The 144,179-nt window shown below is 42.1% G+C and overlaps 3 protein-coding genes and 1 long non-coding RNA gene across 4 annotated transcripts in view; 2 read left to right on the top strand and 2 right to left on the bottom strand.

The window, feature by feature from the left end:
- Gjc3 (gap junction protein gamma 3) overlaps window positions 1–1,624 on the bottom strand; it is a 7,098-nt gene extending 5,474 nt beyond the window's left edge. The window contains exon 1 of the mRNA XM_076840065.1: window positions 1,608–1,624. The gene's annotated coding sequence lies outside the window, so the exon portion shown is untranslated. The remainder of the gene's footprint in view (window positions 1–1,607) is intronic.
- Window positions 1,625–26,404: 24,780 nt separating this feature from the next.
- On the bottom strand, window positions 26,405–45,526 carry LOC143385221 (uncharacterized). Its single transcript, XR_013089447.1, has 5 exons — window positions 45,283–45,526; window positions 36,224–36,427; window positions 35,258–35,369; window positions 27,674–27,760; window positions 26,405–26,682 (listed from the first exon to the last, which is right to left on the bottom strand). It is a non-coding gene; the product is annotated as an uncharacterized LOC143385221 (long non-coding RNA).
- On the top strand, window positions 27,927–31,955 carry Azgp1 (alpha-2-glycoprotein 1, zinc-binding). Its single transcript, XM_076840847.1, has 4 exons — window positions 27,927–27,981; window positions 28,125–28,385; window positions 29,854–30,129; window positions 31,007–31,955. Exons 1-4 carry the CDS (start codon window positions 27,927–27,929, stop codon window positions 31,327–31,329), a joined length of 915 nt encoding a protein of 304 aa, XP_076696962.1. The 3' UTR covers window positions 31,330–31,955.
- A 23,996-nt stretch (window positions 45,527–69,522) lies between the features above and the next one.
- LOC143384884 (uncharacterized) lies at window positions 69,523–110,312 on the top strand. Its single transcript, XM_077105998.1, has 12 exons — window positions 69,523–69,630; window positions 77,071–77,586; window positions 77,903–78,056; window positions 80,060–80,151; window positions 80,452–80,578; window positions 82,816–83,704; window positions 99,041–99,129; window positions 99,301–99,436; window positions 99,804–99,958; window positions 104,614–105,086; window positions 105,358–105,547; window positions 109,120–110,312. Exons 2-12 carry the CDS (start codon window positions 77,161–77,163, stop codon window positions 109,959–109,961), a joined length of 3,573 nt encoding a protein of 1,190 aa, XP_076962113.1. The 5' UTR covers window positions 69,523–69,630; window positions 77,071–77,160; the 3' UTR covers window positions 109,962–110,312.
- Window positions 110,313–144,179: the final 33,867 nt, after the last annotated feature.

Below are 144,179 nucleotides of genomic sequence, written 5' to 3'. Positions count from 1 at the left end.
TAATAATGAGTGTAATGCATTCCACTATTGTCATGTATGTAAAAAATAATGTTTAAAAGAAAGATGAATATTATGATGAAGAAACAATGCTTGGGTAAAAAGTTAATTTTCCCCCCTCCCCTCTGTCAACCTGTCTTTAGGGAACCTAGTCAACCCTGGGTCCCTCTCTATTGGATTGTAAATAACTGTCTCCAGGAGTCTGAGGATTCCCTCTTGAAATATAAACACTCCTGCTTTCCACAGGCCAGAAATTCAACAGGTGCCTGTGAAAAGAGTCCTCTCTTCTTATATTTTGTAACTTTCTGAATTCTGTAGGAATGTAGCTACGTTACTTAATTGCTAGTATAAAGTGTAGGTTTCTATGCCAATTAACTGCTGTTTAAACTAGAACCTCCAGAGGCTTAGTTCTTGGAAATATAGCTCTTGGGGAGATGAAGTCAAGTCATCTTGAGTTACTGCTGCCCATGGTAAAGGCCACTTGGTGATAACACAGGCATGTGTTTTACTGTCTTTCTTCTACACCTTTGAACTACTTATTATAAATTCCCTGTGCCTGGTCTTCTTCGGTCACACAGACCAAGAATTCAAACCCACTAAGTTGTAATGGTTAAGAAATGATGTCAAATTTCCTATAAAAGCTCCATGTAACTGCAGCTCAGGGCCCAGAACTTTGAAAGCACTCATCTAGATCCTCTGCATAAATAAACCCAAGTTCTGCAGCCCTCCCGTGTTTGCTTGGTCTCTTGCTGAGCATGATTTCCAAAACACCAGCACCCATTTAATTGCACTCCCAGCAGACCTGAAATGTAATAAGGGGAAGGACTAACAGGGTCCAAGGTCAGGAATTCAAGCACTTCCCACAGTCTGTATCTCTGATTTCCTTCCCCATGACCTCTCTCTTTCTTGTACCCACCCTAGGACCATGCGAGACAACCAAATATAGAGGAATCGTTTGCAAATAAGTTTGGGAATTGGCAGAATCTGAGCCCTGTCCAGATTTTAGTGAAGCATCACCTGTGAGTTCAAGAGTTGGGAAAGAAAAGAAAGCCCAGACTTTGAGCAGATTTTCAAATAGCTAAAACAAATTCTTCAAATTCCATCATGATTTTGGAAATAATTTTTCTAAGCATCTTGTGTCCTTCCTTCCTTCCTTCCTTCCTTTCTTCCTTCCTTCCTTCCTTTCTTTCTTTCTTTCTTTTTTCTTTTGGTTGGGGGGGGATTCCACTGGTGGCAGAACCATCCCAGGGAGTTTAGGAGTAAGGGAGGGAATGTCCACCAACAAGGGAAGAACCTGTCAATGCTCACCCAGGCTCATTGCTCCCATCTCACAGCTTTCCTGAAAAACACACCAGATGCCTCGAGTCATCTATTCTATTCATATTCTAGTATGGCCATGAAGCATCAACACCAGCATCAGCAAGAATGCATCATTTCCTGGCACATATCCAACTTCTAGATCATATCTGGATCAATAATATCCCCGGGTGATTTGTGTGGTCAGAGCTGGAGAAACGTGTCTAGAGACCAGCAGCCTCCTGCCACCACTACTACCAGCAGGCCCTGTGCCAGCCTGGCAGCTCTTCACCCATGCACTCACCTGCACTCACCTGGCAGCTCTGAGCAGAAGCACCAATCTTTGGGGAAAGAAGCAGAGAGAAGAATCCTCAGGCTGAAACCCTGCAGGGTCCCGGCTCTTCCCTTGGCCCTGCCTCCTGGCACCACCCACTTCTCCCCCCTCCCCTTGTCATTCCTGGCATCTTCAATGCAAAGTGAAAGAATTGCAGCTGGAGGAGCAGGCACAGCCCAGCTGTTAAGGCATGAGCTCCCGAGAATGACTGAGAATGACTGTCTGTTGTTGAAGGCGAGGGGTGTGCTCTCTAAGAGAACAGAGACAGGGATTCTCAGACTCTGAAAGGGAAGCCTCCGGCATATTTCTGTGGTGGGGCTTGCAGACAGCAACAGAGATCATTTCCAAGGGTTTGAATATCTACTAAACCCTTGCTCTCCTGCCCCAAGTATTGAAGCACAAGTTCACCCACAGAAGAGTATGTGTGAGTGCATGTGTGTGTGTGTTTGTGTGTGTGGGGGCGGGGGGGGGGGTGCTGCATTTCTTCCTCCTAGAATTTATGGTGACTTCCAGATGTCCTCTCCTCTTGAGAGAAATAACACAGACTCCCTTCTCAGTATGATAGGCATCTGTTCCATGTTCCCTCCAGCAACCTAGAAAACCCAGCCCTTCTTCACCATGTCCAAGGAGAATTGTGACATGGCCATTCCTGCCTCCATTGCTAGCCAGAATTCCCTCCATGGGAAGGGGCAAAGCTGGGCAAGCGGATGGCCAGTTAGGAAAGTAACTCTGGAGGCTGCAGAACGGGGAGTGAGGGACTGGTTCTAGGCTGCTTCTTTGTTGCTGGAAACAGACCTATCACAAGGAACAGGCAGCACTCAGAGAGAAGAAGAACTCCAAACTTTATTTTATGTCAGCAGGCCCAGAGGAAAACAAATTCCAAATTCCGGACTATGATCCAGTTTCTCACAACATTTATAGGTTATTTGGCCTCATCTTGGACCCATCCTATCATTGAGAGTGGATTTTTCTTTTTAAAAAAATCCTAATCTACATGACTGAAGGCCTTGGTGGAGGGGAGGGAGTCTCTAAAATAAAGTATTTTTATAGAAACAAATAGGCGCCTGTTCAATCTCTAGCCTTGAAAGCCTCACACAGGGGTGTTTACATTTCAAAAGGTTGAAGTCAGAGACAGTTGCTTACAGCCCAAAAGGTAGGGACCCATGGTTAATTAGGTTTCCTGAAGAAAGCCTCTCAGAAGGAAAGGAGAACTGAGTTTAAAATTTGATTTTACAACCAGGTCTGGTTTTGCCATCTCATTCCTCAATTTGATGGCCTCTTAACCTTTTTAAGGGACATCACCTTTGTGCATATCCTCTAGGCTAAGCTGCTGGTAACTCTGGAGGACCGTTTGGAAGTTCGTGGCCTACAGGTGGGGGGAGACAAGTTGAGTCAGTATGTTAAGGATGCAGAGACAGAATGGAAGTGCCATAAGGAGCATCACACTAAATAGACCAATACAGAAAATAAGAGAAGTCCGCTTATCCCAGTTAGTAGTTGGTTCCTCAAGCTTCTGCCATGCATAGTCGACTCCCAGAGTGACCAAAGTAGGGCTGTTGTCCTCGGGGGCCTCTGGGCTGCCCTTGTTTATTTTGGATGTTCAACTTTCATGGTGCAGCTGAATCAGGAATGTACTCCCAATCATATGAGGCTGGTTTTACCCTGCTGTGATAAATCTAAGAGGCCACTTGGCCATGTTCACTGGAGTAGGGATAGATAAAATGACAGTGAATTGACCCCTCCAAAGAGGCTTTAGGGGTTGGACATTTCATTCTTTTACCTAAATAGCATCTCCTAGTTTAAAGGGGTAGGCATAACATTGTTTAATTTTTAGGGCTCATATACCTCTTATAATGGGACGAGGACACCCATGAAGAATCTCATAATAGGAGAATTCTGTCTGTCTAATAGGGCTAGACCTAGTAATTAACAAAGCATTTGGCAATATTTGATCCAGTGTAGGTGGGTTTCCAGATATGCTTTGCTTAGTTGTAGCTTCCAGATGATCTTTAACCCCTTTGCCACAAGTTGTACCACCTTAGCCACGAACACTGGCCCATGCCCAGCTGGGCTTTGGTTATAACTCTCCTGACAGATGTTCAAAACAAAGGTTGGTCAATATTGGCCTTGTCCCTTTCTACTGTTAAGAATAAGCTGAGAATCCTCAGGGGATCACTTTGGGGAACTTGTGAGAAGCCTCTTAGCTTGTCTAGTGCCATCTTCTAGAATATGGTCTTGCTGACCCTATGTGGCTTCCCTCAGAAGCATCAGGGATATTCCCTTCTCAAATGGCCCTCCTCTGTGAAGAATGTGCACTGATTGACTTCCTGTCCTCTAGGATCCTGTTGATCCCCTTGATTTGGAGGTCATGTGGCCCAGAGTTATAAAGCTCTTAGGGAAGTCCCTGTCATTCCCTGGGCCCAAGTTGATCTCAGAGGGAAGGAGCCAAATATTGGTTATTTTCCTTGGCTCTTTCATTTTCTTAATGTTAGTCTCCAAATTTTGGTTTTAATCATCTAGCAGGCCAGTTGCACCAGTCTTAAAGTAGGAGTACTGTGTTCTAAATGTAATGTCTATAATTTTTTTAAATATTTATTTTTTAGTTATAGGTTGACACAATATCTTTATTTTATATTTATGTGGTGCTGAGGATTGAACCCAGTGCCCCACGCATGCTAGGCAAGCACTCTACCTCTGAGCCACAACCCCGGCCCCTATTGTCTATAATTTTACAATTGTTTACCCCTTCCATTTAATTGGGATCCGTATTATGCTGGAAGTCAGCCTTATATTTTGTCTAGCCTATAGGTGATGGCTCATTATTTCAAACTAATTCAGGTTATTGTATTAGAAGTTGTACTTCCATAAAGCCCTGACAGACAAGAGTCATAAAGTTTACATGAAAAATACAAAATGAAATTAACAAGAGTTAAAAACATTTTTAGGGACTCAGCTCATCCAAGTCCCACCACAACCACCATGCCACGCGGGAGCCAAAGTGCAGCCGCCCGGCCAGCCAGTCGCCCAGCAGCACCTTCTGCCCATCCACCTGCACACCCACCACCCTCAGCAGCTGCCCCATTCCTGCCCCCTCGGGCCAGCCGGGTCTCATGGCACAAATGGCATCCACGGCCACTGGGGTAGCCATGGGCTCAGCCGTGGGACATGTCATGGGCAGTGCCCTGACTGGAGCCTTCAGTGGAGGAAGCTCAGAGCCTGCCCAGCCTGCTGCCCACCAGGCCCCTACTTGTGCTGCCCCACTACAGATGGGGCCCTGGTCCTATGAGATCAAGCAATTTCTGGACTGCTTAACCACTCAGAGCGACTTGTCCCTGTGTGAGGGCTTCATTGAGGCTCTGAAGCAGTGCAAATACAACCATGGCCTGAGCTCTCTCCCCTGAACATGTTGGTACTGACTCATTGGCCAGCTCTGAAATAGCTCCTGAGTTCTAACCTGCACCCACCCCATCCCCTTACAGACAGCTGGACCATGATGACAGATTGTGACTGGGTTTGGGAGTAAGAAGGAGGTTTCCTACCCCATAGATAACTCAAGACACAAATGTGCAATTAAAGAGTTTATTTTAAATCACAAAAAAATATTTAGTTTTTATAATAGCTATGAATCAAGAAACATATTTTTGTAATCCCCAACATTTACTTAAATATTATATTCCTTGTTTATTTTAAGATCACATTAATCCTTATATCAAAAATAAAATCTGTCTTTTGAACATAACTTCAAATGAACTTGAGTGGTTATCCTAACATGGAATAGGGTGAGAGGCAGTCTTAACTCAAATGAGGTGGCCTCTTGACAAATCTTAGGTAAGATGTTCTATTTCTGAAACTGACCATTGCCTCTTTCTCAAATATTATTTTTATAAAGTTTTCATATACCATTTCCTGAGTCTATATAAATATCAGTTAACATAATTCAAAATTACATCTGAAAATGAATTAAACAAGCTAAGACAGCTTGTTAAGAAAGTTGGGGCCTAATCCAAAATGATGGAGATTTGGGCCTACTTTTTCTTTCATTAGGCACAAAGTCTCTGGTTTAATTCCTAAGTCCTTGATCCACATTGAGTTGAGTTTTGTGCATGGTGGGAGATAGAGGTTTAATTTCATTTTGTTACATGTAGATTTCCAGTTTTCCCAGCACCATTTGTTGAAGAGACAATCTTTTCTCCTATATACGTTTTTGGTGCCTTTGTCTAATATGAGATAACTGTGATTATGTGGGTTTGTCTCTGTGTCCTCTATTCTGTACCATTGGTCTATTGGTCTATTTTGGTGCCAATCCCATGCTGGTTTTGTTACTATTGCTCTGTAGTATAGTTTAAGGTCTGGTATAGTGATGCCTCCTGCTTCATTCTTCTTGATAAGGATTGTTTTAGCTATTCTGGGTCTCTTATTTTTCCAGATGAATTTCATGATTGCTTTTTCTATTTTTATGAGGAATGTCATTGAGATTTTTATTGGGATTGCATTGAATCTGTAAAATGCTTTTGGTAGTATGGTCATTTTGACAACATTAATTCTGCCTATTCAATAACAAAGTAGATCTTTCCATCTTCCAAGATCTTCTTTAATTTCTTTCTTTAGCATTCTGTTCTTTTCATTGTAGAGGTCTTTCACCTCTTTCATTAAGTTTATTCCCAAGTATTTTTTAGGCTATTGTAAATGGGGTGATTTTCCTTGTTTCTCTTTCTGAGGATTTGTCACTGATGTACAGAAATACCTTTGATTTGTGGGTATTGATTTTATATCCTACTAATTTGCTGAATTCATTTATTAGTTCTAGAAGATTTCTGGTGGAATTTTGGGGGGTTTTCTACGTATAGAATCATATCATCAGCAAATAGTGATAATTTGAGGTTTTTCTTTTCCTATCTGTATTCCTTTAATTCTTTCATCTGTCTAATTGCTTTGGCCAGTGTTTCAAGAATTAGGTTAAATAGAAGTGGTGAAAAAGGGCATCCCTGTTTTGTTCCAGTTTTTAGAGGGAATACTTTCAATTTTTCTTCATTTAGAATGATGTTGGTCTAATTTTTCCATCTTACTAAGATGAAATACTTTATGTTATTTACACAACTGGAACTTTTTTGCACTTTTTGCACATAGAATTATATGTTAGAATTTTAACTTTTAGTAACTTTGTTTTTAGTGAAGACACAGAAACAAAGCAATCTCAAACTCTTATCAGTTTAACTTTTTTTAAGTTTTGTAATTGTAGATGGACAGAATACCTTTATTTGTTTATTTTTGTGTGGTGCTAAGGATCAAACTCAGTGCCTCACAAATGCTAGGCAAGTGCTCTGCCACTGAGCTACAGCCTCAGCCCCCATGTTTAACCAATTTAAATTGAACCTTTTTTAAAACGTTTAAGTCATGTAAACTAAAAATTATTTGATATTTTTATTAAATTTATGAGTACTCATTTATCTATAAACAGATTTTGATACCATGTACCTAATATATGTAGATACAACATATAATACACAGATGTACACAAGTATACATAAAATCAACAGGAAATACATAAAACCAACAGGAAACAAATATTTTATAGCTTTTCCTTCAATAATTGACCTCTGAACAAAGATAGTAGGAAAAACAGAAGATTGGACAAAACAATTCCAGTTGGACAAAAAATTGGACAAAAAATTCCAGTTGGACAAAACAAGACTAAATTACCAGTCTTCTTTTATTAATATACTCCTATCTCTCTATCTCCTGCATATATATTATATACATATAATATATGTTGTTACTTTTTTGCATCATTACAATAAATCTATTCATTGTAAGTTGCATACTTTATAAAGTGTTCTTGTTGTAAAAAAAATAATAATATGAGACAGAGACAAGGTGCAAAGGCAGGGAAGGTGGCAGATTGGCTCCTTGTCCTAACAGTCATGTTTACATTAGGTCATTAGTACCATAACCACATTATTGTCTAGAGTATCAGTAAGGTTGCTTATTTTGCAGTTACATCTCAGAGTTACAAAATATGCAATGTTAGGAGCTTTCTGCAGTTCTCAAGAAAGTCCATGGTCTGAAGTTACTGTTAAGTGGGCAGCTCCAGGAGCACTGGAGCTTGGTGAAACATTGTAGTTATCAAGCAAGCAAGTCCCTTTATTCCCAGGAGCCATATGCCAGCAATCAAGGTCGAGGCTTGATGAGGCTCTTACATAGAGGCTTCTCAGGGCATTGCTATACCAGCTAGACATTGTTCTTATATTACCTATATTACTATATCCTAAGAGAGATTGCAGAGAATTCTAAGGGTAGGAAACAGGGTGCCTGTTACCCCCACCTCTGCGGAGTTTGCTCATCAGGGGAACGCTTCCCTATACATTTCTACTGTCAGAATCCCTATAGTTACAATAAATCTATTCATTATAAATTGCACCTTTATAAAGTACTCTTCTTTACCTTATTTAGTACAATTTAGTTTGATATTATGAGCCTAACACCCACTTAATTGTGATTTTTCTTCTGCTTGGTAAAACTTTTGTGTATCGAGTGAGCGTGTGCACATGCACGTGCTTCCAGTGCTGGGAATTAAACCTAGGGTCTCATACCAGCCAGGCAAGTGCTCTAATGCTGAGCTACATCCCTGGTCCTAATTTTCTACCTTTTTGAGACACTTTTTATGTTGAACCCAAGGCTGCTGAGTTTTGCTTTGGGTATCCAATATGAATACATTTTCCTTTTATTTGACAAGGCTTTTCATTATTTTATTGTATTTGTCCCATTTTTATAGTTTTTGAAACTCCTTTACCATGTGGTCTATGTGTTCATTGTTTCGAGTATGTCTTTTCTGAAAATTTTAAAGGTCTGTATTTTTTCTTGCTTTTTTTTTCTTACAGAAAATTAAACCCAGAGGCATTTAACCACTGAGCCACATCCCCAGCCCTTTTTAATTATTATTATTTTGAAACAGGGTTCCCTAAGTTGCTTAAGGCCTCACTAAATTGCTGAGGCTGTCCTTGAACTTGCGATCCTAAGTCACTGCAATTACAGGCATGCAGCACCATGCCAGGCATTTTTAGGAGATCTGTATTTCATCCACTAGGTATCTTCTAACCTGAACTTCACAGAATACCTTCTCTTTCTGTAAACAGTCTCTCTAAGTAATGATCTCATCTTCTTTACTCCCGATTCAACTGTAGTGTTTGCTTACATTTCACTCCTTGATTTACAAGCGTTACCTCACCCATCATCTCCCCTCTCCTTCTCCCATGCAGTTGTTATAGTTATAACAAATTTTTGACAAAATGTATACTATATTCTCTACTGCAACCATTATCTTCCCATTTTCTCTGATTTCTACTATATTATTTGACAACCAGTCCCTTATGTTATGATTAGCTGAAGTTTATGCTCTAACTTTTTTTTTAAGAAGGGCCATGGGAATAAAATTTTCTGAGTTCACATATTCAAATTATTTTTCTATTAATTTTATGCCTGACTTTCAGTTTGTCTGGGATAAAATTATTAGCAAAATTACTGGTATCACACTCTTTTACCTGGGCAGAAGGCCAATTCCAATGGGGCCACATCACCTTCCATTCACCTGCTTGTTCTCCTATGTTTTAGTGTCTTAGTCAGCTTTTAGTCACTGTGACAAAAACACACCTGAAGAGAGCAACTTTGAGGAGGAAAAGTTTATTTTGGTTCATGGTTTCAGAGGTTCAGTCCATGGTCAGCTGACTCCATAGCTTTGGGTTGAAGGTGAAGCAGAACATCATAACACAAGAGCATGGCAGAGGAAAGCAGCTCAGGACAGGAAAACCAGGAAGCAGACAGAGCTCTACTCACCAGGGTCAAAATATAAACCCCAAAAGCATGCCCCTCGTGACCACTTCCTCTAGCTACAGCCTACCTGCCTGAAGTCACTGCTCAGTTAATCCATATCAGTGGATTAATCCACCAATTAGGTTACACCTCTTATAACCTAATCATTTCATCTCTGAAAATTCTTGCATTGTCTCACACATGAGCTTTCTTGGACATCCCGTATGTACACCATAACACTCACATTTTTTATTTATCTGGCAGGAATCAGTAGACAAATTAGACTTGAGATTTGAAGGATAGCATTTTCTCCCTTCATCTTTGGAAAACTCATAAAACACCTCTCCAAAGAATATCCACTCTCCAAAGCCAATTCCCTCTCCCGCTAATTTCAGACAATCACACCATTTCATGCAACTTAGACATGGGTGTAGGGCCTAAGAATGACATAACATTAATATTTGTTGTTGTCTTTTGCTCTTGTTTTCGAAACATTGCATCTCAGACCAGCAAGTCACTTTGCAATATATGATGTTGAACTTCCTAAGCATTGCATCTTGAAATCCCAAGTGTTTCTATGTAATACCCAGTTTCACTAATGTAATTTGGAGCTTTAAAATAATGGATATTCATCAAGCCACTTGGAAGGTGAAGGCAGGAGGTTAACAAGTTCAAGGGCAGCCTGGTCAACTGAGTGAGACTCTGTCTCAAATAAATAAAAAGGGCTGGAAGTGGAGCTCAGGAGTGGAATGTTTCTGAGTTATATCCCTAGTAATGCAAAATAAAATAATGGATATTCTAAGTGCTGTGTGGGTGTTCAATCACCCCTCATAGCACCCCTATGATGTAAGGTTATCTCCTTTTACAGAGAAGAGAAATGAAGAATATAGAGTGACTTATTCAAGAGTTGAAAAGTTGGGATTTGAGCAAGTAATCTGCACAGATGACAGATCTCCAAGGCCTTCAGCGAGACTCCTTTAGGTGGGTTTAGGAAATATTTGCTGTCTCCTCTTAGTCATTTTCCATCCATTCACCCCCACCTTGCCTCTTAGCTATGAATAATCATTGGCTTATACTGCATTTGAAGTTCTCAATTTCTCTTCCCCACAGCAAAATTTCTATCATATGGACCTATTGCAATAGTGCCCCATCTTGAATGAAATCTTCTTTACAGTGCTTTAACAAGTGTCATTGATTTTTTTTTCCTTTAACATGTTCTGTTCCTCAATCTGAGCCCTGTTTACACAAGTGTTTGCATTACACTTACTTGCTAAGTGATAGATTTAAATTTTATATAGCTTCCTCTATGTGTGTTCTTTTGCACTATAAAAGGCAAAGAAGGAAAGAGAGGGAGAGAGAAATATAAGACCCAGAGAAGTGAAGTGTCCTTCCCAAATTTGCACAGCAAATCTCCTGACTTAACCCTGGGGTCTTTCCTCCTCCCCTACAGCTGACTCAGGACTGAGCGTCTTCTGGACTCCTAGAGCACATATAGCACTAGATCATTGTCCTCATTCTTCTATAAAGTCATGCAAGGGCAAAGAGTGGGCACAGACTGGAGGAGGGCAGAGAGCATTTAAAACTCCTCTCTCTCATTAAAATCAGGGCATGAAGGCAAGCTCAACACACTATGAGTCTTCCCACATGGCTCAGCCACCAGCAGGTGACTGAATTCCTAGTCCCTGTTTCCAAATACCTCTCCAACGGTCTATCAGAGATCTGAATCCAAACATTTAGTCCCACTCAGAGAGTGAACACTGCCTACTGAAGCGGTCTATTATAACAAAACTCCTCCAGGAAAGAGCAAAAAAGAAGACTCGATAAAATGTGATACTTTTCTAAGCATTTGTCCAATTCTAACTCATTTTGTAACCAGAATCCTAGGCCAGAGGCATGAGGCCAGGTCCAGACACTCACTACAAAAAAAAAAAAAAAAAAAGTAGAAAAAATCATAGTGAAAAACAAGAAAGAAAACTTTAATCTATATGACCATATTGGGAAGACCAAGGGAGACCTAGCATCACAGCCCTGTCTTTGGGATGCCAACAGGAGCTTTAGGTTTAAATAGAGGAAGAATTAAGGCAAGGCGAGAGGTCTGCATAACTAGGTAGTCTTGGTCAAACTGTGGTCTGGCTGATCATTTCTCCAAGTTCTCTTTCTGTAAGGTGGCTTCAGAGAACTCCTTAACATCTGAGGGGGCAATTTCCACTTGTTACTCAGGATGTTTACCTATGATCCTGGAAGGGGCAATTCAGTTTCTGTGAGATGATTGCTCCTGGAGATGAAGGTCAAGGACCCAAGACTTCCAGGCACCACTCCAGGGACCTGAAACAGGATGCTACAAACTTCCCTGAAAATTTGAGCTCACACATCAAGAGACATGAGGTAGCATGGGTAAATCCAAGTCTAATAAACCTGTATTATAGCCAAGCATGGTGGCACATACCTGTGATCCCAGCAGCTGAGGAGGCTGAGACAGGAGGATCACAAGTTCAAAGACAGTCTCAGCAACTTAGTGAGGCCCTAAACAACTCAGTGAGACCCTGTCTCTAAATAAAATACAAAAACCGTTAGAGATGTAGCTCAATGGTTAAGTACCCCCTGAGTACAATCCCTGGTGCCAAAAGAATAAAAATAGAAATCTGTATTATTTGGGAATTTTGGGGGGAGGGGGTACTGAATATTGAATTCAGGGGCTCTCAACCACTGAGCCACATCCCCATCCTATTTTGTATTTTATTTAAAGACAGGATCTCACTGAGTTGCTTAGCACTTTGCTAAATTGCTGAGGCTGGCTTTGAACTCATAATCCTCCTGCCTCAACCTCCAAAGCCACTGGGATTACAGATGTGTGCCACCATGCCCAGCATTGTATTATTAATTTCTATATAAACACTCCTTAAATGATTAGCATACTTATGTGCAGAACTGAGTGGGAACCTGACCCAAAGTTTAAGGTGATCAAGGAGACAGATACAAAATGAAGTCAGAGATACCAAGCTTTATCCTGCACTTTTGCTACCCACAGGGTACCTTCAGGCCTAAGAGTCACTGCGTTGAGCAAAGCCATTCTAAGTTCCTGTTACAATTCGACCCTCATTATGATCCTAGAAAGCAGGTATTAATGGCATCATTATGTTATAGTTGAATGAGGAAACAAAGGTATGGAGAGGTGGAGCTCACCTGCAAAGGCCAGTAAGATGGTAAGTGGAAGAGGCAGGGTCAGAACCAACGATGGTTCTGGAGTCTGGAGCCGTATTCTCTCCCTCCGCTAAACAGCTTCTCAGGGAGGAGTCACTGAGTCAGGTGTGGTCAGCACATTTCTGCTCAAGGCTTGGAATCCTATTCTTGGAAACTGAGAGCTATGACCCCCACCATTCAGTGCTATACAGATGGTCCAGCCAGAGTGACCAAAGTCCTTATCTAAATGTCTACAATGGGGGCAGAAAGTGGGGAGATGGACAGGGCCCAGTGCACAGGGACATTTTTCAAAGTTGCATGAAATTCTCCTGATTCCTCAATGGCTCCATTTATAAATGTCCATAGTCTGGGTCAGTGTGGGTATCAGGGGAGGAGGCCAAGGTTGGTCCTGGGATTGGGGGCAGGAGGTTCTGCCTAATGATTTCTAAGCTGCTGTCAATACCCTAAAGCACCAAGACAAACTTCTCTTTCACAATAACTTTCTGAGAATTGGTGCCAAAAAAGAATCCCCCAGGGTTAGAAGGAGTTCTCATTCCACTTCTTTATTCTACCAACAATGCCCTCCTTGTCCCTTCTCTTCCCACCAGATGAGACCAGCCTCCTCCCACGGCCATATGTTGATGATGTGTGCCAGGATCTGGAGCCGCCGGGTACCCAGAGAGCAAGCACACCCAAAGGAAGGGAGTGGAAAGAAGGACAGCAGTTCAGTATCTCTGCACCCCCAAGAACAAAGGGAAGAGGGATCTTTCTTCTCTCCTTCCCTCCCCTCCCTCTTTCCCGTTGGAAGAAGGCTCTAGGAGGGGTCAGCAGAAGAAAATCATCAGAAACAGCAAGAAAACAGCTCCCCACAGAACTAAATACCTGGGACACGGCAGGACATAAAGAGAAGAGATCCAATCTAGTCCAGGGCCAACCATCACAAGGAAATCTGGAGGGAAATAAAACTATATTCAGATGATTGCTTAAGAATGTGCAGGTTTTAAATGTGCAATATTTACAAATAGTCAGCATTTGTCACCACCGTAGCAAAGATTCAATTTAACAACAAGTTCAACTCAAAGAACCAGGGTGCAGAGGAAGAATTTTGGTTTTATTCCATGCTGATCCCTTCTGGCTCATTACCCAAATTTTCTAGTAAGTTCACCTTCACACATTTTCTGGCCTAAAGGCAATCCTCTGTCTGCCTCCTTCAGTGCTGGGAGGTCAACAGGAGGAAAAAGCTGAATGCCGGAAAGGAATAGGCAGCTGTTGACCTCAATGACCAGACCGTTCCCTTCTGCCCAGTAGTGGGACTCCCCAGCTGACCCCACATCTCAAAGTTCTCTCCGCTTTCACAGGTCCTTAATCTGTGACAACACCAGACAGTCCTGGCTCTGTGAAAGCTTCCCTAAGTTTCAGACCACTGTCCACCCACAACAGCCAGGCCTTCTTTCTATATGGTAATAAAGGCAGAAGGCTGAGCCCCTGGGACCCCAAACCCAGCTGGTGAGAATGGGGGATAGGAAGATAACTAAGTCCAGAAAACCATGAAGGAATTTTTCACAGTGAATTTGAAAAATATTAAAAAAAAACTCTTCCAAAGACAGAGAAGGTCAGTGGATTGAGGTTTGTGGATTTTACAAGCTCATGGGGCAGCTCCCAAGTGGGGGTGAAAAAGAGTGTTGGCAGGAAGAAACTATCAGAGCCTCAAACAGATGTAGAGATCCCACTTGACATGACAATAGTTTTTTTTATTGTAACCACCATCTTGCCCACCAGGTGACCCTGGCACACACCCCAACCTTATAGAACAAACAAAGCTACTGAGATAGTCAGTCAAACATTGTGTTCTGGCCCCTTGTTCTGGCCTCTTGTTCTAAACTGACCTTGGACATGTTAATAACTTTTTTTAAAAAAATGTTTTTAGTTGTAGATGGACATGACAACGTTATTTTATTTATTTTTGTCTGTGGTGCTGAGGGTCAAACCCAGTGCCTCACATGTGCTAGGCAAGCGCTGTGCCACTGAGCCCCAACCCCAGCCCATGTTAAGAGCTTTTGAGAAAGGTCAGGTACATTCTGATTGCCCATCTTTGACTAGCTTAGCATATAAATCCCTTCTCCTGCCTTTGGGTACAGGGGTCTACCTGTCTCACACTGCCCAAAACAAGCTCTGCTCAGAAGTCCCCAATAAATTGCACTGTGTGCAATCCACTGTCTACCTCCTTCTTCAGTCTCACATCTTTTGTATTTGACAGCTGGTTCTTATACCCTGGGACTGGATTTTTTTCTGAAACAAAAAGAATCAAAGGTGCCAGGCGCCGTGGCCCATGCCTATAATCCCAGTGGCTTGGGAGGTTGAGACAGGAGAATCGCAAGTTCAAAGCCAGCCTCAGCAAATGCCAGGCGCTAAGCAACTCAGTGAGACTCTGTCTCTAAATAAAATACAAAATAGGGCTGGGGATGTGGCTCAGTGGTCGAGTGTCCCTGAGTTCAATCCCCAGTACAAGAAGGAGGAGGAGGAGGAGGAGGAGGAGGAGAAGCACCAAAGGCAACAGTAGATATGCACAGAATTTAGAGACTCTGACTTCAGAAAGAAAAATTAGGGGAAAAAAAGCCTGGACTATTTTCTAAATAGAGATGACTAAAACAGAGAGGATCCCAGGAGACATTGGAACAGAAAACTTGTGGGCAGAAGTCATGAGGAACAGAAGAGATGCACACTAGGTATTTCTAGTAGATGGCATTTATTGAGTAAGTATTATGGACCACTGAATTCTCATTCCCCTCCCCCCAAATAAAACCTCCAGGATAACACTATTATTATAATGTCCTTTTTTAGTGATGAGGAAATTGAAACAGAGAAATTAAGTCATTTTCTTAAGGTCACAAACTTAGCAGATAGTGGTAGAGGTGAGAGTCAAGGCCAAGCACTGCTTCTCTGTGAAATGTGAATTTGCTAATAATTCTCACTCTATCAGGTAAAATCCTAGTTAAGAGGATTTCAAATAACCAGAAGGAGATTGAAGTCCTAATAAGGGTTGCACTGATCCCAGAAAGTGGGAGTTCAGGAAGGGGAAAGGGATGATAAATTGTTGAAAATGGATGGAGGAGATAGACATCAATAATCAGGACACGGCTGGGCGAGGTGGTGCATGCCTGTAATCCCAGTGGCTCAGGAGGCTGAGGCAGGAGGATTTCAAGTTCAAAGCCAGCCTCAGCAAGGGCAAGGCGCTGAGCAACTCAGTGAAACTCTGTCTCTAAATAAAATACCAAAAAAAAAAAAAGGGGGGGGGGCTAGCTAGGGATGTGGCTCAGTGGTTGAGTGCCCCGAGTTCATTTCCCAGTACCAAAAGAAAAGAATCAGGACATGGATGATAAAAAAGCAGGATAGAGGAGAAGTCCTTTGCAATCATTAGGGAGAAAACCTTTGCAATCACTATACTAGCTGATGAACCCTTAGATGAAGCCCAGTTCCCTGGAAGTTAAACTGTAGGCTTGAAGATCAATCCCACAGAGATTCTGAAAGACCCATTTTCTAACAAGAGCCGCTTCAGGGACCCAAGGGGTAAGCGAGGTGCAGGATTAGGGAGCCGCTCCTTCTTCCTGTGGCTCAGAGCCCAGCTGCGCTCTCAGACTCTACGCACTGGGGACCCCGGACCTCTGAGACCCGGCTGGGGGAGCAGGGGACAGCGCGATGATGCTCTGTAGACACACAGGCTGTGAACAGGTATGATCCAGATCCGAAAGCAAAAACCGAGCTTGAGCACCGTTGGGCACAGCTGAAGATGCCGGGCTGGGAAAGGTTCTGCAACTTGCCCAAGGTTTATCTAAGGCAAGGCATGAAATCAGAATGTGTAAGTCCTGCACACCATCACCCCCGGAGGCTTCTGCGGTCACCCAGTGTTGATGCCACCAATCTCCCACCTCCAGGATCCAAAGGGCAAGAGTCGAGGCACCGCGTCGAGCGTCGAGCGTCAAGCGTCGAGCCGGACTGGAAATCCAAGACCCGAGCCACGGGAGACCCGTCCGTCCCGGTCCCGCGGTGATCGGCCGTCACCTAGCGACCACTTTTATATCGTTGCTCCTTGGCTCTGGCTCAATCATCAAGGGATTAAATTTGGCTCTGGAGTCCCCAGCAAAGTTTCAGGAGTCCCCAGCATAGTTTCAGGCCGGATCGTTCTGACTTTTAGCCCCGCCAAGTGGTGAACCGGATTTCTGGAAACAGTGCAAGCACGCTCAAGCTAGCGGCTGTTGTTGCTCCAACCCAATTCTAACCCTGGCTCCTAACCCCATCCCACATCTCCGGTGGGTTGGTTGAATCAGCATACAGAGCTGGAACCCCAATGCAGCCAGGAGAGGAGGTGAGATCCTCCCCTGGGACAGGTGCTTGCCCAGGTGTAGAATTTAACCCTATTTGCAAACCAATGGATTAGTCCGTTGCGGTTTTCTGGATGCTGGCGGAAGACGGGTAGAGCCTGCGTGGGAGACAGCAGATCAGGGAGCAGCCAGCAGCATAAGCATCTGCTGGTGAGAGTCCTCTGTGCCCGTAAGTAACAGATGGTGACTCTGAGCAGCCCAGGTGGACTTGGTTGTGGGCAAGGAACACCGACCCTGAGGAACGCATGCCATTGTAGTGAACTAAAAGCAAACCTGCTCTTTTTCCAAAGTGGGTCAGTACCTCACTGCAAACACACCCTGAGAAATGGCCTAGAGGAAGATTAGACAGGGCTTTGCATTCTTTTTTTAATTTGTTCTTATTCGTTATACAGGTCAGTAGAATGTATTTTGATATATTATACATATATGAACTGTAACTTCTCATTCTTCTGGTTGTACATGATGTAGAATTACATTGGTTGTATAATCGTATTTGCACATAGGAGAGGTATGTCTGATCCATTCTACTCTCTTTCTTATTCCCATTCCCCCTCCCTTACCTTCATTCCCCTTTGACTAATCCAAAATTCTCTATTTTTCCCTACCACCCCCTTATTGTGAGTTAGCATCCTGATATCAGAGAGAACACTCAGCCTTTGGTTTTGAGGGGTTGGCTTATTTTACCTAGCATGAAAGTTTTCAGTTCCATCCATTTGCCTGCAAATGCCATAATTTCATTTCTCTTTATTGGTGAATAGTATTCCATTGTGTATATATACCACATTTTCATTATCTGTTCATCTATTGAAGGGCATGTAGGCTGGTTCCATAGTTTAGCTATTGTAAATCAAGCTGCTATAAACATTAATGTGGCTGTGACACTGTAGTATGTTGATTTTAAGTCCTTTGAGTATAAACCGAGGAGTGAGATAACTGGGTCAAATGGTGGTTCCATTCCAAGTTTTCTAAAGAATATCCATACTGCTTTCCACAGTGGTTGCACCAATTCGCAGTTCCACCAGCAATGTATGAGTAGACCTTTTTCCCCACATCCTTGCCAACATTTATTGTTATTTGTATTCTTGATAATTGCCATTCAGATTGGAGTAAGATGAAATCTCAGTGTAGTTTTATTTTGCATTTCTCTAATTGTTAGAGATGTTGAACATGTTTTCATATATTTGTTGACCAATCATATTTCTTCTTCTGTGAAGTTCCTGTTTAGTTCCTTTGCCCAGTTAGTAACTGGGTTATTTGTTTTGTTGATTTTTAACTTTTTTAAGTTTTTTATATATCCTAGAGATTAATGCTCTGAGGTGCAGGTGGCAAAGATTCTCTCCCATTCTGTAGGCTCTCTCTTCACATTCTTGATTGTTTCCTTTACTGTGACGAAGCTTTTTAGTTTGATTCCATCCCATTTGTTGATTCTTGATTTTACTTCTTGTGCTTTAGGAGATTTGTTAAGAAAGTCAGGTCCTAAGCCGACATGATGTGGATTTGGGCCTATTTTTTCTTCTATTAGGTGCAGGGTCTCTGGTCTAATAGGGCCCTGCATTCTTGACAGGCCCAACAAGAATACAGACCCCAAGGTCCATGGCAGATGCCTCTCCCTGCCATCAGCATCCCCCTCCCCTGTCCCTCCCACATCTATTTGTGTACTGAGTGATCAGTTGTCCAGAGGGGTGAGGTGCAGTTTGTGAATTGACTGTTCTTGTTGATTGGAGCAGGATTGCATCCAAGTGGTCCACACTGATCTTTGATAACTCTGATAGACATGGAACACAGGACAAGTTCAGGGTTATAGGCTATTTTGTGTATTGGGGGCCCCTTCCTATTTTTTCCCCCTCCACTCTTAGGTTATTATCAGAATTATCAGAACTTCAAGTGCTGCTTTGGATCTAAAGCATGAGGGTGGGAGGGACAGTGGTAAAGACCACCATCCACACCAACCCCAGCTCTGTGACAGGAGAGAAAGAAGCACACCAAAGTCCCTAGCCAGGCTTTTGAGATGAATGAAGTCACAGACAATGGGAAGGTTAAGGAACAGGATGGTCTTCCCTCCTTGCTGGCCCTGGAAAACCCCAGGTGGTCCATCAGGCCCTGAAGCCAGGGCTGGGGGTGTAGCTCAGTTGCTAGAGTGCTTTCCTTGCATGCATAAGGCCCTGGGTTCAATTCCCAGCACCAAAAAAAAGAAAAAGAAAGAAACATGGGCTAGAGTCAGAATTAAGCCAGCAGTGGGTTATTCTGTGTCCTGATATGTCCTGTTTTTCTCTGGGGAATTTTATCAACCCCAATGGAGAAGACCTAAAGATAAAGACACTGAAGATCCCCTCCTAAATGAGCAAGCAGCTAAAATTGATTATTAAGTCAAGCTCCTGCATACACTTAAATCCCCAAAGCAGCTCTTTTCTGCTTCCCCTCCTCACTCTAAACATGAGCAGACACCTGAGGATTAACAGACATCAGAAATAGGCCTCGGACAAGAAAGTATAGACCTTACAGTGGAGGGAAAAAAAAATAGCTAAGTAGCCAGAAACAAAGCTCAGTCAGGGAGAACACAATTTTAAAAGACTAAGGGCTGGGGATGTGGCTCAGGGGTGGAGTTCTTGCCTAGCATGCATGAGGTCCTAGATTCAATCCTCAGTACTGCCAAAAGAGAAAGAAAAGAAAAAAAAAGACCAACTAAAATTTAGAGAATGCTCTTAGAAATTAAACATATGACAGCGGAGTTTTTAAAACTCTATAGTAAAAGGGTTAAAAATATATAGTTTAGGAAATGTAACAGAGACTACAATAAAAAAAAAAAAAGCAAGAGAAATAGAAAGTAGGAGAAAACAGAAAATTCAACAACAAAAAAAAATCCCAGCCTGAGTCCTCTTGGACCCAGAAGCCTTGGACCCCAAGCAGAAGCCGGAGGGAGAAATCATCTAAGGGAAGCAAGCTGAGGCCTGCCTAGAGCAGGAGCGTCCTGAGGAGCTGCTCAGAGATCTCCTGCCACTGGACTAAGGGTTCACTGTTTGTTTGTTTGTTTGTTCTTGATTTTTTTGTGTGTTCTACTCATCAGCATGGAGGAAGACACGGACCAAGGAACCTTGAAGGAGGGAACCTACAAGGGTAGATGACCCTGTGGAAAGAGGCAGGCTTAGAGGCTTAGAACGGTGTCTTTCAGAATCCTACTGAACCCACTGAGAGCATTCACAAAAGCTCCAATTTAAGCATAAGCCTGGGAATTGAGAAAGACATTGTCAGCTGACTCCTGAGACCAAGAGAATGGGCCTAGGTTCTGATTCTGTCCTTATTCCAAGTTGTTTCAGCGAGAAGTTGGCCCAGATAAGCCCCAGGATCTTTCTACTTCTTGTTCATATTAGTACTTTTTTCTTACACAGTTATCAGATGGGCAGTGTGTATAAATGCTGCCTTTGGCAGGGCTATTCAATTTACTTAGGAAAGAAAAACAAAGACCTCAGAAGGAAATAACCCAGCCAGTGATATTTCAAAGCAACTCCTGATACTTTGAACAAATAAAGGACAGCACATAACAGAATGAAAATTTCAGATCATTGAGGGAACCAAACAGGCCAGGGCTAAGGAGATGGGAATGTGAAATCCAGCCCCACTTATAACAGGAGAGAGGGACAAAGTGGCAAAGGAGGAGGAAACCTCAGAAGACCAAGTGTCTGGGAGGAGGGTGGGGGGGACACAGAACCATTCAGAAACCCAGAGAAAACTTCCTGGAGGGAATCGGATTACAAAGGAGGTGTGACAGTTTAGACAGCTTGCCAAGTCCTCAAGGACGCAAATAATAATAAATGCTAGAGAGGACAAGGAGAAGCAGCACTTTTACGCTGTGGTGGCATTGGGGTGGAAATTGGTGTGGAAGTTCCTTAAAAGACTAGGCATGGAAACACCATATGACCCAGCTATACCACTCCTTATGATACATGCACACCCATGTTTATAGTAACACAACTCACAATAGCCGAACTATGGAATCAGCCTAAATGTCCATCAATAGATGAATGGACAAAGAAAATGTGGCATATATACACAATGAAGTTTTTTTTATTAATTTATTTTTAGTTGTAGATGGGAGGAGGAGGGGGGACACTTTATTTTATTTTTATGTGGTGTATTTTATTTTTATGTGGTGCTAAGAATGGAACCCAGTGCCTCACACATGCTAGGCAAGCGCTTTACCTCTGAACCACAACCCCCAGCCACACAATGGAGTTTTATTCAGCCATAAAGAAAATAAAATTCTATCATTTGCAGGAAAATGGATGGAACTTGAGAACATTATGTTAAGTAAAATAAGCCAAACTAGGGAGGTCAAGGGTTGTATGTTTTCTCTCCTAGTGGAAGCTACAGAGGAGAAAGAAAAGAAAGGTGGTAGGAGTTGGGAGAGGGGTGAAGATCTCATGAAAATCAAAGGGAGATAAGTAAAGTAGAGGAAAGGAAAGGGACAGGGGAGGGAGGAGAAAGGTTGGGGAAATGCTGAGGAGTGATATTGGCCAAATTATGGTTTTGTATTGTGAACATACAAATAAGTAACAAATCCCACCATTATATACAACTATGATGTACCAATTAAAAAGGGACAAAATAATAATAAAATAAAATGGGGGTGGGACAGCTTTCCAAGAGGAGGTCAAAAGATTGCTCCTGCAGGCATAGTGCCGCACACCTGTAATCCCAGCGGCTCTGGAGGCTGATACAGGAGGATCGCGAGTTCAAAGCCAGTCTCAGCAATGGTGAGGTGCTAAGCAACTCACTGAGACCCTGTCTCTTACAAAATAGGAAATAGGGCTGGGACTGTGGCTCAGTGGTACTGCACTTGCCTAGCTTGCATGAGGCATGGGGTTTGATCCTCAGCACCTCATAAAAATAAACAAATAAAATAAAGGCATCCTGTCCATCTACAACTACAGAAAAACAAATTAAATACAAAATAGGGCTGGGGATGTGGCTCATGGCCCAGTGCCCTTGGGTTCAATCCCTGGTACGCCCCCCCCCCAAAAAAAAAAAAAAGAATGCTCCTAACCAGTTGGGTGTGAGATTGCTGACAGGGGAGGGTCACAAGGGTCTGACGAGGCAAGTAATATGAAAGTAGACCATGGGCTTGACTGGGCACACCAAGAGGATAGAGGGGTCCAGAAAACCAAATGTGGGTCACTCCCTACCCACCCAACAAAGTGCCACCAACAAAGATTCTCCTGCATGTGGAATCAACCTCAAGTGCAATCAGAGGATGCCCCATGCCAAGAGAGTTTCGTTGCCACAAATTATCTCCTTATTCAATAATTCCTTGGTCATTTTAGAATAGTATGTCATTTTGTAATTTGGGGACCCCTCTGCAAAGAGCCCATCAGTCCAGAGTTTCATGGAAAGACCTGGTTACCGTTTAATTGGCTTCCTCTGTATCGAGTATATTTTGTTTTATACATAAAAAATTATCTTGAGAACGACTGGCAAGGAGATTGAGAGCTACTGACCTATAGAAATGGGGCAGCCGGAGAACAAAGGCAGTGAGGGAAAAGACGTCATGGAATATTCCTCATTCACTGGGTGGTGGGGGACATTCACTGCACTGAGGAAATCTTAGGAATCTGATTGCAATTTACCCATCTACCCAACCCCTCAATCATCTTCATAAGCGTTTTTTTTTCCCACCAGCATGGTCTCAGTGACCCTCAAATATGTCGGCTGCCACTCTTTATGTCTTTGCCCATTTATCCATTGATCTATTGTATATTGATTACCTTCTTTCTACCAAGCATGAGGGACAGAGAAAAGAATTTGACACTGTCCCTGTCCTAATGATGTGTGCCCCCTCTCTGCCAACAGAAACTCTACCTCTGTCCAATGTCCTGTTCACCCAGGAGGTCTTTCTCAGAGCCACTCCAGATCACATGTCTAGTGCCACAGTCTGGGTGGGCACAAATCACGAGCCACTCAAGCAGGAACAAACTTTATTTCCAAACTCCACTAGCACACTCCCCAGGAACTCTCCCGAACGCCACCCACGCAGCTCCTCCAGGAACACACCACACACCAACTGGAACTCCCACCACCGGAGCTTCATCAACCAAGGCGAACTCTTCAGGAATCCCTGCGAGAGCTCAACCGGAACTCAACGGGAACTCCTCGAGAACTCAGAAGTCATCATCTTAATGGCTCGCTGGGGTCACCTCTCAACCACTACTTCTGGCAAAAATGCCATGCGTCATCCCAACTCAGCTGTGGCCTTCAAAAGTCTAGATCACATTTTGTTATTAGATTTATTAGATTTGGGTACTTAGATTACAAAACCTAATTTTTGTTATTATATTTTAATAAGTAGGAATTTGTAGAGTTTCTCATCTGTTTCATACTTGCAACTGCAAAAGACATATTATCTCTGCACTGTCATAGAAAAGGCCTGATTTTCAGATTGTAGTTTGAATAGATAATTTCATATATATTTTGAAGCTAGGGCAATCTACCACTAAGCCACAATCCCAGATCTTTTTAATTTTTATTTTGAAATAGGGTCTTGCTAAATTGCTTACAGTCTCGCTAAGTTACTGAGGCTGCCCTCAAACTTGTAATCCTCCTGCCTCAGCCTCCCAAGTTGCTGGATTAAAGGTGTGTGCTAACGCATGCGGCTAATAATTTCAGGTTTTGAGTTTATTCTTTTACTCTGTTTCCTGCCACTTTAGGGCTCAAACATCCCATCCTTCACTCCTTGGATTCCTCATGTCCTTCATACTGTCCTGTAGTATCACCCCCCCAGGGAGTTCAAATGTTGCCTTCAATGACCGTTGCTCCTGTCCACCACAAGAGAGAACTCAGTCCACAGTTTTAGCCACCACTTCACACTAGGCCAGCAAAACTTCCCCAAGTCTTTCGTGTTTTCACTTCCTTCAGCCCCAGTATGGCCCCTATAACCAATCTCAGATTCCCAGTCCTCCAGCTGCCTGAGAGACTGTGGCCTGAAAATAATCCTGGTACAAATTTCTGTATCTGTCAGGATCAACCGTTGCTAGAAACAGAACTGAGTTCTGACTTTAAGCAGAATATTTGTTGGTTGGTTAGCGCTCAGAGTCCACAGAAGGGCTGGAGAACCCAGGCTCAGAATTAAGCAAGAAACAACACAGACAAAATCACTTCACGAATGCACGGCAGCTGCCAGCAGGGGGCGCCAGATGCCACAGTTTTGACCGCCGGTACCGTCAAGCACTGGACGTTGGCTCCACCTCAGCCACCACTGCTGGGGAGCTCACAGGAGCTGGGTCACTGTCGAGACCCACTAGGAAGGGATGTCCACTGCGCCCGCTTCGGTTCCCTGACTCCTGACTCAACGGGCAGGACAGGAGCAAGTGCTTGCTGAGCCTAATCCGTGTGCACGCCTATTTCTGGCTGTTTCTGCTTCCATGATGGAGGGTCGGGATGTCCCAGGCATGGAAAGGGAAAGAGGTGGCTATGTCCTCCAGATGACGCTCTGGTTGGGAGCAGTGCGCGACAGAATAATGGTTGTCCCCTTGTGATGCCAAATCAGGCCAAGTTTGTTTGCATCACCCCCGCCACCACCCAGTCCCCACACAGCATGCCATCAATGCGTTTGCAACTCTGTTTTGCAAACAGAGTTTATTCACAAGCAACTGAATGCAGAGGGCGAACCCCACATATCAAACTGCCTCCTGACCGGTAGGATTTGGGGATATCCATGGAGTAAGGAAGGAGGATGTTTTAGGTGCAAAGAAAGGTTTTTGGAGGTGAAGCAATCAGGGTCTGCACAAGCGCAGTCAAATGTTTATCGCTCTTCACGGGACTAGTGTTACCAAAATGATGACACATGATTCCAAGGCGGAGTTTTCAGCCTTCTGCCATCAAAAGGTCACGCATCGAACACTTGTGCAAACCCAAGTGAAAAGTCAGTGGCTTTCAAGTCCCTGTAAAATAACCTAATCTATGTTACCTTCATGACCCACATGTCAGAGGTGTCAACTATAGCACTCCTGGTGAGAGATGAATAATATATTGCTCAGCTAGTGACTTCCAAAATTAGTGGTTTTTAAAGTCAACTAAAAGCAGGTGACACTAGAGGGTCAGTTTAGGTGTCCCCTTGGTTTCACTAGCTGGGGTTTACCCAGGCTCTGACATATAAAGAATTTTTCCAGAGGAGAGGGGTGAAGTATGGTCCCACAACACCCCAATCCCCCCAATGACCCCAGGGCAATTGTCTCACCATAGACACACATCCCAGATGTCTGCCACTCTTCACCCACACCTCTAGCCCACCCATTCTTTCACCCAAGGAATTCAGAGTCCTGAGATCAGCTCTCTCCACTCTGTTTGCAGAGCCTGTCTGTAGACCTCCTGACCACACTGCCACCAGGGTTCATGAACCCTTTTTTCACATTGTTTGGGGAGGAACCCATCCTGGCTCCCTCATTGGCCTGTGAATTCACCTCCCCTGGGCATGGTGCCAGGACCCAAGGAAAGAGCTGTTTCCTGTCCAGAACCTTCCAGCCAGACATGATGGTAACAATGGTACCAGTTCTGCTGTCTCTGCCGCTCCTTCTGGGTCATGCAGTCCCCCAGGAGACCCAAGCTGGTGAGTGAGAAAGCAAGGGATAGGTGAGGGAGAAGAATGGTGGGAAGGCAAAGAACAAGACAGAATGGCAGGGAGAAGAGCCCCCTGTGGCTGGGATTCCCAGGCACATCATAGTCATGGATGTGCAAGACCATCAACTAACTCAGCTCACACTTCTAGAAGCATTCAAGGGGCCTCTGGACTCCTGCTCATTAAGACTGTAAAGATTCTGAATCTAAAACCTAAGTGAAAAAAAAACTAAGACATAGAAAAGGCAAAGTGACTTTCCTGGGATTAAATGGCAGAATGAGGCAGAAACCCACACAGAGAGAGCTGCTTCTAATCTTGTTCCTTCCTTCCTTCCAGTGGATAGGCACACCTGCCTGACTCAAAGAGAGAGGAGAGAGAGAGAGAAAGAGAGAGAGAGAAGGGGGGGGGCTCCCCAGGGGCAAGCAAGAAGGCAGTTAGCTAAAGGAAACCCAGGTCCTCACCCAACCATGAGTCTAGAAGGCAAGGGGCTGGGACGGGAGAACAGGTGGGGACACTCAGGGAAATCCAGGGTCGATTCTACAACAGGGAATGAGGCTATTCATGGCATCAGGATGAAGAGAGATGAGCTATGGGCTTTTAACCTGTGCAAGTTTAAAAATCCTTGCAGTCACAAATTGTCAAATAGTTTTTTGTTTGTTTTATAACAATCATGTTTAGAATGTTAAGCACATTCTATACCAAAATCCAGGTTAGTCAGAGAGACACAATAGGATGGAGGGATGGATGGATAATAGATAAATGACAGATACATAGATAGATAGATAAACAGATTTTTTAATGGGGGGAAGAATTTTATTTTAAAGAATGGGGTACACAGTTGTAGGGTCTGGCTTATCCTAAAATCTGCAGAACAGGTAGCAGGTTGGAGACTCAGGAAAGAGTTAACATTGCAGTCTTGAATCCAAACATAGTCCAGAGACTAGATTCTTTCTTCTTTGGCGGGGAGGGAGGAGTCAGTCTTTTCTCTTGAGGCCTTCAACCAGTTGGATGAGACCTACCCACATTATGGAGAATAATCTGCTTTACTCAGGGTCTACTGATGTACTTAGTCATCTTTTTCATTACTGTAATGAAACAGTAGAGGTGGGTTAACTTTATAAAGAAAAAGGATTTATTTTGGCTCATGGTTCTGGAGGTAGATGGTTCTAAGGGGCCTAATCTGAGAGTGACCTTCTTGCTGGCAGGGTCTGAGGCAACACAAAGCATCACATAGCAAAAGAAAAGGGAATACAGATTATGTCTAGTTTTTCTCTCTCTTCTTAACTTTCCATCCCTAACTCCCAAGAGTTCATGTCCTTCTCATATTGTAAAATATGTAATCATTCATCCCTAGAAGTCCCAAAGTCTTAACTCATCCAGCATTAATTCAAAATCCAAAGTCTCAATGGAGACTCAAGGCAAACTCCTTGAAGCTTTGAATCCTTAAAATCAAAGCAAGTTACTATTTATGATATACAATTATGGGGAAGACAGGGTATATATTCCCACTCCAAATGGGAGGGATAGGAGAGTAGAAAGGAGCCATTGGCCTAAAAGAAGACCAAACCCAGAAGGGCAGACATTAAATCCCAAAGTTCCAACTCTAGCATCTTGTGCACACTGCTATGACAGGTGAGTTCCCAAATCCTAGACTGCCCTACCCCTCTGTGTTATATTCAACACCGTAGTGGTGCTTTCTACACCTGCAAGCTGATGTTGGTGGCTTTCTGGGTAGACATGGCAGTCACTCTACTTTTCTGGGGTCTCCACTGAGGTTTTACCACCACAACTTATTTAAATGTTAATCATGTTTATTATAAACTAATTAGGAATCTGCCATATGACCCCAACATTATTAAAATCCACGTGAACTATCTCATGAACCAATTATGGAATTCATTATGGAAATGTCCCCCTCTTCGAGTTGCTGCTTGGTATCAAAATGCAGGTATATCCCTCAGAATTCTGAGACTGATTGTAGTCTTGCCCTGTACTGACCCATCCTGGGTCATTTCTTGGATTTTCTAGTAAATTCTCCTTCCCATATTTTCTAACTATATGTATTTGTCAGGTTACCATCAAGTGCAGTGCATATCAGGCCACTTTCCTCTCCTCCATAAGGTGACGCAGGGATCCAGGCTGGTCGGTCTCCATAGTCATTGCCTAAAGGGAAGAGAGAAGGTGCAAGCCAGCTCATAGGACCAGAAGAATGAGGTCACCTCATTTTTCTCTTTTGCCAGAACTCAGCCACATGGTCCCAATATACCCACAAGAAGGTTGAGAAATATTATCTTACATGCCAAGCAGAGGAACAATGTAGCGAAGACACATGAAAAGTCAGTCCCAGAATGAGAGCCGAGTCCACTCGCTTGCTCAAACTTCCAGTAGTGTGAGACTGACAGCAGGACTGAGAGAGCTGGGACGAGACCTCAGGGACAGAGGCCTCAGGGACAGGTCTTCTTTCTGGTGCACAGTGGGTGTCCCCATGCATGGACCCCACCCCTCTGAGTCTTCTCATCTTTTTCAGGTCCTTATTCTCTGACCTTTCTCTACACTGGGGTGTCCAGGCCTCGTAAAGGCCTCCCCAGGTTTCAGGCCACTGCCTTCCTCAATGACCAGGCCTTCTTCCACTACGATAGTGAGGGCAGGAAAGCAGAGCCCCTGGGACCATGGAGCCAAGTAGAAGGAATGGAGGACTGGGAGAAGGAGAGCCAACTTCAGAAGGCCCGGGAGGAAATCTTCCTGGTGACCCTGAAAGACATCATGGACTACCACAAGGACAGCAGAGGTCAGTGAAATGCAGGCCACGGGGAGGGTCTTAGCTCAAGAGGCAGCCCTATAAGTGTGAGTGGAAAGGGGCCAACAGTTGAAGATAGTCCCTCCCCCAAAGGTGGAGCAAGAGGCACAAATAGAAATACACAGACACATCTGGACCTAATGCCCCCTCCCATAGTGTCCTCCTTCCATATGGCCTCCCATCCTTGCTCCAGGCCTCAGCTCACACAGGAAGTGAGGCTCACCCCTGTACAGGGATGTTGAGTGGACGGTGAGTAACCTTGGAGTCAGTCAGAGCTGAGTTCACGTGGTACATTCTTCCATCAGTTGCTGCTTGACAGTGAGCAAGTTTTTTAATTATCTGGAAGATTGAGACCTGCCTCCATGAGGTTCTGGAAAACTTACCTACATCAATTCCATGAAGGAGGCAGCATGTGTTTTGCTCTCCCCTGCAGCCCCAGGGCCTAGGACAAGGTGCAGCCAATACTATTTGCTCACCTGAAGTATGTTAAATGAAGAGAGAGAAAATACCAAACACAACAAACTCGTGGTCCATACTGACAGCTCAGAAAGTGCTGGGTTCAAAACCACAGGCTGTTAGAGTTTCATGAATGTTGAGTTTCATGAGTTACGTGATAGGGTCAGGATAAAAACTTCACAGTCTACCCACCAAGGCAACCAATCAGACTTGATAAACTGCAGATGTCAGATAATTATATAAGACCGGATATCAAGGCTGGGCTTCTGAGTTAAAAAAAAAAAAATCTCCAAGAAGCCACCTGAAATCTGAAGGTTTTCAAAAGGAGGCAAGAGTTAAGTATAAATCTGAAGGATTTGGCATGGAAAGTCTTGGTAAGGAAAATGGCCTGGGCTGGTGTGTCCCAAATAGGAGCAGGAAGGACACCGGAAGACTGTAATAGAAATGTTGAAGTAAGTAAATATAAGAAAAGAGGAAGAAAAGAGAAAAATATGAGCACAATATTAGAAGGTCTTGGTGGCTATCTTTTTATTGGGCACTTATTATGTGCCAGGCCCAGATATCAATACATCTGACTTTCAATAACCTCCTAAAATAGCACTGCTGTCATTGCCGTTTCAGAGATATGAAAAGCATAGAGAGATAAGACTCAATCTCATGAACAGGCCAGTGTGGTGAGGAGAGATCTGGGATTTGCACTCTCAGAGCTATTCAGACTGAACTTTCCCTAAGAAGGTCAGTTTCTGAGAGTCGTTGTGCACAAAGGGGTTGAAGCTTTAAAAACTCAGAAAAAAAAAGATACCAACCGCTCTGGAAAAAAGGGGGAAAGGGATCAAATTATGTTTTCTTATGTGGGCAGATGAACTCTACCTAGAACTGAGAGGAAAGGAGAGATCCAAAAGTTTTCTTCCTATTTGGTTGCAAAGTGTGCAGGAATGAGAATCATTCAGCTGGAATTGGTACCAGGCTGATTGGCTCCCTGTGGGTTTGGGGGAGGCTTCAGGGTCTCACACCTTTCAGGGAATGTTCGGCTGTGAGATCCAGAATAACAGAAGCAGTGGGGCATTCTGGAGGTATGCCTATGATGGACAGGACTTCATTGAATTCAACAAAGAAATCCCAGCCTGGGTCCCCTTGGACCCAGCAGCCCTGAACACCAAGAAGAAGTGGGAAGCAGAAAAGGTCTTTGTGCAGCGGGCCAAGGCATACCTGGAGCAGGAGTGTCCTGAGATACTGCAGAGATACCTGAAGCACAGCAGGACTCACCTGGACCAACAAGGTACTCAGAAGCTTCCTGGGACCTACTCCCAGTACTGAGCTGAGAAAGACCAAGATGATCTCAGGCTGGGAGCTCAGGGGGTCATCTCAGACTGCTTTCATCCACCCCTGGGAATCCTTTGGTCCCCCACTTTTCACTTCCTAGAATTCATTCCTTCCCTGGGAGGATAAGAGATGAGATCCAAAAACAACATTTATCCAAATTTCAAGTGGGAGGAGCCAGGAAAACCACTGTCTTGATGGTAACCTTCTCTAAATAACCCCCTATTTCACAGATAAAGAAATTGGGGTTCAAAAAGGCTAAGTTAATACTAGCCATAACAGACAGAATCAGGTTTCAAATTCCATATTTCAGAGTTCAAATCCCATGAACACTTTTTTCTACTCCTGATGCCTCTTGTTTGTGGAGAGATGTCCAGCTTGGAAGGACAGGAAAGTGTGAACAGAACTAAGTGCCACAACTGAGGCTTTGATTGGAGAGGTAGGGAGAGAGAAGAGCGCAACAGAGCACAGAGGAGTTTGATAGAGACACAGGAAGAGCCAAGGAGCTGGGTCAAGACTAGAGAAGAAAGGAGCTACGAACACTTTTTGAGATTTGGGCACACCAGGGAAACATATAGGGAATTCACAAATTCACAACTTGTTGCTATCATAAGTCAATACACAGTGGGGAAGGAAGAAGGGTATCAGAGTAGACATTCCATGACCCAACAGAGAGCCTCAATCTTCCCTGATCTTCTTAAAGATTTCTTAGGGGAGGTGGGCGCACAGCTTAGAGATCTGCTGATAGCGACATCTGAGGGTTTGGGGATGGAAGGGACATGACAAGGGAAAAGTCTACCTCAAGCCCTCAGTGTCCATCTCCTGTCCCTCCACAGATCCTCCCTCTGTGTCAGTCACCAGCCATGTGGCCCCGGGAAGAAACAGAACACTCAAATGCCTGGCTTATGACTTCTACCCACAAAGAATCGGTTTGCGCTGGACTCGGGCCGGCAAAGTGCAGGAAACTAAAGCAGGGGGAGAGATTCTTCCCAGTGGAAATGGTACTTACCAGTCCTGGGTGGTGGTGGGAGTCCCCCCTGAGGACAGAGCCCCTTACCTCTGCCTCGTGGAGCACAGTGGGCTGGCCCAGCCCCTCACAGTGCCATGGAATGGAAGACAGAAAGCCAGGGCTGAAGGTAAATTGGGGACTCCTCAGTAGTCACATAAGAGAGTTGAACTTTAGAAATCATCGCCAATGTCACCAACAAGGTCCCAGGAAAACAGTGCAAAAGGCAGTGCAAATCCAGATGGTGGATTTGGAGACAGGAGACTTGCCACTGAGTTCACTCTGACTGTTCACCTCCTAAACTCTCCATGGTCCAGTCTTTAAAACCTCACCCACAATACTCCCCTTGCCTGGCCCAGCAGAGAAAGATGTTTTCAAACTGTGAACTGGCTATAAAAATGTGAGTTGACTGAATCATTCATTCTGCCCCTTCCCCAAGCATTTGATTCATCTGAAATTCTTGGTACCCAACTGAAATAATGGTTCACCCTTGGGCATATGGACCTTGGAATGTCTCCAGCATGGCTTAGACCACCCAGTCCTGTGGACCTTGTTCTAGCATCCACTGCTGATGTCCACAGATGAGGCCATGACCTCACTGGCTGTCAAGCCCCGGAAATCTGTAAAACCCAACACTTCTGTACCTGTTTTCCTTGCTCCCTGTGAGACATGGTCCTCCACTTCAGCAACTCAATCTTTCCCATATACATTGGCCCTGAACTACACGCAGCCAGAGCTTATTTGAGAGGCCTCCTCTCTCCAGGCGCACTCCCAAGGAAGCAGGAATCAGCCTTGATGTTCTTGGACTCCCTCCAAGTCCATCTGAGTGTGTTTTTTCAATTGAGTCACCTCTGCCATCCGCAGGTTTAATGCCCAAGGGTAGAGCAGAACCCTCACAGCTGACCTTTCTACTGAGCCTTTTCTACCATGGTTGTGTTCTTCTTTCCTACATGGAAAGAACTCTCTTTATAACATGCCCTCAGCCTCCCACTCTGGATTACTCCAAATTCAGTCCTCCCAGCTGTTAAGTAGTCAGAAGCGAACTTCCAAATTCTGAGTCAAGAGGCTTCTCTTTCTTGAAAGTCTGAATTTAAAGGTTACATCTCTGGTTTTGTTTTTGTTTTTGTTTTAATACTTTGGGTTCAATTTGAATACCAAAAACTGAGAAATTGGGCTGGGGATATAGCTCAGCTGGTAGAGTGCTTGCCTCCCATGCACAGGCACTGAGTTCAATCCCCAGCATGGCAAAAAAAAAAAAAAACCCTGAGAAATTAATTCCTTAGTCTACAAGAAACCAGAGGAAAGAAAGAGCCCCATTTGAACAGTAGAGAGTTGCAGGGAAGAAAATCAAAATAGTTAAGAGAGAAAAATACAGCCATTGATCCTTCAAAATATGATAAGACCTTGAACAAATAAAAAGAAATAGCATAAACATTGTGAATCAAAGAGGAAACCAAAATCAACATAAGCAGGATGGGCTAAGGAAGACTGGAATGAATCTGATCCAACCTGTGACTGAAAGGATCTGATCCAAAGAAAAGATGAAGGGGTGGACAAGGAGAAGGAAGCCTCAATAAACAAAGTCTTGGCCAGGCATCCAGGTGGAGGGGGAGAGGGACACAGAGACATTCAGAAACTCAGGGAAAACTTCCTGGAGGGAGTCAGATTTCAGAGGTATCAAAAGAATGCTCCTAACCAGTTGGGTGTGAGACTGTCCTCCTTATCTTGGAGGACAGCCTGCCAGAGGCTTCACTATGAGTTTATCAGAGTGGGGAGAGGTGACTTACTGGAGGGCTCCATTAGGCATGCCTGGTGAGACTGCAGGTTTCAAACTGGAGTTTTTAAAATGGATTGCTTAGGTTCAGGCCTAAGGCCATCCTCACACCACTCAACAAACAACTCATGTTTCCACCAACCTTTTTAAGGAGATGTGTGGCCCATTTTCATTTCTAAAGGAAGATGATTTAAAATTAATTTCTTTTGAAAATTCAGCAATTGCCCTTGATGTAACTGATGTCATCCTGAACATAAAACTAGCCATAAAATAAGAGCTCAGAATCACTGGTCTTTGGGCAGAGTGGGTAAAAGGACTAGAATTCCCACTGGGTACACCTGAAGCCACCCCCAAGTGTAAAACCGCTCGCAAAGCTCACTGTGCCAGTAGAATTTTCTCATAAATGATTTGGTTTTTATTAATGAGATTACACATACACACAGAGGGAATAAACAGTTCCCACGAGAATATGTTCTAGGAAAAGCACTAGTTCAGGGCAAATCTAATATGTGTCAACAAGCCCCTTATAGTAGAGCAAAGTTTTGAACCCAAATACAGAAGAAAGAAGAGACTCTAGCACTTCATTGAGAAAAAAAAATGACTCATCGAACTAAACACCCCAATTCACATCACTGAATCCATGATCCCAATGGTATAGGTACCCATTTCTCTTCCCTGCACTTATTTCACCAGGGGAAATGTCTTTCCTCCTACAGAAGAACTATCCTTCCCCATGTGCTCTGGACCTCATCCTCTTTCTCCTACTCAAGGACCTTATTGACCTGGTTCTCCTGTATCTCTCCAACATTGCTAGAATATAACCATGTTATAGTCTCTCCCCTTTTAAATAAAGCAAAACTTCTCATAGCAACACCTTCCCTCCAGTTTTCCCTCCATTTCTTTCTTTGCTTCACAGAAAAATTCATCAAAAGAGCTGACCAATGAATCTGCTGAAGAGTCCCAAAGTTATATCTTCAGTCCACACTTCTCCTGGGAACCAGAACTAACTTCTCAGCTCTCTTTTTCCTTACCCACCATGCCCACTCCATCAGGAGTCCCATCCAATCTACTTCCACCATCATCCCTGTCCTCGCTGGGGAGAGCGGTGACAGAGGATGGGAGAGCAGTGCCTAGCGCCTGGGAATGTTCCTATGCAAGGATGCAGGATGCCTAGCTGCTGTGGCAATGCCCTCCATGAGGAGGCTCTGAGGCAGAGTCTTATCAACCTGGACCTTGATCTCAGGCACATGGTTCCTGGGAATAGAGGAACTCTCCTGTTAGGCAACCACAAAGTTTCACCAGTTCCACTAATTCCAAAGCTGCTGCTTAACAGTAACTTTAAACAATGGACTTTCTCAAGAGCTACACAAAGCTCCTAACATTACACATTGCTACTGTAAAATACAACTGTGGAAAAGCTACATAAATGTTTCTAGCCCTCTAACTTTCTGAGTATGAAAAATAATGCCTGCATAGTCTTTAACCTGATAATGAGACATATATAAATAAAGATTGCTGGAGTAACTCTTTTAGATCTGCTTCTCCATTAGCACTCCACCTGATCCCAGCAATTTTATCTTCAAAACCTGCGTCGGTGAGTCTTTATTTTTCTAATCCCCCATAGCCCTTCTTGGAACCTGCTTAATTGGCCTCGCTGGTCGCAGCACTCACCTTCTACAGCCGTCACCCAGTCAATGGGGACCCAAGGTCCAAGTGGCTTCAGATAGACTAGAACATTCTGAATCCTCAGTCTGCTATAAGAAAAAGCAACTCCCTGTGTCTCACCTGAGGAAGAGTTACAAATGCTATCAAAGTAATTGTTATACTACATTGTTTGCGGGATAAGGATAAGGGGGAAAGATCTGTATGTGTTCAGTAAAGACACTTTTTGTTCCAAGTATTTCCGATCCACAATAGGTTGAATTGACAGATGCATAACCGCAAATACAAAGGTCAGAGGGTACTTTCAGTGCTGTCAATCACTGCCTGGATTCCCAGAGTAGCCAGGCCCAGGACCAGCCTGCAATCCAATCAGTGATATTCCTTTCTCCATACCCTTCTTTGCTCTCTTACAGCTCAGATCTACTTCTTGCCCTGTATCCATGGTCATATGCTAAATTTCCAGTTAGGCCCCATGTTTCACTTCCTCTACTTAGTCCGCCTGACCCACCTACAGATCCTCTGTTCATACCCATCTCATTAGCCAGGCCTGGGTGGGGGTGGGGGAGCCCTCTAGACACGGTGTGGCAGCTCCCAAGGCGCCCTCTTGTGGCCGGAAAGCAAAAAATGCAGGCTGACTCCTCTCACCTGGGTTGGAACTTTTCCAGGTAAGGCGTCTGACTCTTGGTGAAGTCACGATGGCGTCTCCCTTTCCTTGAATCATTGCTCAGACCTCAGCACCCTTGCAGCTGGTGTTTCACTGAAATATTCAGAGACCATACTGGACCAGATTACATACTGGATTACTAGCCCCCTCAGCAGGAGAGCTCTATAGATAGCGGTTCCTCCTCCCATTCTGAGCCCTGGGCCCCACTGGCAAGCAGGACAACTCAAAATCCCTCTGGTTTTCCTTTTTACAATTATTCTCCCACGTCATTCATATCCTCATGTTGCACTCTTGGCTGTTTACAGGAGGACATCAGGCTCTGCCCCATATATAACCTTCAAGTAGATGCTCTTCCTGCTGGGTGAGTGGGTCTGGGTGAGCAGCCTCAGAGACTGTAATGATGAAGGTGCCTATCACTCCCCTTCTCTCTGGCTCCACCATGAGTTATAAAACCTCCAAACTGTGACTCTCAGGCTTTGGAGGATCAGTGATCTTCAGAGCTTTTGATAACTTGTTCATATCCTTTTGAATAAGATGGTATAGTTAATGGGTCCCAATTAAGGCTTTTTTAATGTAATGGATCTCTAGTTAAGGTTTTTTCAAAATTTAAAGATCATGAGATTAACCTGTAGAAACATTCGAACATACCAGCCAACTCCTTTGTCCTGGTGTGGGGACATGGAAGTGAGTGTAGACTCAAATGAAAATTATGGGAAAGTTCAAACTCAAGGGCAAAGTGACACAACCAGTTAGAAGTTCACAGGTGGGCCAAGCCAAGACGCTTGGTACATTTCAATACCTGTTTAACATGGATTTTAACCAGTAGTCTTAAAACTTTTCCAGTACATATTTAGCATGGATTTTGATCAGTGCCCCTACCTAGAGGCTATATAAGCCCTTAGACTAGTACATTTAGGTGCAAAATTTGCTATCACTTCCCCTCTCACCTTGCAGGAGTTCTTGCTTTTCTTCTGGCTTAAATCAATCCTACTCCATTGCTCTTCCCTTCCACTATTGTCCATGGATTTTAGTCTTCAAATTTGCAGAACCCAGAAAGAAGTTGGTGAAGCAGAGGATCTAGCTTCATCTCAAACTCGGGTTTCACGTTCAGCTTCTGTTGTTCTCTTACATCCTATAGTAGATTTCTCAGGCTGCCATAAGAAAATAAGAAACTTGATGTGACTCCATTTTTGAAAAACCAGCCTCTACCTCAGAGCAAAGCCTGTCCAAGGAAGGGGGTGTGACCCTTGTCCTTGGAAAAACCGACAGAGCACTCCTAGGCACATACCCACCCTGCTGAGTTGTTTATCTACAAATAACAGGAGAGATCTGCAGCACCAGGTGTCCCTGACACAGTTAGGCTAGGTGAGGACCCATAGCAACCCCCTAGCAACCACCAATCACCATGAGACAGGAAAAATACCTGGGATGCCAGATGACCCTCCCAGTAGTTTATGGTGGCTGAAAACATGTCAGGAAACCATGTAGTTTAGCACGTACACTCCTCGTGGCTTAAACCAATCAGTCCAAATGAATCCCCCTCTTGTACTAACCAATCACCCCTACCCAACTTGTTCCCGCCAGTGAATGTGCTAATCATGTTTTAGAGTTGTTTTATGATTTTCCCATGGTGTGTGATGATTTGCTAAGAGATGCTTTGATGTATGTGAAGTCCCTGCCTTCCCCAATGAGTGTATAAAACTGCTGCAAACCCTGGGCTTGGGGCCTCTCAGCATCACCAGTTGCTGTGTGAGCAGAGGACAGAGCTAGCTCGCAATAAACGCCTCTTTGCTACTTACATAGATCTTGGTCTCTGGTGGTCTTTTGGGGGTCCCGAACTTAACATTAAGATTTTCAGGATTTGGGGCTGGGGATGTGGCACAAGCGGTAGCGCGCTCGCCTGGCATGCATGCGGCCTGGGTTTGATCTTCAGCACCACATACTAACAAAGATGTTGTGTCCACCGAAAACTAAGAAATAAATATTTAAAAATTCTCTCTCTCTCTCTCTCTCTCTCTCTCTCTCTCTCTCTCTCTCCTCTTAAAAAAAATTTAAAAAAAAAAAAAGATTTTCAGGATGAAGTTGTGCTTTCTCAAGGATCCTGAGGAATGGAGAATTAAGTTCTGAATATCTGTATTTTGATATTGCAGATTAGCCTATATAAACGCATTGTGATCATAATTGCTCACTTTAATTTCTTTTTTTTATTTCTTCCTGAATAAGACTTTCATGGTACTTCAAACTTATCTGGTATGAGGCACAGGCTAAGAAAACAATGGACAAGTTCAGTGAGAAGGACACAGTCCTGTGTATTCAACACTTGTGATCTTGAAGAGCTAGGTCCAGTGACATTCTTTAGTGGCAAGAAGCAGACCGTCACTGGCTAACTTAATCCCAGCTCCCCACTCCTTGCCCCCGAAAGAACGCATCTTGGAAGGGGTGACACAGGGGCCACAGTGAGTATCCAGCCACCAGGAATCATGAAGTAGCCTCATTACCAAGGAGGACGGAAGTTCAGATAAATCAGCTCCAACCATGTTTGTTTGCTGTTCCTAACAGTCACTGAACTCAGGATCCAAAGTCCTGGAAGAGAGATTGATTGATCAGCCTTATTTGCATCATTCTCTCTGTGGCTGCCAAAGGGGCTGATGATCCAACTAAAACCCTCTCACAAAGAGAGTAATTCTCCAGAAAATAAAGAAACAAGAAAGGAATAAGAGTCCAGGTAACCAAAAAAAGTACTAAGAGGGACACAATGAAAGAAAGAACCTCTTGCTGTAAAAGGCTGCAAGACGAGACAATTCACTTGATAAGGGGAATACAGGTGACTGGGATATACAGAGAGGTCAGCTTACATCAGCTAGGATCAGAGAAAGAATAGAGGGAGATGTTAGCTAGAAGAAGAGAGCTTGGGGCCAGGCTCCAGGATCAGGGTGAAGTGATGGGAAAGGGTAAGAGATAAGTTAAAGAGACCAGGTTAAGACTGCAGAGGTCTCAGGAGGCTGAGTAGTGGAACACCAGCAGCCCTGGAGGGTAGAAATCCAGGAAGAATTTGGTGTATGGCCACCATTAAGTTAACCATATAGGAAATTTTGTGATACATACAACCAATAAAAGATTTGCTACCCATATGTATTTCAAAACTCCTACAAGTTAATGAGAAAGGCAAAGGGAAACAGGCATGTATTATGAACAGGCAATTCACAGAAGAGTGAATTACAGTAGCAACGGAGGTCGGGGAAGCTCCCTGGCCAGATCAAGATAGCATAACCTCGAGTAGACATTGAAGGCCAAGTGTACTGTGCCTGAGGAATTGAGTGCACCTTGCATTGAACTTCTCATTCCTATAATGCACTCATCCCCTGGCCCTCTCATTCAGTTGCATGATAGCCCTGATGTCCTGTGGTGCCTGCTGAGCTCTGCTGCAGAGAAATCACACAATTGTTAAACCAGGACTCTGAAAACCTCTGATATCTAATTTGGGCTGAGGATTCTCAAGTAGGACAGGCTGGGTTTGAACCATAGTTTCAGTGCTTCCAGTTTTGATCTTAACAAGTGAGTTAAGATCCCTTTTCCTCAGTTTCCTCATCTGTGAAACTTCCTCCTTCATGGAATTATCATGTGATTAAATGAGTTAATATCCCGTAGGTGACTAGGAATGAAATTGACCAAATTATACTTTAGATTGTGTGCATGTATGAATAGGTAACAATGAATCCCACTTTTATGTTTACTTCATGCAATAAAAAGGAAAAAAATAAAAATAAAGTGCATTTCAGGGAGCTAAGGTAGTTCAGTGGTAGAATGATTATCTGGCATTCATGAGGCCCTGGGTTCAATCCCCAGCACTGAAATCAAATAAATTACACAGATAGATACAGATATATCTTAGAACAGTGCCTGGCATACAGTAAGTGCCCAAAGTTTGCTCATCTTTTTGCTACTCTGTCACACTTGTTCCCATCTCAGTTTCTTCAGCCCTGGTCCCCTCATGTCAATGTGCTTGTTCCTCCGATCCTAAGAGAGATGTCCTGTCCCACACCTCTTCCATTCACAGCCTGCAGATAAGCCTTTTTTTTTTGTACTGGGAATTACATGTAGGGACACTTAACAACTGAACTGCATCCTCATGCTTTTTTAAAAAATATTTTAAATATTTTTTTTTAGTTGTTGATAGACCTTTATTGTATCCATTTATATGTGGTGCTGAGAATCGAACCCAGTGCCTCACACATGCCAGGCAAATGTGCTACCACTGAGTCACAGCCACAGCCCCCTCAGCCCTTTTTTTATATTTTATGTTGAGACAGAATCTCATTGAGTTGCTTAGGGCCTCACTAAGTTGCCAAGGCTGGCTTTGAACTCACAATCCTCCTGCCTCAGCCTCCTGAGCCACTAGGATTACAGGTGTGCACCACCACTCCCAGCTTCAAACACTATCCTCACTCATTCATTTGCTCTCCTTTCTTTCCCCCACCCACTTCTCAGCTCCCCAAGCTCACTACCCAAATTGCTCTCACCAAAGGCACGCTAGCATTTGACACATCCCTGATCCCTCCCCATGAAACCTTCTCCTCTTGGGTTTCAGGATACCTATTGCTCTTCCCCTAGGTCTGCACCTTAGTCATCATCACATTATTTTCCTGTACCCACTCCCTAAATGCCAGTGTTCCTCCAACTGTTTCATACTCTCTTCTCCCCCTCTTCCCCTCCTTCCCCCTTTCTCTCCCTGAGCTTCTACCTCCACATTCCTGCAGATGACTCCTCAGTATAGATCCCAATCTGAGCTGCCTCTTAAGCTAAGGCTTTAAAATCCATCTGTCCACAGCTATTTCTCCCAAGCTGTCTGTTAGGTACCCCCTAGACTCACAGCACCTGCTCTGGGAACAGTCGATTTCTCTGAGTCCTTTAGCATCCAACCTTTCTAAGCAGATCTTAAACCACTTAGTGCAGGTCAATGTCAGATTTTCTTCTCCGGCTCTTTCAGGATTTCGGGAACAGATTTCTGCCTAGAGGGTAGGTTTGGGTGCACTTGCATATCATTGCCACAAGATGGAACTATGTATCCTTCCAGAGGATTCCTAGAGCTTCTAAATGCTTTAATAACCTGTGAGAACACGTAAAATCTACTCTCCTAGCAATTTTCAAGTATAAAATATATTAACTATAGTTACCATACTGTGCAATGAATCTCCAGAATTTATTTATCCCATCTAAATAAAACTTCATACCCTTTGACTAACATCTTCTCAGATTAAAAAACTAATGATGAATGAATGAGATCTGGGAGAGGCCAGGCCAGGCAGATATTATACGGAGGGAAAAGTCAAAATGACTGCACATGCCTTAAGTGCCACCTATTTGGGTTGGTGATGTTGATATATTCTTCCAGAAAATGTACAGTGTTGCTACTGCCAGACAAGGAACTCTGTCTATTTGCCCAAAAAGAAGTCTTTGGAAGCTCTTCTAATATTTGTTAAATTCCACTACATCAGGAACCAGGTCCTCACCACAGACTCATATTTTGAGGGGAAGACTGCCACTACATTAGGAACCTCTTATAAAGGAGGCTTCTGGGTTCCAGAGGTCCCTTCCACAACCTCCTCCCGCAACCCAGGGCCGGAGGGTACAGGTGTCTACTGGAGCCTCCTTCTCGATTTCTGTTCTTTAGGGTAGCTAAAGGAATAAAAGAAGATGTTCTGCCCATTTGTACTAGTTTTCTAGGGCTGCCAAAGCAAAGCACTGCCACATCAAACAGACTTGGAAGCTTTAACATCAGAAATTTACTTTCTCACAATTTTGGAGACTCCAAGTCTAAGATGAAGGTATTTCCAAGGTTGGTTCCATCAGAGGCCTCTCTCCTTGGTTTGCAGCTGTCCATCTTCTCCCTAAGTCTTCACATGGATTTCCTCTGTATGCATCTACCCTATCCCTCTTCGTATAAGGACACCAGTGTCTCCACCCTCCACCCTGTGACCTCATTTTTGCTCTCCAAATACAGTCACTTTCTGAGATGCTAGGGGATTTAGTGTTGTAGGGGACACATGAGGCAAGCCACCGAAGATAGCAGGAAACAGTTTTATGTGGCTACAGCCAGATTCAGAGGGTACAGCTTTTGCTATAATCAATTAATCCTCTGAACCTCGAGTTTATGTAGTTTCAGGACTTTATACCCAGCATGTAAGGGGAGGGGCTCAGAAGTTCAGTCTGAAGAAGTTCACATAAAAGCAGTTTTTTCTTTCACTGTTCTGGGCAAGTTAACCCTTCAAGGACAGCACCTGAGAAGGAGAGAGCTTCTTCTCCCCTTTCTTTCCTCCCCTGCCAGCTGTTACCATGGAGCCCAGTTGGTAACTTCTCTTATAGTGGCACCCCCTTTCTCCACACAAGTCTTAACTCAGCTTCTCCAGAAATCTTCACCATGGCTGATTTTAGGACTGTCAGCAAAAGAGTCTCTACAAAAGAGTTCAATGTAGATAAACTTACAATTTTCATGTTGCCCTATCTTACTTGGCCACAGGCCAGAAAGAAATCAGCACTCCAGGTGCTGGACACCCACTTACTAGTTTTTCACAAACATGTATCCAGTATAGTAGTTTGTAGAAATGTGTAAACAAGGCCTCTGACCTTGACTGGGGCTTCACAGAGATGTTTATATTTCTAAGATAAGAAAAGTTACCAATTCTCCTCCAACTGTTTTTGACAGGTCTTTTGGTTGCAGCAGCGAAAACAGCTGACTTAAACATAATGGGAGTGGGCTTCCCAGTCTTCTCCTAAAAAATATGGGTCTGTGGTGAGGACCTGGTGAGAGACAGCTTCCCCTGCAGCATCTGGGAGACCCACACCTCCCTGTCTCAGTTGCCCCCAGCATGACTGAGCATGGTGGGGACCAGGGCCCCTTCCTTTCTACAGGACCTGCATGGGCAGTCTTGGCCTGGGTCCCACATTGACTGCCCCTAACTGAACCCTCACGCTCTTGCTCTCTTCTGCACCCAGAAGAACTGCAAGTCAGCCTCTGGCTCCTACTACACTTACCCTGTCTCCCTTCACAGATATTTCCCCCAATAAATCTCTTGCACTGCTCTCTCCTTTTCATAGGACTCAAAGTAATACAGTACCCTTATTGGGATGAGGAAAAATGTTAACAGCAAAATCTATATGACAGCAGCACATGGGTTAATCCAGAGTTGGCTACAAGACCCAAATACTTTTACAAACTAACCCAGTTTTACAAAGTCCCAACATGTAGGAACATGAGGGATCAACTTCTAAAGTACATTGGTATAAAATAAACCTTTAAGTCAGCTATTTCCTCAGTCTCAAAAGTCCATTTCTAACTAAGCAAAATTTCCAGCTTGAATTTAGTTTTCTGACTAGAACTCCCAATTTAACAAAAGGACCTTCATTTGCTAGGAAACATTCTCTAGGGAACATCTAATAAAACCGGGGACTGGGGTTTTAGCTCAGTGGTAGATCCATTGTCTAACAGACACAAGACCCTAGATTTAAGCCCCAGAACTGCAAAAGTAATGAAACTGGTGTTCTAGTTTCCAAACAAGGCTCTGTGGCTTTGGTTCCTGAAAACCTGTCTGAAAGTTTTGATGTAGTGACTAAAAGCACAAACTAGTCTAGAATTAGTCAACTCCAGAGCTGCACCTGGCTTTTCCTGTCCCTGTGTGAACATAGGCAAGTTATTTATCAAGCTCATGTGCCTCAGTTTCCTCACCTGTAAAACTGGGTAGTCATATTACTACTTACCTTTTAAGGATCTTTTTTTTTTTCCCTAAGGATCTTTTTTAAATATTTTGTAGTTGTTGTTGGACCTTTTTTTTTTTAAATTTATTTATATGTGGTGCTGAGAATCGAACCCAGTGCATCACGCATGCTAGGCAAGCGCGCTACCACTGAGCCACAACCCCAGCCTTAAGGATGTTTTATAAGTCAAAAATGATACTGCACATATACTATCTGGCATCAATAAGTGTGCAGAGTTCCTTGTGTCTGCTGATTATCAGTCTGATTAGTCCATGATAAGAACCAAAACAACTAAGATGATGTGATCTCAAAGAAACAGAATGCAAATACATGACTTTTTATTTTCTAGTAGCCATATTTTAAGTAAAATTAACTTTCATGTTTTATTTAACTTCAAGAGCAATTTGCCTAAGGCCACTCTGGTTCTGCCCGACTTAAGTCAGTAGGATATGCTACATTCCTAAGCAAACAACCTGTTATCTGCAGGAATGCAAGCCCCAAAAGACTCTGCCCTATACACTAAAAGAACACGCATTACCCTGAAGAGAGGGGACTTTTGTGACCTTTAAACAGACTAGATTCCAGGACTCAAGGAGACAGGATAATCAGAAGCAAAACCCCTCAACTATAAAATCTGTAAGAACAAGTTCCAATTAGAACTGGTCAGATTGGGACAAGCTGACTCAGAGTTGCCTTAGATCTTTAGCATGTCATTACCGAGGCAAAATCTTCCCCCATAGGGAGTTGGAAGTTTGATGCAATCCTGCTAGCAGTCAAAAATCAAGAGGTGGACCTGGGCAGAGCTCTGGAAAATTCACTGGGACTCCCAATAAAACAGGAGGGCAGAAGAGATGTGTCATCCCTCTCTTCACTGAGAGGACCCACTTTCTCCCTTGAGAGTGTTCCCTTTTTCCATTTTTCCCCTTTCCTATCTCTTCTAATAAACTCATGTCTGCTACTATAATTTGTGACTCAAGGACACCCACAGTTGCTTTGGTCCACAAATGGCCTTGCTCTGCAACCATAATCAATATTTTTAAATTATTAATGATATATTATACTTTTTTAGCACTAAGTCTTCAAAATACAGGGTATGTTTTACATTAAGACACATCTCCACTTGAATTGCATACTTCAGGTGCCATCCGTTGGCTAACACCCTGTTGGAAAGAGCAGGATTAAAATTTTAAACTAAATATGACTCTTAGAGTAAAACCAAATCCTGGACCTTAGAATTATTGCTGCATCTCCATAGATGTACATTGTGAGCGTTACCTAAGTGTTCACCACTGCTTTTCCATAATGAAGGCTGTGTTCACCAAGTCAGGGAGTCATATCTAATCCTTCTTCCCCTAGCGATTATATTCCCTCCTAGAAAGAGCCACTGCCCTGATTGTGACATTAACTCTTCACTCCTTACTCTCCCCAACCTCTGGTAACCACCATTTTACTTTGTCCAGAGAATTTGTCTATTCTAGTTACACATGTAAGTGAAATAATTCAGCCTGTCTTTTTACAAGTGGCTTGTTTCAGTCAGCATAATGTCCTTCAAGTTCATCCATGTTGCAGCTCCGGCAGGTGACCTTCCTTTTAAGGCTAAATATATAGACCACATTTTGTTTATCCATTCTCAGTTGGTGAACACTTGGTTTGCTTCCATCTTTGACTACTGTGAAGAGTGCTGCTATAAATAAGGGTATATAAATATCTGTTCAAGTCCTCATTTTCAATTCTTTGATGCTTATGCCCAGAAGTGGAACTGGAGAATCACGAGGTAACTCTATTTTCAACTTTTTTTTTTTTTTTTTTTGGAATCACCATACTGATTTACACAGGGGTTTCATAGCAATATACAAGGGTTCCAAATAGTCCATATCCTCACCAACACCTGTCATTTTTGTTGCTTCCTTTTGCTTTCTTATACTAACCACCCTACTGGACCTGTGTTCATGGTCTCTGAATTCTTTCACTATCCATTTTGTCAGCTTTGAACATTTTGAAAACGTTAGCTTAGATTTTATTAGTGTTCATTTCTGATGACAGACAGCCTGGGCAATGGAAAGGTACAGGCCATGGTGGCACAAGTCCTAGTTTCTGGCCCAACTGTGTCCCTGTGAAACCTGAGAAAGGGAGAAATTTCTCCAAGTCTGTTTCCTTGTCTTCTGCCAGGAGCAGCATGATAATCACTCGTGCCCCAACCAGTTAGCTGAAACTTAGACCTAGATACATTTTAAGTGGCGTTCTTTATACACACGTGAGCTGTTTAATTCCGTTTTCTTTTGATCCATTTTTCTGCTCCTGGGGAGTTGGAGTCCTTGAACCTAGGGAACCATCGAGATGCAGAACCTCCGAGGTCCTAGAAGAGACGCCTCAGCTGCGGCCGCCGACCCTACTTCCGGTCTTTGTTTGTCAGCGGCTACGGCGGCCCGAGGGGGTCAGACGGGTACTCGATCTCGCTGCGGGGCTCCCAACATTGGGAGTCCACCCTCAAACACCCAGCGCACTTCTCCCTGTGGGGCCCGGGCGCCGTATTTCCTTCTGCCCCACATTTTTGGCCTCGCCCTTCCTTTGTTTCCCCAGCCGGCGGGGAAGATTAAAGGCATGGAGGGTCAACGTTCAACCCCTCCTTTCCAACGTCTTTGGAGCCAGCGTGGGCTGCGGAATTCAGGCCATCGGCGCTGCTGTCCACGGAAGCTCCGTTTGAAAACGACCTTGCAAAACGTCTGGGTTGTGGAAGTGGAAACCGCACCCTGGATCCTCGGCTTTGTGTGCTTTTCATTCTTCGGTGTGCACTTTATAACTCCAGCGTCGAGCTAGGCAGAGAGGAAATGAATTGTCAGGGTTCCTCCCTTTCCCAGGAGACACTCCAGTGAAAATTCTGAGGCGTGTTCTTAATACGCTCGGAGATAAATTTCAAGGAGCGGCAATAGTGGATCTGCAGAAATGCCCTGCCGTCCAAGAACACTAAAGATTAAAGAATGTGTGCGACCGCAAATCCCTGCTCTCGAGACTGTTAAATCCCTTTGCAAAAAATAACCATGCCGCTAAACAAAAATATCTCTGGGTTTTCTAGAGATAGAAAACAAGCAGAATGAGAACTGAGTGCCATTTGTTGGCCGATTTATTTAACTTTCTGGCCCTCAAATTCCTTATTTGTAAAGGGAAAAGGATAATAGTTCCTTTATAGAACTATAAATAGTTCCTTTAATAGGAATGAATGAAGTTTAATACTTGAAAGCAGCCGCCAAGTGCATGACAAGTACTACTAGTGATAACTATCATGGCTTTGACTATTTGTAGCTACAAATATAGTAAGAGAAGGTACATAGATATCCCATTCAAATTTTGGGTAGACTGAATGGGTTAATGTTTCCATACACATCTTTCCTATAACCTAGAATTCTCTTCCTCTTCCCACATTGCCCACTGGACACACACACACACACACACACAAAAAAAAAAAAAAAAAAAAGGCTTTATGGTAGGAGAGGAGTCTGCCTATCAGGTATTCTCAATGTTATTAATAGTCAAAGCCATAATAGTTATCACTAGTAGTATTTGTCATGCACTGTGGCGGCTGCTTTCAAGTATTAATCTTCCTTTCTTTTGTGTCATTGGATTCTTCTGGAGGAAGAGATGCAAGAGAGGATCCCATAGGTCTTTTTTCTTTTATTATTCCTCCTTATAAACAAGTATTTAACTCATCTTCCCTGGGTAGTGCTTTTCTCTGCCCCAGCACTCAAAATAATACTGATAGGGTTGGCACCAACTACTCAAAATTTTTGTAACCAGAACTTCAAGAAAAACAATAATTCTGATTAAAATGTTAGCAGTTAAAAAGACACTGAATTCCTAATAAATAAAGGAATACTCAATATAATGAAATCTACCATAAAGATAAAAACAAGAGGGAAGGAGCTTGGTAGGACTATGTGGAAAGGTTGCATCTACTCAGCTAGGAGACATGAGCAAATACACAAAATTGTTTATTGCAATTTGGGGTAGTTGTGCAATAAACCTTTCCAAGGTAAAGCACATGGCCATCTGAATTAACATGAGGAAAGGTGAAACTGTACAGTGCTGAATTGCCCCAAAGCTTGCTGGATTCTTCTTCTTCGCCCATGGCCTTTGTTTTCAAGGTGCTATTGTTAGTGGCACAAAACATGAAAATGTTAAGAAAAACCTCTCCATGAAACAACAGGACTTTACCTGTTGACCAGGTGTATACAAGCTCATTCACACTCCACAAACAGATATTCTGGGAAAATAAGTCATATCTAGGATTGTTTTCTTTGGGTCCTTTTATCACCCCTCAAGCTACCTTTTGTTTTCTTAATTTCTCAAAAGAGAATATGTGCATAAAAAGTCTTGTTCCTGTAGCAGAAACGCAGTTATCAAAAACTGAAGGGAACTGGGTGGCATGGTGCACACCTGTGACTCAAGGGGCTAAGGCAAGAGGATCACAAGTTTGAATTCAGCATTGGTAACCTAGTGAGACTCTATGTCCAAATAAAATATTAAAAGGTTGGGGATGTAGCCCAATGGTAGAACATTTGCCTGGTACAAAAAAAAAAAAAAAAAATGAATAGGCCCAGGGGATGGGGATGGGATAGTGTAGATGAGATTTAATTATATGCACTGCAGTCGTTCTCAAGTTACTGGTACCAATTTACAAACATTCTGTAAGTATAATGGCCAGCTGCTCCCTGCCACTTTCTCTCTCCATTTTCCCTGACCACCTCACAATTTACCACTCCTGAAGGTTCTGATTGGCAACCAAAAGTTGAGACCTGTAGGAATCCTGGCCTGGCATCTCTTCATTACCATTTTTTCCCTACATCCATCAAAGAAATCGTGTACTTGTTGCCCATACTGCTCACCATTCTGTTAATCCATCCCAGGTTCCCTTCCACACAGGTATGTATAAGCACCCGCTTTATGTCCCTGCTACAAGTCTCTTTCATCACTTGTCTTAGGAATCTGACTCTCCCTTTCCCTCTCATTCCCCCCATTTATGAATTTAAAAATGACAATAATCTGGAAATCAGTAGGAAGTATCCTCAAAAGACTAGAAATGGAATCATCATGTGACCCAGCTATACCATTCCTCAGTATTTTTCAAAAAGAACTAAAGCCAGCATACGATAGTGATGCATGCATACCCCTACTATTTATTGCATCACAATTCACAATAGACAAGTTATAGAACCAGCCTAGGTGTCCATCAACTGATCAATGGATAAAGAAATTGTGATATGTATGTGTGTGTGTGTGTGTGTGTGTATCACAAGTGAATATATATCACAAATAGGATAAACAAATGGAGAATATAATATATATTTATATATATATATATTTATATATATATAAATATATATATATATATATATATATATATATATATATAATCTCAAAATGATGGAGAACATCATTTTGAGCAAAATAAACCAGATTCAGAAAGTCAAGTGTGATTCATACACACTTGTTTTCCAGTGTTCTCTTTCATATGTGAGAGCTAGGGAGGAAAAGTTTAAGAAAAAAAATGGATCTCCTGAAAGAAAGGGAAAACCAGTATAGTTGAGGGAGGGAATCAGAGAGAGGGAGGATGGAAGGACAAGGGGAGGCATTGGGAAATGGAATTGATTAAATTATGTTATGTGCATGTATGAATCTGTCACAATGAACCCAACTATTATGTAAGATTATAATGCACCCATAAAAATAAATAAGTAAATAAAAAAGGAGGAGGAAAATCACAATAATCATTGCGGTAGATTGGAGCAACCATAATCTAGGAATATAACTGCATCAAGAAAAGAGGAAATCACATGGGTGCTACCAACATCTTGATCATTTGAAACAATGCCTCACGTGGAATCCCCACTGCACAGTCTCCTCAGTGATCTTCTGCTCTTCAAATCCTAGATCCAAAATGAAAAAAAAAAAAAAAGTGTTTCCAGTCTTTGGTTTTACTCTTTTCTTCTGTGCTTAATACTATTATAAATCAGAGATAACATACATGTTTGCATTTTAGTCTCCTAGTGTTCTGTGTTTGTAAAACAATTTTTCTTCCACCCTGTATTTATTGGCCATTGCTAATGTTTTGAAACATAATGCTTTTCCCCATTTTACATAGAAATTTTTCTAAAATGTATGCCATCTTCCTGCAGGTGTATGGTTAACTCCTTTTTACTGACCCCATCAACATTACAGACATCCTACATACAGTGTGCCCCTGGCAACCTCATAACACAAATGTTCTCACCATACATTTCTTTTTTGTTTAATAATTTTTTTTAGTTGTGGATGGACACAATACCTTTATTTTCTTTATTTTTTTATGGGGTGCTGAGGATCGAACCCAGTGCGAGCACTTTACCACTGAGCCACAATCCCCTCCCTGTACATTTCTTTCTAAAGAAAAAGTAAACAGAATCCTCATATACTCAGATAATTTGCCCAAGTAATAGTGAATCCTGGGGCTGGGGATGTGGCTCAAGCGGTAACGTGCTCGCCTGGCATGTCGGGGCTGGGCTCGATCCTCAACACCATATAAAATAAAAATAAAGATGTTGTGTCCACCGGAAAACTGAAAAATAAATATTTTAAAATTCTCTCTCTCTCTCTCTCTCTCTCTCTCTCTCTCTCTCTCTAAAAAAAAAAAAAAAAAAAAAAAAAGTGAATCCTGGGGCTAGGGATGTAGCTTAGTGGTAGAGTGAGTGTTGAGCATGCACAAGGCCCTGGGTTCCTTCCCCAGTGCCACAGGGAAAAAAAATCCTTCTTTCATGTCACTCATTGTAATAATCTGTAAATTTTAAAATTTATAGTAATTTCCAACTCAAGAAGTCTGAACTTGATAAAATGCCATCCTTGGAAAACTCTTAAGTCATTTTTAAAAAAAAACAACTTTTTAAATATTTTATTTTTTAGTAGTAGTTGGACACAACACCTTTATTTCACTTATTTATTTTTATGTGGCATTGAGGATCAAACCCAGAGTCTCACATGTGTGAGACAATAGCTCTACCGCTAAGCCACAACCCCATTCTTTTAAAAAACATGGTTTAAAACAAATGTTTACTTTGAAATGTTCAAAGAAGAACTCAAAACCTGTTTAAAAATAAAAACAAACTCATGTCCTTGGGGCTTAGCCTTTATTTCTCAAACCTTATTTCACACTGCCCTGATAGTTTTTACTTCATTTACGTAGCAAATTAATTTACAAGAACGTAGTGATTCATACACACTTGTTTTCCAATTTCCTTTTGGCTGAAAGTTATAAAACATTCAGTTTATGAATATGCTCTGTCCACAGTCATCACTTTTACCTCCATCTCACTCACAGTAATAAAAGGTCCTTTTCATGGGAGCAAACCTGTAATTACAGTCTGGTCCCAACTACATGGTTCTGCAGCTGAAAAGTGGGGAACTGTCTTACACTTTCTGCTGCAATAACAAAATCCTGAGACTGAGTAATATATTTAAAAAGCAGAGATTTATTTGGTTCTGGAGGCTTGGAAGTCCATGAGCATGGTGCTTCCATCTGACTAGGGCCTTTGTGCTGCATCATAACATGGCAGAAGGCAGAAGGACAAGAGAGAGTGAGAACAAGACAAAGCCACTGTGGTGATAACTATCCTACTCCCACAGTAACAATGCTAATTGTTCACCTCTTATTAGGTCCCACCTCTCAACCCTACTGCATCTGGAGATTAAGTTTCCAATACATGATCTGTTAGTAACACACTCAAATAATATTCTAGCAGTATCATACAACATCCAGGGAAGTTTCTTGATCCTGCCCACTGTTGACCTTTTGCTTCTGAATCTCATCTCTGTGCTTGCCTTGAGTACACCTCTCTTGGTGGAACAAAACTTTCAATAAGCTTCCTGAAACAGTGCCTGTGGAGCCAATATTTTGAAAGTGAGCGTATCTGAAAATATCTTCTTTGCTTCCCTCACAACTGTTTTTTCATTTGGGTATAAAATTGGAGTTTGGAAATTATCGTCATTTGGAATTTTGCCTCCAGTCTTCCAATATTGCTATTAGGAAGTCCAACAGCCCTCTGATGCTTAACCTTTTATGTGAGACCTCTTTATTATTCCTGGAAATCTTTGCATTCCAAAATTTCATATCGACTGAGTTCTTTTTTTTTTTGTTGTTATTTTTTTGTTGTTGTTGCTTATTTGTTGTTTCTTTCCCATTCATTTAGGAGAGCATTCAGTGGACTTTAGATGTCTTTTATTTTTGAGAAATTTTCAGTTTGGGGTGCTGGAGATTGAACCCCTAATTTCACACGTATCAGGCAAACACCAAACACTACCACTGAGCTAAACTTCCAGCCCCACCCCTACTACTACATCATTTCCTGAGTTTTCTCTGAAATTCCTTCAGTTCTAATGTCCTTTCCTGGGTTGATGCTCTCATTTCCTTATGGTTTTCATTCACAAGGTTAATCTCTTTAACTTTTTCTTCTATTTGCTATGATGTTTCCTTAACCCTTTCCTCTATTTTTTTTTAACTTTTGCTCTTGTATTTTTCTATTTCCAAGACATTCCTTTTGTTTTCTACATGTTCCTTCTATGGATAATTCTGCAGTTTCTTTTCAGATCTCAAAGGACATTCACTAACTGCAATGGGTTTTGCTAAGTGTTTTTTTCTGCTCCTTGCACGGTCCTGGTTTCCCTGCCTTCCTCCCACTGTGGCCAGTGTTATGTAAACCACCCAACATGGCCCGGTGTTGTTGTTTTTCACAATGTGCTGCAAACTTAGCCCAAAGCCCACCACCCACTGCTGAGCTCAACTTCTTATACATTCAGTTGCTTTAAATATATCCTGAATAAGCATATGTTTAGACATTTAGAACCTGCCAGCTTTGCATACCCTGCAAAAATACATCCAACATCTGCCAGCCATAGATAAGATAAAACCCCAGGGCTATAAAGCCCCCCACCTGTTGTGCTGCAGAACTGTCTGACCCAGAGCCTCCCCTCCCTGCCTTGCTGCTGAGTGATGTGCCCTACACCTAAAGGCCCTCTCTGATCCCTTCTATCCTGAGTGTTTCAGTGTCCTCCTCCCCTTCAGGGTCCCTGTAAGGTCTCCTGCTGAGATGATGTCTTCTTCTTTGTGCTCCTGTGAGAACCTTGCCCTATAAAGTTTGTGTGCCAGGATGGTGGCAAACACCTGTAATCCCAGGGGCTCTGGAGGCTGAGGCAGGAGGCTCAAAGCCAGCCTCAGCAACTTAGCAAGGCCCCTAAGCAACTAATCGAAAACTTGTCTAAAAATAAAAAGGGCTGAGGATGTGGCTCAGTAGTAAAGTTCCCCTTTTGAGTTCAATCCTTAGCACCCAAAACAAAAAATCTCATTGTGTGATACTGCCACATCGTGACCATGACCCTGTCATTTTCCCTGGTGAGCTCCAAATCCTTGAACTCACTGCACCTACCCAAGAAATGTGGGTTTTCCTCAAATGTCTGGGCTATCCATTCACAGGTCAATGTGGGGGCTCTGGGAATCTAGAATGCTCTGGGTGTGGGCAGGCTTTGTCCACTATGAGCTTCCCTGAGATGATCTGGTAGCTGTCAGTATCTGTAGATCTTATATTTTGGTCATTTTCTCCTGAGAAAGTTTTGGTCTCCTTCCTGAGCGTTCTGGATGCCAATGGAACTTGACCCTTAAAGGTAAGAGGGGTATAACAGGGCTGCCAGTCCAGGGTGAGACTGAGATTCCACAGCCTTCAGGTCAATACCCAAACCCCAGCTGGGCTGGGAAAGCACCAAGCACAGGAGTGGAGTGTCACAGGCTATCCATGGGTTGCGTGTGGGTCACCGCACATCGAAGCCTAGCGGATAGAAACATCTGGTGTCTGGGAATGACCAGTGGACATTTTCCCTGGTCAATTGACTAGGGACATTATGAATTTCCATCCCGCTCTACCATGGCCCAAACAGCCCCTGAAATGGGTGTGACCTGCCAAGATGTCAATCAATCTGCTGACTGCAAGACATCACCAAGCAAGACTTGGCCCATGAAACCTTATCCCTGTCTTTGATGTAATGTTGTAATGTTCCCCCTTAAATGAACCACCAGAGCCATCTTTCATTTGTCTAGTCCCAGCTCTTGTGTGGACTGGATGTATCAGGGGCTCACTTTTGTAAATATATTTCTGACTCTTTTGATTTTTATTCTTCACCAATTATCTTAGACATTAAGTTTTTAGGTGGCTTACACCCTCCTGAACAGGAAGAAGAACCCCCCCAATGAGATGCTGGCCATTGCCCCCATTAGTGGAGGGTGTGGGTGCTGTACAGAAAACACGGGGATTAAGTAAATATTCACCTTCCAGATGTTAAAAACCTCCTCTACTCCTGCCCAGATGTCTGCTTGTTCATAAAACAGGAGACTGAAAACCTTTTCTATGGAGAGCCAGGTGGTGATCACTGTAGGTTTTGCAGGCCACAAGTCTCTCATTATAGCACAGAACAACATTTGATAATATGTAAATGAAGGGGCATGCTGTATTCTAAAAATACGTGCATTTAAGAATGCTAAATTTTAAATACCACTTTACTTTCACGGGCCATAATTTTTTTCTAGTACTATAGAAAAAGTAAAATTCTTAAATCCCTGGCTGTACAAACAGGTAGCAAACTGCAACTGTCCCAGCAATCCCTATCCTACATCATTATGGAGAGTTCATGGTCAAAGGCCTCTGAGCCTTTCTGAAGCTTCCCAGCATCAATTTTTTAAAAAATATTTATTCTTAAGTTTTAGGTGGACACAATATCTTTATTTTACATTTACGTGATGCTGAGGATAGAACCCAGTGCCTCGTGCATGCTAGGCGAGCACTCTACCTCTGAGCCACAACCCCAGCGCCCCCAGCATCAATTTTTGTCTGTGGGTAAAAAGGTTAATTTTTCTTTCTTCCTCATGCAGCCTCTACTACGTGCCATGGAAATTTAGACACGTATAAATTGCCTTGGAATGGAAAAGGTAGTAACAGCAATTCTAAGAGTTTCTGCCAAGTTCTACCCTTGTAGAACAAGTTGTTGATTGTTTCATTTCCCTGAGTTTTAACCAAAGTGATAAATGAGTCCAGTGGGAGGACATATCTGGAAAAGTGGAAGCCCTGGGACAGAGGGCTGACTCCTAGCTGAGTTTACCCAAATCAGAGAAATAAAAACTCTTGTCAGGGACCAGGGTTATGGTTCAATGTGGTAAAGCCTTGCCTAGCACGTGTGTGGCACTGGGTTCAAACCTTAGCACCACATAAAAATAAATAAAAATAAAGGTATTGTATTTATCTACAACTGAAATATATATATATATATATATATATATATATATATATATATATTTAATTTTTAAAATATATATATATAAAATATATATTTTTTTAATTTTAAAAAAACACCTCTTGTCAGTAGAATAGTCCTCAGCTAGTCACAGCTTCAAATGATCAAAGAAAAAATGTCACCTCTCTTAGTTGCAGGGGCAGAATTGGGGTATCCAATAAAAAAGAGCTGCTTCTGGCCATTTGCAAATGTATAGTTGGGAGCAGGTCAGTGATCTAGCCAAACCTCAATGTCTTAATCTTTTTTTTTTTTTCTTTTGATACCAGGAATTGAACTCAGGGGCACTCAGCCACTGGGTTACATCTCCGGCCCTATTTTGTATTTTATTTAGAGACAGGGTCTCACTGAGTTGCTTAAGGCCTCTCTAAATTGCTGAGGCTGGCTTTGAACTTGCAATACTCTTGTCTCAGCCTCCTGAGCTGCTGGGATTACAAGTGTGCACCACCACGCCCAGCTCAATGTCTAAATCTTTTAGTCACTAATAGTCATTACCAAATTTGGTACTTGTGTAGATTAATACAATAACATAAAAAGTCCCAGGATGGGTGTGTAGTTCAGTGATAGAACAGGTGTCAAGCATGTACAAAGTCCTGGGTTTGATTCTAGCATCACAAAATAAATAAACAGACAATTATAAAAGTTCCTGTCCTGTAAAGGGTGCTCAGCCAGTGGCAGATATCATTCTAATTTATCTAGACAAGGAAATTCAGAAAAGTTAAAGCAGCATGCAAAGGGCACATGTCTTGTGGAAGCAGAAATACAATGAATTTTCTTGTCTTTCTGTCTAATATTCTTTCTTCTACCTACAATACTGGAAGAAGCCTTTGTTGTTTTTTATTGCATTTGACATACTAATGTAGGGATGGTGTCAGGGCTGTGATATATTAGAAAATAAAGATTTCCTTTCTGATAACCCCCATCCCTGGCCTGGTGACAGACCCTCTTCTTTCAAGGTCAGACTCAGGGCTCAGTTAACCTCTCTGTGTAAAAAGGATTGGTAGGGCCAGGTGCAGTGGCACACACCTATAATCCCAGCAGCTCAGGAGAACGAGACAGGAGAATTGCAAGTTCAAAGCCGTCTCAGCAATAGTGAGGCACTAAGCAACTCAGTGAGACCCTGTCTCTAAATAAAATACAAAATGTGGCTTAGTGGTTGAGTGCCCCTGGGTTCAATCCCTGGTATCCAGAAAAAAGAAGAGGAGGAGGAGGAGGAGTCAGCTTCCACCCTCATTTCCACTTCTCCTCCCTGGTCACCCTGCCCAACCCCTGCCACCTCCTGATGCAGGCTCTCTTGCCTGGGCAGGGCTTCTACGCCTGGACAGTTACAAAGATTCTTTGTAATATGTTTACAGGAGGAAGGGTGAGAGCCTGGGTCTGGATGTACTCAAGCCACATGGGCCCACCAGCCCTGTTTACAGAAGGAGAGAGGAAGCCAGAACACATGACCCTGTTGCTGAGGGACCAGGATCAAACACATCCCTGAAGTCCAGAGCCCTGGTGCCTCAGCCTTCTTGTTTCTGGGCTGCAGCACCAGAAGCAGTGCAAAGGAGTTTATTTACTTGCTGGGTGAGAGACGTTTGCACAGGGAGGGTGTCAACAGCGGCCATCTGGCTGTTCTGGCTGAGAGCAAAGCATTTGCAGGTCAGGCCTCCTCTGACCTCCTGTCCCAGCCAGCACTGCGTCTGAGATCCTCATCTCTTCTTTGAGAGTGAATGTGGACAATATAGGAGAAATTGTTTTGTTTTGCTTTTTTTAAAGAAAAGCCTATTTTTACATTTTTCTCCATGTAATTCATACCAAAACCAAAAGAAAAATTGTATAGGATGTTTCCCTGTTTTAATGTGCAAGGTGGTAACAAAGGCAGTTTTCTGTGCTTACAGAATGGTGAGGTGGGCTGGGGTGTAGCCCAGTGGTGTGCACAAGGTTTGCCTGTTGTGCACAAGGCCCTGGGCTTGATCCCCAGCACCAAGTGGGTACCTATAAAGTACCTTGCAGTTGACAAAGCATTGCCATTTGCACAATTTCATATAAGCCTCAAAAGGGCTAGGCAGGTAGCTATTGCCAAAATCAGTCCTAATTTACAGATGAGGAGCAGCGACATAGAGAAGTCAAGTCACTCCACAAAACCACACACCCAACAAGAAGCTAAGGCAGAAAATGACTCCAGATCTTATGCTCTTTCCATTCTGTCATCCTTGCTCCCCATTTGGCTGAAAGCAAGGCAAGCAGAGAGCCTGTTCCCATACGTAACCACCTTGCAGAAGGCTCCTGGGAGAAGAGCCTCACATCTCAGGGATGTGGTGAAAGCCAAGATGGTGAGCCAGAAGGGCACCCTCCAGGATCCTGGGGTCCATCCTTGGATACCACCAAGAGGGCATTCCCTAGAGGCCAGATGAACCCTTCCATGGAAAGACTGAGACCCAACCTTGTGAAATTGCAGGTAACCTTGAGTGTCCTGCCAACCAACTGAAATCACAGAGGCAAGGGAGTCAGCGGGTGACAGAATTATGGAAATTTCCTTCCAAGGCTTATTCCTGCCTCTCTGCATCGAACCTGCACACATCCACCTATGGGCAGCTGCCCTGGCTACTTCTTCCTTTTATAACCCCAAACACCAAACCCACCCAATAGGCATCTTTCCATCTTCCTCCCCTTTCTCTCTCTGCCTCTGTCCCCAGAATCCAGCTCCACAGCCCAGTCCAAATTGCTTGGATCAGTGTAGCCAGTTAGAACTTCTCTGACCACTCAAAGGCCTCCGCTCTGCCTCAGCACCCGTAGTCAAGCCATCAGGCTCCTTCCTGGTTCTCCTCTCTTTCTCCAATTTCTCCCTCAGTGATCACCTTCCTAAAATAACAAACATGTTGTTGTGTTTTGCAGTTTTCTTTTTTTTCTCTTTTTTAATTTTTTTTATTGTTGGTTGTTCAAAACATTACATAGTTCTTGACATATCATATTTCACACTTTGATTCAAGTGGGTTATGAACTCCCATTTTTACCCCATATACAGATTGCAGAATCACATCGGATACACATCCACTGATTTACATATTGCCATACTAGTGTCTGTTGTATTCTGCTGCCTTTCCTATCCTCTACTCCCCCCTTCCCTCCCCTTCCCTCCCCTCTTCTCTCTCTATCCCATCTACTGTAATTCATTTCTCCCCCTTGTTTTTTATTTTTCCCTTTCCCCTCACTTCCTCTTGTATGTAATTTTGTATAACCCTGAGGGTCTCTTTCCATTTCCATGCAATTTCCCTTCTCTCTCCCTTTCCCTCCCACCTCTCATCCCTGTTTAATGTTAATCTTCTTCTCATGCTCTTCCTCCCTACTCTGTTCTTAGTTACTCTCCTTATATCAAAGAAGACATTTGGCATTTGCTTTTAAGGGATTGGCTAGCTTCACTTAGCATAATCTGCTCTAATGCCATCCATTTCCCTGCAAATTCTATGATTTTGTCATTTTTTAATGCAGAGTAATACTCCATTGTGTATAAATGCCACATTTTTTTATCCATTCGTCTATTGAAGGGCATCTAGGTTGGTTCCACAGTCTTGTTATTGTGAATTGTGCTGCTATGAACATGGATGTAGCAGTGTCCCTGTAGTATGCTCTTTTTAGGTCTTTAGGGAATAGACCGAGAAGGGGAATAGCTGGGTCAAATGGTGGTTCCATTCCCAGCTTTCTAAGAATTCTCCATACTGCTTTCCAAATTGGCCGCACGAATTTGCAGTCCCACCAGCAATGTACAAGTGTACCCTTTTCCCCACATCCTCGCCAGCACTTGTTGTTTGACTTCATAATGGCTGCCAATCTTACTGGAGTGAGATGGTATCTTAGGGTGGTTTTTTTTTTTTTTTTTTTTTTTTTTTTTTTGAGAGAGAGAGAGAGAGGAAGAGAGAATTTTTTTAATATTTATTTTTCAGTTTTTGGCAGACACAACATCGTTGTTTGTATGTGGTGCTGAGAATCGAACCCGGGGCTGCACGCATGCCAGGCGAGCGCACTACCGCTTGAGCCACATCCCCAGCCTTAGGGTGGTTTTGATTTGCATTTCTCTGACTGCTAGAGATGGTGAGCATTTTTTCATGTACTTGTTGATTGATTTTATGTCCTGCTCTGAGAAGTGTCTGTTCAGGTCCTTGGCCCATTTGTTGATTGGGTTATTTGTTATCTTATTGTTTAATTTTTTGAGTTCTTTGCATACTCTGGATATTAGGGCTCTATCTGAAGTGTGAGGAGTAAAGATTTGTTCCCAGGATGTAGGCTTCCTATTTACCTCTCTTATTGTTTCTTTTGCTGAGAAAAAACTTTTTAGTTTGAGTAAGTCCCATTGTTGATTCTAGTTATTAACTCTTGTGCTATGGGTGTCCTATTGAGGAATTTGGAGCCGGACCCCACAGTATGTAGATCCTAGCCAACTTTTTCTTCTATTAGATGCTGTGTCTCTGATTTGATATCAAGCTCCTTGATCCATTTTGAGTTAACTTTGGTGCATGGCGAGAGAATTCAGTTTCATTTTGTTGCATATGGATTTCCAGTTTTCCCAGCATCATTTGTTGAAGATGCTATCCTTCCTCCATTACATGCTTTTAGCCCCTTTATAAAATACAAGATAGTTGTAATTTTGTGGATTGGTTTCTGTGTCCTCTATTCTGTACCATTGGTCCACCCGCCTGTTTTGGTACCAGTACCATGCTGGTTTTGTTACTATTGCTCTGTAATATAGTTTGAAGTCTGGTATTGCTAAACCGCCTGATTCACACTTCCTTGTTTTGCAGTTTTCAAAAGTACCTTTGCATACGTGCATCTATTCATATATTCCCACACATTTTTTTTCAAGGTGCGAGATCTCTATGCATCTCCCCCATAAACTATTTTTTCTGTCTTCCCTTTCAGCATGCCTGAATTCTGCTGGTCACCATTCTTGCAATCAACCAACATTCAGCTGTTTCATCACCTTCCTGATAAAATGCTATTTATAATCTTTCAAGTTCCCTTCCCACTGCAAGGCCTCCCTCCCTTCAAAATTCAGACTTGACCTTCTCCTTTATCTTTTTTTTTTCCTCTATATTCAGGGACTGTCATAGATTGGTAAAATCATACCTTAACCCCTGCAACCAGAAACTCTTGGGATCTTGTGGCAGGTAAATGACAGCTCAGCCCATAGCCAGTCCACCCTGTGCTGCCTGGATGTGTTTGTGTGTCTGTTGTGTGCTGTCTTGTGCTTTAAGCTCCTTGGAGCTGTGATGTATGATGTTCCTCTTTCTTTTTCTTTTCTTTTTTCTTTCTTTTTTTTGTACTGGGATTTGAACCCAGGGGCACTTAACCACTGATCCACATCCCTTTTTGTATTTTATTGAGAGACAGGGTCTCACTGGGTTGCTTAGGGCCTTGCTAAGTTGCTAAGCCTGGCTTTGAACTTGCGATCCTCCTGCTTCAGCCTCCAAAGCCGTTGGGATTACAGGTGTGAGCCCCCACGCCCAGCTCCTCTTTCTTTATAAATTACTCAAATGTTCAGAAGATGTAATGAATTGGCTCATCAGCTCTCTAGATTCCAGGCCAATTCTGACAAGTGCTCCCTGTCCTCTGGGGTATGCCAGAGGCAAAATCGGAGAGGTGTTGATATAAGTGACTCCCAGTTTTTCTGTGATTGAAACCCCAGGGCTGGGGTTGAGGCTCAGTGGTAGTGTGCTTGCCTAGGATATGTGAGGCACTGGATTTGATCCTCAGCACCATATAAAAAATAAATAAATAAAATAAAGTTATAAAAAGTGTTTAAAAAAAGAAAGAGAGAAACCCCAATGATCAGAAAAGACTTTGTAGACTGCTATCAGGAGCAGGGAGAGGGCCCCAGCTCCTAAAGAAGAGCAGGATCAAAGCCTACGTCAGTCCTAAATGGATTCATGTCCTAGGCAAATGCTTAAATCGAAACATCAGGCACAGGAAAAAGGTAGGAGTCCAGAAACAAGGACTAAGAAACAAGGTAAAGGGAGATCTGGTTTCTCAAACCAAATAGAAGTCTAGATGTGAACCTGGTGCTACAGGTGAGGGGCAGCTCACCTGTGGTTGGACCAATGGTCCCAGCTGACAGGACTCAAGTAGAACTTGACTTTCTCCTCCCTCTGGATCACCTTTCTGTTGCTTTCTTGTACTTACAACTTAAGGACAGAAGAAATGGCACCCTGGTCCAAAAACCACGATTTGCCAGATCTAATATTCTGTCATTGTGAGGGATATTTTTCTAAATGTGCACATATATCCTGAAAAAAAATAAATAAATAAACTCAAATGTATTCTTAGCTGGGCATGGTACAAGGAGCTGCAATCCCAGCAGTTTGGGAAACTGGAGCAAGGAGTATTGCAAGTCCAAAGCCAGCAATTTAGCGAGGCCATAAGCAACTGAAGAAGACCCTGTCTCAAAATTTAAAAAATAAATAAATAAAAGGGCTAGAGAGATGGCTCAGTAGTCCTGGGTTCAATCCCCTGTACTTAAAAAAAAAAAAGTATCCTCAAAACAGCTAGATTGATTGATTGGTTGATTTTTCTTTTCTTTCTTTCTTTTTTTTTTTTTTTTTTTTTGTACTAGGGACCAAATCTAGGGGTGCTCAACCACTGAGCCACATTCCCAGCCCTTTTATTTTTTATTTTGAGACAGGGTCTCCCTAAGTTGCTGAGGGACTCGTTAAGTTGCTGAGGCTGGCCTTGAACTTGCAATCCTCCTGACTCAGCCTCTCAAGCCATTGAGATCACAGGACTTGGCAACAACTAGATTTTTTTTTATACAATTAATTAGAGATTTATGAGTTACACTCCTCATCCTGTCCAGGCACTGGTCAGCATCAAAGAACCTCAGGCTTGCATCTTCCACTGAGCTACCACAGCCCTGATAAATGCACTTTAAGGGATCATCTAGTGTCCCTTTTTTTCTGATACAACATTCCCAACAAGAGAGGACCCCTCTCGGGCTGTAGCTCCGTGGCAGAGCGCTCACCTAGCAAGTGTGAGGCACTGGGTTCAATTCTTAGCACCACATAAAAAATAAATAAAGATATTGTGTCCATTTACAACTAAAAAATTGTTTTAAAAAAAGAAAAAAGAGAGGACCCCTCTCTTTGACCATCTTTGAAACCATCCTTCCCAAAGGCAAAGCTTTTTCTTATATTTCATAAAGATTTTGCTTACCTGGAGCCAGCAGCGACATTCCAGAGGTTAGAGATCTACACATGTCTTTGCCCTGCCTCCTGCAGTCACAAAGAAATCTTTTTTCTTTTCTACATGTAGAAGCAATAGTCACACTCTGTTCTGAGTCAAATTGTGCCTTCCTCTCAAATTCACATGTTGAAGTCCTAACCCCCACTACCTCAAAATGCATCTATATTTGGAGATAGGGCCTTTGAAGAAGTCATGAAGTTAAAAGGAGACCATTAGGGTGGGTCCTAATCCCACATAAAAGGTATCCTCACAAGAAGAGGAGATCAGGACACACACACACACACACACACACACACACACACACACACAACACAAGAAAGACCATGTGAAGGCCCAGGTTGAAGAAGGCCATTAGAAGCCAAGCAGAGAAGCCTTAGTTTGGACCCAAATCCACCTTGATCTTGGACTTCTGGCTTCTGGAATTATGAAAAAGTAAATTTCTGTTGTTTAAGTCCCCACAGTTCGTGGCACTTTGTTATAGTAAGTTCTAGCAAATTCCATGGGCACCTTCCCAAAGTCCTCAGCCTAAGCACACCCCACTCCTCCCACTGAGGCCAAGGAGAAGGTTTCTCTGTCCTTCCTTACATTGGCAACTCTCAAGCGGCTACACTCCAAATTGTTCCAGGGCCTGGAAGGTTAAGCCCAGCACCCAGGTGACATGGCTATTATGAAGAAAGTCACACATCTCTGTTGGACTCTGTGCTGCTGTCCAGGGACTCCAAGAATTTTTTTTTTAACCTTTATTGAATCACACTCTTAAAACTTTAAGCTTAGAGTCTCTCTCTTTTTTTAAATTTGGTATTGAGGATTGAACCCCTTTTACCACTGAGATCCACCCCTTAGCCATTTTATTTTACTTTTCTATCTTAAGTCAGAGTTTTGCTAAGTTGCTGATGAACTCCCTAAGTTGCTGATACTGGCCTAGAACTTGTGAACCTCTTGCCTCAGCTCCTGAAGTGATGGATTTACAGGTGAGTACCATAGTACCTGGCAAGCTGAGAGTCTTAATTTGCTTTCTGTTGCCATAACAGAACACCTGACACCAGGTAATTTATAAAGGATAGAAGTTTATTTGCTCTACATTTCTAGAAGCCTGGAAGTCTAAGAGCATGGTGTTGGCATCTAGGGAGGGCCTTCTTGCTACATGATCATGTGGCAGATAGCATCACATGAGCAGAGCAAATGTATCAGCTTGAGTCCTCCTTTTCTCATAAAGCCACTAATGCCCTGAGGGGACCCTAACTGCATGACCTCCTCTAATCCTAATTACCTCCCCCAAACCCCTCTTCCAATGACCATTAACAAGCAGATTTGGAGAATAAGTCTCTAACACATGAATATTGGGGGGATACCTTCAAACTAAAGCAGAGCTCATGAAGAATTCCAGGCCTTGTTCACTCTTATTTCTGTCAAAAAAAAAAAAAAATCATCTCCCACCTACAGTTATTTCATACTCAATTTTTCTAGACTGATGCCTGTCTCGAGCTTTCTAGCATAGGCCACCCTCACAAAGATTTGAGACCCAAAATCACATGATCTGAGTAGACCAAAGGCTCTCCAGCTAAATTTAGTTCTTAGTCCATAACAGAATCAAACAGAGATTTTATCTGTGGGCTTTACCATAAATCCAGGGCTCCATGAGCTCCCACAGAGAGAACCCCAGGGAGCTTAAAAAAAAAAAAAGCCTCACTAGATTCAAGAGGAAACACACCCTCAGGGTCCCTAGGATGTTAGCAACAAAGTCAGTCTGTTTTATTAACCAGCTTTCGCAATACAAAGTAAAAGTTGAGAGCTTGTGGTTTCTAGTGGGTCCTTCAGGAACTTTTGTTTATTCAGGGAAAACTGCCAGTCTTCAAGCAGTGTATCTCTTTGTAATTATAAATCATTATGTTTCATAATTCTTTCAACACTTTTACTTTTGAGTTCTTTCAAAACTCTTGGACAGATGCCACCCAAGCTCGTTAGGTGAGCTTGTTTGCAAACAGGTCTAGAATCTCAAGGGTTACCAAAGAGTATTTCCTGTACTCCCTAGGACTATTCGTGGAACAGCAACCTCATTTCTTGGAATCTATTCTTAGGAAACAACCAGAGATGTCTATAAAAACATCTTGTTATTGGGCACAGTGGTGCACACCTGTAATCCCAGCGACCCAAGAGGCTGAGGCAGGAGGATCACAAGTTAGAGACCAGCCTCAGCAACTTAGCAAGACCCTAAGCAACTTACCAAGACTGTTAGATAGTAGCTAGCAGTGAGCAGTGAAATGCAGGCCAGGTCAAAGTGTTCTTTAAATTACTTTAGGGTCTGCTTTAAACTACTTCCAAAGTAGAAGAGAAAGCAAAGAGTGATAGTTAATTTGTAGAAAATAAACAGAAGCAAGGGAGCTAGTTGAAAATCACATCAAGAAAAAAGGATTAATAGGACTAACTTTTTTATATACCTTTATTTTATTTATTTACTTTTATGTGGTGCTGAGGATTGAACCCAGCGCCTCACACATGCTAGGCAAGCACTCTACCGCTGAGCCACAACCTCAGCCCCTGGGACTAGCTCTTGACAGAGTCCACTGAGTTAGGAATTACGGCTACATGTGTCTCCAAGTGTCTGAGAAGGAAGATTCCTTTAGTAGGACAGGTGCACTAAGGTAACTTCTAACCACATTAACATGGGATTGACTTGTAGATGAAGCCGCCCCTAAATTTAGGATGGCCACTAAGAAAGTTCCAGAGAGAACCAATTAAGGTCAAAAACTCCACCGCCCAATGTAAAGGAGGAGTTGAACACCTGATTGGCAAAGAGTACAGAAGGTGGTCCCCAGTTCTCCTGGTCAACATCAGAGTCATAAAATTTGGGGACAGCATTCTCTTTTGTCGACCTCTGCACAGAGATGGCCCTCTCTCTCTCTCCCCTCCCTCTCCCTCCCTCCCTCTCTCCTTAAGCCTCACTCTTCTTTTCCTTTGTTTCACCTCACTTTCACTTAACAAGAAAGTTCTCTTGCATGGCTTATGGTGTCTGACTTTAAAGGACTGGAGATGTTGCTCAGTGGTTAGACCCTGGGTTCAATCCCAGTATCAAAAAAAAAAAAAAAAACAGTCTTGTAATGCACAAATACGTGTTGCTTTTCCCATAGCTTCACTGTGAAATTGTCTCACTCGGTACTTCATAGGATTACTCTCTCCCCCACCATCCCACCATGGATCTAAGCTCCATCATTTGCTGATTAAGATTATGACAAAAATAAAAATAATGATCAAGTGATAAGTCACATCAGTGTTTACTGTATGCCAAGCATTTTGCTAGTATACACAGTATGTCATTTAACTCTAAGACCTTCTGATGTTAGTATCCTGATGGCCATAATCAATGATCAGCAATTATTAATGATCACAATGGGGTGTCCCCCCAAAACTCAAGTGTGAGACAATGCAAGAAAGTTTAAAGGTGAAATGTTGGATTATGAGACCTTAACCTAATCGGTGCATTGCTCCACCTGGATGGAGTAACTGGGTGGTAATAGCACACAGGTAGGGTGTGGCTGGAGGAGTAGGTCTCTGAGGAGGTGCCTTTAGGGCAGTTTATTTGGTCTCCTATGAGTACAGCCCTCTCTGTGCTTCCTTGTTGCCATGTCCTGAGCTGCTTTCCTCCTCTATGATGTTCACCCCAGGCCCAGGGCACCGGAATCAACCATCTATGGTCTGAGACCTCTGAAACCAGGAGCCCCAAATAAACTTTTCCTCCTTTGTGTCATTCTTTTGGGTCTTTTGGTCACAGCAATGGAAAAGCTGACTAAAACCCACCATTTTACAGATGAAGAAACTGAAGTCTCTTAAGTCATTCCAAAGAACAGGCAGATTCTCTGAAGAAAAGATTCTAGATACTTGTCCAGTGTGGCAGACATGTTGGTTAATCTACTTATATTAGTGCCCCTTACATATGTATAAGCCAGAGGTTGGACGCACTTTATGTGCAAAGAAGTAACTTTTTTTTTTCTTTTTGTGGTGATACTAGAGATGAAATCCAGGGCCTTGTGCATGCTAGGTAAGTGCTTTTCCATTGAGCCTCAAAGAAGTGACCTGTTTAGCTGTTTTCGATGGAAAGGAGCCAACACTTCAAACAAGGATCACATCATATTTTTGACAATATGTTGTCAGTTTCCCAGATATGGGGTTTATTTTAACATCATTTACTGTATATCACTCTACAGTATACTCTGTGCCAGTGTCCTCACATAGGACAGCTATTTTTGCCCCGTTGATAATTTTGAAACAGAGGACATTCCCTCAAAATAAATTGACCTCTTAGTTCTATAAAATACTTTGACAAATGCATTTCTTATATTACATATCATCTAAGTGTGTAATATTTTGCTCAGTTGAACATTTAATAGAAGTAACTTTTGCAGCAGTTTATTATGCCATTTTCACAATAAATTTAAAAATATTTTCAAATGTTCTAATCATTTACCTATTACTTTTCTAAAAAAAAAAAAAAAAAGTCTCCTGGGGCTGGGGTTATGGTTCAGTTGGTAGAGTGCTTATCTCACATGCACATGGCCCTGGGTTCAATCCCCAGCAACACCTCCCCGCCACACACACCAAAAAAAGCCCTCTAAGGGCTGGGGATGGGGATGTAGCTCAATGGTAGATTATTTATCTGGCATGCCTGAGCCCCTGGGCAGGATCATCTGCATGGCAACACAATACCAAAACACACATACACACAATAATTATTTCAAAGTTACTGTAAGTGGTATATTTGTTGCTCAGATTAAGTTTTTATTATTTTATCCCACATCTGAAGCAATGGAATGAAAATGGTTAAACTGAGACTGGTATTTCTAATTTAATATTTCCTTTCCTTATAGAGAGATTTATGGTTTGGTTTTTGTTTTCTTCTAAGCTGGAAATTACAATTCTTCTGTGTTTCTTATGGTTTCTGTAGAACGTGTTCCCTATCTTTGGGAAAAAGGAAAGAAAAACAGAAATGTGATCTACCAACCTGTACCCTCCACCCCATCCCTCATCACACACACCTGACAGGTGTTCCAGGAAGGCTCTTTTCAGTCAAAGCCACATTACCCACAGTGCAAATCAATATTTGAATAGCACTTATCAGCAGCTTTCTTAGGCACTAGCTCATCTTGTCCTGGGTGACAGAGAGGGAACTGCAACATGGTTTGGTTCATTGTTTTAGTAACCTATTGTAACTGGACAAAAGGAAATGAAGGATTACACAGTCAGGCAGTGTTGACTCAGACCTATCTGAGGTGTCTTTGCCCTGGACTTTTTCCTCTGTCCAGATAGCCCATTGCTGGAATATTCTATGCCTGCTTTTTCCTGTTCCAGCTATCCACCTTGCCTGTGAAGTATCAGGCCTCCTGCAAGCAGGGTCAGTGGACACTCACAGATGCCATGTGAGTCACTACCATCCTGAGGTGCTGAGGGCCACAAAAAAATGTGTTGGGAAGTTTGATTCTGGTCTAAGATCATGAGGCCAAGAACTGAGAACAACCAGCTGCATCTGTCAACATTCAGGGCCAATTTCCTTCCCTGAGAATCTCTTGAGCTCACTTCCAGGATGCACAGAGAATTTCCTCCTGCAACTTGAAGAAAAAGACTCAATTCCTTCCCTTTCCAAGAAGAAAGTTAAGGGGAAGGTCAGCATCACCTCATGAGCAGGTGGCTCTTTATTTACAGAAATCCCTTAAGGGATTTTGTTTAATAGAAACAAATTTTTACCTCCTCATGGACCTCTTTAAACAGGAGGTAAAAATTGGGCCACTCATTTTCATATTGTCTGCACACAACAAAACTCCTTTTCCTGGAGCAGAAAAAGGCACAGGTTACAGAAGGCTCCAGGGTTGGGCAATCTAAATAGATTAAAAAGTCCAGGGTGAGGAAACTTCAGTCTGGTCTCAGTCAACAATGTCTGAATGTTTAATCTTCCCATCACTTCATCTTGCCCAACTTCAGTAGGTCACTAAAAAAATACAGAGGGAGGGTACATATGTATGTGTTTTTATGTCCTATGAAAGCAAGCCCCTGGTTTATTTGCTGAGTACTATTATTTATTTACTCATTTATTTTTTTGTGTGTGTGTGTGTGTAATGCTGGGAATCTACACTAGGTCCTTCCTCACAATAGGCAAGCACTCTACCACTAAACCACAACCCCCCCAATCCTGCTGAGTACTATTTAAAATGTGAGAAATTTTTCTCCATTTTGAAAATTTCTTTTAATGACTCTGTATTATCTAAAAATCTGAGGGGTTTTTTTTCTTCCTCTTTGAAAAATATGACTATGGTTATTTCAAGATCCTACACTGCTTAGCAACACTAGTTTGAAGAGCACAGGCCTCCCACAGCCAGGTCATGTGCTGGACAGACAAGCAGTTCCTCACGGTTCCACCTCGCCCCAGGGAACAAATTAATTTATCCTAGCCATTGACAGCCTGCTCTCTGTGGGCTTTCAGGGAGGAGAGTGGGGAAGACTGACAAAAAAGAATTCAGCCCTCAGTAGAATAAAACTCCAAGAGATGTTAGGATCCTAGAGGAAAGGAGATGTGAGGAAGAATTTGGAGGAAGCAGAGGGCTTGAAAGGAGGGTGAGGAGGGCAAGCATTAGAGAGCTGACAAGGGACAGAATCTTTATGACTCAGAAACTTAAAGATGTTGAATGTTTACCTTAAGATTGATTCCAGTTCTGTGCTGTTATAATCTTCTCTGTATATTCAGAAACCAAAGTAAAATTTATTGTGCATGATAACCTAATGTTAGTGGATCTTTCAGGAAACAAAAACAAAAAAAAAAGGGGGGAGGGGAGGGGGGCTATTCCAAGCCAGGGGACACAAAGAAGACAAAAAAGTAACAGCAGGACAAGCAGCTTCAACAAAGATAACCTCCTGGGTTTTGGACAATGGGTAAAATAATATGAATATGTATTTACATTTGAGAATGCACAGGAAAAAGATAAATTAAACCATTGTCTTGGGTTAAGACAGAGGGATTATAGGTGATTGTTTTTCTCCATTTTGCAAATTTCTTTTAATGACTCTGTAATTGATTTTGGAGCAATTTTTACAGCTAGCAGGTCATGCAAAAGCTATTCAGTTCACTCTCTCCCACCAGCCTGTCTTGGAACGCAGAAGACAGTCACAACCACTGAAGCCTGTGGTCACTTTTAGACAAGGCAGAGCCTGATTCCCGATTCACACCCCACTACACACACATACCTCAACGCCACCCCCCAAAGGTGAGGGTGCTAATTATTGTAAGCTGGGAATGCACCTTGAAGGCAAAAGTGTCTGTGATCACTCTGAACACTCCTTTTAAACTGCTGTAATGGCATATGCCACATAAGCAAAGCACAGAACCTTATAACTAGCTTGTTTGTGAAAAGATGTCCTTTGTCCACAAGCCAAGTTTTTGAAAACACCACCCACTCTATTGGCATACCTCTCCAGGGCCCTGAGAGAAGTTACCAGGGCAGCTTCTTGAAACCAGCCACCCCTGGCTTCACTTTGATCTTTCTCTGTCTACACCCTTGCTTCAGTTCCTCTGCTACACACACACAAAATTACTAAGTATTATTATTGCTTGGTAATAACTATAATTACTACAACGACTACCAGAAATGGAAAAGACAGGAGAAATGGAATTCTCATATGTTTGAGCTGGAGAATCTTTGCTGCAGGAAAAGTCTGTACGCCCCTCCCATTCGTCCTCCTAATTACTGGAAGCAGACAGGCCAAGGGGTGTCCCCTCAACCCAGACAGCTTGACCAGGGACCAGGGGCCAGATTTAGAGCTCCAGAAACCGAGATGTAAAGTCCTCCCGGGCTCCTAGAGCGGACCCGGAAGCGCAGCGCGGTCCCGGAAGGCGAGGTGCTGACATACTTCCGGCCTTTGTGACTCATTGTGTCTGTGTGGAGGCGTCGGGAGGGCCTAGGTCCGTGTGCGGTGCCCTTCGGCCGGCCTGAGCCCCAGAGTCAGCTCCCCTTTCTCGCCCAGCGCCCCCAGGCCGCTCCCGGGGCACACGGTGAGACTTGGGGCCGGCCTCTGGGGAGGGCGGGCGGGCCGCAGGGGGTTGTGCGTGGGGTGGGCGCTCCAGCTGCGGCCCGGGGATCCCCTCCGGCGGCCCCGACGGAACGCGAAGCGAGTCCCTGCCCCTGCCTCCTCCCCAGGCCCAGCCGTAGGAAGCGTTATCTCCCGGGGAGACGCCCACGCCCCAACCCCGGCTCCGGGCGAGAAGGGATCAAGGGTTTCAGTGGCCGGGTCGCTCGGAGACCTGGGGAGAAGCCGTGTGAGGGCCCCTTCCGGGCCCCTAGCCCGCTGTGTCGTCATCCTCACTTGACGTTTCTGAGGACGGGGTCGCTAGCGAACTGACCCTTGTCTGATTTTTTTGCTCTCCGGTTGTCGCCATTTGCTTTGATTCCGGTGAAGGGTTTGGGGGTTGGCTCCCCCCCTCCCTCTGGGTCCTTGAGGACCTTGAGGTGAAAATGCGGAAGGCCGAGAGCTGGACACGTTTTGAGATGCCGCAGACGTTTATAGATCACCTGCTTTTTATCCTTTCCCCTCCGCACCCCCAACACTGAGCTGTGATTAAAGAGTATTTGAAGCCTGGTGAATAACGACCTAATAGCGAATCATAGACAAACTGCTCTCTTTTAGGCTTATGGAATGCTTGAAAAGCTCTTAAAAATGAGTCGTCAGGTTAGGTGGATTTTTCAGTTCATCCTGCTTGACTTGGAGTGGGTGAGGAGTGAAGAGAATTTGTGGAAATCACACTGAACCATTAGGAGACTGATTCGCTGAGTGACCTTGGATAAGACAAAACATCGTGTTTTAATTTTGTCATCCATAAAATTAGATTTTCTCAAAAGGTCCTTCCAACTTTGAAATGATTTGGTCAATGGAATTGAAAAAATTCAGCTACAGTTTAGCCTGACACTTCCCCCACCTTCCCCTCCCTTTCCTGCAGTGCCCTCAGTACACAAAAAGATACTTTCATTATAGAGAGTGGCTGTTACATGGACTGGAACCAAAGAAAGCATTTATTGTACCGGCCAGTGCTAGGCGGATTGGAGGCGGTCAATAAATACTTGTTGAATTGTGGAGAATTCATTGTAACCACATCAGCAAAGCACTGTTAATGTATATTCTGGCTAAGTATAGAGAAATAGCTTTATTAGGTAGGGAACCACAATGGAGATTTGCCCCAGAATGTTTTTCCCAGGTTTATATCCTTTCTGCATCACTACTCCAAGTTCTTGTTCATTATTTCAGATAGTTTTTCACCAACCTCAAAATGCAAACAGGGAAGCCACCTACTTAATACTGTCATCTCTTGCTGATTCTCTGGTGAATAACCTAATGCTTGACCTAAGCATTTAAAGAGTTTTCCAATATTTTATACTACATCTAACTACAAGTAGGCTAATATTATGTTAAATGTTACATTTTCATTCTGTGGTAGAATCAATTTTTTGGATACCTAGTTGTCTTTTAAGGGTAGCCTTTTCATATTTTAAACCATTTGATACCTCTGTTAAAAAGTGGGGTGGAGGAGCAGATTATTGAAACTTTGACTATGCCCTGGAAAAGATACTGGGAGATTGAGAAAACAGCCTTTGAAATAAACTGAGCTTATAAATAATCCAAGATGTTTGATAAATTGTTTATTTTTATCCCTGGTGAAAATTGGTTGCTGGAGGTAATCTTATCTAAAGTGAATGGTGTGTGGAATCTTCTTCATTTCAGAGGGACTCCAAATGTAGTTTTCTACTCCTACCCCTCTCACCATTTGACTGATAAGAATACTGAATGTCAGACAAGATAAATAACTTACTTAGGAATGGGTAACTTCTGTTTGGGAAACCACATTCACTTTTTTTGGACTGTGCTGCTTTAGGATTTCTCCCATTGCTAATCTTTTAAGCAGGCTGAAAATTAGAATATACAGTTATAACTTTTAACTTTACTTTTTTAAAAATTAAAACGTCTCCAGGGCCTACTAGATGCCAGACACTGTTAAAAGTCCTCTATATATGTTAACTCACTTAATCCTCACGGCTCTATGAGACAAATCTCATTTTTTTATTCCCATTGAACAGATGAGGAAACTGATGCATAACAAGGTTAACATGCCTAAAATCAACTAGTAAATGGGGAAAAGCTAACAAAGTCTTCCAAATTCTTCCAAGTACCCTATAGAACAAATTTAAGGGCAGGATTGAATGCACAAGGGGCAAAGGAATAGTAATATTTAAATTTAAATATTTAAGAAAAGAAAAGGAACTAATGCTTTGCAAGGAATCTTGCTGAGTGGCATAAGTAGGAAAAAAATTCTTAGCAATAGTCTGGTTGAGGGGGAAGTCAAGAAAAATCCTGTTACAAAGAAAGAAGCAGCATAAGAAATTATGATCACGACTTAGGGCCTTTAGAGGCTGATGAGAAGTGGTGTGTGCTCAGGTTATCTGGGGAACCTTTGAGAAAAAACTCACCCTTTCCACAGATGTCAGAACTCTTCTCTGACCCAGAGCAGGAAAAGAGAAATATTGAAGGTAGAGAAGAAGACCTGTCCCAGGTGGGAACAGAGGGATTGGGATTGTGCCCATTGTCCTTGTCTCCATCCCTGTGGTCTCACGACCTCCTCAGAGTCTCTTCTTATTGATTGCCAATGATGACTCAAGCAGTGTCCTGCTCCATAGCTGAAATAGGATAAAATTTTCACAGTAGAGCTTTCTGATAATTGGTCTAGCTAGCTACCACACTAATTCCACTACCTGGTTATCCCCACTTGCATCGCCGCTTTGTCCCCTCTTAGGGCCTCAGTCAAACAGTAACTCAGGTGAAAATAGTGGATGATAGATGAGGCCTATTCCTGAGCAGTCACTCTTCATACTCACCTTCATAGGGTTTTGTTTTAGAAAGGATCTATGTACCCAGAAGCCCTTCCTTACCCAACATGTAAAAATGGTTTAATAGCTTACACTTAGAGTCAGAGTTAATTTCAAATCCTATCTTTGCCATTTACTTGCTGTGCATCCCCAGGTGAGTTATTTAATGTCAGTAAAACCTCAGTTGTATCAAGTGAGGTGATGACAGTGGCCACTGCTTAAGATTGTTGGGTGGTCAAGTAAAGTGCTTAATGTAATGGTATTTGGAAAGCACTCAGTAATGCTGACTGTTACTAGAAGGTTCTTAAGCGGTCATGAGGGGCAAGTGGCATTTCAGCTTGGCTTTGAACAATAAGTAGAATTAGAAAAGGCAGAAATGGGGGCTGGGCATATGACTCAGTTGGTGGAGCGCGTGCCTTGTATGCACAGGGCCCTGAGTTCAATCCCAGCACCACAAAAAGAAAAAAGGCAGAGAGGACTGGGAGGAAATTCCAGCCTTTGAGTATGATTCAAAGAAACAGTGGTTGCCAGAACACAGGGCATCAGCAAGATCTGCTGATTAGACTCATTTTGCTGGATGGGAAGGGTTTTTGCACACAGACTGCAAGGCTAGAATTGGGATGAATAATCTGAGAATAAGGTAGCCAATGAATTATGGGAGAGTAGGGAGCAAATGAAGACAAGGAATCAAAGAAGAGGCAGGTCGTGAGACTAGATCAAACAGTATAACAGACTTCTCCCTGGTGCTAGGAGAATGGTTGCCTAGAATGAGGGAAGGAATCAAAGGTGATCCTGAATGATTGAGATATTAGCCAAACATCTCTAATATCTACTAATTGCTATTAATATCACTCATTGCCACACTATAGGTAGTAAGAGGGCAGAAGGGGAACTGGAATAGTTCCTCTTGTGCAGTTTAATTCTATAACATCTGTATAGAATTAAATCACCAGGTTCTCTAGGTAATAAATACAAAAAAAGACTGGAGTCACTGACCTTGTCGTGGAGGGCTTCATTGGGAGGTGACAGACAGGAACTGCAACTCAAAAATGAGAATATAATTGCCTTAAAACAGAAACTGCTAAGGATGTTCAAAGGAAGAAGGTACCTTATTTAATTTGGGGTATCAGGAAAGATTTGTGCATCTTGAGCAGTGAATAAAAATTCGACCAATAGAGTTGGTACAGTGGGAGAATGTTTACAGCAGAGAAGTGAAGGTGAAAGATGTGGCCCATGCTTGGGAGCATTGATGGACCGCAGAGGCTGAAACACAAGGCGGGTAAACTTGGAAGAGAAAAGTGGATTGTGTTGTGAAAGTGGAAGCTCTTGAACCCTGAATTGGTAGCAGTACTACACAGATCTTGGTATGTATGTTGTGTGTATTGGGACAGTGGAGAATGGGAGGTAGAGAAGCTATATGGAGCCCAGGTCCTAATCTAGGTGAGATAGGGATCCTGAATTAAGGTGGTAGAAAGAAATTCTGGGAGTCACAGCAAGAGAGTCTTTTTGCTGTTCATAATGAATTGAAGAAGAAACTACAGCTTCCGGGAAACATTTTGCCTCCAGCTGGGAAAAAGCCAGCCAAAGGAATGATCTTGGGCAACTCTAGTCACTCACTGCCTCTTACAGAAGCATCCTGTCTATTCTCCATGTTCTAGGGGACCTCCTCCTGGAAGTGCCTTTCTTGTATACCTGTCAGTTCTCAGGGCTCCCCTAGCACTTGTATTGAAACCTTGGAACATTCTTTTTTTTATTATTTGCATAAAAGAATCATGTTTCTCATCTTTTTATTTCCTTTGGATTTACAGGACACTTTGAAGATTAATTAGGAAGTGGAATAATTATAGCTGAAAGGCCTTTTGAGGGAAAGCTGATCTGGAGTTGGAAAACCAACTATCCCAGCAGGGAGGGTGGGGTGCACAACAGGTCTGAAGGCATCAGTGGGAAAGGGTAGAAGGCGGTTTGTAATAAGATATTTACCAATTCAAAAATCATTGAAGAAATTAATTAAGGACATAAAGATGAGGTAGAAAAACTAGTCTTGTTATAATTCTCAAGATTGAAATAATAATCTTTGTGATAAAACAGTCATCTCAGCCAGATGCAGTGGCACATGCCTATAATCCTAGTGGCTTGGGAGGCTGAGGCAGGAGGATCATGAGTTCCAAGCTAGCGTCAGCAATGGTAAGGCACTAAGAAACTCATTGAGACCCTGTTTCTAAATAAAATACAAAATAGGGCTAGGGATGTGGCTCTTGGTGGTCTAATGCCCCTGAGTTCAATCCCCAGTTCCTGGGGGGGAAAAAGGGTCATCTCCAAACTTTGCTTTCCATACAGCAGTCCCTCCTTATCTTTGGAGAAGATGTACCAAAGATGCCTCAACCATATACAGTACTAAACCCTATATATGTTGTTATTTAGGTGATGCAGTTTAATTTATGTTGGGTGCAGTGAGATTGACAATAATAACAAATGGAGCAATTAATATGTTGCAATAAAGTTTGTTTTAAACTTAATGAATTGTTTATTTCTGTTAATTTTCCATCTTAAGTTTTCAGACCACAGTTGATTGCAGGCGACTGAAACCACAGAAAACAAAACAGCAGATGAAGGGGACCACTGTACATTCCTATCAGTAGAAACTATAAAAATATTACATACATGCACTGTCCTACCATCGTTTTGTATAATAAAACAAAATGTATGAAACTGTGATATTAAATTACCCTAAAACAATTTTTGTGTTTTTAATTGTATATGACCCCTTTTCCACCAGAATTGTTAATTATGTTTTAGGCAAGCTGTGTAATTAAAAATGCTTTTCTAAAAGCTAGGGATGTAGCTTCATGGCAGAGTGCTCCCTAGCATGCTCAAGACCCTGGGTTTAATGCTTTGCTAGTTTAAAAACTTTGTTTAATTTACTGGGATACAGCAATTAGATGGTCTGTTTCTAAAACTTCAATTTGGTGCTTAGTTGGTTTTTTTTTTTATTGTTTTGTTTTTTTAATGTTGTATTTTTTAGACCTTTATTTTAGTTATTTATATGTGTTGCTGAGGATCCAACCCTATGCTTCATACATACTAGCTAGGCAAATGCTCTACCACTGAGCTACAGCCCCAGTCCTGGTGCTTAATTTTGATAGCTATGGAGGTGAAACAGATGCTTCACGAAGGTTTATAGAGGTGGAAGAATCGCACACATTTGTTCAGGCCAGTAACTCATGAACCACCATCCATACTAAATATTTGTTATTGAAATTCAGAAAGTGCATTTTCATTTTCCATGACCTTTACTCAGTAGTCTGCAGATTAATCAAGAAGGTTAGGCTTTATTCATTTTTTCTTTTTTCAGGCCTCGGTCTATAAGATTTTAAACAGGTTAGAAAGTAGTTCCAAGTTTTTAAAGAATGTATATACAAAGGTATTTTCAGTATGCTTGGTATCATTTTTGGCACTTAGAATTATATAATAATAGGAACACTTGTGTATCTATTCCCTTAATTGTTCTTACTGCACTTTTTTTTTTTTTTTTTAAGCCAGCTGCTTTCTCACTCACTGGTGAGTTTTTGTTTAGATTGATTTTAGTTTTTACAATCTAATCCGACTAACACCTCGCTCTTCATAGAAGCTTCAAGTGTCATTTTTTTGTGTTTGCATCATGAGTATTTCCTCTTAATTGGAGTCTCTGCAAGAATCTTTAAAGTTGCTCGTCTTTTTTATGAAGGTGAGGTAAAAGGTAGACAGGAGAGGGGCTGGGATTGTGGCTCAGTGGTGGAGTGCTTGTTTCATACATGTAAGGCCCTGTTCAATCCTCAGCACCACATTAAAAAAACAAATAAAGTTGTCTATCTACATCTAAAAAAAAGAGAGGATGATTGATGGTTTCACATAAAAGTAATAGAAATCACTAGATGATACATTAGCAAGTCCTGGGGCTTCAATTTTGACTTCCTGTTGACTACACTGGGTATTCACTTGCTACCAAAAGAAATTATTTAAACTGTCTTAAGACTTGGTTATATCATCTGTCAAATGGTACTAATAATGCTGCTGGGGTTGGTGTGGGGACAAAAGAAGATTGTGCATGTACTGTGCTTAACCTGGTGCTTGGCACTCTGCTAACTCAGCCCTCTCCAGGGTAAGCACTGTAAATGCAGCATTTCATAACCTGCTGGCCACGTGGAGGGAAGTTGCTCTGATTCCAGGCAAACACCCTGGGGGTCACAAAGACAACGTGGCTTTGTGGGGTTATTGGTAGATTTTTCCTTTCCTTTTTTCTTTTTTTTAACTAGGGATTGAACCCAGGGACGCTTTTTACCACTGAGTTACATCCACAGACCTATTTTTTGGGTTTTTTTTGTTTGTTTGTTTTTTTGAAGCAGAATCTTTTTAAGTTGCTGAGCCTGGCCCTGAACTCAGAATCCTCCTGCCTCAGTCTCCCAAATCCCTGGGGTTACAGGCATGTGCCACAGTGTCCAGCCTCAGAGGCATTTTAAGTGCCTTCTTGATGTGTAGCCTGGTGTGAAGATTAGTACAGGTCATTTTTATAAAAGTGCTAATAACTTTTTTCAATACTTCAGGAATAGTACAGAAACAAATATAAAGCATCTTCTAGGACAGAAAAGCCAGCACAGACCTGGTTTTCATCACGCCAGTTCCCCTGAGCCTGAATGATGACTGCTGAATCAAGGGAAGCGACAGGTCTGTCCCCACAGGCTGCACAGGAGAAGGATGGAATTGTCATAGTGAAGGTAGAAGAGGAAGATGAAGATGATCACATGTGGGGGCAGGATTCCAACCTGCAGGAGACACCTCCTCCTGACCCAGAGATATTCCGCCAGCGATTCAGGCGTTTTTGTTACCAGAACACTTTTGGGCCTCGAGAAGCTCTAAGTCGACTAAAAGAACTTTGTCATCAGTGGCTGCGACCAGAAATTAACACCAAGGAGCAGATCCTGGAGCTGCTGGTGCTGGAGCAGTTCCTTTCCATTCTGCCTAAGGAGCTTCAAGTCTGGCTGCAGGAGTACAGGCCCGATAGTGGAGAGGAGGCTGTGACCCTTCTGGAAGACTTGGAGCTTGATCTGTCAGGACAGCAGGTAAGATTGGTGTGAGAAGAGCATGGACTTTGGAGCTAGGAGAAAATCACTGATTTAATGCTCATATTAAGAGTCTTTGTGGTGATTATTCTTCCTGCTCTCCTGGGCTCTTACGAAGTATTTGGGGACTGGGGGTGTAGGTTAACACCCTCTAGAGTACACCTGTGTTTGGCATTCATGAGGCTCCACTTTCAGTCCGTGGCAATCCCCAAAAATATGTGTACTGACCTCCTCTTGCAGCTACTCACATATTTATGGTCTTTGTTTTAACATTTTAAAAATGATTTACCCACAAGTTCAACCTGATTATCTACAGGTCCCAGGTCAAGTTCATGGGCCTGAGATGCTTGCCAGAGGGATGGTGCCTCTGGATCCAGTTCAGGAGTCCTCAAGCTTTGACCTTCATCATGAGGCTTCCCAGTCCCATTTCAAGCATTCATCTCGGAAGCCCCGACTGTTGCAGTCCCGAGGTAAGAAGCAAGGTTTCATGCAGTGAGAAGCAACTGTTCCAATATGGAATTGCCCTACCCACGTTGTCAAGTGCCTGGGTAAAGAAGCATCCTTTTTATTGTTATGCATAATTGTCATTGTCACTAAATATTAGGAAAGTATAACTCAGATTAGTGCCAGGAGTTAAATGATGGTAAGAGGTAAGTAAACTGTGCATAATGAACTGGGTGGACATAACATTATTTATTGATTTGTTAGCTTTCCAGATGTCTGGCAGATTTCTATTTTTTTTAATGCAGATTTCTAGTCAAATATTGGGAACAGATGATACACTTCCAGCCAGATTTTGAAATGCTCTCATGTCTTAAATTATCTCTAAAAGGAACATAAATCTTTTTTAAAGACTCATTTTATTTAAAATGTATAAAGATACCATATGGCATGACTCTTTCGTTATTTTTGAAAATTTCAAACAGAGGAAAACTTTTTTTAGTTGTACAAATGATAAAAATCAGTTGAGGGTCTTATTTTAAAAATCTGTTTCATTTTTTTTTTCCTTTGAGGGAAATATATCTTTATCCAAATTTAGAATCAAGCAGGTACGTATGTCAGTAAAATCAATGAAATGTTAAAAGTACATAATTCAAGAAGTTGATCAAGACACATTACTTAACCAGTGTGTGTGTTCGTGATGACATCTAGGGTGGAAATATTAGATCATGGAGCTTAAAGGGATGTTCTCTCTCCCATGCATCCTAGAGCACAATCAGCAGACATGCTGGAGAAATCCACGCAAACCCATGCACTGATGTTGAAATATACCCTTCCAGGATTTGTGGGGTATCTTTACACTCCATAAGTAGAAGTCATAGAGAGTGACATTAGGAAATTAGAGAAGATATTAGTGGTCAGCTCACTAAATTAGCACTTCAGGTTGCCAGAGAAGCAATTTTAGAGACCCAATCTATAGAGTTGTCACTTAGTAAATCGTTCTTGAAAGACTTGAGACATAAATTTATTCTCAGTTTTTCCTTTGTCTGTTCATCTTCCAGTGTTTCCTTACTCTCCAAAGATTTCAGTTCAAAATTCTTGATGTTTTTGTGTACTTTGCGTTAGCTCTTGTTATTTTACAATTGGAGATAATTACAGGGTTTAGTAATTCAATTTCAAAATCATTTCTGTAATTAATACCTTTGTGGCTCAGTACCATCATATGTCTACTACCAGTAACATTTCAGTAGTACTTGGCAAGGGGAGGAAAAAGGGAGCTTAATATTACTTTTATCATTTAAATTTTTTTCTGATTTTTATACATTGCAGCCGTTGTGATCATATGATGTGTTATGGATGTCTTTTATTATGTATGTCATCCCATACCTCATACATTCATAAATGTCTCATCAACATTTGAACCATGTGTATATTTTATTTAAAAACTTTATTATAACCAAGTGTGAGAAAAGTAGAGGGACAAACATAGCAAAACTTACCTAGCGGTAAGAAGACTCCTGTCTTACCTTATTTTTCTAGATTTTACTATGTCAGATTTTTAAAGCTGGGTTGCATTTTTTACAAACGTAAGCACAAATAGGATTCTAATATCCTGGTACTATTCCTTGGGCTAGTGGAAAGTGTAAGTCAGATTTGAAACATGATTTGAATGTTACCCATTCTGTAACTGAGACTAGAGTCCTCCCTAGGTTCCAGACCTGGTTCCCCCATTCCTGAGTGACATTAGAAAAGTTATTCACCTTCTCCGGGCCTCAGTTCCCCCCTTTTTAAAGTGGAAGGGTTAGACCAGGTGATTTTAAGGCACTTTTATGGCTCCTGTGACTTGCTTAAGAGTAGAGGTCTCAGGAAAACTCAGGTCCTGCTTTCTTTCATTTATGTTCTCTGGAGCTCTCTACTCAGTAGTTAAACATGGAACAGTGAACTTGCTGGTGCAGAAGTGAGAGCGCCTCAGGCCATCAAGGGAGGCTCTGAGCAGAGCTGATTCACTCACAGCTCCTTTCTCCTCCCTCAGCTCTCCCTGTCACTCACGTTCCTGCCCCTCATCACGAGGGGAGTCCCAGAGACCAGGCGATGGCATCTGCACTATTGACAGCAGATTCCCAGGTGAGCTATGGGCCCCTCTGCCCTACTGAGTCCCCGTAACTGCCTTCTCCTCCTGGAGTTCCTCTTACAGTCTCTGCCAGGCAGTAACTCTTGATGCCCTACCACAAAGAAGCCCCACTATCCCTCTTTGTTAGTTCTTGCTGCTGCAAACCCCCTCAAGCCCACAAAGCTCTGGTCACATGTTCTTCACCAGTGTCCTGTAGAGATGCCATCAACTCTGTCCCTGACTCTAGGTGTGGGCAATGGGACTGTCCCTGAGATTTGGGAGAACTGAGTGTGGGGAATCTCCTGTTATTTCAGGCAATGGTGAAGATCGAGGACATGGCCGTGTCCCTCATCCTGGAGGAATGGGGATGTCAGAACCTGGCTCGGAGGAATCTCAATAGGGACAGCAGGCAGGAGAATTATGGGAACGTGTTTTCCCAGGGTAAGACTGATGCAGGATTGTTATCTGATAAGATTGTTTTGCTTCTCTATTAGTTGTGGGAACTCTCTGATATATTCAGTTGAGTGTTGATAAGGATTTTTAAGGCTACTGACTATGTTTCTTCAGAACAGGCAGGGAGAACCTTTGTGCTTAGTGAACTCCAAAAGCATAGTACTGTAACTCCCTGATTCCTAGTGTATTTTTTGCTCTTTGAAATCAGAAATCAACTCTTGTGCTCTGAGCCTCATCTCTTCAACCACTCATTTACTTGAGAGAATTTCGGTTCCCTTCCCCAAGGGCCACACTTTAGGTTCCTCTGTCAAGGGAATATCTTTTTCCTGGTAGAGATGGCCAAGTAACTGATTATCAGTCTAATCCCAGCCCTTTGTCCTGGCACTCTGTACCTGAACCTACCAGGCACCCTTCTATGGGCTTCTGTCTTCTATTCTGTGAGAGCATTGCTTGGAGACAACTTTACATTATCCCACTAACTTGCACCTGAAGCTCTCTCAGGATCAGGTTCCCAGTTTTCCAAAATAAATTGTGGTCTTCCACAAAGAGCTCTTGAGTAATAGCGTGTAGTGAATAAAGAAGTGCAACGGGCATCAGCCAGATAAGACAAGGTGATCCAGCTGCCAATCATTCATGTGGTCTCTGCTAGATCTTAACCCCTAGGAGTTAGTGCCACCAAGGAACCCTTAGATATGTACAGTAATAGGGAAGTTCACAGCAAGACTTTATCTTGGGAGGACAGGAATATTGAGCAAAGGGTGAACATAGAGTATCACTAAAAAAACTCAGGTTTTATTTAAAACCTTAGTTATAGCTGGGCTTTGTAGTTTCTAGGTACTTGCTCTTTGTTCTAGATGGAAATTAAGCCAAAGATTTGATCTGCTTTATTAGCTGTTACTTACTCTGATAACTTGAAAAAAAAAAATTTTAGGAACATTCTGAGAACTGGCCAGACAGTGAACGATGTTGATTTGGAAGTCAAAATGTATACCAATTTCCTCTTCGTTGTAATTAGTTCTGTATTTATGGTAGTTTCTTCACTAAAGTCAGAAGCTGAATATTATTTAGCTCCCCCATCATTGCATTCAGGGGCCTGTTGTGATACATAGACCCTTAAAGCCAAATAAATAAAGAATAGAGATATTTGGGTTTTCTCAGATAAATGTAAACAAAATTGTGTATGTCTTTTATATAATTTGCAGTCTTCACTTTTTAAAAGCAACATGACAGGACCAGGGTTGTAGAGTACTTTGCCTAGCATATGTGAGGCACTGAGTTTGATCCTCAGCACCACATAAAAATAAATGAAGAAAACAAAGGATCTGTAGCTTAAAAATATATTTAGAACAAACTAAAATCAACATGACACAAACAGTATAGCAACGTACAATAAAAATTAAACTTTAGTATTTTAATACACTTAATTACTAAAATGAAGGGGTTAGCTCTACATTTGAAAATTGTTGTATCTTTGTGGGCTGTGCAGAATCATTTTCAGTTTCTTTTCAATTATTCTCAGTTGTCAGTTGGTAAAGGTTTTTAATTCTGTTACTAGCAAGTGCCCCCACCACTCTTCACTCCATCTCCATCACTTGAGCACAGCTAGTTCTGTGCTGCTCCCCTGGTGGAAGGAGACTATTCACTGTGTGTGAAGAGCCCTACGACCTGCCAGCTTCTGACTTGTGCCTGTGAACCACCACCTTGTTGAGAAAATGGCAACAGAACTGGAGGAGTATTTGCTTTTCCTTCTTTCACTATATTCCTTTCTGCTAATATTTTCTAGAAAGACCTGTATATTCTCATTTTTAAAAAACTTACAAATATTTGCTGTAAATGAAACATGAGTTTTTCAATATGTATTCCTTCAAATTAATTATTGGGTAATCAAATAGTAAAATCATGACCTCCAAATTCCTTTAATTCCTTACCTCACCCTTAACTGGTTTCTCTTCCCTCTGCCCCTTCCCCACTGTACCTGTTTATTTCATGTTCTCTCTGCGTGTACCCTTTTATTTTCTCTTTTTTCCACTCTGCTTGCCCTCTCATTTTCCAACTCTACTCCACAGTGTCCCAATTTTTTCCTTATTTTTTTTTCTTTTTATCCTTGATTAATACTGTGAAGTCATTTTGCAGGCATAGAAGCTTCTTGGAAAATAATGTCACTTGATTAATCTTTGTAGTCAAAAGGAAAAGGTGCTATTTGTATTTTCTATTTATTGTGCCAGGTTGTGAAACCAGAAATGAGAACGAGGAGTCGACCTCAAAAGCTGAAGTCACAGAAGATTCAGCATCACATGGGGAGAAAGCAGGAAGATTTCAGAAAGAGTTTGGAGAGAAACGGGAACATCAGGGCAGAGTAGTAGAAAGGCAGCAGAGAAACCCTGAGGAGAAAACTGGAAAAGAGAAGAGAGAGTCAGGTCCAACTACAGCCAGGGAAAAAAAACCTACCACGGGGGAGAGAGGTCCGAGGGAGAAGGGAAAAGGGTTGGGAAGAAGCTTCAGTCTGAGTTCAAACTTTAATACCCCTGAAGAGGTTCCAACAGGAGCAAAGTCTCACAGATGTGATGAATGTGGTAAATGCTTCACAAGAAGTTCAAGCCTTATCCGCCATAAAATCATCCACACCGGAGAGAAGCCCTATGAATGTAGTGAGTGTGGGAAAGCCTTCAGTCTCAACTCAAACCTTGTCCTGCATCAGCGAATCCATACAGGAGAGAAGCCTCATGAATGTAACGAGTGTGGCAAGGCCTTCAGTCACAGCTCGAATCTCATTCTGCACCAGCGCATCCACTCTGGAGAGAAACCCTATGAATGTAACGAGTGTGGGAAGGCCTTCAGCCAGAGCTCAGACCTCACCAAGCACCAGAGGATCCACACAGGGGAGAAACCCTATGAATGTAGTGAGTGTGGGAAAGCTTTCAACCGAAACTCGTACCTTATTTTGCATCGGAGAATCCACACCCGAGAAAAGCCCTACAAGTGTACCAAGTGTGGCAAGGCCTTCACCCGGAGCTCAACCCTCACTCTGCATCACAGAATCCATGCCAGAGAGCGAGCCTTGGAGTATAGCCCAGCCTCCCTGGATGCATTTGGAGCATTTCTCAAAAGTTGTGTGTAAAGCAAGAATTTGTCATCAAGCCATTTCCCCCTTTTGTTTCTAAAATTATTTCAGAAATGCGTGCCCATTGAGGGGGAAAAAAAACAGCCTCAACAGATTTAAAAAAAAAAAAAAAAAAAAAATCATGATTAAGGATCCTTAGAGTTACATCAGCAGTGTTCTGCCTTTGTGTTGTCTGTGGGCAGGTAATTCTTCCACACAGCCCCTGCAGGGAAAACTGGTCAGATGGGTAATCCATACAATATTTCCACATAAGATAAAAGCACACACGCAGGAAAACGTCAAGCTTTTCAGTAATGAGGATACCTTTAAGGAGCTCTTTGAATCGCAGCAACCACAGCATAAATTGAAAGAACAAGATTGGCTCTGTGAACGTGCTTCTGAAGTTAGGAAGCCACTTGCTGCAAACAAGCCCTACCTGGCCAATATCTTGCTTATTTCTCAAAAAAGAGAGTTAAAACAAAAACTACATGGGGACATGCTGCTGCTCAAGCTAGTTATATATCCCATAAGTTATATAGCTGATCACTGGTAGCCTACCAAAGCTATAGAAATCTAGGACTGTGCTGATCAGTATCAAACCAAAGATTTCTATCTCTTCCTGAAAGAGGGGGTATGTGCACCAGTCTACAGTTCCAAAGGACTGCAACAAATGTAGATGGTTCTATCCTCATCACTGAGATCAGTTCTCCTGAAACAGCAACAACAATTCAAAACACTTCTCTCCCTTCTTGAAGTCCCTAAAGCACTCTAGCACTCCTAAATGCATTTCTCCACAAGTTAGCACTTGATCATATACTGACTTTTAATCCTTCATTGTTTCATATATGGAAGTTTTTATTCATCCCCCAAAAGAGATGCTTCGGTTGTTAAGGGATATAGTTATGTTCCTGACAGCCTGGCACTATACCTAGTGCCGAATCCATAAAGAGGCACTCCTTATATCCTATATCTGACTTCTAACAGGACTTTCATATTTATGATAAAGCCCTGTGAATCATGAGTACCTGAAATATGGTAGCCTGGCCCAACTTTGAAAGAGGACCTTCACAGCCACACGGCATGTTAAGACCTCTAGGGCCAATGCTATTTTTGTCCTAAACATAAACGAAGGCACTGATTAGCTGCCTGCATAGACTCTTTCTAAACGTGGATTGGTGAATAAATACTACGGAATGTCAGAAATTACTATATTGATACCATCTTAAGGAAAATGTGAACACTGACTAAGGTCATTTTTTGACATCTTTCCATGGCAAAGATCTTAGCCAGAATTCTCTTCAGTCAGCTGCTGAACAATATGATGATTTGGGCACTTTGTAACTTAAGATATTATAGTTCAGAAGATGTGTTTTGTTGCTTTTCAGAAAAAAGGAAAGGGAGCATTTTTTCCACACTTTTCCAGAAACTTTCAAAAAGAACTTACCATCATTAGCAGGCAATTATGAAAGGTAGTTCGTTGCTCTGAGCAGTTCACTGATAGTATATCAGAAATGGTTGATTGTGTCATAGTCATAGTGCACGGTATCTTTTTTTGTTACTCATCTCTAAAGACTGAAGTGAGGTTATGGAACTATTATCTCCATCTGTGCAGCTCAAGTCAGGTGGCTCTCTAGAAGCTGCTGATGGAGACTGTTTCACATACACAAGGGACCCAAGTATCATGGACTGTGACGGTATCAAGGTTAGAGAGGGCTCTGTTCATGAGATGAGAGCTTTCAGATGGCCATGGATAGCCCTGCAGAGAAAGCTAGAAACCGGCTAAAAACAAACCTGAAGACCATCAGCATGAACACCCTATAACAGGAAAACCCCACGTCAATTTGAGATGTTCCCTCAAGAAAAATAAAACTAGCATTTATCAGTCATTTGCTGACCAGCAGCAAAAATCCACGAGATAGCATGATGGAGCCAATGAGATGGAGGCGTGTATGGGCTCAGCTCCAGACCACACTAGAATTCTGCACAGCATTCATTCTTGTTCTCTCTTTGGCTTTCTTATTTGGACTAACTGCAGCTTCTCTGTAGCTTCTAAGCAGTTTCTTCAGTCTTGATTGGGGAGACCACGTAAAATAAGTCAGCCAGTTACCAGAATATTTCTATCCATCCAACTAAAAAAATGATACATTCTAGAAGAGTATATCTAATTCACTTTCTGTAGAGAAATGAAAGTAGAAATTCATCAAGAATTTTCTTCAAAGAATGAGCCACAGTGGTGGTTGCCTAGAAAATTGCTGGTGCTTTTGAGAGGACTTTTGTCCCCCGAAAGCAACAAAATGAAGTGCACAATTCCAGGCATCCATTCCAAACTCTCTGCCTTTATTCTTAAGAGGGAAAGGACTTTGGTCAGTTTCACATTGGCTTCGCCCCCACTTCCCCCACTACACGCTGACAAAATTCAGCTGTCATTTTGGGATTTTATTTATAAGTGAAATTTAAATATGACCTGTGCCCCTTCATTTGGCTCCCGTTTTATTAGGATGTTCTGCTGGCTGTTGGATAGCTACTGGGGTTGCTTCAGATCTTTGGCAGATGCACTCTTAGAGGCAGCAATTTGAATGTTTGTTTCCCGAGAACAGGCTACAACTAGTTATTAAAACCATTTGCATTGCATTCATTTATCAGATGCTCAGTGCAGAGGTGTCATTGGGCCATGGTCAAAAACTCTGGCAACATCTAATTAGTGCTCAGGATAGACATTGAAAAGTTCTTGACTGGGTGAAGTCTGTTAACAGTTGGTACACTATAGCTGATCATCAGCATGCTAGTTGACCTAATGGAACTTTTTTGAAGTTTTTAAAGATACACCTTAACCTTGCCAGGAAGAGAAGTAAAATTGTTCAGGTTGTGGGTATTTGTTTTTACTCCAGCCTGACAAGCAAGGCTAAACTTGAGAATATAGATATGTGAGACCTTTTGGTATTTAAGGCACTTAATTAAAATTAAAGTCATCAAGGTGAAACTACTAAATGTGTGGAGAGAGTGACATGTTTGATATGTAGAACGATTCACATATATGTCAGAGAATTTATTCCAGAGAGGAACCTCTTGAATGTGATAAGTATGGCAAAGCCTTTAATCACATCTCAGCCCTTAGCTCAGAAAGCTTATACTGTAAATAAACTTAATAACATTATATGTGAGGAAAATGTTCATGTATAGCACTCATTGCTTTGGACAGAAAATGAATTCCCTCGGTATGTTCTAGTCATGCGATAAATTACAAAACATGGCAGGAGTTTGGTCTTAACTCCACAGGATCCACAGAAGAAAACAATGTGGGGAAATGCTAAAGAAATAGCAAAATGTACAACTTTAAAAATTGTTAATGTTGGGTACTTCTCTACATTTTGTATGGCCATAATGTTTTGTACCTGGACCCCTATTATTTTGTACATTCCCTTGTAAACAGATAATGTATTTTAAGTTGACAGAGCACATCATTTCAAAAGAGAGAGGTTTGGGAGTAAAGAGATTGATGTGGTAATGGACAAAAAGTCAGTTCACAGAACTGAGAAGTGGAAGGATGAAGGGGAAAAGACCTTCATTGTTTGGTGCTTATTGAATCGAGAGAAGAGATCAGTAAATTCATGAGGAGAGACAGGCTAATAGGGCACTAAAATGAAACGACTCCTCTAAACATCTGCAACTCTCAAAAGAGTTTTCAAACTGGGAAGTTGACCTCTGAGCTGCTAGGTCACTACTGCAAGCAGAGGGAGTAGATGGATTTGAGCTTGTTGGGGGAGGATTTGAATCAATGAGTTGAGAGTAAGACATACTGCAGTGGCCAGTGGGACTGATAATCTGACCAGATTCTGTAAAACCACAATCTTGCCTCCCTGCTAACTTTTAAATCTTTATGCTTAGAAAATTGGGGATGTGAAAACACCAAGATGGGCAGTTTCCTGGGAAATAAGTTGGCACTGCAGGAGGGTTGACTGATTAGTCTCAAGAAGCATTTTGCAAGATTCCCTTGGGCTGTGCTCCTGTGTACCTTCCTTGTCCCCACGCTTCCCTGGTTTGACTGTTAGGAGAGAGGGTTTGTGAAGATTCATAATTGTAAACATTGTTCTGTTTTGTTTTTTTGATCTAGAGTTAGTCACCTTCCAGGTAGGCATGCTGGTCCATTTATCCAAAGCCAACTAAACCAGTCCATCCTGACATCCTCATGGAATACTGTGTGAATTGGAGTAAAAAGTATTGAAATACAGCCCAACAGTGACAGCAGTACTTGCCCTAGGAGCCCTATTTTTGTGCATCCCACTCTGAGTAACTTCTCAGAAATATTTGAGGGTGCTGGGGTTTCCCATTGGGGAAACTAAATCACTGCAGATTAAGTGAAACAGAATCAGAAAAGCAAATTAATTGGTATAAATAAGTTGTTCTATCATAGAAATTAGTGTAGATGTTCATTTCAACTACTTCTGGAGAATTTAATATAAAGCATTATTGTTTGAAAAGTTTTCCTAACGTAGATTTAGTTTTCATTTTTAAAATGGACACTCTACCTTTAAAAGCTGTTACTTATTTTGCTATTCAGATTAATTTTTTATTATACCCAAAAATGAATTTATTTGTTTTGCTTTTCAAAGCTTTGTAAAACAAACTTGAAATTAAAGGGAGGTAAGCCATCTCCTGTTCTGCAGGTCAAACAAAAGTTTGGGAAATACTTTGGCATCCCATAATATAAGATGTATTAACATGAGAACTTGGCTTCATACTGTCTGGTTCTCTTTACTAGAGGACACCACCAACCCCAAACATGGTTTGCTGTGATTTTAATAGTTTTTAATCGTGGAGATGCTCACACCTCCATTTAATAAAAGAATCATGATTCACTTCAGCTTACATAGTAATCGGCAAAGTTAATTGGTTTTTGAATTAAATTTTCTCCCCTCAACAAGCATTCAGTAAGCAGTGAGGCCATTTGCTTGGTGATGCAAAGAATGAGGTCTGTGTGGTTGAAAGAGGCAGCGCTGGACTGGGGCTGGGGCTCAGTGGTAGAGCGCTTGCCTAGCATGTGTGAGGCACTCAGCACCGCATATAAATAAATGAATAAAATAAATGTCCATCAACAACTAAATATATATATGAGAAAAAAAAAAAGGCGCTGACACTTAGATTTCATTCCAGTTTCAGATTTGGCGTTTAAGTTCCTTTGGTCCAGGGAAGGAACCAGGCATCTGTAGTCACTCTCAATATTGTGCAGTCTCCTGACAAGGTTGGGTATGTTAGGAAGGAGAGTTATACCAGCTGGAAAAGGGAGAGAAAAAACCTGGGAATGTGCTGGGCTTCCTGTTCCCTTGCCTTTCTCCTTGCCCCACCTGGGTAACAGCATTCAGCTGCTGCTTGAAGTTTCTAGTCTGCCCTAGCAAGGACAAAGCATGTTAGATGTAGAGGTGCTTCTGCTGGTAGCAGGGGTATTATTTGAAAAGATATATGGGGGTGGGGCGGGGCGGGAGGGAGCAGGTTGTGATTATGCAGGAAAATCCTAAAAAGTGTATGAGTGTAGGGGTAAGGGGTGGGTTATGCAAGCAAGATCATAATTATTTTAAAATAAGCATATGTATTTTTATTAACTTTTAGTTAAATATAGATTATTACAACCAGGTCAACATAAGGCTAAATCTATATATAGAGCTAACTCAGGCATTGTCTTATTTGTAGACTAGATAAAACAACCTGTCCTGTCCTGTCCTGTCAGTTCCCAGCTTCTTTTAGAATAAATTTAGACCAAAAGAAGAAACTTGTCTTTGTATACCCGCAGAATTAAGTTATTGCTGTTCAAAACTGGGTTTTTCATTTTAACAGTCTCTGAAGAGTCCAGGTGCTTAGTAGATGTTCAATAAATGATTTTAAAATTGAATTTGTTTGCTTACAATCCTCATTAACATTTCCAAAAAGGCTTCTTTCACTAAATAATGACATCTTAGAGGAAAGTGGTTTGTTTAAGAACTAGGGAACTCCTTCACTAAAATAGTTTGAAACCTTGATTGAGGTATAAAATTTCAATCATTAAGAGAAGTGGCAGCAAAAATTCATAGTGGTCCATTTTAGGAGGCCAATGGTATCTGACAAATGTTAGAGTAGTGAAGTTAGGAAAGGAAATTGTGGGGATTTGTAATATTCTCTTTGTTGTTTCTCTTCTAAGTCATGGTAAAAACAATAAATTATCTCTAGGTGGCAATACTTGTGTTTGGTTTTTCAGATCCACTTAGTCATCATAACTGCACAAATTTGCCAGGTGTGGTGGCATACACCTGTAATTCCAAGGGTGAGGGAGGCTGAGGCAGGATCCGGAGTTCAAAGCCTGCCTCAGCATCTTAGCAAGGCCCTAAGCAACTCTGCAAGAACCCATCTCTAAATAAAATACAAAAAGAGCCAGGATGTGGTTAAGTGCCCCTGGATTCAATCCCTGGTACCAATAATAATAATAATAATAATTGCACAAATTTGGGATAAAGAAAAAAAGCAAAACTTCAAAGTTAAAAACTGGAACTGCAACCCACAAAACTCAATTTTAGTTTTTTACATTGCCTATTTAAACAATTCACCAGATTTAGTGATTTACTTCACCTGAGTAGAGGTGAAGCCACTCTGGTTCTCTCTATCTCGGGCTCCTTAAGATCAGAGTGCTCAGTCCTCCCCTGCTTGCTTCAGAACAATGATGGAATAAATGGGTCAAGGGAACTTCACCCCATCTTGTCCCATCCTTGAGCAGAGGGCTCCAGAAAGCAGAGTCCGAGGTAAGGGCTGGTGTGTGGATGACTTAATTTAAGAAATAATTCCAGAGAACAAGAAGATGCTGGGAAGAAATCCAATACGTATTGAGTTTGGTCATGGGGATAAGTGAAGCCCAATATCCCCATGACAAGATTGCCTACTCTGGGAACTGCCGGAGGGAGCATTTATTCAAAAGTTGCTCCATGGAGTGATAACTTCCTACTCCAGGTTTGCACACCACGGAGGCCAGGGAGCAAGTGCTGCTGGGTGCACCTGCAAAAACTGTTCACTCCAATGACCTGTGTGAAAAGTGAGCTGCGGAGATGCAGGGCAGGATCCACAGTGTCCAAAGCATGATCTGTGAACTGCTTCTCCTCACAAGACTGCTGACACCAAATTAGGGGTTTCCCCACACCACTTATCTCAGCAACACCAGATGTCCTATAAGCAAGCAAATGAACATCCAGAAGGCCTGGTCTAAGGTGGGCTTGGGGAAGTGCATGGAGCTTCCATACCTTCTCTGGGCAGGTCACCCTCCCAGCACTTCACTATTACCCAAGAAGCTTCACAAGCCTAGGGATTGGGGAGTTTATGGAGTTTTCATTATGTAGGCATGAATGGTTACATCTTTAATCATTGGTGATAACACTCCAGCCCCTCTGTTCCCAGCAATCAGTGAGTCTGATCAGGGGCTTCAACCCTCTAACCATTCTCTGGTCTCTCCAGCAATCAACACCTATGCTGAAGCTATCTAGGGGACCCCAGTCACCAGTCATCAACATACAAGTAACACATCTCGGGGCAGGGCATGGTGACACACACCTGTAATCTCAACTCAGGAGGCTGAGGCAAAGAGGATTGCAAATTCAAAGCCAGCCTCAGCAATTTAGCAAGGCCCTAAGCAACTTAATGAGACCCTGTCTCAAAAAATAAAATGGACTGGGGATATGGCTCAGTGGTTAAGTGCACCTGGGTTCAATCCTCAGTATAAAAAACAACAACAACCAAAATAACCCACCACCACTCTGGAGAGTCCAAAGGTTTTAGGAGCTGTATGCCAGGAACTAGGAACAAAGATCAAGTTGTGGTTTTTTTGTTTTTGTTTTTATCATAGTATCATACCTTCAAAAACTCTGAAAACTGCCTGCCTTGAGGTAGCAAGATTGTATTGTATTTGTCTTGGCTGGTCCATCTGTGATTCTGTAGGACAGAACCTTCCAAATCTGTTGATGAGGGGCCCCAGTGAGAGAGTCTAGGTTGGGCATGGAAAGGACCAGAGGCTCACACTGTCCCCACGGCACCCAAGAGCCACTGAGTCATAAGGCTCAGGGTTTACCTCCCGAGACCTCTCTTCCTTCATTCCTGTCCTGTCGAGTGCAAAGCCTTGTAGCTTCTTCTGCTTCCTCCATTCCTGGGCCCAGCCCTGAGAGCTGCAAGAGGAAAATATGCAGACATTATTATTATTGTTAAGAATTATTATTATTATTATTATTCCCCAAGCCCACCTTAGACCAGGAGAAGCAGTTCATTATTAACCCCTGCCCTTGGTCAATCCTAGTCTCTTGTCAGATTCCCATGTTCGGTGCCCCTCAACAATCTGAGTTTCTCCTGCTCCCTAACCTCACATGCCTCCCACAGCCTTGCCTCACACCTTTTCAGTGGATGTCCCTCAATATTCTTTCCAAGGACCTCACCTATCCAAATGTGCTTCCTATTTGGTTGGTCTGACCCAGCCAGCCTGCCCTGCTGACTTCGAGGACATGACCTCCCTCTTTAGTGCCTCCAGGCTCCTCCTCACCCCTGGACACTTACCCTATGTCTGAATAAGCATAAACCTTTGGTTTTAAGGAACAAAAGCAAATTTTTAAAAATTATGGCAAATGCCTATAATCCCAGCTGCTTGGGAGGCTGAGGCAGGAGAATAACAAGTTCAAAGGTATCATATACAATTCAGACCATCTCAAAATAAAATGAAAAGAGTTGTAAATGTACTCAGTGCTTGCCTAGCAGTTGTGAGGCCCTGGGTTCGATCCCCAGCACCACACAGACATACACATACACACACATTAAAAAAAAAAAAAAAATCTTTGGTCTTTGCTTAATCTTTGTCAAGAGCTGTGCCCTTAACATAGACCACATGTGTTTGTATCTTTCCACAATGTCACAATTTATTGAATCATAATAAATTCACAAGCTACGTCACTTTCATTGTCATTAATTCACCGAAAGTCTAAGATAAAGCCAGACATGGTGGCACACACCTGTAACCCCAGCGACTTGAAAGGCTGAGTTGGCAGGATTGCAAATTGGAGGCCAGCCTCAGAAATTTAACGAAGACCCCTCTCAAAATACAACATTAAAAAGGTTGAAATATGGGCTGGGGATATAGCTCAGTTGGTAGAGCACTTGCCTCACATGCACAGCACCCTGAAAAAAAAAAAAAAAGGTTGAAATATAGCTCTGTAGTAAAACACTCCTGGATTCAATCCCAGGTACCATAGATAGATAAATAATGCCAAGTTTTTCTGGATTCAGCAACTAGTTTCTTTTCACTACTGTCTCTTTTCCTCCTTTATGAGCTTGATGATGCTCCCATTTTCATCCATCACTACTGTGACCCCAAATTATGTTTATGGAGCATCTTTGTATAATGGTTAAGCACACAAGCATTTGGAGCTGCAGCAATTTAGATATTCAAATATGTCTGGTGCTGCTGGAGGTCCTTAAGGAGAAAGGGAATTTGCATGGGGAGGGCTGGACCAAATACCCATTGTGATCTCCTTTCACTTGGGTTATGCAGACCTTTTCTGGGTTTTTTCACAAACAAGAGAACAAGCCAGCAAACTGTTATTACAGAAGGAAAAGTCTTGGCAGGATATATTGCCTTTCCTTTTTCGGGAGAAGGCAGAACAGAGGAAGGATTGAGGTAGATGGAGCCACATCTGTCCCTGGTAGACTAACATTAAAAACAGAAAGGAGATTGGGCTGGGTGTGTAGCTCATTGGTAGAGCTCACATATGAGACCCTACCTTCAACCCCCAGCACCAAAGCAACACAAAACAACAGAAGATTAGAAATAATATCATAGCAAAGCGTTTTGAGGATTTAAAATCCCTTACTATTTGTGAGTGTTGTTTCTTTACCAAGCCAGTTAACTCTCACATGCATGCTATAATTTATCTTTCTCCAAATATTTTAAAGTTGTGGGAGCAGGCATTAATGTGCCCATTTTTCAGATCATCAGATACCAGATCTGCATACCCAGATCTTCCAAGTTTCATTGGCAACAGAATTTTGGCTCTAAGGTAGAGGGTTCTGACAGATTCTTTACTTGACCAAACTTTAGTCAGTTTACTAAATCTTTTAGACCCACCTGTGTACTTCTTGTAAAATTCTGTTTCAGCAATAAACCCTGCTAAGTCAGTTTAAATGTAATCCATCCCCTCCATTCTCCATATCTTATCTCCTAGATACCTGATTGAGTTCCTCATCCTCCGCCATGCCCTAGGTGATGTCTGATATCCTGGCCTTTGTCCATAATTCTGTTAGGTTGCTTTAGCCAGAAACCTTCTCTTTTTTTTCCTATATTTTATCTTTTTTAGCTACACATTACATTGCAATGATCTTGGCAATTCATACATTTGAATCATTGGGGTATAATTTCTCATTATTCTAATTGTACAGATTGCAGAATCACACTGGTCATAGAGTCATAGATATACAAACATCTTTCTTACACCTGATGTTTATTCTTAGTAATTTTCCATCCAATTATCCCCACCCTCTGATCCTATAAATTCCCACTTGCCAATGCTGCATTTGGAGTAAGGCCCAATCTCTGCCTTTCACTGCAAAAATCCCATTTTAGTGGTCCCTATTGGTATCAGTCCCCAAATTAGGTGTTCCTTGCTGTAATCTAACAAGGACTCAATAATTTTTTCTTTTAATATTTTATTTTTTAGTTGTAGCTGGACACAATACCTTTATTTCACTTATTATTTTTTTTTTTTAATGTGGTGCTGAGGATGGAACCCAGGGTCTTGCTTGTGTGAGGCGAGCGCTCTACCACTGAGCCACAACCCCAGCCCAATTTTTTTTTTATAGTTGTCTAACTCTAGTTTTATTCTCTTTTCATTTTCTTTGGCAAATGTCTTTGCAGCACTCCAGCATACTGTATCTGTGAACTCTTTCCAGGAAGAAGATAGGGAAGTGTTCAGAGTTGCAATAGACAGGAAGCTTGCCTGGCTGTGTTCTAAGAAAAATCAAGTTTTGATCACTGGGCAAGCTTGCTGATGGAAGCAAAAAGAAACGTGGAAGAAATGAGCGAGGAAAACTGAGAAAAGAACCATTCTAGAGAGAAACATGACCATGCTGGAAAAGGAGGAAGGGAGTCAGGGACAGCATTGAACATGGGTAGTTTTTCCCCCTTTTGGATTTCTGCTACAAAGGGCACAGGAATCTGACTTCTTTTGTCAAGCTACAATAATCTCCCAAGACAACAGAGAATGGAGCAATGTTCAGCAAGTAAAGTGGGACTGTCAAGATGTCATTTAAGGGAGTTCAGGTCCCCAGGCACCACATTTTATGCACCAGGGTTCAGAAGCAGCTTCTAGGCTTAATCATAAAACTCCTACCTCTAGGCGAGTTTTAGGACAAACACATGTGATTATTTTTCAAATATTTTAAAGGGCTAACAAGAACAACTAGAGTTTTGTTTTGTTTTGGGAGGGATACCAGGGATTGAGCCCAGGGGCACTCAGCCACTGAGCCACATTCCCAGACCTATTTTGTATTTTATTTAGGGACAGGGTCTACACTGAGTTGCTTAGCACCTCACTGTTGCTGAGGCTGGCTTTGAACTCATGACTCTCCTGTCTCAGCCTCCCAAGCCACTGGGACCACCACACCCTGCACAACTAGAGGTATTTTGTGAGATAAAAGGATTAGGATCAGTGAGTTGCAATTATATGGAAGCATATTTATGCTTTCATTTAAAGAACTTTAAGCAATTATACATCTCCAAAAGAAGGATATCTTCTAGAATTGTACCTGGCCACAGAAACAGAAGTCCAGGCCAGCATAGAAGGGATGAGACAAAAAGAGCTTGGACTGTGGGTACTCACAATGACATTCATTCAGTCTGCATTTATTAGGGCCTTCTCAATCATCATTGCCATCAGTAATTGCCATCAGTAATTATTTGTTTAGATATCTGCCAAGAATTGTATATTTTTCATTTTAAGTTTTTCGTGTCCTATCACAATGCCTGGCATATTATAGGTTCTTAATAATTGTCCAAGGGGACAGATGGGCAGGACACTGAAGACAGCAGGAAGCAGTTTTATTTGGGTGCAGCCAGGTTCAGAGGGTAAAGCTTACACTGTAATCAATTAATCCCCCTGAACCCAGAGTTCAGGCAGTTTCAGAACTTTATACCCAGTGTGTAAGGGGTAGGGCTCAGAAGTTCACAGTGTGTAGAAGTTCACATCAAAGTAGCTTTTTCTTTCACTGCTCTGGGCAAGTTTACCCTTCAAGACAACACCTGAGAAGGGGAGAGTTGCTTCTCCCCTTTCTTCCCTCCACCTGCCAGCTGTTTCCATGAAGCCCAATTAGCAACATCTTCTCTTTGGAATGTAAACATCTCTGTGAAGCTCCAGCCCAAGGCCAGAGGCCTCCTTAAAAGAATGTTTTTTTTTTTTATCATACTCTGTATTTGCAGACACACTTCCCTTGAAAACCTTTACAAATAGTAACAATATATATAGTTAAATATTGTAATATATAGTTATATATATTGTAACTATATATACATATATAGTTACAATATATATAACTATATAGAGAGCTGTACATGTACAGAATATATGTATGTGTGTATATATGTATGTATGTACATACATATGTATGTGTGTATATATGAGGCCCCTGGCCAAATTTAATTGTAAGATAGAGCAACAGGAAATAGGAAGCTTAAGTTCATTGAACTCTTTTGTAGAGATTCTTTTGCTGATAGTCCTAAGATCAATTATGGTGAAGATTTCTGGAGAAGTTTAATTAAGATTTTCTGTGGAGGAGGGGATGCCACTACGTAAACTGATTGGGAATCAAAACCATTCTGAAGAGGAAGTGCATATGACACATCACAGTGAGCCATAAGTCACATCTACTAACTTTTCCTTTGTCTACTCTTTTGGGGTTTTGTCATGTGGTTGTGGTTATATTAATGGAAGGAAACAAACAATGGATCATCCTAAATTAACTTTTTTTTTTTTGGTACTGGGGGTTGAACCCAGGGATGCTTACCACTGAGGTACATCCTCAGTGCTTTTTATTTTTTAGTTTGAGACAGGATCTCACTAAGTTATGGAGGGTCTTGCTGAGTTGCTGAGGCTGGCCTTGAACTTGCAATCCTCCTGCCTCAGCCTCCTAAATGCTGGGATTACAAAAGTGCACCACCACACCTGCTTATATTAACTCATTTTAATACAGTACGATTTAGATGGATAACATTGAAATAATTTTTAATGACTTTTTAAAAAATCTCTTGAGGGCTGGGGAGGTAGCTCAGTAGTAGAGCACTTGCCTAACACACATGATGCCCTGGATTTGATCCCCAGCTCAAAAAAGTTTGGATCTTGCCTAATGTCTTCTCTGATAAGGGAGGTGACTCAAAATGGTGCTGGGAGGGAGAGCAAGGGAGGAAGATTACCTCTAGATAGGGAATAGGAGTGGTAGGGAAAGGGAGGGAGAAGGGGAAGAGCATGGATGGTGAAAGGAGACCCTCATCATTTACAAAATACATGTATAAAGATGTGAATTTGGTGTCAACATACCTTATATATATTCACAGATATGATAAATTATTGTATAATGGTGTATTAAGAATTGTAATGCAAAAATAAATAAATAAATAAATAAATGTTTGAATCTTTACTCTCCCACCAATTAGTTGTATGATATTGGAAAAGGTACTTTTCTGGGTCCAAGTTTCCTGATCTTTAAAATGGAAAATTTTAATATTTCACAGGGTAAATGTTCTCAAGATTATAATATTTCATGGTATTAATATTTCATAAAGTAATGGAGATAAATGTGTGTGTGTGTGTGTGTGTGTGTGTGTGTGTGTAGTCCATTGTTTCCAAAGATGCTTACATTATCACTCTTGCAGTGTGACCAAGAGATAATCCACTTTTCTTCCCCTTGATTCTGGGCAAGTAATCTGTTATAAAAAAAAAAAAAAAAAAAAAAAAAAAAAACATGGTAGAAATTATGCTATATAACTCCCACTGAAATTAAGGCATCTACAAGTCCTACCCTCTTAAAATGCTCCTTTTGGGGAATGTAGTCATCAAGTCACAAAAAGACCCAATTTTAGGGTAGTCTTTTATGCAGCAAGAAAGAATTAACAAAATGCCTAACAGTACCTGGCCCATGGTAAGGACTCAAAGGAGGTATATGGAGGGAATGGCAGTGGTAAATAAGTCTTATGAAAAAGCTGGAGAGAAGGGAAAAAGTTAATATGATCTGGGCAAACGATAGAAAAAAGATGTTGAAGTTTATCTAGCCCCAACAATTCACTGTGCAAAATCTCCATACCATAACCTAAGTGCTCTCCCATTCTTCAGAATGGCACAGGATGTTGGAGGACATGTCTTCACTTTTGAACAACCTTAAAAGAATGTTTTTCTTTTTATTGAATACTTCCATTATTTCTATTCAATGGTCTCATCCTACCTTCTGGGATCTCATAAAACAAACTGTATTTCCAAATATCAGCACTTCACCAGTACTTGAAAACTAACATTGCTTTATAACTATGCTATATAACTCCCACAGCTAAAACTAAGGCAACCTGAAGGCATTCCCCACCTTGTTTTCTATGATAAGGAATAAAGACAAATTCTGCAAGTTCCCTTAGGATGAATGCATGGTGTTCAGGTCTCACATCTTTAGATTTGCTAATGTGATCTTTGGATGACCACTAGCTTGTAAACACTCCCCTTAGGATATGGCACCTAAGACAGGCCAATCTCAGACATCTGACCAATGCTGAAAGATTGGCTTTATTTCAAAAATCCTAAGGAAATGATAATTATGTCAGAGGTTTACTGCAAAATAATTTGGTAAGGAGTGGGAAATCCATGACGGAATGAAGAAAAAGAGACTAATTTTGACTATTATGTCACTTTTTAAAATATTTTATGCTTTTGAAAATAATTTTTTAAAACGTCGAGGGGGAATGTCTAAATTTATAATATATATGGACAGGGAATTCCGTGCTCAGGCATGCATTCATGTTCCTGTCCCTCAACATATGTGACTTTTGCAACACCAGACAAAAGCAATCTCTCTAAGGGATGCTAGGGGAGGGTGGGACTGAGGTCGAAAACAGCATCTTCAGTCTGGGAACCTGCAGCTGCACAAGACTATAGGGCAAAAGACAAGCAAAGACCTCTTTATCAAGTCCTGCAATATCCAGAGAAGCGCAGCCCCTATGGTTTATTTCTGCAGGGGAAGGTTAGGACCCGCAAATGCACACGGCCACTTCGGACTGACACCATGACCCGCATCTGCAAGTGATATCTGTACCTCCCGCTTCTCCGGTCCAGGTACCTAAAACGTGGTGATGGGCCTGAGGCAACACAAGAGAACCCAGCGCTGCAGTCCACGAGGGGCCCTAGGTCACCACGCTCAGCCGGTATTGCCCCCCCAACCCGCGTCCCAGGGCGTCGGGAGCTATGCTGGAAACCCGACGAAGCGTTCGCCTGGTAGGTCCGTCCGGGTAAAAACGGGCAGAAAGCTGTCTGACTCCTTAAGGCCTTAATCTCCCCTGAGGGCGATTCCGCTTCTCCAAACGCTCCTGAACCAGGACATCAAGAAGTTTCCCGAATTCCTAGAGGGGCCACGCGGCCCCGCAGCAACTCCCGCGGGGGCGGGGCTCTGACGCACTTCCGGCTGCGCCGTCCCGCGGCCCGCCGAGCGGTCTCCCCGAGCCTGGAGCGGCTGTGACTCACGGTGAGCCTCTTGGTCCCCGGTTATTGCGGTGGGTAGGGAGGGGTCGGTGGCCAGGTTTAGGGAGGGACAGGGGGATTGGCCTAGCGGCTGTGGTCTCCGGGAATCTCCGACTGGCCCTAGCGGGGCTGTGGGGAGGAGCCCCGGTCCCTGCCCAGCCCGTGCTGATGGAGGCGCCGGCTCTCTGGAATGGCTTTTCCACCCCCTGGGGCTTTAACAAATGAAACCTTGTCTCCTCTACGCCCCAGAGGAGCTTTCTTTTGTGCTCTCTCGAGCCGAGCCGTTCGTTAGTCGGCCTGGGGCTGCCCGCCCTTCCTTCCGTGGCTCTCAATTAGGTCTGAACTCGGGGCTCATTGTTAGAAGTAACGTCCGATGGGTGGGAACCTCCTGTGGGAAGCGGCATCTTGGCAGCCGAGGGCCGTGCCCAGCTCCTTCGGGCTGCGCCCAGGTTGGAAAGCTTACGCACAGCGGAGATCTGGTCCGGTTTGGAAACGTTTTTAGAGGACCGATTATAAGTAGGGTGTAAAGAGAGGTGATTTGGCTGGGGAGAGAGATTTGGAAAGCCATTCTATATAAGGAAAAGTTTAAGTACTGTGGACCGGGGGATAAAAACCACGGTGGAGAGGAAACAATCTAGGTAGCTCCAAACAAAAGTTCACTGTAGTTGAAGACCATGTGAGTTGTGTGAGCCTTTGTTTTCTCTTCACTTGCTTTTTGAGTTTATATACATTTTAAGAAAAACTCGAATGCCGAGACCAGGAGAGCATCCCAAAATGAATCTTTACACAAACTCCGCGTGACCAAATGTTAAATTACTGGTTTGCTTCAGGGAAGGAAACAAAAAGATAATGTCAAGACAGTTTATTATCCAATTTTTAAATGTTTAAAATTCTTGCCATTAAAGATTCCAACGTCCATGGAACCGTTTCGTTGAGGCTTTAATTTGCCTTTCTCTTCTCCCCTCCCCCCCCCACTTTTTTTTTTTTTTTTTTTTTTTTTTTTTTTGTAGCGTGCACTCACTGTTGTTCCTGCTTACTTTGAATTTGTAATTCTCCTGCCTCAGCCTCAGTGAGCTCCTATTATAGGCATGCATCACCACATCTGGGACAGTTCTTTTCTTATTACTAAGATTGTGCACGTTTTCCTGAATTAATTAGTAAGCTGAGACAGGAATGAACAGAATCCTACATGATTATTAGATCTTAGTGGAACATAGAGAATAAGGAGAGGAGTGATGAGACCTAGTGGAGAGATAGAGGGCCAATTGTGATTCTGTCTGTCGAGCACAATCATGGCACTTTATTCCAGGAGATTAGATGGCACTTCTCCCCCGCTTCAGTTTTTCCAGTAGTCCTGCACTTGGGTGATTCGGTGGCTATACTAGATGCAGATAGAGACCAGTGTGAAGGTGCTGACGCTGATCCACTCTGTCAGAACATCTAATGGCATCTCTTAGGATGCTTCAGGATTAGTGTTTTTAATTAAAAAAAACTAAGTGTATGAGGCTGGGCATGGTGGCAGGTGCCATAATCCCAGCAGCTTGAGAGGCTGAGGCTAGAGAATGCTGAGTTCAAAGCCAGCCTCAGCAACAGTGAGGTGATAAGCAACTCAATGAGACCCTGTCTCTAAATAAAATATAAAATAGGGCTGGGGATGTGGCTTAGGGGTTGAGTGCCTCTGAATTCAATCCTTGATACCAAAAAAAAAACAGGGTGTGGGGGTTGGGGATGTGGCTCAATGGTTAAGCGCCCCTGGGTTCAGTTTCCAATTCCAAAAAGAGAGAGAGAGAAAGAATTACAATCTTAAAAGTCTGCAAGTTAAATTGACCAGGGCAAGTTGTGTAGCATGAGGGAAACAACTGTCCTTGGGGACAAATGAGTCAGGGGGGCTGGGGCTCAGTGGCAGAGTGCTTGCCTAGCATGCATGAGGCACTGGGTTCAATCCCCAGCACCACATAAAATTAAAAAAAAAAAAAAACTAAATAAACAAAATAAGGGTATTGTGTTCATCTACAACTGTGTGTGTGTGTGTGTGTGTGTGTGTGTATTTATTTATTAAAATGAATCAGAGCCAGGCTGCCTTGTTCAGTGCTAGATTGCTTCATCCAGGGTTCATGAGGAAAGAATCTGGGTAGGACATGATCTTTTCTCTAAGCACAGTATGTTCTTGGTCTCTACTGGTTTCAAACCTAGAGCTGTTGTTTTTATCTCACTAAGAGAGCATTGTAGTTACTTTTAAGTCCAGTTCATTCATTCATACACTCCACAAAATCTTTTGTTTTAAGAGACAGGGTCTTCTTCTATTTCCCAGGCTAGCCCCAAACTCTGGCTCAAGCAATCCTCGTGCCTCAGTCTCCACTCCACTTTATTGAGCATCTGTTATATACCAGACATGTGCTAGACTCCCATTCTATTCACTGCTCAGTGAATAGTTTACATAGTAAACTAAAGCTCCTGTTCTCTTTCCACCTTATATTGTCTTACCTTCAGCTACAACTTATCACTTGAGCTTTCCACTGCTCAGTGATTCTTCAGCCTTACCCTCAACTGCAGTGTACTTCCCAAGCTAGTTCACACCCCAGATCCAAGTAGTTCTTCTTTTTTAGAATTAAAAATACTTTGATTGGGGCTGGGGATGTGGCTCAGGCAGTAGCGCACTCGCCTGGCATGCGTGCGGCCCGGGTTCGATCCTCAGCACCACATACAGACAAAGATGTTGTGTCCGCCAAATACTAAAAAATAAATATTAAAAAATTCTCTCTCTCTCTCCCAATCTCTCACTCTCTCTCTCTTTCTTAAAAAAAAAATACTTTGATTATTTAAAAATAACATTCCTCAGCTGGGATACAGCAGCCACTCCCATAACCCTGGTGACTTGGAAGACAGTAGAATAGCAAGTTCAAGGCCAGACTGAGCAACAACAAGGCCCTATCTCAAAATTTTAAAATAGATAAAAAGGGCTGAGGACGTAGCTTAGTGGTAGAGAATCCTTGGTTTGATTTCTCGTACCATAGAAATAAATAAATAAGTTTCTTGGCTGGTTAAATTTTTCTTACTACATCAAAGGATACCACAAACTCTCCATATTCATCTTTTCTACAAATTTTTAAAGACTGTTGGTTTTCATTTCCCAAACTGATTATTCATTGGTAGTTCCTGAAGATGGGGAATGGCATTTTCCTATTTTGGAGTATTTGGGGAAAATGGTAGCATTGAAAATATCCTAAGAAGTTCCATAATTTAAACAACAAAAGTTAAAAGTCTTGTTTGGTGTTGGCTAACCTGTTATTTCCTAGACTCAAATTTAGCCAGAGAATCCTTTATTTGGATGATTGGCCTTAGTTCTGAAATAGTGCTGTATGTTTTTCTTGCTGTGCCATAGTTTCCCTTCTCATGTTTTGAGCTTCTTGCTGATGTTTGTGATTCTGCTAAGCATTCCACCAACATTAATTTCATAAATACAAACCTTCTCCACACAGCACCAGCAATAAAAACTATTTAGTTTGTCAAAGGGCTATTTGTAATACCTTTAAAGATTTTTTGATTACGGAAGAAGTAATATACATTCTTTTTAAAAAATTTGGAAATCCAAACAAGAAAAGAATGTTGAAATTCTCTATCATTACATAACCCAGCAGTGTCACTGTTAATTAAGTTTTGGTCTTTTTCCCTCATTATGTTTGTACTATGCACATATTTATCACTTTTTATACCTCGAGGTGCTGGCAAGCCAGATCCAGAGAGATTGATGCATGTATAAAACTAGCTTAGTTCGGTGTTTTAAATGTGCTAGGACTAGATGTACTACAAGTCCTCCTTCTTCAGGTTTTATAAAGTATTTATAGATCCTCTTTATAGTCTTTACAGTTATTATCAGTGTAATTTCATGTAGGTGTTTTAAGTATTTCTCTTTTTTAGGACTGGCAGAATTTTGTTCTTCTAGATAGCCATATTCAACATAGGATGCCTAGATGTCTTGAAAGATGCTGCTTAAGATTTGAAAACAGGAAGATCAGTCACAAACATAAGACTTTGAAAGTTTGAAAGCTCCCAGAGGGTGGGGTGTGTGTCGTACTTGCCCACTGCAGCCTTAGCACCATCTGCATGACAGGTATTCAGATATTGAATGAATAGACTTCATGGCAAATGAAGAGAATCGAAGTGATTATATTATTACTTGTGTGTTGGTATTCACATGTGTCAATAGTCTGAAAGATTTAGAGTATTTAAAATTTAAAAGAAAAGATGCTTTAAACATTTTAAAAAATATTTTTAGTTGCAGATGCACACAATACTTTATTTTATTTTTAATCGATGCTGACGATCGAACCCAGTGCTTCATAGATACTAGGCTACAACCCCATAGATACTGAGCTACAACCCCAGCCTTACTTTAAGCATTTTTTTGTATCCTCTATTTTGAGTGACATTTTGTCAAAATAAATATCGCAATAAGAATACATACCACTTGTAGTCTATTCTCTGTCATTCTACCTGCCTTTCTGTTAAAAAGCTAAAGACATTTAAAAACTTGCATATGCCCTACTTAAAATGGGTCAAGTGAAGCTCAAAATTATGTCTTTAATTACACTTCATTATTGTATGTTAGTTAATTCCAACCTCATACCTGGTTATGCCAACAAACCCAGTTATTTGACTACTAAATTAAAAAAAATATATATTTCTATATAGATAGAAACAATAATTTTATTTTATTTTATGTGGTGTGAGGATTGAACCCAGTGCCTCATACTAAGCAGGTGCTCTACCATTGAGACACAACCCCAGCCCTTGACTAGTAAATTTTTAATGTTCAAGTTAAATAAATGTCTTAGGTTCAAACAGACAGTATTTGACCACTAGATAGCTTGTTGAATGTTCAGAAACTAAGGTATCTCTAATTGTAAGATTATGAAACAGTTTTTGGAGCAAATTAATCTGATTTTAAAATTATGCCACACAGCACTTTTTAGGAAGATACACAACACAGTAAAATCAAAGTAGGCTATCACAAGCTGACTCCAGAATAATTTTGAATAATAATTTTGGTCATAATTTCTACAATTTCCTGTACTAAAAGTATGTGTATAAAAACAAACAAAAAAAGTCACTTTGTCTTTTGGTGATTTTATGGTGACCGTATTTTCATAGGTTTAACGTGTGGCCCTAAGGAACCAGAAACCCAAAAGAACCAAAACTCCTGCTCCACAAAGCCTGCCCTAGAGAAGCCATTTCTGGAGTCTGTATGATGACCAAGGTGGTGGGCATGGCCACAGTTCTGGGCCCCAGGCCCCTTCAGGATCAGGTGGGGCCTGTAACTGTGAAAGTCGAGGATGAAGAAGAGAAAGGAAAGTGCCTTCCCAGCCTGGAGATGTTCCGTCAACGCTTTAGACAGTTTGGGTACCATGACACCCCTGGGCCCCGGGAGGCCCTGAGCCAGCTCCGAGTGCTCTGCTGTGAGTGGCTGAGGCCGGAGATCCATACCAAGGAGCAGATCCTGGAGTTGCTGGTGCTGGAGCAGTTCCTGACCATCCTGCCCCAGGAACTTCAGGCCTGGGTGCAGGACCATTGCCCAGAGAGTGCCGAAGAGGCCGTCACTCTCCTGGAAGATCTGGAGCGAGAACTGGATGAACCAGCACTGCAGGTAGGGAAGGGGGGCTTTTTTAATTTCAGATATTAAAAGTATAGCATTCCCTGCTGGAACACGGATTTGTCCATTCAACCAAATTAGCTGGATAGAATTACTGTGAGTTGGACCATTTTCCTTGTAAGTTTTCTTCTCCTGTCCTAAACTACCTTTAATCTTGAGGATCCAGTAGGATGGATATTTTTCTTTTCTTTCCCTAGTTTTTCCCTAGATATTTCATTCTAATAGTGAGCTGTGCACAAACCCAGCCATTTCTTACTATTTCTAGGTTTCAACTCCAAATGAACAGAAACAAGTGTGGGAGAAGACATCATCTTCAGGAAGTGCCAAGGCATCCCTGAGCAGCATGCAGACACAGTCTGTGGAGACCAGTCCCAAGTATGAATCCTGGGGGCCTCTGTATATCCAAGAGACTGGTGAGGAGCAGGATTACACTCAGGATCCAAGAAAAAGTCAAGGTGAGCACCATCTCAGAGGGCCCTGGCCTTCATAGTTGAAGAAGGAGAAGGATCCATAAATTTCTGGTGTGTAGTGACTCCTGGTGTATAGTGACTCCTGGATTGACTTGACTAGCAGGCTAACTAAGCAAAGTAGTTTCCTTTCTTCCCCACATTTAACTGTATCAGCCAGGGTCCTGGTGTGGGAACAGATGGCACACTCTTAGAGGGCCAAGTGAAATGAGTTTGATAAAGGACTTTACAGAGGTGTGGTCAGCCAGTGATGGGTAGAGCACCCTAGACAGCAATGTAAAGGTATTATTATCACCAGATGTGGTGGTGCATGCCTGTAATAACCCAACTATCAAGAGGTTGAGGCAGGAAGATTGTAAGTTCAGGGCCAGTCTGGGCAACTAAGCAAGACCTTGTCAAAAAATAAAAAGGACCAGAGATAGGAATGTAGCTCAGTGGTTAAGCTCCCCAGGATTCAGTCCCCAGTACCATTTAAGGGAGGGGGCATTACTCTGTATGAGCCTAAAGGTCGAGAAAGAGGACCTGTCACCAGAGTCTGATGGGAGCTGTAGCCTTGGTTGAGGGAAGAGGGAGGTCACTTGATAGGAACTGTGGCTGCAGACCCTGTCATCAAATAGAAAGCAAAGGGAATAAATATGCCAGTTTGATGCTGCTCCTGCCCACACATCTTCTGCTAGTGTTCCCTATTGGCAGACCCCCCTGGCAGCCAGATCAGGACAAACAAGACAGTTGTACAGTCCTCTAGCAGTTAATTTCTTGCGGGTACAGAGCAAGAGACAATGAATCGGGAAAGAATGAATGGAAGATAATCAGCAGCCTCCTTTCTGAAGCTAGCAGGTCACAGCTGTATTGGGGTAGCCGTACTTCCTTGCTCAAATCCACAAATCATAGTTTACAGAACAGTCTCAGACACTATAGATAGTTTTCCCCTTTGTTATTTCATACTAATGGTTTCTACGCTCATACTATCGTTTCCTAGAAGAATTACAACTAAATCTTAAAATATTTAATGTTTAGTTATGTTTATGAAAACATGGGACTTTATTCCAGATCTTATAGTCCACCAGGGCTTTGCTCAAGTGTAGGTGGTGTAATCGCTAATCATGTGTATGTTGTGCTTTCATGAGCAGAGTCCATAGCCCTCAGAAATTTCCATGAGATGTTACCATGTCCCACACACATGGAATTCCATCTTAGAAACAGGGGTGGGGTTTTTGTTTGTTTGTTGTTTGTTTGTTTCTGTATTGGGGATTGAACTCAGGGGTACTTAACCACTAGCAAATCCCCAGTTCTTTTTTTATATTTTATTTTGAGACAGGGCCTCACTAAGTTGCTGAGGCTGGCCTTGAACTTGTGATCCTCCTGCCTCAGCCTCCCAAGCCACTGGGGTTATGGGTGTGCACCACCATGCCTGGCTGGAAACAGAGTTTTGATCTCTGTTAATCATATTCTCTGGGAAAAGTAAAAAAAAAAGAAAAAAAAGAACTGTCTGGCTAAATTTAAATAGTTAATGCCAATTCTCCTCTCTAGTCATTTGGAGCCTTCTGGGAGTTTCTAGACTACTTAAAGTTATCGATAGCCATAATGGTTAGTTTTATTTTCTGTTTCTCTTGGCATAGTCACTTGGCAGTGCTACCCAGAGGAGAGGTAGAGAGGAAGAATTATCAGAGCCAGTAGCAGGCTCAGGTTTTAGTGTCCAAATGGGGAGAAAAGACAGGTTCTTGAGCCTTCCTGAGGGAAAGGAAGTTTCTGAAAGCCTTGCATGAAGACCCAAAAGGTTATACGCTATCTGTGAAAAGTCTTGTTAGGCCCAAAGAACGATCCTACTAGCATGGGATCCAGAACCGAAGTTTGACATTCTAAGTGGAGATAGAAGCATACCCAGAGACATTGAAACCCTAGACAGCTACCTTAGTAGGAGATCTGACTTTATTTTACCTGAATGGTACAGAAACCTCCAAGCCAAGAAGTTAACATAAGCCTTGGTTCTCAGTACGTGACAGAGTAAATGTGAACCACAGACCGTGTATTCCAGCAAACTCTAGACTATTCCAGGCTGTACAGTTATTTAGAGTGAGAGTTGGGGGGGATAAAGCCTTTCTAATAAATAAAAGTTATAAAATTATGAAATACCCAAGGGAGAATAAGAGTCAGTAGACACAACAGAAGGAAAATTAAAGCTCAATTATCTGTGATAATGGAACATTGATGTAAATCACTTTATAATATAAGTTGGTTTCAAATAAATTAATACGAATCATTGCATTCTCAAGATAGTAAGAACTGTTGGGGGAGGGATAAACAGGCAGCTTTGATTAAAAAAAAAAAATAGAGTTTCTGAACATGAAAACTGTGGTCAATAAAATGAACACAGTGGCTGTTTTAAACAGTTAAAGAGATGATTAGTGGACCGAGGGGTAAACTGAGAAAGTTACCTGAAATGCTGCATGGAAAGAAGAGATGGAAGGCGCCGAGGGTAGTGGGGAGTGGGCAGGCCATACAGCTCTGTTTAACATCAGTTCCAGGGGAGAATAGAGTTGGGAGAGACTGAGATTGTCCAGAAGTGATGAAAGACACAAATACTCAAATTCAGGAAATAAACCAAGTGAGCTGAATGTCCCTGAGCTAAATGTCCCTAAAAAACTGGTTTTCTTTTCTTTTTTTTCTTTTTTTAATCTTTATTTATGTTTATGTGGTGCTGAGGATCGAACCCAGGACCTTGCATGTGCAGGCGAGTGCTCTACCACTGAGTCACAATCCCAGCCCCAGAAAACTGTTTTTCAAAGCCTGCTTCATTAGACTACTTTTGAAATCTTAACTTGTACTAAGTTACTTTTATTTGTGTTAAGTAAGATGTACGTGCTACACATAGCTCATGGCTTATGTAGTAACTCAAAATGTCGCCAAGTGATTGCTTCTTATGAAAAGTGAATAGGAGGATGAAGAGAGAGAGAGAAACGGGTTCCATGGAGGGATAACAGTTCTCCACAAGAGCCTGTTTTTCAGAGTGCATTTATCATAGTCCCTTTTTCCACAAATGGTTAAAATGACTTTGATGAAGTATTAACTACCTAGCAAAATGCTTTAAACTGGTTCAGTCTGATATTGTCACTAATGATAAGACATAGCCAGCATTAGTTAAATGGTGAGTTAACCCCCATTCATATTAGTCCTGATCTGGAATCAGAATGAACGTAAATGGGACTGAATGCCCTGAATGTTCTTGTTCGCTTTCATATTCGGTTCTGTGGGAATGCGGGTTCTGTGAGTTTGCCGCTTAGCCTCATCTCCCTTAAGTTATTTTTGTTCCTTAACAGCTTTGGTCATTGTTCCTGCCTGAGCATCATTCATCTCCTTTGCTCCTGTTCAGATGTGCTTATTTTCCTGTTTATACCTTGTGCCATATATATGAAGCTTTCATGGCAGAAATGTTCATGTACTCATCAGACCATTGTAGCTTGTGGTAGGGAGCTTATGTGTGACGATCCTATTTCTCTTTTAACTGTTTCTTCCTCTTAATAGAAACAACAAGCATATCCTTTCTCTATTTCTTATTTCAGACTATAAACTGGATCCCCATAATGAGGAATCAGCAGATGAGCAGAAAAGTTCTGAAGAAGAGTCTCATGCACATGGACTCAAAGGGGATATCATTCCTGTGATTGTTGCCAATAAGTGTGGAGCCAGGTCAGAAAGGCAGTGGGGGAACCTTGGAAAGGAAAGAGGAGCAAAAACCCCTCTTCAAGACACAGGTTCCAAGAAAGGGGCAGAATCAGTACACACTAAACCCACCCCAGGAGAGAGACGTTACATATGTGCCGAGTGTGGGAAAGCCTTTAGTAATAGCTCAAATCTTACCAAACACCGGAGAACGCACACTGGGGAGAAACCTTATGTGTGCACCAAGTGTGGGAAGGCTTTCAGCCATAGCTCAAACCTTACTCTCCATTACAGAACACACCTGGTGGAGCGGCCCTATGACTGTAAGTGTGGGAAAGCCTTTGGGCAGAGCTCAGACCTCCTTAAGCATCAGAGAATGCACACGGAAGAGGCGCCCTATCAGTGTAAAGATTGTGGAAAGGCTTTCAGTGGTAAAGGCAGCCTCATTCGACACTATCGCATCCACACTGGGGAGAAGCCCTATCAGTGTAATGAGTGTGGAAAGAGCTTTAGCCAGCACGCAGGTCTCAGTTCACATCAGCGCCTCCACACTGGTGAGAAGCCCTATAAATGTAAGGAGTGTGGGAAAGCCTTCAACCACAGCTCAAATTTTAATAAACATCATAGAATCCACACTGGGGAAAAGCCCTATTGGTGTAATCATTGTGGAAAAACCTTCTGTAGCAAGTCAAATCTTTCCAAACATCAAAGAGTCCACACTGGAGAGGGAGAAGTACTATAATTGTCAAGTATCCCTCTTTCATTATTGTTTTGGTAAGCTTTAGAACGTAAATGGTAGGGAGAAGCCCGTGATGCAGTAAACTCTGTTGATAGATTTTGTTCCACCCACCATCAGGGATGCCTGTGGAGTGACAGCTCCACAGCACTCAAAGGCAGGAGGTCCCCTCCCCATACTTCAGGACCCAGCAAACCATGCCAGCATTGCCTTCTGCATAAACTGATGTATATCCAGTATAATTAAGAAATATTAAAACTGTTTAACCTTTCAATGTATATTCCAGAGTTATAACTTGTGAAGAATTGATAACACTGAACACAGTTTAATTGAATTCAGAATAAACATGTAACATCATATCATGCCTCAGGACTATTATTGTGATAAATGATGTACTATCAAAACTGACTATAAATGAAACTATTCCTACTGGTTTAGCTCTTAGAAATTTTGAGTTGGGGGTGAGTAAAGCTTTTGTTACTCGTGAATGTATATATGAGGGGTTGTGGTATAGAAGCTACATTTTGGTCTACATTGTGCTTTATTAAGTACATTTCTTTTATTGTTGGGATCATTTCGTCAACTTCATTTGCATTTTGGTTGTACTTATCCTGTCCATTCCAGAGTCTATTAAAATTGACTCTCCCTGGGCAGCTTCCTTCTTCCTTTCTTCTTAAATCCATCCTGTCAAAAAAAAACAAAAAAAAAATCCATCCTGTCTGTCCTGACTGCAATCTCTGTGGCCTCTTAAAAACACTTTTCCTTATGGTGTTTCTGGTCCAGAAACCTAGAAACCCAACTGCTTTGTCTTCATATTATGATAGGTTTGTTTTATTTTGTTTTGTTTTGTTAAGTAGTCACTGAAATATCTTTTTGCCTTCTGCCAAGCAGGGATAATAAGAAAGGTTCATGCTAGTACCAAGTCTGGTGTCTGGAAGCTGCCCTGTATGCCATCCCAGGATCCAATTAGGCCACAGTTCTAAATGATAGTCTTCATGTATCAGCTGTTTCAAGTAGTTTGTTAAAGATCTGGGTGTCCTGCCAGCACCTTAAACTCTACATGTAATGCCGACCTTTCTGTATATTCATGATGAAGGCCCACAGAGCATTTAGGCAGTAGCTGAGCCCACCATTAGGAGGTCCACTTTTCCTTTGATGGTTAAATGCCACCGCCTCTTCTAATCCAGAATTCAGTCATTCTCACTAACATTAGGGAACTAAGTTGCATGGTAGAATCTGCTGTTAATTCTAGCCTCGGGGACAGCCACCACTGAACTCAGTACCAAGCGCCTGTCATGGTGCATCCTGTTATCCTAGTGAACCAGGAGTTCTTTGGTTCCTCTGGGATAACAGTCCAGCGTGGGGTTCTCAGGTCTCAAGTAATAAGTTAGTTTTAACATGCACTGGGCCTGCTGACCCTTTTCTCAGAACTCTGCTAATTCTAATCTAAATCTACCTCATTTACCATAAGCTATCATTCATGGCCAAGTCTGGAAGAACCATTCTAAAGTTCATCAGGGCTGTTATTTGTTTTCTAACAAATTCCTTCAAACTTGCGGATGTAGCTCAGTGATACATTCACCTGTCAAATGGGACCCTGTCCAATCCCCAGCACCACAAAAAAATAAGATTACCACAGACTTAATGGCCTGAAACGACATAACTTTGTTACCTTGCAGATCTGTAGATTAGGATTCTGAGATGAGTCTCAATCAAGATGGTAGCAGGGGTGTAGTCCCCTGGAGAGGTCCTGGCAGGTACTGGCGAGAGAGAATCAGTTTCCCTCCCTTCACCAGCTCCTAGAGGCCACCCAGGTGGCAGCCCACTTTGTCTCATTGTTCCTTTCTCCACCTTCAAAGCCAGCAATGTTGCATCTCTTTGGCCATTCTTCCAAATGCACATTTAATCTGACTCTTTGCCTTCCTCTTCCATATTTAAAGACCCTCTTGATGGCACTGGGGCTCCCTAGGTAATCTCCCTATCTTGAGGTCAGCAGGTTTGCAGCCATTCTCTCCCCATCCTGGCTTTATATTTCACACCCCAACACCACGGCCTCCACTCCCAGCCCAATACCTCAGGAGCCCCACCTGTGTTCCTCTGGTTCCTGTCAGTAATCTTAGCCAGGTTCGGCAATGCTTCCATGAGAAAGATTTTCTCTTGCAGCACTCACTGTTTTCCAGTGAGACTATGCTGAGGTCTGACCCCAGTTATTGTTATATGTTCAGAAAGATGGGGACAGATGATTTTTGAGGAAGAGAAACATTATCTGCTGAAGCATCTCTCCAGGAGAAATCTTGGTATGGTCACCGAAAAAAGGAAGAAGGGGAAAGACAAGCAAGAGAGGAGGAAGGCTTTTGCTAAGCCAGAAGGTAAAGGGGAAGTGGGATATTAAATTATTTGTTTTTCTAAAATTTAAATATAACTGGATGTCCTGTATTTTTACTTGTTAAATCTGGCAACCTTTAGGGACTGGGGTTGTGGCTCAGTGGTAGCATGTGTGAGACACTGGGTTTGATCCTCAGCACCATAAAAAAATATAATAAGGGAATTGTGTTCATCTACAACTAAATAAAAAAAAAAAATTACAAAAAAAAAAAAGTCTGGCAGCCCTAAATAAAGAAGGTGGGGCAGAAGCAGATGGCTTGAGTAGAAGTGAAGAAATAAATATTAACATTAAGGGCATTCAATTATAACATGCCTATAATTCCAGCAACTCAGGAGAGAGACAGGAGGATCACAAGTTCAAGGCCAGCACCAGCAACTTAGTGAGCCCCTGTCTCAAAAAATAAAAAGGACTGCCAGGTGCTGCGGTGCACGCCTGTAATCCCAGGGGCTTGGGAGACTGAGGCAGGAGGACAGAGTTCAAAGCCAGCCTCAGAAATGGTGAAGTGCCGAGCAACTCAGTGAGATCCTGTCTCTAAATAAAATACAAAACAGGGCTGGGGATGTGCCTCAGTGGTTGAGTGCCCCTGAGTTCAATCCCCAGTACCAAAATTAATTAATTAATTAAAATAAAAAATGACTATGGATGTAGCTCAGAAGTAATGTACCCCTGGGTTCAATCCCCAGTACCCCACCACACACCAATAAAAGATATAATATTAGAAATATGTGACCCAAGGTGTTTGTGTGTTATGTGTATGTGGTGTTTGAAGACATCAAAAAAAACTACTTGGGAAACAATATAAAAATGAGCTGATGTGTAGTCTTTTCAACAAATAGTGCTGGAACAACTAGACATTCACAAAAACAAAAGACTTTGCACCCTTCACAGAAATTCAGACCAGGTCACAAATCTAACCAAACACTAAACTATAAAAATACTAGAAGATAACAGGAAGAAATCTAAATAACCCTAGGTTCAGCAATGACTTTTTAGACACAATCTGTGAAAGAAAGAAAAACAGATAAACTTTAAAATTACTAGGTGTGGTGTCATGCACCTGTAATTTCAGCTACAGGAAGCTGAGGCAGAAAGATCATGAGTGCAAGGCCAGCCTGAGAAACATAGGAAGACACTGTCTCTTATTTTTAAAATTAAATATATTTGCTCTGTGAAATTAAAATAAAAAAATAAAGGACTATTGCCGCAGTCTGGCTGGGCACAAAATCACGAGCCATTCAAGCAGGAACAAACTTTATTTATTTTTTGAAACTGCCGCCAATGCTCCGTATGCGTCCGGGAAGATTCCCGATCAACCCACGCCGCGTTCTCCCGGAATCCAAGAGGTGGTTCCTCCTCCGGAATTCCCTCCTACCGCACTTCCCCAACCAATGGGAACTCTCCAGAGTCCCGTAGCAGGCCAAGGTGGACAACAGGAGTCCAATATCCATATGAATGCAAATCTTAACATAATCATATCATCTCAATGGCTTGTTGGCGTCACCTTTCAACCAAAAATGCCATGTACCATATTACTTGGCTGTGGCTCTTAGCATCTCCCCCCTTCTGTTTAATTAAGCAACAAGCAATGTGGCTAGGGACCGTGCCTGTTAGGTTTGTCCAATTCAACATATGGTCCTTACCCGTCATCGGAAAACTGACCTTTAGGCGTCAGCCTCCTGTCTTAGGTTGATACCACTGCAATTGGATCATGCCCGTCACTGACTACTGGTCCAGCATATAGCCATACTTGTGGATAGGCCTATGCACCAGTGGGGGGGGTGAGGTTCTTTGCCTCACCTCTGTTGGCCCCCCAAATTAGACCATCACTAGTAGAAGGGAGGAGGATACAGAAATGTCACGACACCAAGTCAATTGACGGCTCCTTAGGAAAAATTCCATCACTGGTGACACATCAGCAAAGATACGCCAGCATTACCATAATTCGCTGCATCAACAGATAGATCACAGTGCATACAAGTGATACATAGCCAGGCAAGTTTTGTAAGCAGTTCAAAGTGGAGGAATCTATCAATATGTCCATTTCCTCCCAAAATAAATTGACTCATTGATTGAGCATTACTTGTTGAGTTATTATTCATTGATGTATCAGTTTATACAGTTTGTTGTGATAATTATCGAAGAAGTTGTAGTTTGGTTTCATCTTTGTCTTCGCCGGCACTGGGATGAAAATAGGAATTCTGACAATGATGTTAAAAAATATATATATGTAACATTTCAACAGGTACTAAGAAAACAATTTTTAGAACAATTTACATTATCCTGAACAGAATTATTAAATATAATGAAAAGGAAAGGTGAAAGTAAACAAACAGATCTGTTAACCTGCTTATTTGTACACATATTAAAACAAAATTTAAATTAAACCATTAAAATCACATGAATAATAAAAAAAATTTGGATCCATTTATTCATGAGCGCTCCTCATATATGATATATGGATATATGCACATACAGACATACAACACAAAACAGAAGTGTGCACACATAACATACAACACATAAGACAATAGTAAAGGCCTTGTAGTTTTTCCTAGGTGAAATCTCCATTGTAATGTTTAAAAACTCCACAGTCAAAAAATAAAACTGATCAGAAAAACCTTAACCTAGGTCTGTATGAGCTCAAAACTAAAATAGAACTTTATGATGTGGGAAAAAGCAATAATAAAATAGATATTGAAAAAAGCATCCTGGTTAATCACTGTCACAGATGTAAGAATAGCCAAGCTCGAGTTCTGGATATCAGCTGTTATGGATTTGAGTAGAATCATCTTCTTTTTGATCTGTAGAAATTGTTTTGGTTAATCTCTCTGGAATCCAAATCGGCTGCTGTTCTCCCTGTGGAAACACACAAACAGAGCCCCGACTCCAGACAATCACTGGGTCAGAACATTTCCATTGTCCTGTTAGAATATCCTTCCAAAGTACCTTAGGCTTATGTACATTTTTTGGATACAAATGTCTTTCCACAGCACTAAGCCCTGATGAATCCAAATTTAAAAAGTTTAGAGTAAAAAGGGTTATTTTAAGTTTATCTTTGGGGGATATATACCCCTTTCCAATTCCCTCCTTTTGTTTTAATAAGTACATTTTAATAGTTTGATGAGCTCTTTCAACTATGCCTTGTCCCTGTGGATTGTATGGAATTCCTGTTATGTGAGTAATGCCAAATGATGAGCAAAATTGTTTAAAAGAGGTAGAAGCATAACCAGGACCATTATCTGTTTTTAACTGTTTTGGAACACCCACAGTGGCAAAACTTTGTAAGCAATGAGCTATAACATCTTTAGTTTTTTCTCTGGCATGAAGGGAGCCCATCAAAAATCTGGAAGAAGCATCAACTGTAACATGCAAATATTTTCATTTTCCAAATTCTGGCAAGTGTATGACATCCATCTGTCAAATATGGTTAGTTCTCTAGAATTGACTCCAAGATTAACCTGTGGTAAAAATGTCACACAATTTTGACATTGTTTTATTATATGTCTGGCTTGTTCTTTAGTTATTTTAAAACGCTTTTGTAAAGTATTAGCATTGACATGGAACCTTTTATGAAAGTTTATAGCTTCTTCTATTGTGGAGAAAATATGTATGTCATGTGTAGATTTATCTGCTAATTCATTGCCCAAACTAAGGGCTCCAGGCAATCCTGTATGTGCCCTGATATGTCCTAAAAAGAATGGATCTTTTCTGTCCCAGATTAGACTTTGTATAGTGGAAAACAAAGAGAAAACAGTAGAAGAAGGGGAAATCCTACCAGCATCTTCAAGGGATACTACAGCATTAACTACATACTGACTATCAGAAAATAAATTAAATACAGAATCTTTAAACATCATAAAACTTGTAATACTGCATTAAGCTCTACCTTTTGAGCTGATTCTTTGGGTACTAAAAATGTAAGTTTGATCAGGGGTAACTACTGCTGCTGTACCATTATTTGACCCATCAGTGAATATATTTGGAGCATTCATGATAGGGGTTTTTCTTGTCATTTTTGGAAAAACTACAGGATGCTTAGACCAAAAAGACAACAAAGGATTAGATGGTAAGTGATTATCAAATGAAACATTAGATTTACACATGATTATTGCCCAAGTATTTAACTCATTAGCTAACTCATCAATTTGATCCATAGTACATGGAGTAATAATTTTATTGGGAGAAATCCCAAACACTCCCTTTGCTGCTTTTATTCCTTTGAGTATTAATTGTCCTACAGCCTCAGGATATCTAGTAAGAATAGTATTAGGAGAATAAGATAAGTGTATCCACAATAATGGACCTTCTTGCCAAAATACTCCTGTAGGAATATTTTTTGTTGGTAGTACAATAAATAATAAAGGCAAACTTATATCAATTCTATCCAAATGCATATTTTCCATATATGTTTCAATGATTTTTAATGCCTTTCTTGCTTCAGGTGTTAACATGTGGGGTGAATTTGGATCTGATGGACCTTTTAGGATATCAAATAAAGGTCCTAGCTCTCCTGTTGGTATGCCTAGATAAGACCTTATCCAATTTATGTCTCCCAATAACTTTTGAAAGTCATTAAGTGATTTGAGTTGATCTACTCGTATTTGAATTTTTGGTGGACGGACCATGGTTGAGGATAATAGAACTCCTAAATAATTAATTGGAAGATTTAATTGTATTTATCTATTGCTATCTCTAGATTATAACTTTTTAATAAATTTGTAAGTGTGGCATAACATTCTAGCAATGTGTTTTTATCTTTATGTGCCAATAACACATCATCCATATAGTGAAATATTTGTAGTTCAGGATTTTGATTTGTAAGTGGCTGGATTGCTTTGTTAACATAAATTTGACACATAGTTGGACTATTAGCCATCCCTTGAGGGAGTACTTTCCATTCATATCTCTGATCAGGACCTTCATGATTTAGTGCAGGGATAGTAAATGCAAAATGTGGACTATCCTCAGGATGAATTGGAATTAAAAAAAACAATCTTTAATATCTATAGCTAAAACATACCAGGTTTTTGGTAAAGCAGACAATTGGGGAATCCCTGGTTGAGCAGGCCCCATAATAACCATCTCATTATTAATGACTCTTAAATCTTGCAATAATTTCCATTTACCAGATTTCTTTTTAATGACAAAAATGGGAGTATTATGGGGAGATACGGAAGGTTGTATATGTCCCTCTGCTAATTGTTGTTTGACCAGGTCATGGACTACTTGTATCTTTTCTTTAGTCAGGGGCCACTGAGGAACCCACACTGGTCTTTCTGATTTCCAAGTAATTTTGATTGTCTCAGTGGCCCTTTTTGAAAACCCAATCCATGTCTATTTATTTCTTGATCTATTTGAATTGGTGCTGTCATACCTTGTTCTTGTTCTCTTAATCTTTTTTCTTTCCTAAAGCCTTGTCTAGCCCTAGTAGTGGGCGCCTTAGGACTGATGTTATTTGTTAATGTCAAACCTAATTGATCTAGGACATCTCGTCCCCATAAATTTATAGGAAGATGATCCAATACATAGGGCTGTATAGTTCCTTCACATCCTTCAGGATCCTTCCAATCTAATACCATTGCACTTCTATGGGGATTAGTTGCCACTCCTAGGCCTCGAAGTGTTTGAGTGGCTTGTTGTAACGGCCAATGTTTTGACCATTCTTGACGAGATATGATGCTAAAGTCAGCACCTGTGTCCAGTAGCCCATTAAATTCATGTCCTTGAATATTTAATTTTAGCATGGGGCGAGAATCTAAATTTAAAGACAGCATAGCCCAATCTACACCTGTGGAGCCTAATCCCCTGGTACCTCTTTCTACAGCACAACTGGAAAATTTATCATGTAGGCTGGGTACTATTAATAACTGTGCTATTCTATCTCCTGGTGAAATTACTGATATATCTCTTGGAGAACTAGCTATAATTTTTATATCACCTTCATAATCGGCATCAATTACCCTGGGACTTATCATAAGTCCTTTTAGTGTAGAAGAACTGCATCCCAATAATAAGCCTACTGTTCCTTGGGGAAGAGGTCCTTTTACTCCTGTGGGAATGATTTGAACTCCCATCTCTGGAGTTAGTACTGCTCTGGCAGAGGCGCAGATGTCCAACCCTGCGCTCCCTCTAGTTTGTCTGATGAGGGATTTAATGGACAATGTGTCCTGGGCACTACCTTGATGGTGCTGCTGGGTTCCTCCATTGCCCCGTATATTTGTGGTTTGGGGCCCCAGAGCATTGGGCCCTCCAGTCCGTTTTTTGGCAATGGAGCCTGATGCCTTTCTCCATGATATTGTGGGTAAATACTTGGTCCTTGTCCATTTTTTGGTAACGGAATACCCTCTATGGTGGTTTGAGAACAGCATTCATTAGCCCAATGTCTCCCTCTATGGCATCATGGGCAAATACCCGGTATTTTATTTCTTTGATACCTAGCTTCATTAAACCCTCCTCCTATGGGGCAACTCCTTTTAAAATGTTCTGATTGATCACAATTATAGCATGTTTTTGGCCTGGCATCTAAAGCCTGTTGTACTGCTGCTAAGACTTGCCCTTGTTCATTAATGTCTCTACATAATTTAATATATGTGTTTAAATCTTCATGTCTCCATGGTCTAATGACCTCTCTGCAGCAACGATTTGCTTGGTCATAAGCCAGTTGTTTTGTAAATGGCATTGCCTGTTCTGTATCTCCAAATATTCTAGAAGCTGTTTGAATAAGCCTATCTACAAATTCAGCATAAGGTTCATTAGTTCCTTGTATTACCTTAGATAATTGTCCTTGTAAATCTCCATGCCCCTGTAAAGTTTTCCATGCCCTAACCACATCTACAGCAATTTGTTGCTTATACACCAGGATCATATTCAATTTGTTGCCATTGACCCTCATAAGGTCCCTTTCCTAACAACATTTCTAGATTTCTTTGAGGGTAACAGCTGCTGCATTTCACCTAGCTGTCTCTGTGCAAAATTCCTCATTGGCAACGTTCCATAACAAATATTGTCCTCCATTTAGCACAGATCGACACATGTTAGCCCAATCTGCTGGTGTCATGTCCAGGTTGGTAATAGATTCCACCATACTTATGGTGAAGGGTGCTTGTGGCACATAGGTTGTTACAGCCTCCTTTAATTGCTTCACTGTTTTGAAATCTAAAGCATGGTGAATTCGTTGCCCTCCTGCCTGCTCAAGTACAGGGCATACTTATCTTTGGGGTCCTGCCTCAGGATTCCGTCCATCAACTACGGGAGTTGAGGGCCGCTCAGCTGTAGATGGAGCTGTTGGTTGAATTACGCCCTCTGGTGATAGAACGGAGTTAGTAGCAGCCTCCTGTTGTAATTCCCCGCCTGATGGTTGTTTTTCCTCTAAGCTTTCTTTCTTCAAATTTTCCTCTGTCTGACTAGCTCGAGAGACCTTCTCTTTTGCTTGACCTAACATGTTTTCTACCATAGTCTGGACCTCTAACAATTTACTTAACAGTCTTTCGGTTTGTTTTTTACTAGTTTCTAATCTACTATAAAGGTAATGCAACCCAATAAGATAGCATAAAACAAAACCGAAACAGAATGAAACAAAAACAGAACAAAAAGTAGTTGTATCAATTTTCTCTTTCTCAGGGCCGAACAACTTCAAACCTTGAGCCAACCATTTTTCCCAGTTTGCCTGAGAAAATTCTAGGGATAGGCAGCTTGAAACAAAAACAAAATGAATCAAAACAAGAACACATTCTTTTTTGAAATGGTCACCCATTCTGTCGCCTTCCCTCAGGGCCGAGCAATTTTACTCACCTCCAAGCTTCAGGCGTCCCCTGCACGGGCCACCAATTGCCGCAGTCTGGGTGGGCACAAAATCATGAGCCACTCAAGCAGGAACAAACTTTATTTTTTGAAACTGCCACCAATGCTCCGTATGCGTCCGGGAAGATTCCCGATCAATCCACGCTGCATTCTCCCGGAACCCAAGAGGCGGTTTCTCCTCCGGAATTCCCTCCTACCACACTTCCCCAACCAATGGGAACTCTCCAGGAGTCCCGTAGCAGGCCAAGGTGGACAGCAGGAGTCCAATATCCATATGAATGCAAATCTTAACATAATCATATGATTTCAATGGCTTGTTGGCGTCACCTTTCAACCAAAAATGCCATGTATCATATTACTTGGCTGTGGCTCTTAGCAGACTATAATATTTTTTTTATTAAGAATAATAATTTTTTAAAAAGCCACAGATGGCAGAAAGTATTTTCAAAAGAAATATCTAATAAATCACTGTCATCCACAAGTGGGGGAGTAAATCAGTGGTAAAGTACTTGCCCAGCATGCACAGGTCCTAGGTTCAATCCCCAGTACCACCAAAAGAAAAGAAAGACTTGTCACCCAAAAATTCACAAAGAAAAAACTCAAGAAGAAAACAAATAGCTTGATTTTAAAAAGGGTCAAAGACCTTAACAGATACCTCACTAAAGAAGATATGAAGAAGGCAAATAAGCATATTCACAAAGATATCCCACATCATGTCAGAAATTTTGGAGTTTTAACAATATTATACCACCACACACTTATTAGTGAAATCCAGAACACAGACAATATTACAAACTGGTGAGGATGTGGAGCAACTCAAAAATCTCATTTATTTCTGGCATTAACACAAAATGGTGTAGCCACTTTGGAAAACAGTTTAGTGGTTTCTTACAAAACAAAACTCCACCTTACAATCTATCAGTCACATTGTATGGTGATACATACCTGTAATCCCAGCAATTTGGGAGACTGAGGCAGGAGGATCACAAATTCAAAGCCAGCCTCAGCAACCTAGTGAGTCCCTAAGCAACTTAGTGAGAGACCATGTTTCAAGATTAAAAAAAAAAAATTTAAAAGGGGGAGTAGGGGACAGGTGTATGGCTCAGTGGTTAAGTGCCCCTGGTTTCAATCCCCAGCACCAAATTAATTAATTAATTAAAAAATAATGAATTGGGCTGGGGACGTGGCTCAAGCGGTAGCACGCTTCCCTGGCATGCGTGCGGCCCTGGTTCAATCCTCAGCACCACATACAAACAAAGATGTTGACTCTGCCAACAAATACCAAATAAAGAAAAGCTTGCTGATCTGAAGTTTGCTCCCCTGACACTTCCCGCCTTCGTTCTGTGTCCCTCATTTTCCTAACACTCTGTGAGAATTTTAAATGTGGAATTTGATGAATCAAAAAATACAAAACAAAAAGAAATCATATGATTGAGGCTGGGCTGTGGCTCAGTGGTAGAGCACTTGGCTAGCCCGGTTGAGGCCCTGGGTTCGATCCTCAGCACCACATAAAAATAAGTAAATAAAATAAAGGCATTGTGTCCATCTACACCTAAAAAATAAATATTTTTTAAAAAGGAAATCATATGAATGTAACAAATATAGAGAATTATGCTGACAGGGCTGGGGATGTGGCTCAAGCGGTAGCACGCTCGCCTGGCATGCGTGCGGCCTGGGTTCGATCCTCAGCACCACATACAAACAAAGATGTTGTGTCCACCGAAAACTAAAAAAAAAAAATATTAAAATTCTCTCTCTCTCTCTCTCTCTCTCTCTCTCTCAAAAAATTAAAAAAAAAATTATGCTGACAGACATTACATCTTAAAATGTATGAGAATTCATACTAAAGAGAAATCCTTTGTGTGTTATGAACGTGGGCAAGCTTTTGGTCAGAATTTAGTTTCTGACACAACAAAAACATGAAAGGAGCTATTTAAATGTAGTCACTGTGGAAAGTTATGTAGCAGACTTCTCAATTAGACATCAGAAAGTTCATACCACAGAAAAGGCATATAAACATCAAGTGTGGGAAAGCATTCAATTGTAAATCACACTTATCGGTGGCCCATGCCTGTAATCCCAGTGGCTTGGGAGGCTAAGACAGGAGAATTTCAAGTTCAAAGCCAGCTTCAGCAACTGCAAGGCACTAAGCAACTCAATGATACCCTGTCTCTAAATAAACTACAAAATAGGACTGGGGATGTGGCTCAGTGGTCGAGTGCCCCTGAGTTCAATCCTGGGGCAATCAAAAAATACAATAAAATAAAAGATTTTAAGTCACGATTTACACATCATGAGACAAGACACCATGGAAAGAGACCCTATGAGTGCAATGGGCATTTGACAAAACCATTTTTCTTAGCACAGCTTGTATAAAACATTGTCATGGGGAGCTGCCTCAGAAAACACTCTAAGTCTGAGTTCAAACAAAAGAGAGCTTTATTTACCTAGCCAAGGACTGTCACCCACCTGTAGAGACTGATGCTCTGTGGGAGAACAGCTGCTTCCTGGCCTGTGTCTTGGGAATATAAGCACAAAAACCACAAGTCAGTGGCTTGTTTAACCTCATGTAAGCAAGCCAATCACAGAAGTTAAAACAGTAACCAGTGGGACCTAAACTGAATTTTCCAGTTAGCAAGCAAGCAAGTTACAGAAGCTAAAAAAAGCAGTTAGCTGAACTCCATCTCAGGTCCAAACAAGTGTTAGACAACTGTATCCTGAGTTTCAGCTGAGTTGGGTGACAATCTATTTCAAAGCCACAACTACCACTATATCCTGAGTTGGGTACATTTGGTGGGGTACAAAGTACAAAAAAAAAACCCAATTTTTAAAAAAGAAGACAGCTTTCATTTTTGTTTCTCAGAAATGGGTCCTGCAGTTCACAGAAGCAGTAACAGAAAAACTAAGAAGGAGTCTAGAACAGCTAAGATGAAGTCCCTATGGCCACACTTTTTTGTTTGTATAGCCACATTGACTTCATTCCCTCTATCCCAGTTCTAATAACTTATCTGATGCTTGCAGTTATCTCATTTACTCATCATTTTACTACTGAAATCTACAAGCCTTATGTCTACATGATCAAGCTAATACAATTGTTCACAACCATATTGATTTAACCTTGTCTATATCTATATTAACCTGTCAGCCTATATTTACCTATAACTATACTGGCATATTGACTTATCACCTTTCACTGTTCTGTATCTTTTTCCTGTGCTTTAAACCCTATGACTTACTGTTACGTGATTTTATTACTATTACTTAGGCTTACTCCTGATGAACCCACCTATGAACTTATGTCTTACTGTTGCTTATCTATGTTATCTTACTTTATTTCTATAATCTATAATCTATGTCTATGACTTATTAATTATATCGATTGCCGCAGTCTGGCTGGGCACAATTCAGGAGCCACTTGTCAAAAGAAACTAACTTTATTTTTAGAACCACAAGAGATAAACAAAACAGCTCCTCAGGAAAAAACCCTCAGAGCCCAACTGCCACCACCGGCTTCCCACAAGCCACACACCCCAACAACCTCTTCTTCCCACAATCCTCCTGCTCTTGAGGCCGATTGGCTGGGTCGCATGGGCGGAGCCAAAAAAGTCCCCCAATGAGCAGCTCCGTGGTCTGAAAGGGCAGGGAAACAGCCCAATGAGCATCACCGCAGAGGAGCCAATCAGCTAGTTGTTGCTGGGGCCGCTGTGAGCCAATCATCAGCTGGCAGTCTGAAAGTTTGCTGGAGCCCCTTCGGCTGTGGCTCTCAACATCTCCCCCTCTCTGTTTAAACAAGAAGCATGTGGCTTAGGGACCGTGTCTGCCTTAGGTTGTCCAATAGTACATATGGTCCTTACCCGTTATTGGATGAGCTGACCTCAAGGCATCAGCCTCCTGTCTTAGGTTGGTACCATAGTAATTGGATCTTACCCGTCATTGACTACCAGTCCAGTATACAGCCACACCTGTGTAGAGGTCTTCGTACCAGCAGGGGGGTGAGGTTCTTTGCCTCACCTCTGTTGGCCCCCAAATTTTAGCTGAACGATCATGACAAACAGAAGGGAGGAAGATACACCAAGCCAGCTGACGGCTCCTTTTGGAAAAATTGTACCACCGATGACACCATCAGCATAAATACCCCAACACTACCAGAAGTTGCTGCACCAACAGATAGTTCACAATGCATACAAGTGAGTTCACAATGCATATAAGTGATACATAGTCCAGGCAAGTTCTGCAAGCAGTTCAGTGATGGCTATTGCAGAAGCTGTAGATTGGTTTTATCTTTGTCTTCATGCACTGGGATGAAGATAGGAATTCTGACAATAATGGCTAAAGAAAAATTATATAACATTATATAACATTCCAGAAGGCACTAAAAGAAAACAATTTTCTTAACAATTTACATTGTCTTCACCGGCACTGGGATGAAGATAGGAATTTTGGCAATAATGGCTGAAGAAAAAATTATGTAACGTTCCAGAAGGCATTAAAAGAAAACAATTTTCTTAACAATTTACATTATCTTTAAGAGAATTATTAAATATAATGAAAAGGAAAGGTGAAAGTAAACAAACAGATCTGTTAACCTCCTTTTTTGTTCACATTTTAAAACAATCTTCAACAGCTGTTTACCCAATTTAAATTAAACCATTTAAATCACGTGAATAAAAAAAAAATTATTTGGATCCATTTTTTCATGAGCGCTCATCATATATGACATATGGACATATGTACATTCAAACACAAAACACAAGTGTGCACACATAATACATACGACACATAACATAATAGTAAAGGCCTTATAACTTTTTACAGGTGAAATCTCCATTGCAATGTTTAAAAACTCTATAGTCAAAAAATAGAACTGATCAGCAAAACATTAACCTAGGTCTGTATGAGCTCAAAAAAAAAAAAATATGGGAAAGGGCAATAATAAAATAGATATTGAAAAAAGCATTCTGGTTCTGTGCCACAGCCGAAGGGGCTCCAGCAAACTTTCAGACTGCCAGCTGATGATTGGCTCACAGCGGCCCCAGCAACAACTAGCTGATTGGCTCCTCTGCGGTGATGCTCATTGGGCTGTTTCCCTGCCCTTTCAGACCACGGAGCTGCTCATTGGGGGACTTTTTTGGCTCCGCCCATGCGACCCAGCCAATCGGCCTCAAGAGCAGGAGGATTGTGGGAAGAAGAGGTTGTTGGGGTGTGTGGCTTGTGGGAAGCCGGTGGTGGCAGTTGGGCTCTGAGGGTTTTTTCCTGAGGAGCTGTTTTGTTTATCTCTTGTGGTTCTAAAAATAAAGTTAGTTTCTTTTGAAAAAAAAAAAAAAAAAAAAAAAAAAAATATGGGAAAGGGCAATAATAAAATAGATATTGAAAAAAGCATTCTGGTTCTGTCGCAGATGTAAGAATAACCAAACTGGAGTTCTGGATATCACATCTTCTTTTTGGTCTGTAGAAATCGCTTTAGTTAATCTGTCTGGAATCCAAATCAGCTGCTGTTCTCCCTGTGGAAACACATAAACAGACCCCCGACTCCAGGCAATCACTGGGTCAGGACCTTAGTTAATCTCTCTGGAATCCAAATCGGCTGCTGTTCTCCCTGTGGAAACACACAAACAGACCCCCGACTCCAGACAATTACTGGGTCAGGACCTTTCCATTGTCCTGTTAGAATATCCTTCCAAAGTACCTTGGGCTTATGTACATTTTTTGGACACATATGCCTTTCCGCAGCACTAAGCCCTGATGAATCCAAATTTAAAAAGTTTAGAGTAAAAAGGGTTATTTTAAGTTTATCTTTGGGGAATATATACCCCTTCCCAATTCCTTCTTTTTGCTTTAATAAGTACATTTTAATAGTTTGATGAGCTCTTTCAACTATGCCTTGTCCCTGTGGATTGTATGGGATTCCTGTTATATGAGTAATGCCAAATGATGAGCAAAATTGTTTAAAAGAGGTAGAAGTATAACCAGGGGCATTATCTGTTTTTAACTGTTTTGGAACGCCCACAGTGGCAAAATTTTGTAAGCAATGAGCTATAACATCTTTAGTTTTTTCTCCGGCATGAAGGGAGCCCATCAAAAATCCAGAAGAAGTATCAACTGTAACATGCAAATATTTTAATTTTCCAAATTCTGGCAAATGTGTGACGTCCATCTGCCAAATATGGTTAGGTATCAATCCTTTAGGATTGACTCCAAGATTAACTTGTGGTAAAAAGGTCACACAATTTTGACATTGTTTTATTATTTGTCTAGCTTGTTCCTTAGTTATTTTAAAACGCTTTTGTAAAGTATTAGCATTGACATGGAACTTTTTATGAAAATTTATAGCTTCTTCTAGTGTAGAGAAAATATGTATGTCATGTGTAGTTTTATCTGCTAAATCGTTGCCCAAACTAAGGGCTCCAGGCAATCCTGTATGTGCCCTGATATGTCCTATAAAGAATGGATCTTTTCTGTCCCAGATTAGACTTTGTATAGTGGAAAACAAAGAGAAAATAGTAGAGGAAGGGGAAATCCTACCAGCATCTTCAAGGGATACTATAGCATTAACTATATACTGACTATCGGAAAATAAATTAAATACAGAATTTTTAAACATCACAAAAGCCTGTAATACTGCCTTAAGCTCTACCTTTTGAGCTGATTGTTTGGGTACTAAAAATGTAAAAGTTTGATCAGGTGTAACTATTGCTGCTGTACCATTATTTGATCCATCAGTGAATATATTTGGAGCATTTAAGGTCCCTTTCCTAACAACATATCTAGATTTCTCTGAGGATAACCAGCTGCTGCATTTCGCCTAGCCGTCTCCTTGCAAAATTCCTCATTGGCAACCTTCCATAACAGGTATTGTCCTCCATTTAGCACAGCTTTACACATATTAGCCCAATCTGCTGGCGTCATGTTCAAGTTGGTAATGGATTCGACCAAGCTTACAGTGAAGGGTGCTTGAGGACCATAGGTTGTTACAGCCTCTTTTAGCTGCTTCACTGTTTTGAAATTTAAAGTATGGTAAATTCGCTGCCCTCCTACCTCAAATACAGGGCATGTTAATACTTGAGATCCTGTCTCAGGATCTGAACTATCCACTGTGGGCGTTGGGGGCCTCTCAGCATATGGAGGTGGCCTTGTCAGTTGGACACTTACGTCCTCTGGTGATAGAAAGGTGTTAGTAGCAGTCTCCTGTAGAGGTGGTGCTGTTGGTTGGACACGTAAGCCCTCTGGTGATAGAAAGGTTTTAGTAGCAGTCTCCTTTTGTAACTTTCCCCCTGATGGCTTTTTCTGCTCTAAACTTTCTTTCTCTGTCTGATTAGCTCGAAAGACCTTCTCTTTTCCTTGAATCTTTTCCTCTTTCTGACTAACTTGAGAGACCTCCTCATTTACTTGAATCAATATGTCTTCTCCTTCCTCTACCTTTGTCTGAATTGAAGGTTTTGGACTAAGCAAACCAGATACGAATGCCCAGAATGCCAATGTGCCAGCTGGCAGAGTTCCTGGGCTGTTCTTTTCTATTCTTTTTAAATCTTCACCATGATGGTTCCATTGTGATATATTTAACAACTCCTCCTTAAAAAGCCATGGGCTACATTTTTGCATTGTATCAACGTATGCCCTGACTGCTCTTGATTTTACTGGGATGCCTTCTTCCTCTAACAATTTACTTAACACTCTTTCAGTTTGTTTTTTACTAGTTTCTGATCCCGTATTTCTACTATAATACAACCCAACAAGATGACGCCAAACAAAACCGAGACAGAATGAAATAAAAATGGAACCACACAAAATCATTATAACCTTTCTATCCTCCTTACATGTGCATCCGTCCTTTCTCCCTATCTGTTCCTCAGACGTAAATAGTTTTTCCTCAGAAGTGAGCGGTTTTTCTTCCGTCTCACTCATCTCCAGGGACAGGCAACTTAAAACAAAAATGAAGCAAAACAAAAGAGGAATCTTAAAATGGCTCCCCATCCTCTCACCCTGCCCTCAGGGGCGAGCGGTTTACTTACCCTCAGTCGCTCCCCGTACGGGCCACCAAATGCCGCAGTCTGGCTGGGCACAATTCAGGAGCCACTTGTCAAAAGAAACTAACTTTATTTTTAGAACCACAAGAGATAAACAAAACAGCTCCTCAGGAAAAAACCCTCAGAGCCCAACTGCCACCACCGGCTTCCCACAAGCCACACACCCCAACAACCTCTTCTTCCCACAATCCTCCTGCTCTTGAGGCCGATTGGCTGGGTCGCATGGGCGGAGCCAAAAAAGTCCCCCAATGAGCAGCTCCGTGGTCTGAAAGGGCAGGGAAACAGCCCAATGAGCATCACCGCAGAGGAGCCAATCAGCTAGTTGTTGCTGGGGCCGCTGTGAGCCAATCATCAGCTGGCAGTCTGAAAGTTTGCTGGAGCCCCTTCGGCTGTGGCTCTCAACAATCGATCAGTTCACACCACAATAAAATCAGAGACTCCTCACTGGAGAGAAAATTTGTAAGCTCTGGTCTCAACTCCATCCCGGAGAATCTATATGTGATCACAGGAAGAAGCTAGATTGCATTGCAGCCCATGTCAGGGAATACCCAACATGGAAAGAAATAAAGTGACTGTGGAACAATTTTCAGCATCCACATTTTGTTATATATCAGATTATCCTTACTATATTGGTATTAACATGTGGCCAGTGTGAGAAAACTCTCAGCCAGGGTTTTTTTGTTTTTTTTTTTACCAATCATCAGATAACCAGATGGTGTACTCAGGCAATAAATGTTATGAATAATATAAATATGAAATGTTCATTGTTCACACTGTGATTGTGAACAGTATGAATGAAGTGGCACCCCTTTTCTCCACAGAAAAGCCCTCTTCACCATGGCTGATTTTAGGACTGTCAGCCAAAGAGTCTCTGCGAAAGAGTCCAATGTAGATAAACTTCCTATTTCCCTGTTGCCCAGTTTTACTTGGCCACTGGCCAAGAAGATACCAGCACTCCAGGTGCTGGACACCCCCTTACTAGTTTTTTACAAACATATCCAGTATAGTACTTTGTAGAAATATGCAAACAAGGCCTCTGGCCTTGAGCTGGGGCTTCACAGAGATGTCTACATTTTTAAGATAAGTTACAAATGGGCCCATGGTAACAGCTGGCAGGAGGGGAGGAAAGAAGGGGGAGAAGAAGCTCTCCCCTTTTCAGGTGTTGTCCTTGAAGAGTTAACTTGCCCAGAACAGTGAAAGAAAAACTGCTTTTATGTGAACTTCTGCAGACTGTGAACTTCTGAGCCCCTCCCCTTACATGCTGGGTATAAAATTCTGAAACTCCTTGAACTCAGGGTTCAGGGAATTAATTGATTACAGCAAAAGCTGTGCCCTCTAAACCTGGCTGCAGCCAAATTAAAACTGCTTCCTGCTATCTTCGGTGCCTTGCCTCATTTGTCCCTACAGCATGAGGACTATGCCACAAAGGGGACACCAAACTTGCCAGATATTGTGTAATGCCAGATTCATGGGACCCCAATAGACCTCCAGGAGCCGAATCTGATGCAATCACACAAGATTCTTTATTGCAAACTGGAACCTGGACTCACAACCATTCCTGACACAGCGGTCCCAGGGAGTGAGTCCCAGTCCTTTGTTCAGTGAGATTTTATAGGTTTTGGGGGGATATTCTATGCATCACAACATCACACAGCAAATCATTCCATACCACGGGAAAATCAAACAACAACTCTTAACATTGATTAGCATATTCACTGGTAGGAACAAGTTGGGTAGGGGTGATTGGGATAATTGGTTAGTACAAGAGGGTGATTCCTTTGAACTGATTGGTTTAAGCCACGAGCAGAGTATGTGCTGAACTATATGGTTTCCCAACATGTTATCAACCACCATAAACTACTGGGGGGGGTGGTGTCATCTAGCATCCCAGGTATTTTCCCTGTCTCATGCTGATTGGTGGTTGCTAGGGGGTTGCTATGGGTCCTCACCTAGCCTAACTGAGTCAGGGACACCTGGTGCCACAGACCTCTCCTGTTATTTGCAGACAAACAACTCAGCAGGGTGGTTATCTGCCTAGAAAGGCTCTGTGGATTTTTCCAAGGACAAGGGTCACGCCCCCTTCCTTAGGACAGGTCTTGAGGTAGAAGCTGCTGTTATTTATTTTCAAAAATGGAGTCACATCAGTTTTTCAATTGAAACACACACAATCCTTGGTCATCCCCTCATATCTATCTACTTTAGGTGTTGCTGCAATGTGTATTTTTTCAATATGATTCAAGTTCTTAATCCGTTGATTTTAAGGGAAGATGGTCCTCAGTATTCTGAGTGGGACTGATTAGTTGCAAGGATTTAAGAATAAAGCTGAAGCTTCCAAGAAAAAATTCTGCCTGTGGGTGCCTTTTCAGCCTAAGACCTGGGAGTTCTGGCCCTCCCTCCCTGGTGGCCTGCCATAAGGATTCCCTACATACCTCCTAGCCCCCACACTGGACTGAGCCACTTTGTGGCCGTGAACCTCTGAACCTAGATCTCCTACTACTTCTGTTCCTCAGACTTAGGTAAGGGGCCTGTCGTGTAAGGCATTGGCAGCCACAGTTAAGGTCTTCGCCTGTACCCTAGGTGAGCTGAGAGTCATTGGAGGGCTCAAGCAAAGCGACCATTATTTGACTTCCATGGATGAGAGCTCGCTCTAGCACCACAAAGTTATGTTGGAAAGCAAAAGAGAAAAGTTTGACTAGGAATAGGGTTGAAATATCCTAAAGATGACTTTTACTTAACTGTGGTTGAAAGGCAATGGGAACTCAGTGTTTTCAAATTTTTACTTACTTATTAGAGTCAATGAGTAGCAGGATGAGCTCACAATGAGATGAAATCTTTGGCCTCACAAGCATGAACAATTGAGTTGCTTCCTATTTCTCTTGACTACACAATCTGCTTTCAATGTGCTATTTTACCACAAAACACAATAGATTCTTTGATGGTCAACTTAACTGCTTTTGAAACACTCTTTTACAAGAGATGGTCCATATCCTTATGAAACTACCATGGAGAGCTCATCTGAAGTCAGATGTTATTAGTTTTGCTCCTTGTAAGGAACATCTGCCATAGACATGCTGGGACATGCTGGGACTCACTAAGTTGCTGGCCATAAGGAACAGCAGCCATTGACATGCTTAGTCATGTCTGCTTGCAATTAATAAAGAGCTGTAAGGGATTCTAGCCATAGACATGCTTAGCACCAATTGGTTACAACTGAGAAGGAGCACAGCTACTTGGACATGCACAAAGAACATGCCCAGCTTCAATTACATCACCTCACTGGACATAACCAGTGGACATTGATTTTCACTGAGTGTAACCAATCACCAACATACATCACCAACTTGAAACTGTATTTAAATTGCTGGTCCTGCCACATTGAAGAGTTTTGCTCCAAGGATATCAGTGAGACTGGCTAGCTTGCTGTCGGTCCCTGGACTGACTCCACCATTCCTTGATGTCCAGCCATTGTCTGGAGAAAATCACCAGACAAGGACAATCTCTCTTCTTTGGCTAGGAGAAGTCACGTGGCATCGAAAGTATCTTGGGGCTCGAAGTTTCCCTAGGATTGTGTGATGTGCTTATAGTTTTTAATTAGTGGGCATTGAAAGCTAGTTGGAGTGCTCCAGTGTGCCCAACACTTTTTGCATTAATTGTTTATATTTGATAATTGGTGTGATTGAATACATGCTTGCATTTAAAGACAATTTGCCTCTGAGTAATTATTAATAGCACCGCTTGCGACAGTCCTTAACTTCTGATGGCAGGCTTTTCCACAATCAGTACATACACAGCTCTGCCGCCACCAGTGCGCCAGCTTCATAAAAGAAGGCTCGAAGCATAGAAATTTACTAGTGAGTTTTAAAATTAAAGAGACATACTCTCATTACCTTTAATTCCCAGCTCCGGAGACACGGCTTCTCCTAGCTCCCGTCTCCTGGCGAGGTTTACCGAAGAGGGGAGAGAGAGAGAGAGAGAGAGAGAGAGAGAGAGAGAGAGAGAGAGAGAAAACATGGCAGGGAGTGAGCTTTTATATTGGGGAACAAAAAATTCAAGGGAAAATCCCATCCAATGAAGGTCAAGGGGGGGCAGCATGCCAAGGTCAGGGCCAGCGATTGGTCTTCGGGTCAGTGGCCAGGCACACCTCTACACGGACAAGCCCTCATACCTGGGACAGGGTGGGGAAGGCTCTGACACAGTTTCGTCTAAACGCCTCTCACCCAGCCAGGGAGGTAACTCAAATCACTTGCGAGGATGGCCTCCCACACACAGGATTTCTTTTTTCTTTCTTTCTTTTTAAAAAATATTTATTAGACACAATATCTTCACTTATTTATTTTTATGTGGTACTGAGGGTTGAACCCAGGGACTCACATGTGCTAGGAGAGTACTCTGTTGCTGAGCCACAACCCCAGCTCTGAATTTCTTTACTTCTTTACTCTGGGGATTTCCAATGACTGAATGACCTAATTTATATATAAATATAATATAAATTTTATATATATATATATATATATATATATATATATATATTTCTATTGTGTGTGTGTGTGTGTGTGTGTGTTGCTAGGGATTGAATCTAGGGCCTTGTGCATTCGAGGCAAGCACTCTACCAACTGAGCTGTATCCTAACCCCTGATATGGGATTTTTTAAAGAGTGAAAATAGTAGAATTATTCAAGTGTGAAGAATAGAAACAATTCTTGCAGAGGCAAGAAGGGACCTACTTGCTCTGTTAGAATGTAACCAGGAGGAAGTGAGTACTTTTTCCCTCTCTCATGGAATTTTGATGCTGTTTCAGAACAACTCAGAGGTTTATAGGACTTTTCAAACCTTCCATTAATATTTGTTGGTTCACAAATATTCCACCTTGGCATACTTAGCTCATTCTTTTTTGGGGGGAGTACCATGGATTGAACAGGGCCCTCAACCACTGAGCCACATCCCCAGCCCTATTTTGTAGTTTATTCAGAGACAGGGTCTCACTGAGTTGCTTAGCGCCTCACTGTTGCTGAGGCTGGCTTTGAACTCAAAATCCTCCTGTTTTAGCCTCCTGAGACATTGGAATTATAGGTGTGCACCACCACACCCGGCTACTTAGCTCATTGTGGACTTGGTTGTGAACTTTTGGTCTAAGATAACACACAGAAAAAGCAAATATCATTTATCTCTGTTGTCATGAAAAGAAACATTTTACAGAAAAGACTAGACTCTTTACAAAACTGCAATAAAACCAACAAGCAGCCTGTGTACTGGGGGCAGACAGACCTCTGAGGGGATTCTAGCTCCACCACTTCACTGCTTCAAGTCTCTGGGCAACTCTTTTGAATTTGGAGCCTATTTCCTCCTGGGGAAAATCAGGATGCAACTCCCTCCTGGTTCAGATTCTTTTGGTTATGGAATGTACAGGAGATCACTAAGTGCTGTGCATGACACATTAAGCTGCTGTTTTGTTGTTGTTGTTGTTTTTGGTACTGGGGATTGAACCCACAGGCGCTCAACCACTAAGCCACATCCCCAGCTCTTTTTTATTTTGTATTTTGACACAGGGTCTCACTAAATTGTTTAGGGCTTTGCTAAGCTGCTGTGTCTGGCTTTGAAAAATCATGATCCTCCTTCCTCAGTGTCCCAAGCCACTGGGATTACAGGTATGTGCCACAATGTCCACATTTATTCAGAAATCGAAGCTAGTTTTAACACCAATGAGGAACTGGTAAGTCCATCCTCTTGGTGTGCAACATGAGACTCTGCAAGCCTGCTCATCTTTGCACTATAATATTTCTTGCTGGATTCAAAAAAACACATAGTAATTGAGTAGATCTTATACTTAGTAACAGTTTTAAATGCTTCTTTAGATAACTCAGTTGAGCCTATTAACTTTCACAGATAATATGGTTATTTTCTAGTGAATTACTTTCTCTAGGAGTACAGATCCTGACTAATGCCCTTTTAGGACCATTTCTTAAATAAAGACTCTTTTTTTTTTTTTTTTTTTGTACTTGGGATTGAACTATAATGGTAGTATCCCCTTCTCCACAGAAAATCTTAACTAAGCTGCTTTAAAAATCTTCACCATAATTTATTTTAGGACGGGACTGGGGATGTGGCTCAAGAGGTGGTGCGCTCGCCTGGCATGCGTGCGGCCGGGTTCAATCTTCAGCACCACATACAAAGATGTTGTGTCTGCCGAAAACTAAAAAACAAATATTAAAAATTCTCTCTCTCTCTCTCTCCCCCTCTCCCTCTCTCTCTTAAAAAAAAAAAAATTATTTTAGGACTACCAGCAAAAGAGTTTCTACAAGAGTTCAATGTAGTTCATATTTTCCTGTTGCTTTATTTTACTTGGCACTGGCCTGGAAGAGATCAGCATTCCAGGTGCTGAACACCCCTTTACCAGTTTTCACAAACATTTATTCAGTATAGTAGTTTGTAGAAGTGTGTTTGCAAATGCAAAGTGTGATTATAAAAAAATAGGTCCTTTAACTAGGCCTCTGACCTTGAGCTGGATCACAGAGATGTCTACATTTCTAAGATAAGAGAAGTCACCAATTGGGCTCCATGGTAACAGCTGGCAGGGGGAGGAAAGAAAGGGGAGAAGAAGCTCTCTCCTTCTCAGGTGTTGCCCTTGAAGGGTTAACTTGTCCAGAACAGTGAAAGAAAAGCTGTTTTTGTGTGAACCTCTGCAGACTGTGAACTTCTGAGCCCCTCCCCCTACACACTGGGTATTAAGTTCTGAAACTGCCTGAATTCAGAGTTCAGGGGGATTGATTGATTACAGTGAAAGCTTTGCTCTCTGAACCTGGCTATAGCTAAATAAACTTGCTTCCTCTTCCTATTTGGTATCTTGCCTAATCTTTCCCATGCAACAGAACCCAGGGGTGTTCTACCACTGAGCTATATGCACAAGCATCTCAGATAGAAATAAATAAGGTAGCAGGCAGGAGACAGGGAAGGAGTACACAGGAAATTATTCTGGCTGGAGTCCAGGAGCCACCTTGGGAAGCAGAAGGCACAAGCTTGGATGTTGAATGATGTGGATGTGGCATTGGATAAGCACCTGTCTAGAATAGAATAATGAAATTGATATTTGAACAATCTTGACAGAAACAAACTGAGTGTGTTATGAAGAAAAGAGAGGAGTTGAATTTAATTCTTGCTCACAGCACTTAATCATCTAGCTCCTTCTGGTCCAATCTCTTCTCATAGTGTGTGCTTCCCATTCTGTGCCAGCCTGGCAGAAAGCAAACTATTTTCATGGAGCACTCACCTGCCCATTGAAATAGAATCAAAATAAAAGATGGAATCTGCTTTTGGTTCAGGCCATGTGATATATAACCATGCAAAATTAATGTTCCTTGAATAATTTAAGGAGAAATATTATTGTTTAACTTGATTCTCATATTTTAAAACTAGGAACACTTATTATTTGATCTAAAAATAATAAGTGTTTGGTTTCTGAAGTTTCCCCAAACTTTATTATACTCAGTATACATACACCAAATTGCAAAAAAAAGAGACACTGAACCCATTTAAACTTCCATTCAAATGTTATATATAGTATAACTGTGATTTTTCATAGGTGTCAATATGTGTTTCAATGTCTGGCAAGTTTGGTATCCCCGTTGTGGCATAGTCCTCTTACTGTTCACAATCAATGTGAACAATGAACATTTCATATTCACACCATTGATAAGATTTATTGCCTGAGTACACCATCTGGTTATCTGATGATTGGTAAACCCTTGCTTAGGATTTTCTCACACTGGCCACATATTAACACCAATACAGTATGGATAACCTGATATATAAGAAATATAAATGCTAACAGAAATAGTTCTGAAAGTGAAAGAAAAGTGACCACAACACTCAGAGCAACAAGGAGATCTTTATTGCAGCAGTGCAACAGAGGAGAAAAGAAAGAGAGAGAGAGAGAGAGAGAGAGAGAGAGAGAGAGAGAGAGCGAGCGCACACGCAAGAGAGAGAGAGAAAGCAAGAGAGAGAGGCCTGGCAAGAGGGAGTTTTTATAGCCCAAATCTAATGGGGTCTCTGGGTCTGCAAGCTGCCTTCTTGGCACACAAGGGGGTTAAGTGCTCGGCCTTGAGTGGGGGCTGAGTGTTCAGCCTTGAGCAGGGGCTTGGGCCTTTGGGCTTGAAGCAAACAGGTGATAAAGAACCAGACAGAGGGTTTGAGTGGCCAGGTCATCCTGCAGCTAATTTTGTTTGGCAAGTCCTGCAGACAACTTACTCAGCCTGTCCTGCACATAACATTCCTCCCTTTTTGTTTTTCTAAGTGACAAGGGGGACGACGTAAAGTCCTCTGGCTACTTCCTGCTTAATGGTGGGCGGCGTTGGGCCTAGAAGGGGAAGTGGAGGAATGTTCGGAGGACAGGTCTGAGAACACCAGGGCAGTCAAAAATAACACTCAGTGCCTATAGATGACTACTTTGGTAGGGGTAAAGTCCATAAAAGTTCCTTGAAGCCACAAGTTGTCGATGGCATCAAACCAGTCCTGGATGGAGGAGATTCTTGATATTAGCCACTAGTCCTGTAGCAGGGACTCTAGGAAGTATTGGAGGTGGCTTGGTTCAAGTCAGTGATGTTAAGGGTGACAGCCGGATTGCAGCCAGTGGAAGAGCAATTGCCTTGACCCATAAATTGAGAGTGGGTGGTGTCATCCTGGTGCCATGTCATTTGGATGTAGAAGCGTCATCTGTGGTTGGGATAGAAACTTGAGAGAGAATAACGATTAGTAAAAGAAGATGAGGGTTGGTGAGAAATTTTGAGTTTGGTGGGTGTGGTGGAAGTCTAGGACTGGACATTTGGAACAAGTGCCTTTTTAAGGTGGGAGACATGGTACCAGGGGTAGTGGCCCAAAAGCTTGGTCACCATTGGGGTAGTAAGTATGACTGTATGGGGTTCCGTCCAGCGAGGTTCCAAAGATTGAAAATGCAGTTCCTGAAGTAAGACTGAGTCACCCAGTTGAAGAGGGTCCAATTTAGTTTGTGGTTGTGCTGGGATTGAGGCAATGAATGGTGCAGGAAGGCACTGGTCTGCATGTTCCCTTGGGAGTTTGCGTAGAAGTGTGAAATAGGACAGGTAGAACACAAGGGGAGGAGGAGTGATTGGAAAGTTTTGGGTGGTTAAGAAAGGGCACCCATAGAATTGCTCAAAGGGGCTAAGGCCTGAGGGGGCCCTGGGAGCTGCCTGAATTCAGGTGAGGACCAACGGCAGGAGATTGGGCCAGAAGAGCCTGAGTTCAATAGCAAGTTTAGTGAGATGATCCTTGAGAATGCCTTTAGGCCTCTCAACCTTACCCAAGTATTGGGGTTGGTGGGGGATGTGGAGCCTCCAAGTGATGTTGAGGCCTTTGGAAACTATTGAACAACCTGAGAAGTGAAGGTCGAACTGTTGTCTGACTGGATGGAAGCAGGAAGTCTGAACCAGGGAATAATCTCCTCAATAAGGATGGAGGCCATGGTGTCAGTAATTTCCCTGGATGTAGGGAAGGCATCTATCCAACCTGAAAAAAATATCAACCAAAGTAAGTAGGTAGCGAAGTTTTTGTGCCTAGGCATGTGGGTGGAGTTGATCTACCAGTCTTCGTCTGGCTGGTGGCTCCTCATCTGATGTGTGGGGAGTTTAGGTTTGATGCTTCCCTGTGGGGATACTGTAGAGCAGACTGAACAAGCAGAGTGGACCTGCTGGAGAGTAGTTCTCATTCCTAGGAAGTGAAAGAGGGGTTGTAAAATCTGGAAAAGGGGTTAGAGAGGGTTTTAAGTGGGGGCAGAGTCTCTGCAGCTAGAGGAGTTGGTCATGAGTCGTAGGTCTCTGTCTTGGGCATCAGGGGCTGGTAGTCTTAAAGAAGTAGTTGATTGATTGACTGGTTGGTGAATTTGTGTATCTGATCTTGCAGGAACTTCTGTAGGCAATTTAATAAACATGGTCCTATTAGGAGAAACATAAAGAAGACTAATAGGGGTCCTTTGAGGGGGAGAAACCAAGGCCATATTTGAATGAACATTCCTCATGGAGCCTGTTGGCCTAGTTGCTGTCTCCTCTTTTCTAGCTGTTCTTGTCTTTCATTATTCCTAGGAATGACTGTGTTTTGGCTTAACTGTTTTTGGTAGGTGTTTAAGATCAAGCTGGTCAAAATTGACTTTGTTTTTATCTATTGTTAAGAGTCAGCTGAGTTCCCATAGGGGTCACTCATGGGGAAACTTGAGAACAACTTCTTAGTTCTGCTAGTGCCATTTTCGCTAGGATGGGTCCAGGTCTTGCTTGACCAGGAAGCATCAGGGATGTCTCCTGCCTCCAATGACCCTCCTATTCACAGCAAATGCACTGATTGGCTTTTCATTCTCCAGGGTCTCATTAATCTCCCTGATCAGGAGGTTATGTGGCCCAGAGTTGCAAAGCTCTTTAGAGAAGTTCCCTCTTCCCTAGATTCAGACTGACTCAGAGGGCCAGAGCCAAATATTGGTTTTCTTGGCCCTTTTAATTTAACTTTAAGTCTTGATCTTAAACATCCAGCAAAGTCAGTTTCACTTAAATTAAGAGTACTGGGCTTTAGCTGAAGTCTGGCCTACTTTGGAGTCATTCTGACATGTAGTAATATGGGAGGCACAGCCTTATCTCAGGTAAGCCAGGGCTCTTTATAAATCTTAGGTAAAGTGTTCTAGTATTGAAGCTGATCTTTGTTTTTAAATATCATTTTATAAAATTTACATATATTGTTGCTTGATGTCACATGAATACTAGCTAACACAATATGATATTACATTTAAATTGTACCCAGTTTATAGAACTTTATATTAATCTTTTTGATAATAGGTTCAATTATAGAAAATTAAATGATATAAATAAATTTCCAATATGTTATCTTTTTTTAAAAGAGAGAGTGTGTGTGAGAGAGAGAGGGAGAGAGAGAGAATTTTTTAACATTTATTTATTTTTTTAGTTTTCGGCGGACACAAATGTATGTGGTGCTGAGGATCGAACCCGGGCCACACGCATGCCAAGCGAGCGTGCTACCGCTTGAGCCACATCCCCAGCCCATCCAATATGTTATCTTTATAAGCCTAAAATTACCATGCAATCTTTTGGAGAATACCAGCTTGATATAATGTTTTTTTTTAAAGCTTCTTATCTTAATGACTTATGTACCTAGAAAATATGAACACATTTAATATACAAAGAAGAGTAATAGTACCACAATTACATTGATGTTTTTATATTAATCAAGTTTAGCTTTTAAAGAAATAACATATTACAATATTACAAAATAACAGTTGTTGTTTAACCATAGTTGTATACACAGACCTTCTTTAACACTTAAATCTATATAGTCAGCGTACACAGACCTTCTTTATCACTTGCTTAAACCCTCTTATTTACTTAATCATATAGACTCTCTTATCCAGAAACACCTTTTCCTTCTATGAAATCCATACTTAGAGCCTTCTAATTTCTCTTTCCCATCTGTTAACTCCTTCTTTATTCAAACTTTGAACAAATCCTTGTAAATTTCTGAATTTAGGCAAGTTATTCCATTTCAACAAGAGATATTTTGTTATTTGCAGTACACAATTAATCACATCTGTATACCATTTCGTGAAAACATGAACAATGTTTAAGTATATAGAATTATACCATATAAGGACAGACAAGGCAAGGCACCTAAGATAGCAGTGAAGATAGGGAAACATTTGCAGCTAGATTCAGAGGACACAGCTTCTGCCATAATCAATTAGTCCCCTGATCCCCAAGTTTAGGTAGTTTCAGAATTTTGCACCTAGCATGTAAAGGGTGGGGCTCAGAAGTTTACAGTCCGCAGAAGTTCACAAAAAGCAGTCTTTTTTTTTTTTTTTTTTGGTTGTTGTTGTTTTTTTTTCTGTTCTAGGCAAGTTAACCCTTCAAGGACACCTGGGAAGGGGAGAGCTTCTTCTCCCTTTTCTTTCCTCCCCCTGCCAGCTGTTACCATGGAGCACAGTTAGTAACTCCCTTATCTTAGAAATGTAGTCAGCACTATGAAGCCCAGCTCAAGGTTAGAGGCCTTGTTTACATATTTTGTGAAAAACTAGTAAGGGGGTGTCCAGCACCTGAAGTGCTGATTTTTTCAGACAGTGGCCAAGTAAAACAGGGCAACACGAAAATAGGAAGTTTATCTACATTAAATGTTAGACCAGGATGCAAGAAAAGACCACTGACTCCAATTAAAATCAAATTAAAGCAAGCTTATTATTTCGACCGGCCAGGCTGCCTCTCCCTCCCAAAACGGCGGGAACAAGACAGCAACCCCACCTTTCCTACAGCCCAGCTTTATAGCCCAGAAAGTTACACAAAAGGGGGGTTACAGATAACAGAACTCTGACGAGCATCACACTAATGGTAGTTTACATTTTTTTTTTTTTTTTTTTGCTGGCCCCAACATCAGAATTTATGAGGACCATTAGAGCCTCAGAGAGGATCATTGTCTGGCCAGGGAAGGCCAATATTTATGAGGTGTCACTAAAGTTTCAGAGAGGGCTGCTATCTGGTCAGAGAACCAGGCATGGGTGAGTTCAAGACACGGGCAGACATTCCAGGAGGTTCAGAATTTGCAGTAATTTATAGTAAAGCCGAAATTATCTTTTCATGGCTTTGTGGCAAGATGGCTCCCAATTTTAATAAAAGATCAGGTTGGGTCTATCATAAACTCTTTTGTACAGGTTCTTTTGTTGAAAATCCTAAAATCAGCCATGGTGAATATTGCTGGAGAAGGTCAGTTAAGACTTTTCTGTGGGCCTGGGTAGGGAGGGGGAAGACGGGAAGGCGGGGCTGAGAGCAGCTCCAGTGTATCTAAGAATGAGGAAGGAGATGTAAAAGGATAGTGGGAAAGGGGTTTGGGATTTTCCCTAGCAAGGAAAACTTGAGCAGCAGAACAGTAGAGCAGAGGGGAAGACGGGAGTGAATATCCCCAAAAGCCTGTAAGGGACTTTAATTCTTAGTAACCTGTTTTCAGTGATAACAAAGTAACTTTAAAGGCTATTTTTATTAGATCTTGGATAGGGGTCTGAGGGCTCTCCTCAGCTCATTTGAGCTTTGGGTTAGCTGGTAAAAGGACCTGGTGGGACCCGGTGTGGGTGCTGACAGTAGAAGAAAGGAGTGAGTGGGTAGAGGGGAACCTCAGTACCTGCTACCTCAGCAAGGGCCAAAGGTCTGAGGAAGGGCGGTGGTTTGGGTTTTTGATCTAGTAATTGGAGGGGAGAAAGCAGATTATTGAGGCGGGGGAGACAGTGGAGGGGCTGGGGCAGAAGGCTGAGGGGGAGGACCTATTTGAGCCAGGTGATAGGGTGGAAGTTCATCAGCAGGGTTAAAGTAGTGGATGAGTCCAGAGGGGGAGAAAGTTGGGGGATTGGTGGTTGGGAGAGTTGGTTTGCAAGCTGGAAGAATTTGTAGAGGTTTGCAAGAAGTGCAGAGAGCAGGATTGGATCGGAGCAAGAAGAAAGTGATCTTTACCCATTTTTTCAAATGCTCACAGTAATTGTAGAGATCCCTCAGAATGGAGGGATCCAGGGACCCAAAAGGGGGCCATCTGTTTTGGTTGTCTAAGGAATAAGTGGGCCAGGCCTGGGTGCTATATTTGATCAATTTTTTGGATTTGATGTCTGGTGTCAAGGAGAGGGTTTTGAGGTTATCCAAGAGGCATTGTAGAAGCGAGTCGACCGGCAAAGAAGACACATTACCCGTGTCGCAAACGTAGTATAGGGGAGAGGGAAGGAGACAAAAAGAAAGTATGAGAAGGAGGAAACTGATTTATTGGCAAAAGGGGCGTCCCCGCTAGAGCCAAAAATCAGGAGTGCCTTAGTGGCAGGTTTCGAGCTGCAGAGATTGGTCGTCACCGAATCCTGACAGTCAAGGCTCCCATCCTGGACGGAGCCGGAGCCTTGGGAGACCTTGGCCAAGGCTTTTCGGGACCCCTCCTGGAGAGGCCGGATACTCCCAGGGCCAGAAAGAGGGGAAAGAGGGAGACAGGGGAAGAGAGAGGAAGGGGAGGGTAAGCGTATCTCTAGCGGCCGAGTCTTAGAGGTGAGAGGACTAGGATTTTAGGAGAGCCACCGAGACCATGAAGGTCTGGATGGGGTGTGATGTTCAGTTCTCTGTTGTGTGCCCCTGGAGGTTACACAGTCCTTCAAGGGAGACCTACAAAGCCTATGCTGGGAAACTACCAGCTGGGAAGGGAAGGGAATAATTTTGAACCCAGTAGTTTAATCTGCCCAAGGAAGGAGTCCCTGAGGGCCTCTGTGGCCTTGAAGGCTGTGGTGGGGTGTTTTTCTCCCCGCAGGTGGGCAAAGAGGTTTGCCGACAATCAATGGTCAAATCCTCCTGACACCACCATTGGGTTTAGGACTCCAGGAAGGGGAAACTCACTAATCGAAGGCCGGTGGTGGATGGAGTTCTGGCGGTCGAGAAAATGGGTTCAGGTCGTCCGGTGAGTGGCACTTCCGAAGGAAGAGGGACCCAAGAGTGGGTTTTAACCCTCTTCCCGGGTTTCGGCACCAATAAAAGAAAAGTGACCACAACACTCAGAGCAACCAAGAGATCTTTATTGCAGCAGTGCAACAGAGGAAAAAAAAAAGAGAGAGAGAGAGAGAGAGAAAGCACATGCAAGAGAGAGACAGAGAAAGCAAGAGAGAGAGGCCTGGCAGGAGGGAGTATTTATAGCCCAAATCTAATAGGGTCTCTGGGTCTGCAAGCTGCCTTCTTGGCACACAAGGGGGTTAAGTGTTCGGCCTTGAGCTGGGGGGTGAAGTGTTCAGCCTTGAGCAGGGGCTTGGGCCTTTGGGCTTGAAGCAAACAGGTGATAAAGAACCAGACAGAGGGTTTGAGTGGCCAGGTCATCCTGCAGCTAACTTTGTTTGGTAAGTCCTGCAGACAACTTACTCAGCCTGTCCTGCACCTAACAGAAAGGACACCTGCAAAGTCCATGCAAAGTCCAAGGACCACAATACACACCAGAATCCCATGTAAGAGATTTATGTCAGTAGCATAGAGCAAACTGATAAAGCTGTCCCTTTCAGGAGAGCAGCAGCCTGTTGGCACTCACAGAGCAGCTTTTTAGCCCACAAGAGGAATTTCACACACGTGCTCAGGGGTTGTGTCATGGGCTGGGGTGGGGTTAGCCTTTTAGCAGGCACATCCAGAAGCCTGGGAGTCCCTAGACAAAATGGCTGAATGGAAACTTTGGAGTCCCTGAATAAAATGGCTCCTAAATCGGAACTTAGCAGTCCCTAGATAAAAATGGCTCCAACTTAAAATAGTGGATCTGATGCTAATATTGATCTGATGCCAATAAGTTCCACAGTCACTTCATTTCTTACCGTGTTCGGGATTCCCTGACATGGTTTAGTAATGCAATCTTCTTTCTGTGATCACATATAGATTCTCCAGCATGAAGTTGATTTCAGAGCTTACAAGTTTCCTCTCCAGTATGCAGTTTTATATAATCTGTGCTAAGAAAAATGATTTTGTCATATGCCCATTGCACACATAGGCTCTGCTTCCATGGTGTCTTATCTCATGATAAGTAAAGTGTGACTTATAACTGAATGCTTTTCCACACTCAAAGTTTATGTGCCTTTCTATGGTATGAATTTTCTGATGTCTAATTGAGAAATCTGCTACATAACTTTCCACAGTGACTACATTTAAATGGCTCCTCTCCTGTTTTTGTTGTGTCAGAAACTAAATTTTGACCAAAAGCTTGCCCACATTCATAATACACAAAGGGTTTCTCTCCAGTATGAATTCTCGTCCATTATAAGATGTAACTTTTGTTGTGTTTTTTGATTCATTAAGTTCCAAATTTAAAATTCTCACAGAGTGTTAGGACAAATGATGGACACCTGACGAAGGTGGGAAGGGGGAAGCAAACCTCAGATCAGCAGGGTTTTTTTTATTCAGTATTTGGCAGGGAAGACAATTTGTGGAACTCAGGCATGGCTCATTTTGGGGGCATAAAATGGTAACAGGCTGCAGCA

The sequence above is a fragment of the Callospermophilus lateralis genome, chromosome 19 (assembly GCF_048772815.1).
Source record: "Callospermophilus lateralis isolate mCalLat2 chromosome 19, mCalLat2.hap1, whole genome shotgun sequence".
Lineage (NCBI taxonomy): Eukaryota > Metazoa > Chordata > Mammalia > Rodentia > Sciuridae > Callospermophilus > Callospermophilus lateralis.
Note: the sequence above shows the minus strand (reverse complement) of the source record. Positions and strands in the feature narration are given on the sequence as shown.

What these genes read in the sequence shown, in the direction of transcription:
- Azgp1 (XM_076840847.1), top strand. Translation starts at nt 27,927, where the DNA reads ATGAAAAGTCAGTCCCAGAATGAGAGCCGAGTCCACTCGCTTGCTCAA. An exon ending in CTCGCTTGCTCAAACTTCCA is followed by an intron (nt 27,982 to 28,124) that starts GTAGTGTGAGAC and finishes CATCTTTTTCAG; the next exon opens with GTCCTTATTCTCTGACCTTT. An exon ending in CTACCACAAGGACAGCAGAG is followed by an intron (nt 28,386 to 29,853) that starts GTCAGTGAAATG and finishes GGGAGGCTTCAG; the next exon opens with GGTCTCACACCTTTCAGGGA.
- LOC143384884 (XM_077105998.1), top strand. Translation starts at nt 77,161, where the DNA reads ATGATGACTGCTGAATCAAGGGAAGCGACAGGTCTGTCCCCACAGGCT. An exon ending in CCGACTGTTGCAGTCCCGAG is followed by an intron (nt 78,057 to 80,059) that starts GTAAGAAGCAAG and finishes CTCCTCCCTCAG; the next exon opens with CTCTCCCTGTCACTCACGTT. An exon ending in TTTTAGAGGACCGATTATAA is followed by an intron (nt 99,959 to 104,613) that starts GTAGGGTGTAAA and finishes TGTGGCCCTAAG; the next exon opens with GAACCAGAAACCCAAAAGAA.